The sequence below is a fragment of the Tamandua tetradactyla genome, chromosome 10, assembly GCF_023851605.1.
Source record: "Tamandua tetradactyla isolate mTamTet1 chromosome 10, mTamTet1.pri, whole genome shotgun sequence".
In the NCBI taxonomy this organism is placed as follows: Eukaryota; Metazoa; Chordata; class Mammalia; order Pilosa; family Myrmecophagidae; genus Tamandua; species Tamandua tetradactyla.
Genome location: NC_135336.1, coordinates 424,108 through 546,003, shown reverse-complemented (window position 1 = coordinate 546,003; position 121,896 = coordinate 424,108). Strand labels below are relative to the sequence as shown.

At 37.7% G+C, this 121,896-nt stretch overlaps 2 pseudogenes; one reads left to right on the top strand and one right to left on the bottom strand.

Annotated features, from left to right (window-relative positions):
* Positions 1-1,396: 1,396 nt before the first annotated feature.
* Positions 1,397-61,305, bottom strand: LOC143648884 (constitutive coactivator of PPAR-gamma-like protein 2; annotated as a pseudogene).
* On the top strand, positions 52,523-52,884 carry LOC143647772 (small nuclear ribonucleoprotein G pseudogene; annotated as a pseudogene).
* Positions 61,306-121,896: the final 60,591 nt, after the last annotated feature.

The following is a 121,896-nucleotide window of genomic DNA, read 5'->3' as shown; positions in this document are numbered from 1 at the left end:
GGAAAAGATTTTTTGTCTACTTTAGTGAAGCCAATCTTCTCATAATTGTGATGGGCTGTGACTTAATAAGAATTTTCCATGTAAAGTGTGGTTTTTTGAAACACACTACTCTGAAATAGGGGAAGCATTTCTGGGAAATGCAATAAATCCTCTGAGACATCACCAAATATTTATGTATGTATGAATGTATGTATGCATGCATATATAAAAAAGATATATATATATATATACATACAATACACACATATATTTATATATATATAAAATATGTATAGATAAATAGATCTGTCTCTTTATATAAAGGGTATGTATATGCATATAGATATATGCATTCATATATACACCCACCTACATACCCATACACACACAAATACACACCCACAATCTTTTGAGTCCCTTTCCTACTCAATTTCATTACATTGATTCCCACCCTTCCAGGGTGTGGGCAGCAGAGTGGGTGAACTGCTCCACATACTGTATTTTACAAACAATGCATTGGTTCAGAGGCAGGAAAAATCTGCCTAGTACTTTTCTGACTCACTTAAATCTCCAAGTACAAAGGCCATTGGTAGTTTTCTTTTTGAAAAAAGTGTATACAATAAAATAAAATCAAAATTAAAAATTAAAAAATAAAATAATCAACACTACACCTCACTTCCCTGAAAACATATACTTATCTGATTGTCAGGCCAGAGCTAGAGGTGGTGGTACAAAGTCTTAGGGCAAGTGAGTTGGGAGAAAGAGTGAGAAGCAGATGGATACTGACTATATATCAAGGCCCCACCACTTCTTAGAGAAAAAAGCAAGTTAGAAAGTCATAGACATTTATTCCTACCATCTTATAGGTTTAGCACTTAAGTCTGTAAATGAGTATCATGATAAAGACTCAGAAAACCAAAGTTAGAACTTTTTCTAGGGTCTTATGTGATGACACCCAACTTCTGCAACAATCACTGCCTTACTGTGCTCTCAGGGGAGATAAAGAGAAGACTGGTGCTGTATATTCAATTTGGGAATAGGAGCTAGCCTGTTGCCATCTATCTTTGACTAGGAAAGAAAACCACTAAGTCTGGGGACCCAGAAGAAGAGATACAGAAAGGAGAAAGATGTATATAGTAGGGCACCCCATCAAAATCTTGGATAAACCTAGGGTAGGCATTTATATCCTCCTCTAACTTGAGCCTAGAATCAGAAATGTATAGGTTTTCCCATCTTCCTGATCTGGTGAATCCATCATTCAGTTCTTCATTCCTCTTTCTGTTGTGCAACAGTTCCTAGCTTTTGCTCTCAGAAGATGTTCTTCTCCCCTTTCTTCATGGGGAAGCAACTGTTACCATTATTATACATGCAGCTGTCTCTGCATAAGGCACACTGTGATGGAGCTGGAAGACTATGATCACTCCTCTCTTCCTTGGTCAATGTGCCATTGTTTCCATTTACCTGTGAGCAGGAATGACCTTGATGAAGCTTCAGGAATTTAGAAACTCCATCTGAAGAGCCCTGTCATAAACAGAGATACTCAGTGGAAATGGTAATCCCATATTGGTTGACTCTTCCCAAGCATGTTCATAAGCTACCCTGAGGAAGCTGCCTCAGTTCCTCCAAAGCACCAGGAAGCCCAGAGTTTGTTGACACCTAATACATTCTTTCATTATTCTGAGAACATAGGATGACAATAGATGGATCTGACTGAACAAGTGGCAAAGACAACACAATAATGATGAAGAAAACATGGATAAAGCTTTGCAATATATATTTTTGATACTAATAAGGACCCTGAATGGTAGATATTATGATGTCCCATTTACAGATGAGGAAACTGAGGCTCAGAAAGATTAAAGTAACTTGCTCAAGGACACCCAGCTAGAAAGTAGTGGGGTTAGGATACCACTCCAGATCAGTTTGCATCGAGAGTCTGTTCTCCTAACCACCACATAACTCTGTCCAATGCTGACAATTGGACATGCAAAAAAATAAAGAAAGGAAAACAAACCATCAAATCTATGTCCAATATTACAAAGAATTTTTCATAACTAAAAACAATCATCTGTTTTTCTGTTAATCCCATGAATGTGACTGCCATTGAAATGTTAATGTATGAACTTCATTGCCTTATTATACAGCACATTCTCTCAATGAATGTTTTTAGGGATAATAACAGTTTCTGATTATTAAGTGGTTGGTCATGCCAACTACTCTGCTATTTGTTTTATAGGTAAAATAACTGAGGCTCAAAAAATTGAGATTACTTATCAAGTTCAGTGGTATGCCTAGAATTGCATCTAAGTCTGTTTGACTCCAAAGCCCTTTTTCTTTCCATTAATATAAAATACATAATGGAAATTTAATATGTGTTGAATTTATGGCCAATAAATAAAAACTATTATTTTTTATTGAGCACTTCCTATGTTCCAGGTTCTATGCTAAATAGTTTACTTATATCATTTCATTTAATCATCATAACAATCCTGCAAGATAGGTACCAGTTTCCTAATTTTAGAGATTAGGAAATTAGGAAACAGAGAGGTTACATAAAATGCCCAAGGTCATAGAACTGGTAAGTAGCAGTGCCATATTCAAAGCTAGATCATCTGGCTCCAAAGTCTGTACAGTATGGAAGTTACTGCAAGTTATTGCCCAAGAACCTGGAAATAAGATGAAATTAGTAAAAATCCACACATTGGATGGAATCAGTTACCTAAAGTAGTTAATCAAAAAATCAAACTGTTACAAATAAGTGACATAAGAATTTGAGAGCATACAAAACTCTAGTGGGTTAGGAATAATATCAGGAAGATGGGACCATAATGTAAATAAATGTAATTAGTTGGAGCAATTAGCTCATACTCTAGAGAATGGGTGACTGAACAGAAAAAGGAGAGTCAGCAAGGCAATCATGAGTAGCTCTGTCCAGAGAAGGTGGTAAAACCAAAATCAACATTAGGATTTTCTTGGCAAGGCTACATCTAGAGTAGATACCAATGTCTCAAGCCATCTTAGATAAAAGAAACAGGATCATCTGCCACCCTTGTTTTCCCTCAGTTTCTTGTATGTAAAAAGGAGAATAGTAGTATCTACTTCATAAGTTCTTGTAAGGATTCAATGAAACACTCCAGGTAAAGCACTTAGAACATGGTGTGTCTGGCACATTGTAAAAACTCAGTAATGCTAGCTGATATATTTGTTCTGATTCCACATCCCCAAGCAAACTTCTGACACCATGTCTCCCTTGCAGTTTACTGGAAAAAAAAACAGAGAAAGCTTAGGTCAAAATGGTTAAGAACATGGGTGCTAAAGTCAACCAGACCTAGGTTTGAATCCTGTCTCTGCCAATTAGTTATTACACTGTATCAGAATCAGCAGAGCAGAGGGCTTTGGAGTCAATCAGCTTAGGCTAAAATTTCAACTCTGACACTGACTTAATGGACAGTCTTGGGCAAGATACTTCATCCTTCTGAGCCTTGACTGCCTCCTATTTAAAATGGAGAATAATAAATACCTACCTCACAGGGCTGTTATGAGGTTTCAGTGAGCTCATACTGTATTTACAAGAGCGACTGGAAAAGAATAAGTGTGCAATATATTGCTATAATTATGTCTTATCACTGTAAATCTTATCACTCCCTTCTCCCAACCCACCACCCTCACATGCTTGCTTGCACGCTCTCTCTCTCCTCTCTCTTTCACATGCACACACACACACACAACCCCTTTAAATATATCCACATAGCAATTTCTGTGCTCTTACTTAATGTGAGTCAACCATTGAGAGATAGATCCATGATTATTGTTCCAAAAATATCAGGATTTTCAGATCATATGCTTGAGGATCAGACCCTGGATTCACCAAGGATATACCACCTTATGGAAGCCTATCTGGATGACCAGTTTTCCTTCTCAGGTGCACTCTCTTTTGCCTCACTAAGCAGCTTCTTTGAACTATAATTATGCTAATAGAGGGAAAAATCCAAAAGTCATTGCTGTCTGGTTTTGGAGTGCATTATAAAATGCTTTGTGTGTGTGACTTACCATCCTAATTTCATTTATGGCTCAAAATAGAATTAAAGAAAATTTGTATTATTTAAGAAAACAAGAGATGATGGGGATTAACAGGATACAATAAGATCTGGCCATATAAAGGAGAACAGATTTGGGATTGAAGATTGATGATAAAGTTGCCTTATGGTATGCTCTAGTCAGAGACTTCAAAAAAGAGTGACTAAGTCTTCCACCTGTTCCAAGGAGATCCTGGGGCTTTGCCACTTAACTGGCTATACAATATTCTCTGAGCCTCCCTTCTCATTTAAAAATATGGATTTATTAATACCGATCCAGCATTAACTTTCATCCTTGTGAATATTAGATACTGTATGCAAAATGTTTAGTAGGGTGCCTATTTTATACCAGACACTCAAGAAATGGTAGCTGCTATACTATGAGAAGCCCAGCAGTTAGAGTCCACTACAAGAGTTTGGATCACTACCAGAACAGATCTTTATACTCTATAATTAGGGAGGAGGGTCATGTCCAATGAGCACCAGTTGGAACTGTGGTATAATTTAAGACCTAGATTAGAGAAAAGTTAAGACCACTCTAAGCCATTAAGAATAAGAATGGCTACCCCACTTTCCTCCTACCCTGCAAAGGCAAAAGACCAATTTTCTAAGCATCTCTGGTAGCCCATCAAAAGGTCAGGCATGCTGGAGGCAACCACATTAACTTCACTTTGGCTCCTCTATGGCTGCATGCAGTGCATTCTGTGCTAGACACAGGTCTTCAATACACAAAACCAGGTTTCTATCCTTGGGCCTTACTCAGGAAAAAGATTGATCCTTTGTACTCCTATGGGAACAGCTCTGGGCAGACTAACCCTCACCAGACTGCTAGAGAGCAGGGGAATGAAATCAAATGCCTGGAAAAGTTGTGAAAGCTCCTCTAAGCAGCTGAGGTTTCCACATCAGATCTGATCTCTGGCAATTAAGCTGAAAAGGCAAGCACTATCAAAGAAAAACTAGGTAATCTCACAAAAAAGGTGCTTACTTGTTTATTTACTTTCTTATGTCCTTTGGCTCCTCTACCAGTCTGTTCTTTTCCATGCCTTTAGAAAGGGGGGAAGGGGTAAAAGTGTTCATGAAAACCATATAACATCCATGTCCCCATTTTCACTTGGTTAACTACTCACCTCCCCTAGGAAGTTTGACCCCTTAAGTTAAATACCCCTCCTCCCCAATATCACGGTAAAGGACCTCTGTCACCATCTTTTCTATATTATATTGAATTGTTCTGTGTCCCATGTTCTTCTTTAGGGCAAAAAAAATCTTTTTCATCAAGGCAGGGCATTTGCTGAACTAAACTGAAGACTGCCTTAAAAATTTGAAAGTTAGTGCCTCTCACCTTAACAGAAAGATTCAATAGCTGGGTATTTTCCTAAGGGCACCTTGATTGACACTAGCTCATACCAACCTATGAGAATACATACATACCCCTTTCCTGGCCCACCGACAGAAACCACTTGCATGCCAAAGGATCCTCGGCCCCTGGGTGATTTGCTGCCAGCCCACTGGCCCACAACCATCCCACCAATCTCTAGTTTTCCTCCTTGGGGTGGGATTGGATGAAGACCTGGCAAGAAAGGAAGAATGCAGTAAAGAACAGTAAGTGCAAGGTAAAATGATAGGTGAATCAAAAGATCCTATGGCCTCCATACTCTGTTTATTTCCACTTCCCTAATATCAAAATAGTCTATGATTCAATAAGGGTCATGATAGAAACAAATATAGGGGGAGGAAATTGAAAAATCTATATACTTTTGACTTTAGCAAGTGGAAGTGGGCAAAATTAATTTTTCTATTATAGAATCTGGTACATAGTAGACACTTGAAATTTGTTGAGAGAATGAATGTCTTAAAATCCACTAATTGGAAAATTATAGACCAAAACCACTTTTGATGCAAATTTACATAACTAGACACTATAGGATTAGGTAAAGAGCCCACAACAAACTAAATCATAAATAATGAAACTAAACAGTACTTTATAATTAAAAAGCAAGAATGACAACCGTTGAAAACTAGGACCAATTCAAGACAGGTTTCATGTTATCTCCTTAAAAGAGAAGAAATTCCAGCTCTGTGACTGTGAGCTCACAAACATAGTAGAACTTGTAATTTATCAAAAAGCAATCCTTCAGAGAATACCGAATTTTAGTTAACCTTTCATTTTAATTTATGCAAAGAAACAAAAGTGTAAGAGCCTTTAACTCATTTAGCAGGTTATTAGTAAAGAACACTTCATATATGCAAAAATGAGAGGCTAAGGAACTAGAGTGTTAGTTACTCCTAAGAGAGACAAGAAAGACTTGCATTTTGGAGTCTTTTTGTGGCCTCTCAGGAGAAAGGAACCTTCTTGTGGACACCAGTAACTGCTGATCAGATTAAGCATCACTGATAGCTGGGGCAATAGTGAGGACAAGAATCTGGCCTTAATTAAGGCCTCCTTCTGAGGCATATGCAATAAACTCAATATACAAGGAATCAGAGTAGGAATCTATAAAGTTACCTTAAAGGGACAGAATGGTTGTCTCTCCAGTTTGTAAGACTTGATGACTACCTGACTGAACAGGGAGTTACCAGAGCAGATTTATACATTGCTCATCTAAGTACAGCCTTGTGTTTAGAATTCATACTGAATTTTTTTTACCTTAAAAGATAAACTTCATTCCCAGACTATGCACTTTCCCACACCCACTGCACCCCATAAAATTCAACAAATGATGCTGCAATGATGGGATAGATACATGGAAAAAGAACAAAATGTGCTCCCTACCATATAGCATACAAAAAAAAAGACAAACTTCAACTTCCAGCTTTATTATTCTTAAAAGGAGGAATGATGGACAACAACACCTTCAACCATACCAATATGACTCACTTGAACAAAGAATCTCTCTATTTCATGTTTTCATGTCCCCATTAAAATACCACATAAGATTTACATCAGTGTTAAATTGCTTGTTATTGATAACTATACTTAAGGTGATTACATAAAAAAAAATTTGTTCTCAGAAAATGTACATTGAAGTATTAAGTGTTCAAGGAGCATAATGTATATAACCTTCTATCAAATATTTAGAAAATAGATAAATAGATAGGCAGCCAGGTAAATAGATTGATTGATCCATGGATGGATGGATAGGTGGGTGGGTAGACAGATACAGAGAAAGATGATAGACAGATGACAGATTGATGAATAGATAGATACATAGAGAAAGAAAGAAAGAAAGAAGGAAAGGCAAATGTGGCAAAATGTTAAATGTTGATGGATCTAGGTATTTGGGAGGGGGTATGTTGGAGTTTTCTGTATGGGTTTTGCATTACTCTTTCAACTGTCCTGTAAGTTTGAAATTATTTCAAAATAAAAAGGTAAAATACAGGGGGAAAACCCTGCTTCACCAGGGGATAGGTTGTTTGAATTATGAGTATCAGTACCTGTAACTATCTAAGCATGACTGTCTATTCATCTTTCAAGCCACAGCTCAGGTGGCACCATAATTTATACGTATATGTGTGTGTTTGTTTTCCCTGTAGTTCCCTGGAGGGCATGGGCTGTGACTTATTTCTCTATATACTTCTGGAGCTGAAAGAAATGACATATATCAGGTCTACCCCCAGAGTGGAAATGAGTACATCAGGCTATCACCATCTGCCAAAACTGACCATTTAATCTTACCTCCTATTCCTCTTCCTCCAAGCTCCTGTGCACATTTGCCTATAGGGAATGAATGAATTAACCAGCAACCATGAAGATATAGTTTTTATGAGTTAGAGTTCTCAAAATTAATAAAGTGGCTCCTGGATTCTGTGTCAGTCATTTCATGAGTTTGATTGGTGAAATTCAAATCTCTGGAGACCAACCACCTCTATGGTCTGGGAAATCAGTGGACTTTCTTCCCCAGACTACACCCCTCCATCTCAAAAAGCTGCTCTTCAAACTACCACAATGGGTTATTATGAAATAAATTGAGGATGGCAAATACCACATTCTTAGGTACTGACATGCAAACCCCCAGCTCCTTCCTTGAGGGGGAGGTGGCATTGAGCCCATGGCTCAGCAATAAAGTGAAACAGGGTAGAGAGAGGGCACAATAGGAGGTACAAAAGTAGGTGATGGAAGTAAAACAGAAGGTGATGGTTGATTCATATTGACTCCTTCAAGGATACTCTGTCTCATCTTTTCCACTTTGATTGCCAGGTCAGCCTTCAAATGAGGAACAGAATAACAATAGCAGCTGCCAGTTTTAGAACATCTCCTATGTTTTAGGCACAGTATTGGGCACTCTCGGCACAGCCTCACAATTATAGTCACATTAAGGGAATTGAGCCCTAAAGTAAATGGCTTTAGGCTACATATTCAGGAAGCCTGTCTGGCACCAAGTCTACCTATTGGTAGTATGACATTACAGTACCATCACACTTGTTCTGACTGAGGGCTTGCAAAGTACAATGACTATGTCAAGGAAGAAACATACAATAGTAAGTATTACTGATGGTCTATTACATGGCCAGCAGAAGGCTAGGCCATTTTTTTAAGGGGGAGGTAATACAATTAGGTAAAAGAGAGAACAGCAACTTGACATATAAGACTTGTAGCCTTCACCTCCATATCCAGGATCAGAGATGAGCTTTTTTCCAAGATAAACCCATTCCTCTAATCCCAAGGATTAGAAAAGGGCCATGTTATAAATATTTTAGACTTTGTGGGCCATATTATCTCTGTCACAACTACTCAACTCTGCCATAAAAGCAGTCACAGACAATAAATAAATAAATGAATCTGGCTGTGTTCTAACAAAAATTTATTTACAAAGCAGGGGGCAGGCTCAGTGTTGGGGATTGAATCATATCCCCCACAGAAGGTATGCTCAGGTTTAAATCCCTGGTCTTGTGGGTATGAACTTTGTAAATAGGGCCTTTGAAGATGTTTTAGTTGAGATGTACCCAAACTGAATGAGCAAAGAAAATTAAACACAGAAATAGAAGCCCCAAGGAACAGCCAGAAGCTGGAAGTCAAAAGAACCCAGAAGAGAAAGGAGAAGATGTTGTCACGTGCACTGAATGCCATGAGATGGAAAAGCCAAGGAACCTCAAAGATTGCTAGCCATCAGAAGATACTGACCCTGGGAGGAAGCGAGCCTTTTAGCCTATAGAAGCCAATAAATTCCTATTGTTGAGCTGACCAATTGTATGGCATCTGTTTTAGCAGCAAGGAAATTAAAATAGATTTTGGCACCCCAAAATGGGGTACTACTATGACAAATACCTACAAATGTGGAAACAGCCTTGGAATTGGGTAATGGGTAGAGGCTGGAAGAATTGTGAGGTACTTGATAGAAAAAGCCTAGATTGCTTTGCAGATACTGTTGGTAGAAATATGGACATTAAAGCTGCCCCTTCTGAGACCTTACAAGGAAATGATGAATGCATTACTGGAAACTGGAGGAAAGGTGATATTTGTTATAAAGTGACAGAGAACTTGGTGAAATTGTGTTGTGATGTTAGATGGAAGGCAGAACTTGAATGTAATGAACTTGGATATTTAGCTGAGGTAACTTCCAAGCTAAGTGTAGAAGGTGCAGCCTTGTTTCTCATCAAATAGCAAAATACAAAAGGAAAGAGATAAGCTGAGGACTTAAGCACAAAGAAACCAGCAACCAATGATCTGAAAAATTAGCCTATCTAGAAAGTGTGCCCTGAGGTGAGGGCCAGAAATGACTTTATCAGGGACACCCTGAGTCTCCAGAGAACAGGGTTCCATGTAGGGGTTTAACTGAACAACTCTTTGCCAAAGAGGTTGTTCCTGAACATGGATCCTGTCACACATCTCAGAGGAATTCAGGAGTGGAAATTCAATTATCCAAGAAGGATCTGTGGAAAGTTCGGTTGTTTAGAGAACCCTGGAACCACACACAAAGCCAACAATATTTTTGCCAAATTTGTATGAACAGAGCCACTGCCAGCCTGGACAGAAAAGGACAGAGAAGGAACAAATTGAAGGAAGAATGGCTTCAAGTGCAGAATCATGGAAGCAAAGGTCTGAACTGAAAAGATCTCCTTAGGCCAAGAACACTGGCCCACCCACATGTGAGGAAAGGGTGGGTCTGCCCCTGTGCACGAAAGGGGCAAGTCGTCTGCCCAGATACTTGCCCCATCATTTGGGGAGAGGGCTGCTACCCCAAATCTGGGAGATGGTGGGGTCTGTGCCCCAGCATTTGCAGAGAGCCTGGCTCCCATCCCAGTGCCCAGAGATGGTAGAGCCTGTGCCCTCACATTTTGCAGAGAGCCTGGCAACCATTCTGATGCTCAGAGAAGGTGAGGCCTTCACCCTAGTGTTCGGGAAGAGCATGGCTACTGCATAAGTACTTGGAATGGAATGGTGTTGCCACTACATCAGGCCAAGACAACAAGGAATCAAGCCACAGGTGACTCTCAGACCTTGGAATCTAATGTTTTCCCTGTTGGGTTTTGGACTTGTTTGGGACCTGTGAACCTTATTTTCCCTCCAATTTCTCCCTTCTAGAATGGAATGTTTATCCTATGATGTTCCATGACTGTATATCGGAAGCAGATAACTTGTTTTCTAGGTTTCACAGTTCCATCAGAAAAAAGAATTTTGCCCCAGGATGGACCACACTCAAACTGATTTTGATGAGACTTTGTACTTAGCATTGTTACTGACATGATTTAACCTTTTGGAAGGTTGTGATGGAATAAATTTCTTTTACATGTAGGAAGAATATATCTTTTTGAGGTCCAGAGGCCAGACTGTTGAGGATTGCATCATGTTCCACACAAAAGGCATGTTGGGGCCCTAAACCCTGATCCTGTGAGTATGAACCAATTTGCAAATAGGACCTTTGAAGATGTTATTAGTTGAGGTGTGCCCAAACTGAATTAATTCAATATGGCTGAAATCTTTATAAGCAAAAGAAATTGGACAAAGAATGAGAAGCCCCTGGGAGCAGCCAGAAGCTGGAAGTTAATAAAACACAGAAAAGGAAGAAGACATTGCCATGTATATTGATTGTCATGAGATGTAAAAGCCAAGGAACTCCAAATATTTCTGGCCAGCAGATGATACTGACCCTGGAAGGAAGCAAACTTTCTAGCCTCTGAAACCAGGAGCCAATAAATTCCTGTTGTTGATCCAACCCATGGTATGGTATTTGTTTTAGCATCTAAGAAACTAAAACATGGGTTGGCCTGCAGCTGTAGTTTGTCAATACTTGCTATAGTACTTCAGCTCATTTCCTCCAAATGGAGAGTAAGGTTTCCTTTCCCTTGCTTTCCTTCATCTTTCCTAAGGTTTCATTTCAAAAATACCTGTGCTGCTTCTTTGTCATTTACTTTAGTACTCTCTTCTATTCCTGAACACAGTTCTTTTACAAACAATATCATCGCCTTAGAGTTTTTCTTGGTAAAAGAAATGAAATTCTAAAAAGGAAAGACATCTGAATATTCCACAAGGAAGAAATAATCCAAGTAAGAAAAGGAAGGTGAACTCTTTCAAGCCCTCATGTGAAAAAAAAAAACCTTTCCAACATATGATCTTCTTACATGTACATATCAGACTCTGGGTCTTTGGGACCATGGTTGACCAAGTTAGGTTAAGGTCAGATACATTTTCCTATTTCTGCTACCTCCATCCCCAATGTCTCTGCTCCTTCCCCCTCCTTACTCATTCATTCCAACAGCAGATAAGAAATGTCCCTTGTTGGCTGCCTAACATGCTGGTACCTGGCCATCACAGAGCTCAACCAGGGATACTCGCTCTTGGCCTGCTTTAATTAGCTTGCTCTGGAACAGCTTGCCATCAAAATAAATCCAGGGGCAGCAGTGCTCCTAAGGGACTGGCTGGCCACAGGCATCATTAGCAAACAGGGCTGTGTCGACCCCACTCATGAAGAGGGCAGCAAGCTGGATCCCTTGGGCATCCATTTTCTCAATCTGAAACCACCACAGAGGAAAAACTACTATTAAATACCTACTATTGGTTACATTTACTCTTATTCCTGTCATGCTGACTCTCCTAATTAAATTTGAACATGTTGCCCTTTAATATAGACAACTGAGTGCATGAGTTGCTTCTATTCATGTTCTTTCCTGAGATTATTCAAAAGATACTCTTTGGGCGGGCCACGGTGGCTCAGCAGGTAAGAATGCTTGCCTGCCATGCCCAAGGACCCGGGTTCGATTCCTGGTGCCTGCCCATGTTAAAAAAAAAAAACAAAAAACAAAAGATACTCTTTACAACTTAAAAAACACCAACTTGAGATTAAAAAAAACTAAAGACTGAAAGAACACCCAATGCTGATAAAGATAAAGTGAAATAAATGGGCACTCTCAAATAAAGCTGATGAGGAATGTTTATTACAATGAAGAATCTTAAAAATGTTCATTTCTGTTGATTCAGAAATTATACTTTTAGGAAACAATTGTAAGGAAGTAGAGTTGTGAATAAAGTTTATGCATAAAATGGTCAATTATAACATGATGTATAATGGGGGAAACTGTAAATAATTTAAGTGGTCAACATTATATTAATTAAATGATATATTCATATGATAAAATACTATTTGCTAAAATTTTCAAGAAGTGGAAAATATGTGCTATGCAAATATGTGAAAAAACACAATATATAATTATATAAACAATATCTCAACAATGTAAAAATGCATGACAAAAGGCTGGGAGAAAACATCTAAATGTTCACAGTGGTTATCTCAAGTTGGTGTGTTAGATGGCTTCAATATAGGAAAAGGGGAAGTATTTCCAGGTCCTTACTCAGTATGTTCTAGAGTCACTAGTTGCTCTAGGACCAAGAAATATTGCATTTATGTAAAAAATACCCACCCCCATTTGTCTCAGACTGCTTCACCTTTCTTTTAGTTGACATCACTTAAATTAAGATTTTGCAAAACACATTGACTGATCTTTTAGTTTACCTAGGACCTTAAAGGGCCATGGCTAATGTTCAGGGGGAGGGATTACTTGCATTAATAGCTAATATTTACTGTGTACTGTAAACTTAAAATATGTCAGACAATATGCTAAGTGTTTTACATGAATTGCTTTATTTAATATCCTCACAACCCTGCAAATAAGGAAACTTAAGCTAGAGAGGTTAAGTAATGTGCCCAAAGTCACACAGCTAGGAAATAATGGAGTCAAGATTCAAATCCAAGGGAGCCTGGCTTTAGACTCTGCCCTGTTTACTAGTATGTTCTATAGCCTTCAGTCACATGGTAGATTTATTTTATTCTTTATGCTTTTCAGTACTTCCCTCTAAAACCCATTAAGAATTATTTTAAAGTTGGGGGGAGGGGAATGAACATTTACTCAGAGACAAGCAGGAGGCACCAGGATAAGTCCCATGTAGACTTATCTTGTAAGAGTCAGAAAATTATTGAGGTCTATGGGCCATGATTTATTTGCCTCACACAATATCCATCTTTTCTGTCCATTCTTACCACCAGTTTGAAAGCAGTGAAGTAGGCAACTCTTAGTTTTATTAATAGACAAATATTTGATTAAAGTAAATCAAATGTTTACCCATAGAACTTACTCTTCTCCCCAGCTCCAGGAAAAAAAGACCTAAAGTAGAGCTATGAGTTTATTTAAAAAAAATAAATTTAAACTAGAGTGGATCAAATTACCTTAAGTTCTTGAAGTTGATCTGGTTCATAAAGCTGTGTAGACACTGCCTGTGCAAGGAAGGTGTCTAGCTCATGGCAATGCAGGATTCGACCACCAGGCCACTGAACCATGTATCTAGAGAATAAAACATCATTAGTAAGCCACAAAAGCTCATTTATTTCACAAACATTTATTAAGCTAAGAGCCTATCATGGGCCAGGACTTATGCTTGCCTTTGACAATTGCAAATGAATAAACTAAAAGAACTTCTGCCTTTGTGGTGCTTTCAGTCTGGGTAGTAGAAGAGACATGCATGTGCAACAATATACAGATAGAAGAAAGTCCAGGGTGGTATGAGAGCACCTACATCAGACTGGAAGAGTGAGGAAGGGCATCCTGAAAAAAGTTGGCAGCTATATGCATCACCATAAATTATATCAAAGTGACATGAATTCTCTTCTGGCTGTGGACCTATGAATCTCAAAACAAGCTATCTGGTGCCAATATGCAAAGGAGGGAGAGTCACAGGATACTTAGAGAGAAATTGGAAGGAAAACCTGCAGGGCAAACACCACTGGATTTCAAAGTCTGAAAGTCATTTATCCTTCAGCTTTAGAAAGTGGCAGTCCCACCCTTTCCAAGGGCCTATGCAGTGGCCTGCCTCTTTCTGAATCTACCTTGGGGAACATTGAGGAGACCACTTTTTCTTGGCTCCATTTTCCTGACCACTCCTGGGTTCTCTGCCATTTCTGGGGCACATGCTCAACCCCTCCATGTGGTGGCAGCCAGGCTTTCCCCAGTCCACCAAGGAGTGTGCTGTACCTTCTCAAAGGCCTGAGGTTGCACGACTCTTCCAATGCAACAAGGTGGGAGACTCATCCTTGCCCTCCAGGATAAACTCACCCTCTCCATGTATATGGGTGGGTACACTCTCCTGGCCAATGTTTCTTGGCTTCAGACCTGAGCTTACATGGTTCTCACTCTGAAAATTTCAATTTGTCCCTTTTGTGGCCCCCTTTGTCCAGATTGGCAGTGGTTCTGTTTACACCAAGTGTTTCTTCGAGCACTCCAGGACTTCTCCAACATTCTCTTCACAGTTCCTCCAAAAACTTCTCCTTAGCCATCCAAAACACCATTCTAATATATCTGGTACTTGCAAACTGCAGCAGCATCCCACTCTCCAGTACCAAATTCTGTTCTAGTTTGCTAGTTGCCAGAATGCAACACACCAGAGATGGATTAGCTTTCAATAAAAGGGGACTTATTTCATTAGTTCTTCAGAGCAAAGGCAGCTAACTTTCAACTGAGGTACTTTCTTACATGGAAAGGTGCAGGGTAGTTAGATTCAGTTGTCAGCCTGGCTAGGGGAAGGTGTTAGTTCTATTGCTGTGGACATGAGCAGTACCATATGAACCTCATCCAGTTCTTAGCTTCTAACGTCTTAAGACTTTCTGTCCACTTTGATCTTTCATGTCCCTTGGCTCTCCCAATAGTGAAAGTTTCCTCATGTGTCAAAAGGAAACATCTATATCTATCCAGCGCAATGAGACTGAATGTACACATTTATCTGGGTAACTTCAGAAGGCCTCTTATTTTTCCCTATGATAATACTACCAATAGTGGTATCTAAAGATATTTATTGAACCCTAGAATATGCTAAGGACTTTATGCATATTATTTGGCATTATCAATCTAATCTGTTAGATGAAAAGAAAAAGGTACTTCATATGTAAGTATTTTATTGAAAGTCATGAAATTGGGCAGATTCAGGGCCAAAATTTAAATCAGGTATCTTAAATTGAGATCAAGTACATTTTCTATTACATGAAAGCTAATTTTATGGGTGTTTACAAGGTTATATGCATGGATAATTGCCCATTTGTATTTGTTGATAATTAAGCATGTGTAGAAGAAAGAGGTATTTACAAAATTTTCTGTTTCTGAGTCACAATGCACTTATCAAAAATGGTGGGTTCTCTGCTCAATGCACTCAAATGATCAGTGCTTGAGACACTACCATTTCAGAAAAATAAAGGATTTATTACTAACCACAAAGGAGGAGATCAAATGGCCTATTGGCCTAAAATCATCTTCCAAAACTACAGTAATTCTGCCAGAAAATGGGCAGATTTTAGGACAACAAGCACAATGGATTGTGATGTGAAGGTTGGAGATGATCTAATTATTAAGCCAGAACAGACTGATTACATGCTTAGTTACAGAACATATGTAAGAAAATGGCAGTCTTAATATGATGAAAGGTGTTTGAAAATGTTATGTATATTGGAAGCAGGTAACTTGTTCTAAGTTTCCATAGCCAGAGGAGAATTATTTATCAGCACAGTCCATGTTATAACTGATTTCTATTAGTCCTTGTGCTTAATACCATTACTGAAATTATTAAAGGCTTTTGTGATATTGTGGTGAAATGAATGTATCTTGTGTATGGAAATAAATGTTTTTTTGGGTCAAAAAAAAAAGTTGGCAGAAGCTGAGTTTCAAAGGGCTTAAGGAAATTAGTGAGTCAAAAATATGGGAAAGGATGTTTTAAGTTGAGAGAATGGTATGTGTAAAGACATGGAGGTGTGGTTCAGTACACTGTACCAAGCTCCATATTGCAGGAGCTAAGCATGTCTGGAATGACAGGAGGCAAAGACTAGAAAATAGGCCAGATCATGAAAAGTCTTCAAACAGTACTAAAGATTTTGCACTATTTTTCTAAAAATATAGGAAGTTATTTAAGGGTTGTCATCAGGAGGGTGATGTGACCAATTATGGTATAATCTTTCCTTTACTATTTGGTGAAGCCCCATTTTATCATGCAAAGATAGCTTTCTATCCTATGTATTGCATGATTACTATTCATGCCATACTGATTTAACTTTGGAATATGTTTTAATATTTGGTGCTTTTTTAAAAGACCACTCTGGTGGCTCAGAGGGGAAAAGGAAATTGAAGAGGCAACTGCAGCAACCTGTAGCTGAAGAGGGCCTGAACAAAGGTACTGAGTGAGAGGATGGAGAGAGTCAGGGCAAAGAGACAAGAACTATTAAGGAGATAAATCTATACGACTCGATCAAGGATTTTTTGGGAAGGGGGTAAAGAAGAGGGAAGAGTCTAAAACTCTTATAATTCTGGCTTGGGCAGATGGCTGGATGATGGGGCTATTCACCAAGATAGAAAATCCACTAATTAAATAATAAATACCTATTGAATGCCCATGAATTGAATATACCTTATTGCTCTAGGCACCAAGAATGTAGAAAGAGGAAGGCAGAGAGATGAAAAACCCATCAGTATGGTCTTTGCTCTTAGCTCCCTGGAGGCCCATAAGATAGTGATTATACATAATCATTAGAGATGTGCAAGATTTTAGAAACCTGGCATTTAAACCAAGGAATGATCTCTTCTGAGTAGCACTTAGAAAGGGCTCCTGGAGACTTCAACCCAGTTACTAATACCAGGAGGCAGTGCCTAGGCTCTGAAGCCAGACAGCCTGTCTTTGAAACTGTTAACATGCCATTTAGTAGCTGTGTGATGTAAAAACCACTCAGAGCTTGCTCTTTTCTCACGTGAAATTATCACAACAGTGCAGGCAGCCTTACTGCTGCTAATCTTTCTTCATGCCCAAATTGTTATTTCTCTGAACTAGGATCGTTCTGGGATTTCAGGATACACCAGTAAGCCCTGTTGCTTCTTTAGGAATGAAGTTCCTGGGGAACAGGAAACTTCCCTTTGCTTAGAATACTTTCTCCACTTGGAAAATTCATTCATACTTTGTACTTTCTGGTGCTACATTATTAAGCACACAATTCATAGATTATACCTTTTATCAATATATAATTCTCCTTTGCCCTATTTAATGCCTTTTTGTTTTGAAGTCTATTTATCAGATACTAGCATTATTTCTTTCTTTAGATTTATAGTACCTTGATTTACCTTTGCCCATTTTAGTTTTAAATCTTTCTATCCTATTTTGTTGGCAAAATGCAAAGCAATAATGGAAGAAAATGAACAGAAATGCAATTATAATGGGAGACTTCAATATACTATGATTAGCTATGACATATAAAATAGATTAAAATATACTTAAAGTCACAAATTTGAATAATACAATAAGGTTCAAATGCTTGATTGACTTCATACAAGAAAAAAATTTCTTTTCAAGTGTCCATGTGAGTTCCCATGAGGGCTAGGACTTTGTTTGTCCTTGTTTCCTTATTATCCCTCACTGATTATCAACTACCTGGCATAGTACATGGCATTGAGTAAGTATTGATAAATACCTATCGAAGGACTAACTGAATGCACTGAGCAGATCATGTAAATCTCCCAAAACCAAATTGTACCAGTCATATTCTGATTCCTCTGCAAGAAAAACTGACCCAAAAGGATCAAGTGTGGGAGGCAAGCAGGCTCACAGAAAGACTAATAAATGTGAGAAATGTGATTTTATAGGTTGAACAGATTGTTCTGGGTGCTCTAAGGAGAGTGACTAATTTTGCCTAGAAGAATCAGAAGGCTTAATGGAGGAAAGAGCATTTAATTACCTAAGGATTTGAATTTTTGTTTGGTCTAGTTTGCACTTTAATGTTAATTTGCAATTTTTAATGCATCTTGTATGTCTCTTTAACCTTAGCATAGTACATGACAGAATGGTTGCTCAATAAATATTTGCTCAATGAATAAGCCAATATCAAGATTTTAATAGTAAATGGTAACTCTATCTTTTGTCCAGTACCTCTAAGAAATGAGACAAATGAATTATGAGACAAAGTATAGGGTCTAATGAGACAGAAGAATGAAAGGCTCAGAAATGGGACAACAGGAAATAATAATAATTATTAAATCAACCAATATCTAGTGATGTTCATTATGCACTAGTTTTTGAATTCTAAAGAATAGAATTTTATATTATTAAATAATATATATAATTATATGATTAATACAATTGTTCCAGAGGATTCTATTGGGGGAATTCCTCTGGAAAAAAAAACTATAGCATTACTAATTTACCAAGGGACTTAACCTCAATGACAAGAAGACATCTTTATTATTATTAATAACATTTACATTATAATACTATATATAAGCATTATAGATAATATATACAGCTAGCTATAAATTGCCCATACTAATAACATTTACTAAATGCCTATTATGTTCTAGATATGATGACAGGAAATTTATGTACATAGAATGTGGTAGCAAAGAATACAGATGTGGTGTCTGACATCCTTGGTTTTAATCTAGGTTCCACTATTTCCTTTGTATGTGACTCAGGGTAATTGCCTTAGCATCTCTGGGCTTTAGTTTGTACATCCCTAAAATGGAGATAACACTACGTATACCTCATAAGCTTTAATAAGTAAAGGAGAAAATGCATGTAAACGGATTTAGCATACTGCCTGGTACAGCAGGCACTCTCTGTTACCATATGTAACTGAACCAATTATTGTATAATCTTTCCTTTAGTATTTGGTGAAGCCTCATTTTATCATGCAAAGATAGGTTTCTATCCTATGTATTGCATGATTACTTTTCATGCCATACTGATTTAACTTTGGAATATGTTTTAATATTTGGTAGCCTCTCCTTTTACTACACTTCTTTTAATTTTTAATAACATTTATTATTTTATTCTGACTATAAAAGTTCATTCTTATGTAGAAAATGCAAAAATAGTAGAAAGAAAATGAAAACTAAAAACAAAACCATTTGTAATCCTACTGTTCTAGTTTGCTAGCTGCCAGAATGCAATATACCAAAAATGGAATGGCTTTGAAAAGGGGAATTTAATGAGTTGCTAGTTTACAGTTCTATGGCCGAGAAAATGTCCCAATTAAAACAAGTCTATAGAAATGTCCAATCAAAGGCATCCAGGGAAAAGGTACCTTGGTCCAAGGAGGCCGATGAAGTTCAGGGTTTCTCTCTCAAGTGAGATGGCACATGGCGAACACAGTCAGGGCTTCTCTCTCAGCTGGAAGGGCACATGGTGCATACGGCATCATCTGCTAGCTTTCTCTCCTGGTTTCCTATTTCATGAAGCTCCCCGGGAGGCATTTTCCTTCTTCATCTCCAAAGGTCACTGGCTGGTGGACTCTCTGCTTCGTGGTGCTGCGGCATTCTCTGCCCTCTCTGAGTCCCTCTCTCCAAAATGTTTCCTCTTTTATAGGACTTCAGAAACTAATCAAGACCCACTCAAATGGGTGGAGACATGTCATCCCCTAATCCAGTTTAACAACCATTCTTAACTAAATCACATCAACTAGGGAGATGATCTCATTACAGTTTCAAATATACAGTACAGAGTAGGGATTATTCTACCTTTAAGAAATGGGATTTATATTAAAACATGGCCTTTCTTAGGGGGCATACTTCCTTTCAAACCAGCACACCTACCATTAGGATATAGCCAGGTTAAGATTGTTATCATTTTGGCTCATTTCTTACTAGAATCTTAAATCTTCACTTCTTTCCTCTCCCACATAATTTATAAAATATTGTATCTTGCTCTTTTCATTCAGCATTATGCTATGAGAATGTTTTGTTCATTAAATATTTTTCAAAAACATGATTTTTAATGACTGTTCATCTCGTGGTTGTTATGCATTTATTTAAACATTCCTGCATTACTGAAACTTTATACTGTTTATACTACTTCTTTTCTTATAAGTAACACTACAAATATACTCATATATATAAATCCTTGTCTGTATCTGATTATTCATTCCTTAGGATAAATTCTAGAAGTAGAATTATGTCAATGTCCATTTTAAGGGTCCTCAATATACATTGGGAAGTTATTTTCTACACCAGTTTGTCCCAATTTACACCCTGTCTCTCAGCAGTACAACAACTTGGACTGTTATCTTTAATCTTGGATGATTTAATGGGCAAAAATATGTCTCTTGCTATTTGAAGGTCGCATATGTTACCAAACAATTATTTACTTTTATGATAGGTCTGTGTCTATCATAGACATAGCAGTTAATTTGCCTGATATCTACACTTTCTTCTCAGATAATCTAAAGCTGTATCTCATGATCACAGTCACAGGTATTTGGATAAGGGGTGGACAGCTGATCCAAGCCAAATCAATCAATAGGCTTTTCAATCAGACTGTGCCAATTAAAGTATTGAGAATTTGAGCTAACAGACTCAGAAACTGATGAACCAGATATGCAGAAAGAGGCCCATGAGACAGTGCTCAATCTCTGTTCTTGCCTTTTCAGGACCATTCCCTGTGTGTATCACACAGTTCCTGTCCTTGGACGGTTATGACACTGCCTGTTTTTTTCAAAAAAAATTTTATTGATAAATCTTCACACACATACATTCCATACATGGTATACAATCAATGGCTCACAATAGCATCACATAGTTGTGTATTCATCACCATGATCATTTTTTTAGAACATTTGCATCACTCCAGGAAAAGAAATAAAATGGAAAAACAACAAACTCATACATACCATAGCCCTTAGCCCTCTCTCTCATTGAACACTAGTATTTCTGATATACCCAATTTATTTTCCCTATGACCCCCTATTATTTATTTATTCTTTATCCATATTTTTTTGCTCATCTGTCCATACCCTGAATAAAAAGAGCAACAGACAAAAGGTTTTCACATTCCCACAGTCACACTGTAAAAGTTATATCTTCATACAATTATCTTCTAGAATCAAGGCCCAGCAATTTCAGGTACTTCCCTCCAGCCAATCCAGTACACCATAAACTAAACAGGGATATCTATATAATGCATAAGAATAACTTCCATGATAACCTCTCGACTCTGAAATCTCTCAGCCACTGAAATTTTATTTTGTTTCATTTCTCTCTTCCCCCTTTTGCTCAAGAAAGCTTTCTTAGTCCCATGATGCTGGATCCTGGCTCATCCCAGGAGTCATGTCCCACATTGCCAGGGAGATTATACCCCTGGAGTCGTGCCCCAATTGGGGGGAGGGCGGTAAGTTCACCTACTGAGTTGGCTTAGCAAGAAAGAGGCCACATCTGAGTAACAAAAGAAGTTCTCTGGGAGTGACTCTTAGGCCTAATTTTAAGTGTGCTTAGCCTATCTATTGCAGGAATAAGTTTCATAGGGGTGAACCCCAAGATCGAGGGCTGGGCCCATTGATTTGGTTGTCCCCACTGCTTGCAAGAATATCAGAAATTCTCCAAATCGTGAAGTTGAATATTTCCTCCTTTCTCCCCAGTCCCCAAAGGGGACATTGCAAATACTTCTTTATTCACTGCCCAAATTACTCTGGGATCTATCAGGGCATCACACTAACTGGACTAACCAACAAGATCTCACACAGTATTCAAGATTCCATGTACTTATGATATTCAACTAAACTGATCATACAAGTTAAATTAGGATATGCATATCCCTCCATTTAGTCTCACGCAGAAGTTGAAGTTTTAAAATATGGACAATATCATCCTTTACCCTCTATTCTGCTCTACCATAGTCCTATCCAGATCAGCTTCATTTATATCTCTACTCAAAGTCTGATTACTTTTTCAACTTTTTAAACAGTTTCTTTATAGGGTACTGCTGACTTTCATAGTTTCAGAGCTCTTACTCTGAGTCTCAGGTGTCACATAAATACCTGAAGTTTCTGGGATTGACCAAATTATAAATAAACAGCTCAGTATCTCAGAATTTAGAAATAACAGCTACAACTCCAGAACAGATGTGACTGCTATAAGGCCTTATATTCTAGGACCCTTTACAATAAGCCCCAACCTGATAACCCATGTTCTCTACTTCAGTTCACCGAAATTTTTATTTTATGGGTTGTGCATATGATTGAAGCATGATAATATTTGTCTTTTTTCCCTGACATTTCATTCAACATACAGTCCTTAAGTTTCATACACCTAGTTGCATGTCTAACAACTTCATTTCTTCTTGTCGCAGCTCAGTAGTCCATTGTATGTATACGCTGTAGTTCCCTGTTCCAATCCCTAGTTGTTATACCCTTAGGCCACCTCCATACTTTGTGGATCACAAATTCTGCCTCCAGAAACACCAGTGTGCAGATGTCTGTTCACATACCCACACTCAGTTCCTCCGGGTATATACTGAGCAACAGGGTTTCAGGATCATATGACAAATCCAACCCTAGCCTCCTGGGGAACCACCACACTGCCTCCAAGGGGGCTGTACCTCTCAGTTTCCCTACCGACAGTGAATAGGTACATCTTCTTCACATTGAGACTGCTTGTTATATACCTTGACATTATGATTGCTGGAGTGACTTTTTTTTTGGATGCTGTATGGTGGGGTCACATTTCATCATTTTTCCATGTGAGCATCCCATTATTGCAGCACCATTTGCTGAATTTTAGTTTGTTTGCTTGATTTTTGCTTGTTTTACTTGTTTGCTTGTTTTTTGGGAAGTGCATGGATGGAGAATGAAGTGACTTTTGTTTCCTATAAGCAAATATATCAGAAGAGAGTGTCATTTACCTATTTTTGTTTTAGGGTGCTAGTATTTAAACAGTTCTTTAAAATAAAAATTTTAACACATTGCCTGTCCGAACTGTTGCAAATATTTTCCCATTTTGTCATTTGTCTTATAATTTTGTTTTCTGGCAAATAGATTTTCAGTTTTTATGCAGTCACTGATCAGTTTTATGCAGTTACTGATCTAGTATTTTTTATATCTTCTTGTTTTGGGGGTGTCTCAGTGTTCGCCTTTTCTTTAACATTACTCACTTTTTAAAAATCACCTTTCAATTTTTGAGTAATTTTGGACCTACAGAAAATCACATTAAGAAGAGCTTTGTTGAGGTATAATTTGCAAACCATAACATTCAACCATTGTAAGTACACAATTCAATGATTTTTAGTAAATTTATGAAGTTGTGTAATCATCACCACAGTGAGTTTTAGAACATTTGCACTGCTCTAAAAAGATCCTCACGTCCATGTGCAGACATTCCCCATTCCCACCTAGAGGCAACCACTAATCTACCTTCTATCTCTATAAATGTACCTGTTCTGGACATTTCATATAAATGCAATAATGCTCTATGTGGTCTTTAGTGTCTGGCTTCTTTCTTTAGCAGAATTTTTGTTTTAATTAAATGTTTAAATTTGATATTTTTGTAGACTCTCAAAAGTCTTTTATTTCTTAGCTGTTAGAAATAAAGCAGAAAGACCTCTTGAACACTTGACCCAGTACTTTCAATGGTAATATCTTGCAAAACTATAGGATATTATCATGACCATGACATTGACATTGATAGAATTAAGATACAGAACAGTCCCATCACCACGGGATCACCCATGTTGACCTTTTATAGCAACAAACATGGCTTTTCCCCACTCTATGTCTGTAACCCCTGGAAACCACCAATCTGTTCCCTATTTCTACTGTTTAGCCAATTTTAAAATGTCACATAAATAGAATCATATAGTATGTAATCTTTTGGGATTGTTTTTTTTTACATCCAGCATAATTCTGTCAATTTTCATCCAAACTGTGTCTATCAATAGTTGGTTCCTTTTTATTTATGAGTAGAATTCCATGGTATGGATTACAACATTTTGTTTAACAATTCATCCATTGAAAGACATCAGAGTTGTTTCCAGTTTTAGACTTATGAATAAAGAATCTATGAACAGTCATGTACAGGTTTTTACATGAATGTAAGTTTTCATTTCTCTGGGATAAATCCCCAGAAGTACAATTGCTGGGTCTTACGATTTTTGCACATTTAGTTTAAGAAACTGCCACGTTGATTTCCACAGTATGTACCATTTTATATTCTCACCACCAATGTATGAGTGATCCAATTTCTCTACATCCTTTTGAGTATTTCATATTGTCACAGTTTATTATTTTAGCCATTCTGTAGTTATGTAGTGATATCTCATTGTGGTTTTAATTTGCATTTCAATAATAGCTAATGATGTTGCATATCTGTTCAAGTGTTTATTTGCCATTGTATATCCTCTTCAGTGAAATGTCCATTCATGTCTTTTGGACATTTTCTAATTGGAATGTTTATTTTGTTTTGTTTTTGCTGTTGAGTTGTGAAAGTTGTTCATATAGTCTAGATACTAGTCCTTCGTCAGATTCGTGGTTTGCAAATATTTTCTCCCAATCTGTAGCTTTTCTTTTTACTACTGTTGATATTTAATTTATCAGTTTTTCCTTTTATACATTATGCATTTGGTATCAAGTCTAAGAACTCTGCCTACCCCTTAGATCCTGAAGATTTTCTACTATTTCATTCAAAAGGTTTTATAATTTTCTGTTTATGTTTAAGTCCATGATCCATTTTTAGTTAATTTTTTTATAAGGTATGATGTTTAGGTCGAGCTTCATTCTTTTTGCCAGTGAATCTCCAATTACTCCAGCATCATTTCTTGGGTGTCTTTTTATTGAGACCTTTTAAAATTTCTTTCATCAGTGTTTTGTAGTTTTTAGTGTGTAAGTCTTGTATCTTGTATTTCTTTTGTTAAAATTATACCTCAGTATTTCATTTTTTTGGATGTAATTAAAAAAGGAATTGTTTTACTTTTATTTTCAGAATGTTGAAAGCTAGTGTATTGAAATACAATTGCTACTCATATGTTGCTCTTATATCCTTGGACTCATTTATTAATGCAAATAGGTTTTTAGTAGAGTTCTTCAAATTTTCTATATACAGAATCAAGTCACTTGCAAATAGATTGTTTTGCTTCTTCCTTTCAATTGTCTGTGCCTTTTGATTCTTTTCCTTGACTTATTGTGCTGGCTAGAATTTCTAGTATGATGATGAATAGAAAGAGTAAGAGTGGACATCCTTGCCTTATTCCCAGTATTTGGTGGAAAGCACTGTTCTAGTTTGCTAGCTGCTGGAATGCAATATACCAGAAATGGAACAGCTTTTAACAAGGAGAATTTAATGAGTTGCTTGTTTACAGTTCTAAGGCCAAGAAAATGTCCCAGTTAAAACAAGTCTATAGAAATGTCCAATCTAAGGCATCCAGGAAAAGATACCTTGGTTCAAGAAGACCGATGAAGTTCAGGGTTTCTCTCTCAAGTAAGAAGGCACATGGTGAACACAGTCAGGGCTTCTCTCTTGGCTGGAAGGGCACATGGCAAACACGGCGTCATCTACTAGCTTTCTCTCCTGGCTTCTGGTTTCATGAAGCTCCCTCTTCTGGTTTCATGAAGCTCCCTGGGAGGTGTTTTCCTTCTTCATCTCCAAAGGTCACTGGCTGGTGGTTCTCTGCTTCATGGTGCTGCAGCATTCTCTGCTTTCTCTGAGTCTCTCATTCTCCAAAATATTTCCTCTTTTATAGGACTCCAATAAACCAATCAAGATCCACCCAAATGGGTGGAGACATGTCATCCCCTAATCCAGTTTAACAGCCATTCTTGACTAAATCACATCAACCAGGGAGATGATCTCATTACAGTTTCAAACATACAGTATTGAATAGGGATTATTCTACCTTTATGAAATGGGATTTATATTAAAACATGGCTTTTCTTTGGGGGCATACTTCCTTTCAAACCAGCACAAGCACTAAGGCTGAGCACTGTGGATTTGCCATAGATGGCCTTTATCAGGTTGAAGAAGTTTCTTTCTATTCTAGTATGCTGAGCATTTTTATCATGAAAGAGTATTGGGTTTTGTGAAATGTTTTTGCTGTGTCTTCTTAGATGACTACATGGGCTTTCTTTTATTCTATTAATATAGCTTATTTCATTTATTGATTTTCAGATTTTAAGCCAATCTTGCATTCCTGGGATGAATCTCACTTGGTCATGGTCTATAATCCTTTGAATATGTTGTTGATTCAGTTTGCTGCTACTTTATTAAGGATTTCTGAGTCCACATGCATAAGAGATATTGGTCTCTAATATTTTTTCATGTGATGGCTTTGCCTTATTTGGTTTTCATGATACTTGCCTAATAGAATGAGATGAGAAGTGTTCCTCCCTCTGACATTTTCTGGAACAATTTGTGAAGATTTGGTTTTAATTCTTCTTTAAATGTTTGGTAAAATTTATCAGCAAAGACATGTGGGCCTGGGCTTTATTTTGTGAGATTTTAAACTACTAATACAAGCTCTTTACTTGTTACATGTCCATTCAGAGTTCTTATTTCTTCTTGAGTCAGTTCTCGTAATTTGTGACTTTCTAGGAATTTGTCAATTTCATGTATGTTATCTTATTTGTTGGTAAACATTACTCACAGTACTTCCTTATACTTTTGTTTATTTCTCCTAAGGTCAGTAGTAAAGTCTCCTCTTTCATCCCTGATTTTAGTAATTTGAGTCTTCTCCCTTCTTATTTTTCTCATTCCAGGTAAAGATATGTTGATTTTGTTGATTTGTCAAATAACCAAATTTTGGTTTCATTTCATTTTCTCTGTTCTTTTTCTATTCTTTATTTCATTTATATCCAACCCAGTTTTTATTATTTTCTTTCATCTGATTCCCTTGGGTTTTTAGTTTGGTCTTCTTCTAGTTTCTTAAGGTGGTAGATCAGGCTATTGATTTGAGATCTTTCTTCTGCTATATTATAGGTGTTTACAGCTAAAAGTTCCGTTCTTGACACTGTTTTAGTTGCATACCATAAGTTCTGTTACCTTTTCATATTCATTCATCTGTAAGCATTTTATACTTACCCTGTGTTCTAGTTTTCTAGCTGCCAGAATACAATATACCAGAAACAGAATGGCTTTTAAAAAGGGGAATTTAATGTTTCTAATTTACAGTTCTAAGGCTGAAAAAATGTCCCAATTAAAACAAGTCAATAGAAATGTTCAATCTAAGGCATCCCTGGAAAGATACCTTGGTTCAAGAAGGCTGATGTAGTTCAGGGTTTCCCTCTCAGTGGAAAGGCACATGGTGAACATAGAGTTTCTCTCTCATCTGAAAGGGTACATGGCAAACACAGTCAGGGCTTTTCTCTCATCTGGAAGGGCACGTGGTGAACATGGCATCATCTGCTAGCTTTCTCTCCTGGCTTCCTGTTTCATGAAGCTCCCCGGGAAGCATTTTCCTTTTTCCTCTCCAAAGGTCGCTGGCTCATGGACTCTCTGCTTCATGGTGTTGCATTATTCTCTGCTCTTTCTGAATCTCCTTCATTCTCCACAATGTTTCCTCTTTTATAGGACTCCAGAAACTTCTCAAAACTCACCTAAATTGGTGGAGACACGCCTCCAGCTAATCCAGTTTAGCAACCACTCTTGATTAAATCACATCTCCAGGGAGATGGTCTAATTACAGTTTCAAACATTCAATACTGAATAGGGATTAGAAGAAACAGCTGCCTTTACAAAATGATTTTAGGATTAAAACATGGCTTTTCTAGGATCCGTACATCATTTCAAACCAGCATACCCTGTGATTTCTTATTTGACCCATTAGTAATGTAAGTGCATCCTGTTTAATTTTCATATATTTGTGAATTTTTCATATTTCCTTTTTTTTTGGTGCATGGTCTGGGAATCAAATGCGGGTCTCCTGCATGTAAGGCAAGCATTTTACCACCGAACCACCAATGCATCCTCCATATTTCTTTTTATTACTCACTTCTAATTTCATTCTATTCAGATAACATGCTTTGTATAATTTTAAATTTCTTGAGTCTTGTTTCATAACCTAAGATACGCTGAATCTTGGAGAATGTTTTTTGTGTACTTGAGAAAACCACATATTCTGTTATTTTGGGGTGGAGGCTTCTATAGATGTCAGTTTGGTCTAGTTGGTTTATACTGTACCTCAGGTCTTTTATTTCCTTGTTGAGCTTCTGCTTAGTTGTTTTATTTATTTTTGAAAGTGGGGCATTGAAGTCTCCATCTATTATTTTTTAATAGTCTATTTCTGCCTTCATTTCTGTCAGTTTTTGCTTCACGTACTTTTGGGTCCTTTGTTAACTATATGTTTATAATTGTTATATCTTCTTGATGAAATGAACTTTTTATCATTATAAATATCCTTCTTTGTCTCTATTAATATTTTTATTGTCTTAATGTCTATTACATCTGATATGAGTATAATCCCTCCAGCTCTTTTGTGGTTGTTGCTTACATGGCATATCTTTTCCTGTTCTTTTATTTTTCACCTAGTAATCTAAAGTGCATCTCCTATAGACAGTATATAGTTGGAGTTTTTTCCTATGTCCAATCTGACAATCTCTGTCTTTTGTTTGGATTTTTTAATACATTCAAATTCGATGTTATTATTTATATGATTGGATTTATATATGCCATTTTGCTTTCTATATATCACATGGTTTTTTGTTTGTGTTTGTTTGTTTTTTGCCTTCACAAGATAATTTATTCTGAAAAAGCTGAACATGTCTGAGGAAAGCACAGTGGTAACAGTGGAGGAGCTTGAGATGAGAATACACATACTCTTACTCTCAGGACATGATAGGCAGACACAAAATCTTTTACAACCATATAAACCCACAAGCTTCAAGTTTACTGTGGTGCTTGGCAGCATGGTGCTATGTAGGTCCTGAGAAGGAATGAGACCAATAAGCCAAACTGCAGTCTTAAGCAAAGTACTCGAAGTATCTTCCACCCTAGCATTCATTCACAGTTGATCAGCAGGCATCTTGGTGACCCAGATGGTTGCCTTTCAAATACTGAGATGAGAAACCAGAAAACTCCTTGTGAGCTGAAGCCTGCCTGTAAATATGGGTGTGCTTACCACCATCTCGTCTCACTTGGCAAAACTTTCCCACAAAAAACACTGTTTGAAGGAAAACAAAATGGCTCTCCTCTCATGCAAAACACTGGGGATTTACTATTTCTTGTACAAGGCCTAACTATGCATATTACCATCTTATAATTACTATACCACTGCACATGCCTTAAAATGAATTCACCTAATGCTGGTAAAGATCAGGGACTTTGAAAATTTCCATTAACTAGTGAAGAGCTGTCCACAGAACATTTCAAAACCTTGACACCTGAAACATGTTAATTTCTTGATAGGAAGTATACTGCTTATGGAGTGTGTCTAATGTTTCAAAATTTTAAGCTTTTAAGTGGCTTTAATATATGCATTTTTAACTGTGAAGAACAGCCAGTGAGGGAAAAAGCTAAATTCAGTTAAAACATTTTGAAGTATGTTTGCACACTGCTATTTTAAGTCCTAGCATTTATAATAAGGATAAACTTGATATGGTGATTTCCTTGTGATTAAGGGTAATACCACTGAGGAATTCACTGATGCTCTCTGCATGTAAAGATGCGGCAACAGGAATGTCTTAGTTTGCTAAACCGCTATGACAGGTTGGGTTGGCAACTGGTTGCAGTTGGCTTAAACAGCATGAATGTAGTGTCTCATGGTTTCAGAGGCTAGAAGTTCAATTTCAAGATCCTGTCTGGAGTCAGTAGAGTTCTGGTGATGGCAGCCCACCACTACATGACAATGTCCTTGATCTCATGTCTGCTTTTTCAGTTTTTGCCACTTTATGGCTTCTTGCTTCTCTTGTGTTTCTCTGACTTCTGGCTTTCTTCTCTTTATAAGGAGTGTTCTCCAATAACATGGATTAAGACTCAGTTGGGCACAGATTAACTAAAAATAGCATTTGCAAAAGTTCCTATTTTCAGTAACTTCACACCTACAGGAACTTTCCTTTATGATTATGAACATGTCTTTTGAGTAGGTACACAATTCAATGTTATTACTGATATGGTTGGATTTATAGCTGCCATTTTGTTTTTTTATATCATATGTTTTTTTCCTCTATTTCTTCTTGTCTTTTTTAAGTGGAAATTTTCTAACATAACAATTTAATTCCTTTAATGATTTTTAATCTTATTATTATTATTATTTTCATGGGCACTAACCAGGAATTGAAACCAGGACTCCGGCATGGCAGGTGAGAATTCTGCCACTGAGTCACCATTCCATGCCCTAATCTTATTTTTAAAGTTGATTTCTTAGTGGTTGCTGTACAGTTTCTAAAATACATCTTAACTTCTTGGAATCTACTTCAGATATATACTAACTTAGTTCCATTGAAATATCAGTACTTTATTTCTATATAGCATCATTCCTTCCTCTCTCTCCTTTTTGTGGTATTATTGCAATACACATTGTATCTATACAAACCCCAAAATACTTTGTCATAATTATTACCTTATGTAATTGTGATGTTTTGAAGCTCTATAGTATCCCAGAAAAGATCATATTCTTAAAGCTGATCCACTCCTGTGAATATAGACCTATTGTGGGTGAGACCTTTCCATTAGGTTATTTCAGTTGAGGCATGTCTGAGGTGGGTCTTAATTCTCTTATTGGAGCCCTTTATAAGAGATAAAATTCAGAGAATTAAAAAGAGTGAAGCCGAGAGAGAAAAGCCAGAGAAGCTGAGAGAGAAAAGCACACAGAAGCTCAGAAAGAAAGCCATGGATGGAGCAGCCAGAAGCTGAAAACAATGAAACCTGGGAAAGAAGAACCAGCAGATGCTGCCATGTGCCTTCCCATGTGATAGAAGAGTCCTGGATCACCAGCAGCCTTTCTTCAGGAAGAAGGTATCATGCTGTTGATGCCTGGATTTGGACATTTTCACAGCCTCAGAACTGTAAACTTGTAAGTTAATAAATCCCCATTGTAAAAGCCAACCTATTTTTGCATTTTGTCAGCTTTAGCAAACTGAAACAATAATCTTTTTTAAAAAGCTGAGAGTAAAAGGAGAGCAAGTATATATTTATAGAGTTTGTTATATTAACGCAATCATTCTGGCTCTCCTCATTTCTTCCTGTGGAATTGAGTTATCATCTGGTATTATTTCCTTATTTCAATATATCTTTGTTCGCACCCACTTCTTTTTGCTGTTACTGTCAAATATATTACATTCCTATATTTCATAGGCTCAACAATACCATTATATACATATTGTTTTACACCTTTCCTTTTACTCAATTAAGAGAAGGAGAAGAAATATGCAATTATATTGTCTTTTGTAATTACCTACATAATTACCTTTACTGGTGTTTCTGTGTGTGTGAATTTGAATTACAACTTGTCACTTACTTTCAGTCTGGAGAACTTTTAGGATTAATTATAAAGCATATCTGCTGGCAAAAGATTCAGTTTTTGTTTATCTTGGAATGTCTTTATTTTGGCTTCATTTTTTAAAATAGCTTTACTGGATTTAAGAATTGAGAGTTTTATATTTCAGCACTTTGAATAAGTTTTTCCACTGCTTTCTGGCCTCCATTGTTTCTGAAGTCTAATTTTTTGTGATTCCCTTATATGTGATAAGTCATTTTTCCCTTACTGCTTTCAATGTTTTGACTGTGACATGTCTGATGTGGGTCATATGTGTTTATTCTACTTGGAGTTCACTGAGTTTCTTGGATTTATAAACTAATGTTTTTTCATCAAGTTTGGGAAATTTTCAGCCATTATTTCTTCAAATATTTTTTCTGCCTCTTTCCTTTCCTTCTGATACTCCCATTATGTGTACATTGGTACACTTAAGTCACTAATTTCCCCAAGGTTCTGCTCATTTTTCTTTATTATTTTTTCTCTATATTCTTTGTATCATATAATCTCTATTGCTCTATCTTTAAGTTAGCTGCTTCTTTCTCCTACCAGCTCAAATCTACTGTTAATCCACTATTAGGTTTGCTAAAGCTGCCAAATATACCAGAAATGGGTTGGCTTTTTCAATGGGAATTTATAGGTTACAAATTTACAGCTCTAAGTCCATGAAAATATCCAAATTAAGGCTAAGGCATCAAGAAGATATCTTCTTGGGTGGCCAGTGGTGGCTCAGTGGCAGAGTTCTTGCTTGCCATGCCAGAGACCCAGGTTCAATTCCCAGAGCCTGCCCATGCCAAAAAAAAAAAAGGATACCTTCTTGGATGAAAAGCTGCTGGCATCCAGAGTTCCTCTATCATGTGGGAAGACACATAGTAATGTCTGTTGGTCCTTATCTCCTGGGTTGGTTTCAATGGTTCTCTCTCTCCTCCAGAGGTTTTTCTCTGGACTTCATCACTTAGCTTTTCTGAGCTCTCTGAGCTTCATCTGTCTTTTATCCTCTCATAAAGGGCTCCAGCAAAGGGATTAAGACCCACCTTGAATGGTCTGGGTCACATCTCTATGGAAACACTCTAATCAAAAGGTCCCACCCAACAAGAAGTCTGCCCCTACAGGGATGGATTAAGAGTACACAGCCTTTTCTGGGGTACGTAACAGATTCAAACTAGCACAGTCCTCTATACTGAAATTTTCATTTTGATAATTTATTTTTCAACTCCAGCATATTCACTTCATTCTTTTCAATAGTTTCTCTCTTTATTGATATTCTCTACTAGAGGATGCATTGTCATCATACCTTCTTTCAATTCTCATGCATAGTTTCATTTAGCTATTTGAAAATATTAAGAATAACTGATCTGAAGTCTTTGTCTAGTAAGTCTACCATCTGTTTCCCTTCAAAGGCCTGTTTTTGGTCCCCTATATGTGTCACATTTTCATGTTTCTGTATATTTCCTATAATTTTGTTGAATTGTGGACATTTTAGATAACATACTATGGCAACAGTGGATACTGACTCTGCCCTTCAGCCCAGAGCTGGTCATTGTTGTTGTTAGTTGGTGTTTATTTAATATACTGCTTAATTATTTAATTACTTGGCTGAATTAATTCTATGAAGCCTCTGATGTCCCTGCTGAAAAATTTTCCCCTTGTTTTTATCTTTATTCCAGCTACTTAGGGGTCACCCTTGGGTCAGGATAAGTCATTAATTTATCAAAGACTGTGTTTAAGTTCGCTTAGCCATTTATATTTTTACCCATTACCATTGTAGATGTTTGTGACTGTCATACTTCAGGGAGTTTACATCTTTTGTGCTTCACATTCAGTCAGGGTTTAGTAACTTGGCATTTTTTTCTCTGATCACTCCTGAGAAGGCCCAGCCTTGGGCATTCATACAGTCTTCCAGGCTCACAGTAATAAGTGTGGTTTTAATTTTAGGCCTGGCTTTCTAGGAGTCACCTCTGTGTCAGAATAGCTTATTCAGTCAATGTTTGGTGGTGTTTAAGCCCCTTTTGTTCAGTGAGTCATATGTTCTGTGTTGGTGGGTCTGTATGTGGCTTGGAGAATACTTTGAAGTGTGCCCCACATTGTGTCTTATTGCTCCTGAGTGGGTACAACCTAGTGCTTGTGCACACCCATCCTGATCCCTAGAGGTGATTATAATCCCAGAAGCGTTCTCCTTGGCTGCTTCTTTCCCTAGTTCCTCTCTATAAAACTTTTCCATTTTGCTTATATCATGGAGCTACAAGCCTCTTCTTAATTGTTCATCATCAAAATCTCTGTAGCTTTGGGCAATGCTCTTAGGCACAGAGTTCTCTCAATTGGAAAATCTGTCCCCTTCAACAGAGCTGTGGAGCACCTCAACCTTACACCTGCCTTTCCCCTGAGCTGAACACCTGCACCAATGCATCAGAGCTGGAGGTAGAGACCCTCTTTTCTCTGAGTGATATTCCCACTCTACATGTGGACACTGAGAAGGGGGTGTTGACAGTTCCTGGTCTTCTTGGCTTTCCCCTGCCCAATGTGGATACCCTACTGCTAAAATTGGATGGAGAAAATTGGGGCCCCAAGTATTTTTAATCTGCTGCTCTTTGGATTAAAGCTTCTGCCCTATGAGTGGGGTTTGGAAAGGAAAAGTTAGATGCAGTTGTCTTGGCTCTGCATACCTGGAATAGAGCTTCCACACATGGGCCTAAAGGTGATAATAAACAGAGGCCTTCCCTTCCGAGTGTGAAATCATAGCTCAAGAATGGGTGCTTGGTGGAGCAGCAGCTCCAGTCTTTCTGGCTATACACACCCAAGACAGATCTGTAATATGGAGCTGGAGGTGGGGGTGGGAGTGAGGGAGAAAATTTTGCCTCAAATGCCAAAGATTATTGCAGTTTTTACTAAGATTTGCTAGATTTTCTTGAATGAATGTTTCTCCATTTGCTATATGCTCTTGGACAAATTCCAGAGACTTAAATGATTGTTTTTTTAAACCAGTCACTACTTAAATTGTATTTTTGCTAGGAAAAGTGCCTGTCTGGAGCCCTACTTTGCCATTCCAGAAGTCTTAACTCTTGTCTTACTTTATAAAGAATACCTTTGCTGGATATAGAATTCTTATTTGACAATTTTTTCTTCCAGTGCTTTGAATATATCATTCCCCTGTTCTCTGACCTCCAATGTTTCTGATTAGAAGTCAATTGTTAATCTTCTCCTGTTTCCTTTGTATGTGATGAGTCATTTTTCTCTTGTTCCTTTCAAGATTGTGTCTTTTAATACTGTCTACCTACTTGCAGTTTGTGGAAATTCTTGGATGTGTACATTGATGTTTTTCATCAAATTTTGAAGTTTCCAATCATTATTTCTTCAAATATTTTTCTATTCCCCCCTTTTCTGGGTTTCCCATTATGTGTATGTTGGTAAGCTTGATATTGTCCTACAGGTCACTTAGGCTGTTCATTTTTCTTCATTCTTTTTCTTTTTTTCTTCAGATTAAATAATTTGCATTGAGCTATGCAGTTCACTGGTTTTTTAATCTACTAGTTCAAATCTTCTGTTGAGCCCCTCAAGTGAAATTTTCATTTCAATTACTGTACTGTTCAACCCCAGAATATCAATTTGGTTCCTCTTTATAATTTCTATCTCTTTATTGATATTTTCTGTTTGATGAATTATTGTGATCACAATTTCCTTGAATTCTTTAAAAATGTTTAACTTTAGTTCTTTGAATATATAATAGCTGATTTAGTCTTTATCTACTAAGGTGACATCTGCATCCCTCAGAGACAGTTTATATTGACTTCAATTTTTCTATGTACAAATCACACATTCTTATTTCTTTGCAAGCCTCAAAAATTTTTGTTGTAAATTTGGCAGTTTTGCTAATACAGTACATTACAACTAGGGAGAATTTTTACTCCCTCCTTAGCATTGCTGCTGCTGTGCTTGTTTGTTGTTTATTTTGTTTAGTGACTTGTCCAGACTAGTTTTGGAGAGTCTGTCTCACCTGAAATGTGTGGTCATTGATGGCCCTGCTCAGAATTTTTTTTTCAAATAGAGAAAGAGTTTATTACTAGGCACATATCCCAAAAAGCAAAAGGGAATATTATTCACTAATCAAAATCATCCCTTAAATCCTGATTTCTGTTACAATTCCTCCCTCTCATTTGATAACTATCTCTCAATTTTGAGAGATATCTGGGCAATGACTCTTTTAAATGCTTCAAGGCTGAAAAGGAGCATTGTTATTAAGGGGCAAAGGGATGAAATGATGAAACCAGTTGTTGTTCTAAGAGAGTCCAATATCTCTGGGTTTCAGTGCTTCTCTGGCATTGGAACAATCTGGAGGTTTCAAGTCTCCAGTCAGATGTCTGGATCTTGAACTGGAAACAGTTTCTCTCTTTGAAGCTTTCATAACATGCCAAAAGTCTCTGGAGTGCTGGCTCATATGCTCTACCAGGGCACCAGAGATTCAGGCATCCATCCCATCTGGGTCACCAAATTCTAACCCGACAAAGGCCATGAATTCTTTTGCCTGGCATGCTCAAAAACCAATTTTTGAGTCACCAGGGTTTCAAAGAGAGAGGGAAAGTTTACTACTAGGCACATACTAGGAGAGTAGATGGCCTAGCAGCCCAAAATCTGTCTCCCTGAGTTTAGGGGGGTCAAGGTTTTTAAGGATTTTAGTAAGGGGAGATTAGGTCATTTCGAATAGCAAGTTCAAAGCAGAAAAGGAGGGAGTGTTGTCATTATCATTTCAGTAGGAAAACTTAAGCTGAAAGGAGGCCCTGCTCAGAATTATATTTTTTATTCTTTTTTCATTTTTAAGCTTAGCTTCCTAGGGGTCTCTCTTAGCTCAGCATAGCATACTGGTCAGTCGATTATTGGCCAGAGGTTGTGCTTAAACACCTTGAGCCAGTAGGACTTCCACCTTTTGCCAAGGGATCTGTGTGTAGGTTGGGGCTTTCTGAAAATTTCAGGCAGCTTACAAGTCTGCCCTGTCTTTTACTGTTTTCTTGTGTAAGGCCTCATATTCAGCCAGGTATGAATATTTAATTGGGGTCCTCTCCTTTCTCCTATCTTTTTTTGTGATACAATACATTTATTGGCATTGAGAAATCAAAACTGGTTAGAAAAGAGTGGTGATGCTAAATTCCTCCCTTTTGGAATTGCACACCTATTTTGTTAGTGATTTCTATATTGTTCTTGTGAAATGGGCATATTATAAAATTAATCATATTATAATTAGTTATTTTTATATACTTTTTTCCATTTCTCTTTTGATTGTGCATGCAATCCTGTGCTGTACAGTGACTTACAAATCTTCAGGAACAGGTGGGAGTTTATAAAAGCCCTCTATGGAAATCTTATTGCCCAGATCTCTCAGTTACCTTTTTGGCTTGGTATATTACACGCACAGGCAGTTGAGGTGCTTGCTTTCCCTGTTTATCACTAAGATTGCTATTGTTTTTGACAGTGCCCTGGACTTGAGACTTCTTTGTTTATTTTTATTTTAAAAAGGAATTCGTTTCCTGTCTCAAGTTAAGTTAAATAGTTGCTTAGTTTTTTATACAGCCTTTTATCACTTTTTCAAGCCTTTTATCACTTTTTAACATTTTTTTCTTTAATGAATTTATCTGGAATTTAAGTGAGGCAAGGCTCTAACTTAGCATTTCCTCCATAAATACTAAACCAATTTTCCCCACAACATTTATTAAAGAATTCTTCTCTTTCTTATTGATTTGTTATGCTTCATTTAACATATTTTAAGTTCTACTATATTAAGGTCTTTTTCAGTATTAATTGCTCTTAAAATATGATCTGTCAATTTTTGTACCAATATTACATTATTTAAGTTTATAATACATTTTGGTATCTAATAGGATCAAGACCCTCTTGGCACTCTTCTTCAAAAATTTATATGCTATTCTAGCTCATTTGTTTTTCTTGATTAACTGAAGAACTATTCTGTCAAGTGAACAAAACTTGTTCTACTTTATACTTTTCTCTTTATAAATTAGGATGGCACATGTTTAATCAAACTGAGGCAGTAGGGAGGAGGCAGGGCAATATGGCAGCATAGTGAGGTGTGGAATTTAGTTCATTCTCCAGAACAGTTAGTAAATAGCTAGGAATGGTACAGAACAACTACTGGGGAAACATCAGTGACTGGACAAACAGTGTACACCAGTCTGGACTAGGTGGACCAGCTGAGACCCCACACAGGTCTGTAAGTCCCCCAAGCCACAGAGCAAAGCAGGTTGGTTTCCTAAGGGGAAAGAAAACAAACTTTAATAGCAGCAAGGGCTTAGCTCAACCAAGCTCTATTTGAAGAATTAACTAACAAATTCTGACTACTGAATATAGGCCCCCAGCACAGATAAGCCTGGAATAAGTACTAAAGGTACTTAGGAGTGTTTGTCCCCACAGAAAGAAGGCAGGGCTGATAGAAAGAAACAGCAAACAACAACTAGAGGCTTTTTGAGCAGGATAGCACAAAATACTGGAAAATGTTTGGACCCCAAGCAAAGGGGGCATATAGAATCTGGAGATACACAGAGCCATGTACCAACTTAAGCTCTTGATTGGCAAACCTGAGTAGCAGGGGTCCAGATCTGAAAAATCTTTTTGGGGGGGCTTTTATTCTACTCTTTAACAGCTCATTAGATAGAACTGGGAGCATTCTCAGACTCCAGCACTGCCCCAGGAAAGGGTGGAATTAAGCTTGTCTGAGAGACAAATAACTAGTCAGGTGAAAGGAATTAATTCCCAAAAGGGTATATCTTCCCAAAGAGAGAGGTGGGGTCAAGCTCAAGTGGAATCTCTCCTTAAGGAATTCAGGCCCAGGTACTGGAAAACTGAAGCAATTAAAGTCATCCTACAGCCTCACCTCTGTCTCAACCATGCCCCTGGCAGGGAGAGTCTGCTGAAATTAAAGGCACCACATCACTTTAAGCTGGTGGGAAGCCTCAGGCAGATAAGTGCCACAAGTTGGGCAGGATAGAAAAAGCACAAAGTCTGGAGGCTTCACAGGAAAGTCTGACAAGCTGCTGAGCCTCGCCCTCAAGGAAAACTGATGGTGGCTACTCTTTCTTCCTGAGACGTGGGCCTGTCTGGCTGAGAAAATCTGACTGGGGTCTATAATGTCTGAGGAGACCCTCCTCAAAAAAAAAGAGCTCCATATAGACAAGGCAAGAAACAGAAAAACAAGAACTGAAAAATTCTGATCAGTTAAACAGAACCTATACTAGAGGTCTAGAACAAGCTGAACTGAATGTCAAAGAACAGATAGAGAACAAAGTCATCCAGCAAGAAAATCCTAGGTAAAAAAAAAGGGGGAAACAATCTCCATAATAAACTAAGGAAATCAAATACATGGATGCCATCAAAAAATAACAAATCATACTAGGAAAATCAAAGACATGGCCCAATCAAAAGAACAAATCAATACTTCAAATGAGATACAGGAGTTGAAACAACTAATTCAGGATGTTCAAACAGACATGGAAAATCTCATCAAAAACAAAATCAATGAGTTAAAGGAGGACATAAAGATGACACTGGGTGAACAAAAAGAAGAACTCTTTTAGGTTGAGGGATACCACTTATTACTGTTACTAGGGCTGGTTCTAAGAGTAGCTCCTACTTCCTGTCTCACCTCCTTTACAATATGCTGCTACTTATCTGTTGTACACTGCAAAATCAGATGACAAAATTGCCAGAAATGTGGCCAGATAAAAAATAAATAGGCTGAGGAAGAGCCTAAGGGGTTCTCTTTGGTGAAAGTATATAGAATCTATTAAACTATTGCAGTATAGTCTTTGTGATAGCTGTTACAGCTGTTCATAAGCCATTTGTACTTACTTTCATATTCCTGGATATGTTTCAGATAGCCCAAAGAACAAATAAATATGAAAATGAGCTATTACTATAATTTCTAGAAAGAAGATAAAGAAAATGTGCAATTCCAGGGTTAATCAATGAGACAATGCAGAGCTATGTATAGTGCAGGAATAGGTTAGGAAGTAGAAGGAATAAATGCTTATCCATTATTCTCATTGGGAAAACAACTTAAAATGACCTATCTCAATGACAAGGCAATTAGGAATGAATATATATTGAGTACTTCTTATGTACTAGGCCCCTGTATGCATTAGCTTAATCCTTAAACAGATCTGAAATGTAGGAATCACCAAACCCTCTTGTAAGTGAGGATGTTGATGCTCAAAAAGGTTAAGTGACTTATCCAAAATGGAAATTGTCAGGGCCAGAATTCAAACTAAGGTCTATCTGGCTCCAAAGCTCAATGCTCTATAACCTTCAAAAATCCTCTCTGGTGACTTGTAGGTACTGACCTCCTTTTTGCACCAGAACTAACTTACTTCCTTTACATCAGCAAATAAACAATTTAAAAATATAATAGGAAATAGAATACCATCCATAATCACAACAATATATATCAAAGACCTAGGAATCAACTTAATTTAAAATGCAGAAAACTTCTGTGGGAAAAGAAACAACTCTATTAACACATAAAGGAAAAGACCTTAGTAAATGCTTATTGATAGAAAGATTTAATGTTATAAAGATGCCAGTTCTCCCCAGATTAACCTATAAATTCAATTCAATTTCAAAAATCTTATGATTTTGTGGAAACTTGACTAACTGATTCTAAATTCTATATGGAAGAATAAAGGTCCATGAGGTTCAAGAACAGCTATTTCAATTTTGAAAAAAAAAGAAAAGCTGAGATCAGAGATTTGCCCCACCTGATATTAAGGCAAATTACAAACCCTTAATAAGTAAAATAATGTGATACTGACAAGAAATCAAATAGGCAATGGAACAAAGTAGAATCCAGGAATGGGCTCATGCACATATAAGAACCAGAACACAGGAAAGGTGGTAATATAAATTAGTGGAGTTGGGAAACTGGCTCATTATGTAGAGAAAATAAAATTGGATCCTTTCTCACAGCAAATATTAAATAAATACCTAATATTTTAAAGCTCCAACATGGAAGACAACACAAAAGTATCAGAATAAAAATGTAGAAAAATATCTTTATGACCCAGAGGTAGGGAAGAATTTATTAAAAACCACAAAAGCACATACCATAAAAGTACAAATGGGGCAGTGCAATGGTGGCTTAGTGGCAGAATTCTCACCTGCCATGCTGGAGACCCGGGTTTGATTTCCAGAGACCCGGGTTTGATTCCTGGAGCCTGTCCATGTAAAAAAAAAAGTACAAATGGATAGGTTTGATTAAATATAAATTAAGTACTTCTTATTTAGGGGTAAAAGTGTACTGATATCTTCAATTTACTTGGAAATGAATCACAAAAGATGGATAAATGGATGGGCAGATATGTGGGATAAAACAAGTACAGTAAAATGTTAATTGTAGATTAGGTGGTGATCATATGGGTGTTCACTGTACAATTCTTCCAACTTTTCTGTATATGTAAAATTCATAATAACAAAAGCTTGGGGGAAATTAAATATTTCTGTTCATCAAATGATACCATACACATCATTTTAAAAATTGCAATCAACTGGAAAACATATTTGATATGAACAGCAAGTATATCTGCTGTGTATATATACATACTTGTGTACATATATACATACACATATCTAAGCAGGAACTTCTGTAATCAGCAAGAAAAAGATAAGTAACCCAATAGAAAATGGACAACATATATAAATAGGCCCTTTAGAGACTCAGAAAACTCAGATGGCTATTAAGCTTATAAACAAGATCAATCTCATCTATGGCCAAATAAAAACAAATTAAAATAAAAGATAGTACCTGAAACCTACTGGATAGGCAAAAGTTAAGAAGTTGCATGATATTAAGCACTGGCAATAATGAGAGGAAGTGGGAAAGCTTAGGCACTGTTCATAAATTCTAGATTATAGCAATGTGGCAATATTTAGCAAAAAATCTATATGCATATTTTACAGAATTTGCAGAAATTCTACTCCTGGATATATACTTCAGATAAACTGACACAGAACATGAAGTGACATCTAGTTAGATATTCCTTGCAGCACTGTCTGTAATACCAAAGAACTATAAATAATCAGCCATCAATCAAATAAAATACTGATATTAGTATTTGATAGAACACAATCAAGCAGTAAAAAAGAATGAACCATATATGAATATAGACCAATCTCAAAAACAACCAAGTGAAAAAAAAGGAAGAAACAAATTGAGACAAACAACCCAAAACATTTGTTACAAAAAGGAAAAAAATTACACATACAAACAATACACAGACTGTTCATGGATGCATGTATGTCTAAATAAATCTATGGAAGATGGCTTGGAAGGACACACATCAAATACCCAAGAGTAATGACTATGAGTGGAGAGGAAAGGGAATTGGATCAAGAATTAGGACTGAAAGGGACAAAATTAAAGTAAAACAAATATAAAACAGGGGCCATGTATGGACTAATAATAACAGAGAAGACCGAGGACAGGATAAATAGATTATTCAGCATCAATTACAGCATCAAATTCAATTTAGGTTGAATTTCAGTTATTCAACCTAAAATTTCAGAATTTTAGGTTTCTGAAGTCTAACCTAAACATGAAACAAAAATCTCATCTCAAAACACCATAAAAATACCTGCTTAAGGGATATGTCAAAAGGTAAAGGATAAAAGACTGGCCACCTCCCTGTCATATGGCTTACAAGAGTACACAACACATGAGCAGTAGATGGGTGGGGACATTAGCTGGATTGAGCATACTGGGTGTATCTGACTTCATACAGGCTAGGAAGGCCTGCATCCTTCTATTCTTGTCCTCAACTGCTTTGCCTAGCCAGAGTTTCTTGAGGTTTGGGCAAGTCCATTCCTGAAATGTCAGTGCAGACACCAGCTCAGGGGTTTGAGGTGATTTCCCTTTATAAGCAGACCATTCTTTAAGGATCACTGAAGGAACTGGAAAATAGAAATTGAGGAAAAATAGGCTTTAGAGAATCTCTGAGCATTTCTGAAGTTAGCCAATTTTCAGGATCTATCACATTTCAACATATTTTTCATGTAGCTATAATTTATATTACTGTTAGCAGCAGTAACAGCAGGAGTAGTAAGCATTAACTGATATGTGGTAAGTACTTTATTAATCCTCAAGAGGGTAAATATTGTGACCACATAATCACTAAATCAAGGCCCAAGGTCACACAGTTTTATTTACTTTGAAACTCATTTCTTAAGTAGATGAACCAGGCTAGGCAGGGAAAAAAGTTCAAAGAAGAATTAGGCTAATATCTGGCTCCATAACAGACTATAGGACACCCCAAAAGACTTCAAAGAATTTCAAGAAATTCTCAAAAAGCCAACATCTTCTAGATTTAAAAGGTGTAAAAGACAAGGAAAACATGCACTTTTAGTACACCTCAGGTTCCTTAAGTTCTGGCATCTACTCAATTACCCAAGCTAGAAACACAGACTCCTCTCTCTCTTTAACCTTCCACATATTTGGTTATTACCAAGGTCCTGCTGATTCTCTTTATCATCCCTTATATCAGTACACTTTACTCCATCACAATTACTATAGTAGTTCAGATCTTATCATCTTTCACCTGAACCATTACAAGTGTCGCCTGACTATTGTCACTGCCTTCATCCCATCTGATCTTCATCCCTCTCATACACATGCTCCACAACCACTCTTTTAAAAAAACTTTTTTTCAATTAATTATAGATTCACAGGATGTTGCAAAGATAGTAGAGAGTGCTCTCTGTAATCCTCACCCATGTTTCCCCAATGGCTCTATCTTAAATAATTATAGTACAGGGTGGACCATGGTGGCTCAGCAGGCAGAGTTCTTGCCTGCCATGCCAGAGACCTGGGTTCAATTCCTGGTGCCTGCCCATGCCAAAAATAAATAAATAGTCATAGTATAATATCAAAACCAGAAAACTGACATTAGTATAATATATGTGCATAGTTCTATGTCATTTCATCACATGTAGATTTGTATAACCCCTGCCACAATCAAGACTAGCACTATTCTATGACCACAAAGATCTCTCTTGTGTTACTCCTTTATAACCATACCCAACACACTCCCCAGCACCATCCCTAATCCGTGGCAACCATTAATCTGTCCTCCATCTACAACTTTATCATTTTGAGAATGTCATATAAATGGAATCATTACTGTATGTAACCTTCTGAGACTGGCATTTTTCACTTAACATAAAGCCCTTGAGATCCACCCAAGTTGTGTGTATCAATAGTCTCTACCTTTTTATTGTTGAGTAGTATTCCATGGTGTTTTAGTTTTCCTAGGCTGCTCTAAGCAAATACCATGAAAATGTCCAATTTGAGGCATTGATGCTTTGTCCTTGAAGACTGGTTCCTGGCAATTCTTGGCTCCTCTGTCATATAGTAAGGCACATGGCAGTGTCTGGTGGTCTCTCCCTTCTCTTCTGGGTTTTGTTGATTTCAGCTTCTTGCTTCCATGGCTTTCTCTGTGAATTTCATTCTCTTTTAAAGGATGCCAATCATAGAATTAAGATTGGCACCATCTTAACTGAGGTGGGTCATACCTTAACTGAGGCAGCCTCATCAAAATACCTATTTACAATGGGTTTACACCCACAGGAATGGATTAAGTTTAAGAATGTGTTTTCAATGTGACTTCATAATTGTGAAAACCTTGTGTCTGATGCTCCTTTTATCTAGGGTATAGACAGATGAATAAAAACATATGGATAAAAATAAATTAATAATAGGGGAACAAAGGGTAAAATAAATTGAGTAGATGGAAATACTAGTGGTCAATGAGAGGGAGGAGTGAGGTGTATGGGTATGTGTGAATTTTTTCTTTTTTTCTTTTTATTTCTTTTTCTGGAATGATGCAAATGTTCTAAAAATTGATCATGGTGATGAATACATAACTATGTGATGATATTGTAAGCCACTGATTGTACACCATGTATGGAATGTATGTGTGAGAAGATTTCTCAATAAACGTATTTTTAAGAAAAGAGAACATGTTTTTCTAGAGTACACACAGTTCTAAATCATCACAGTATGGATGTACCACAGTTTGTTCAACCATTCACCTATTGAATATTTCCAGTTTAGGGCTATTTCCAGCTTGGGCCTATTACAAATAAAGCTGCTATAAATATTCCATGACAAGTTTCTATATGAAAATAAGTCTTCATTTCTCTGGGATAAATAACCAGGAGTGTTAACTACTGGGTCATATGGTAAGTCAATTTTTAGTTTTGGAAAGAACCGCAAATTATTTTCCAGGGTGGCTGCAGGATTTTACATTCCCACTAGACATTTTATGAGTGATCCAGTGTTTCCATATCGTCTCTAGCATGTGGTACTATCACTATCATTCATTTTAGCCATTCTGATAGGCATGGATATCTCATTGTGATTTTAATTTACATTTCTGTAATAGTGATACCTAATATCTTTTGTGTTTATTTGCGATCTTTATATTTTTTGTGAAATGGACGTGTATGTTTTTTGCTTATTTTCCAATTGGATTTTTTTAACATTTTTTATTGTGAAACATAGCATATATACAAAAAAGCAATAACTTTCTAAGTATGTTTTAACAAGTAGTTATAGAACAGATCTCAAAGTTTAGTATGGGTTACAGCTCCACAATTTCAGGTATTTCCTTCTAGCTGCTCCAAGAAACTGGAGACTAAAAGAAATGTCAATAAAATGATTCAGCAGTCATATGCATTTGTTAAATTCTATCTTCTCTGTTATAACTTCTCCTTTGATATTTTTACCAATCATTATGGATATTTGGGCTCTGCCCTTTCTACCTTTTTCATGTTGGAAAAGAGTGTTGATAATATAGGATAGGGGGATGGAACTAGTTGAGGTTCTCCTGGTTTTGGGAACATTCTGGTCATGGCTTGCCAGCAATCCTTTACTTTTTTGGCTTGTAGATGCATCTCTGCCTCTGTCACATGACACTCCTTCTCTGACTTCTTTTAATTCACATACTGAATTTCCTCTACTTATATGAACTTTGGCCATGTTGCATAAAGGCCCACCCAGATTCAATTAGGCCCCATACAAATAGGATCTTTGAAAGTCCTATTTACAAATGAATTCACACAGACTGGTCCAGGGATTACTACTTAAACAAGTCTTTGTGGGGGACATGTGTCCATCTCCCATATATATATCAGAATTATCTTGTCTATATTTATAAAAAATCTTGCTGGGATTTGGATAGGAATTGAGTTAACCCTACATATCAATTTGAGGAGAACTGACATCTATAGTATGTTGAGTCTTCCAGTATATCCCTCCATTTATTTAAATCTTTGGTTTTTCTCATCAGCATTTTGTAGTTTTCAACATACAAGAACTATACATGTTCTGTTAGATTTAGTTATAAGCATCTCATTTTTTGAGTGATTTTAAATGGTATTGTATTTTTTTTTTTTTTTTTTTTTTTTTTAAAGGAAAGACAGAGAGAAGGAAGGAAGGATAGAAGGAAGAAAGGGAAACATTTTTAAACATTTTCTTGTTTTATTGTATTCTGTTTCTCCGTTTTTGTTACATGGGCTGGGGCCGGGAATCGAACCGAGGTCCTCCGGCATAGCAGGCAAGCACTTTGCCCGCTGAGCCACCGCGGCCCGCCCGGTATTGTATTTTAAATTTTGGTTTCCACAGGTTCATCATTAGCATATAAAAATACCATAGGTCTTTGTATGTTGATTTTGTATCCTGGGATGTTACTAAACTCACTTATTATTTCTAGAAGTTTTTTTGTAAGTTTCTTGGGATTTTCTACATAAACTATCATGCCTTCTGCAAAAAGGGGCAATTTTATTTCTATCTTTCTAACATGTATACATTTTATTTCATTTTCTTATCTTACTGAGCTTGCCAGCATTCCCAGTATTATGTTGAAAAGCAGTGGTAGAACAAACATTTTGGCACTGTTCCCCTATTTTAGAGGAGAAACGTTCAGTCACAGTTTTGTGTAGATGTTCTTAATCAAGTTGAGGAAGTTCTTCTCTATTCCTAGTTTTGTGAGATTTTAAAAATAATGTCAAGTACTGTTTCTACCTCCACTGGTATGACAATATGATTTTTCTTCCTTAGCCTGCTTATTTGGTGGATGACAATGATTGATTTTTCAAATAGTGAAACATCCTTGCATCCCTGGAATAAACCCAACTTGGTCATGGTGTATAATTCACTTTACATTTTTCTGATTTCTGTTGGCTGTTAAGAATTTCTACACCTATACTGAGGTAAGATATTGGTCTGTAGTGGTGTTTTTATGTACTGTTTTGCCTGGTTTTAATATTAGGGTAATACTGACTTCCTAGAATGAGTTTGGGAGTGTTTCATCATCTTCTATTTCCTGTAAAAGATTGTGTAAAATTGAGGTTAATTCTTTTTTAAATATTTGGGAGGATTATCTAGTGATACCAGTGGAACTAGACTTCTCTTTTAAGTTTTAAATTTGATTTCATTAATATTTATAGGACTATTAAAATGATCTATTTCATATTGGGTGCATTGGGGTGGTTTGCACATTTCAAGAAATTTGTCCATTTCATCTAACTTGTTAAATTGATGCATGCATGGTTGTTTGTAGTATTCCCATATAATCTTTTTGATGTCTGCAGGTTCTGTAGTGATAGTATAGACATCGTATCTTCTCTCAAGTTTTCTTTGTTAGTCTTGCTAGAGGTTTGTCAATTTTACTGTTCTTTTAAAAGAACCAAGTTTTTTGTTTCATTGATTTTTTGTTGTTGTTTTTAACATCATGAACTTATGGCTCACAGTTTCAAAGGTTAGAAAGCTTGCTTCATTCCAAGGTCAGTATATTCTGGCTGGATGGCAATCTTTGGGGTTCCTTGGCTTTTCCATCACATGGAAATGCACAGGGTGGTTTCTTCTTGTCTCTCATATGGGTTCCATTGACTTCCAGCTTTTTGCTTCCCCTGTGGTTTCTATTTCCATCTGACTTTCATTCTGCTTATAAAAGACTCCCATAATCCATATTAAAGCCCAACCTGATTTATTTGGATCAAACCTTAACTGATGTAACTAACATCTTGAAGAGATCTTATTTACAATGGGTCCACACACTCCAGAATGTGAACCAAGACCAAGAACATGACCAAACTGGTACACAATTCAATCCACCACATTAACCAAATTTTGTTGTCATCACTAAATATAGTGTATTTAAAGTCAATTCTTTGAAATGTGTTGAAACTTGCCTTATGGTCCAAATTGTAATCAGTTTTCATAAATGACCCTGTGTGTTTGGGAAAAAAAGGTGACTTCTTCAGTTGTTAAATATAGTACTTGCATTAGTTTTCTATTGTTTCATAACAAGTTAACATAAATTTAGCCTTTTCAAATGACACCCATTTTTTTAATGTCATATTTCCGGTTCTGGTCAGCAGTCCAAGCATGCTGTGGCTGAGTTTTCTGATCAGGATATTACAAGGCTGAAACCAAGATGTTAACTGGGGCTGCATTCCTTTATGGAAGCTCTGAGGAAGAACCTACTTCCAAACTCATTCAAGTTGCTAGCCAAATTCAATTTCTTCAGTTGTGAGACTGAGGTCTGCATTTCCTTGCTGGTTGTCAGATGGGTGCCATTCTCTCTCAGCTCCTAGATACCTCCCACATTCCTTGCCATGTGGCCCCCTCCATCTTCAAAACCAGCAACAGAAAATCTTCCTTACATTTAATCCTACTAATGCTTCTAATTCCTTTCTTTAGGAAAAGCCCTGTTCCTTCTAAAGACTCACATGATTAAGTCAGGTCCACATAGGATATTCTCCCTTTCTTGAAGTCAACTGTGCCATTTAACATAACTTAATCATGGGAGAGATATCCCATCATAATCAAGGTTCTGGGGATTATGCAGGGCATGTGTACCATGGGTGGAGGCAGGAATCTTAGGGAACATCTTAGAATCTGCCTACGATGATAGTTTATGTGTCTTTAGATGAAGTTTGCTAATTGTTTGGTTGAAATCTTTCATTTAATTTTTTTTGTATGTTTGATCAAACACTGAATACAGTATTTAAAAGTATTTCAACATAATAATAGATTTATTACTTTCTATTTGTTTCATTGATTTTTTTCCTATTGCTTTTCTGTTTTCCATTTCATTGATTTCTACTCTTATCTTTATTATTTCCTCCCTTTGGCATGCTCTGAATTTATTTTTCCCTACTTTTCTTTACTTTTGAGGTAAAAATTTAGATTATTGATTAGTGACTTCCTCTTTTCTAATGTAAACATTTAGTATGATAAATTTCTTTCTCAGCAATAATTTAGCTGTATCTTTCAAATTTTAATATATTGTATTTTCATTTTAATTTAGTTCTATGTATATGCCCTTTTTCTTGAGACTTCCTCTTTGGCCCATGGGTTATACAGAAGTAAATTGTTATTTTCCATGTGTTTGTAGATTTTTCTATTTTTGAATTTTAATTTGATTCCATAGTAGTCTGAGGACATACTTTGTGTGATTTCACAACTTTTAAATTTACTGAGATTTTTTTAAGTCCCAGATATGACTTATCATGTTATATGTTTTATAGATGCATGAAAAGAATTGTGTTGATGTTGTGGGTTCTATAAAAATTGAATGGATCCTGCTTGTTTGATGGTCTTTGTAGTAGGTTGAACTATGTACCCAAATTTAGACATGTTCTTAATTTTAATCTGCATTCATGTGAGTATGAACCCATTGTAAATTGGATCTCCTGTAGATATTATTTTCAACTAAGATATGGCCCAAATGAATGAGGTTGGGTTTTACTCCAGATTACTGGAGGCCTCATAAAAAAAGGAACCAGAAGTAAGAGTTCAGAGAAAGCCAAAGGAAGGAGCCAGAAACAGGAAATCATCAGGAACTTGGAAGAGAAAGGAAAGCACACTTGCCATGTGATGGGAAGTCCAAGGAACCCCAAGGATTGCTGGCCAGCCAGAACATGACCTCAGGAGAGAGCAAGCCTTCTAGCCTCTGAAACCATGAGACAATAAATTTCCATTGTTGAAGCCAACCCATTTTGTGGTATTTATCATAGCAGCCTGGCAAACTAAGACAGCTTTGTTGAGTTCTATATCCTTGCTGAACTTCTGTCCAGTTTCTATCTTGCTGATAGGAGGTGTTGTAGTGTCCAATTATAATTATAGATTTGTTTATTCCTTCTCTCAGTTCTATCAGTTTTTGCCTCACATATTTTGTAGCTCTGTTGTTTGAATATACACATTAAAGATTACTATGTCTTCTTTTTTTCAATATAAAGTGCTCTTTAATTAATGCCACCAGTTATTCTGCCTTTGCAACCACTCTTCTCATCTGTTTTATGTTCCTTCCTCCCTCCTGCCCTGCCAAGGTGTTTGAATGTAATTGTGGATACTCATCAAGCCACATGTAACTGAAGAGTCTATTCTTTAGTACAGAGACTCTATATCACTGTACTGAGAAGGTAGGATTTAACAAATGATTATGATGACAGAATCATTACATAGATATTTCTTTTTTACTTTCTGGTATATTAGAACAGACAGAGGGAAATACTTGAAATCTCTGAACTGTAATCCAGCTGCCCTAATCTCTGAAAATGATTGCACAACCATATAGTCTTTCTTGTGATTGTAAAAACCTTGTGACCAACACTCACTTGCACCCCATCCTGATTTTAATCTTTAGAGTCTTATGATCACTAAAGACAGCCCATAATGTTTTTGTTTTGCTTTACATTTTAAAAGTTTTGTTTTCTAATTGTTAATGGTATATAGAAATGTGATTATTGTATATTGTCTTCATAGATAATAATCTTGCTAATTTTTAAAAAATTTTAATAATGTTATATGGGTTTTGTGTTATTTACATTCAACTCTTAGCATCTGCAGCAGCATTGACATTGGATTTTCTTTCAATCCTTACAAATTTTGTTTTTTTTTTGTTTACCCTATGCACTGCCTAGGTCTTTGAGTAAAATATTAAGTAGAAAAGATAATGACAGCTATCCTTGGTCTTGGTCCTAATCCTAGAGGAAATACTTTTAACATTTTAATATGAAATATTTCCTCTAATTTTTTAAACATATATCTTCTTTCTTTCATTATCATTTAAATTTTTTTCATCATGAATATCTGTTCAGTTTCATGAAATGCTTTCCTACATCTGTTGACATGGTCTATGTTTTCATTTTTCTCTAATACACTGTTAATTACACCATTTGATTTCTAATGGTCATACTTTTCTAATGTAAGCTTTATGCCTATTCCACATGTTTTGGCATGTGGTATTTTAAATATAACCACATATAATTACTTTGTAATTTTATTATGATTAATTTAAATGATGAGTTATTTAGAAATGGTTCTTGATTTAGAATATATATATATTTCTAATTACTTTTTAAAAATTTTCTAACTTATTTGTTTGGTGATCATAGAACACATCAGTTCTGATGCTGTGCATTATTGTAGAGATTTGTCTTGTGGTATAAAATGTAGTTAATTATTTTAAATGTTTCATGTACCTAGTATTTTTATTTGTTAATATTTTTATTGAGAAATATCCACACACATACACATACAGTCCAACCATATTATACAATCTGTGGTTCACAGCATCATCACATAGTTGTATATTCCTCACCATGAACATTTTCAGAACACCTACATCTCTCCAAAAAAACAAATAAAAAGAACTCATATATCCCATACCCCTTGCTACACCTTCTTGGTGGAGTAATACTTTTCCCATTATGCAATGTCCTTCTCTGTCCCTGGTAATCTTCTTTGCTTGGAAGTCTACTTTATCTGATATTAATATAACCACCCTGCTTCCTTTTGGTAAATTTGCGTGGTATATCATTTTACATTCATTTAATTTCAATCTACCTGTATTGCTTATGTTTGATGTGGATTTCTTGTATGAAGCATATAGTTGGCTCATGTTTTATTTTTACCAAGTCTGCCAATCTCCACATTTTAATTGGTATAGTTAGCTCACTCACATTAATGCATTTACTGTTACGTTAGGGTTTAAGTCTGTTATTTTATTGTTTGTTTACTCTATTTTTCATTTCTCTGTTTTCATGTTCTTCTCTTCTTGTGATTACTTAAACTTTAGATTCCCATTTTGATTTATTTATAGTGTTTTTTAGTATATCTCTTTGAATATATTTTTCAGTGACTGCTCTAAGTATTACAGAACTTATCAGTCTATTGATGTTGACAATTGACCAGTTTGAGTGAAGCATAGAAATCTTACTCCATTTATGATCCTTTACCATCACCATTTATAAAATCATCTTAAATATTTTTTCACATATACTGAGAATCACCTTAGAGAGTGTCATAAGTCTTCCTTCATCCATCAAATATAATTTAGAAAACTCAAGAGAAGAAGGAAAGTCCATACTTTTTTTCCGCTGTTGTTTCTTCTTTCTTGTTGTTCCAAGATCACTTCTATTATCATTTCCTTTCTGTATAAAGAACTACTTTTAGCATTATGTTAGGATAGGTCTGCTTATGAAAAGTCCCCTGGTTTTCCTTCATCTGAGAATGTCAATTTCCCTTTCATTCCTGAAGGATATTTTCTATTGATACAAATTCTGGGTTGATAGTTCTTTTCATTCAGCACATGAAAATGTTGTGCCACTTCTTTCTGACCTCGGTGTCTGGTTAAGAGATAAGCCGATTTTCATTTTATTTTTTCCTAGTAGGTAAAGCACTGCTTCTTTTAGCTGCTTTCAATAATTTTTCTTCGTTTTCACTTTCCAAAAGTTTGACCAGGGGGCTGTGAATTCCAGCTCGAGGCAGCACTGAACCTGCGGAGTAGACACCATGAACAAAGCTCATCTGCCGGAGTTGAAAAAATTTATGGACAAGAAGTTATCATTGAAGTTAAATGGTGGCAGACATGTCCAAGGAACACTGCGAGGATTTGATCCCTTTATGAATTTTGTGATTGATGAATGTGTGGCGATGGCAACTAGTGGACAACAGGACAATATTGGAATGGTGGTAATAAGAGGAAATAGTACCATCATGTTGGAAGCCTTGGAATGAGTATAAGTAATGGTTGTGTTCAGCAGAGAAATCAATTGCTTCCACGTGTCCCCTCCCCCAAAAGCCTTTTTTTTACTGTGATATAATAATTGGGTCATGTACATTCTTAATATTAACATTTTTGTTAAACTTTTGCAATTGTCAAAATGCTTTCTCAAGCACTTTGAATATAAAATAGAATATTAGTTTTATTCTGATTGTTTCGAATAAACTTTTCCTGATGCTTGTAATTTGAAACTGATTTTGAGATTTTCTGCATTAAAATGGAAAAATCTTATTAAGTATGAAAAAAGAAAAGGTTGACCATGATGTGTCTTGGCATATACTACCTTGGGTTCATACTGTTTGGAGCTCATTCAGTTTCTTAACTCTCTAGGTTTATGTTTTTTTCCAACTCTGGGGGTATTTCAGGCATTACTTCTTTGTCTGCATTTACAGCCTCACCCTCTTTCTCCTCTCCTTCGGGGACTCTGATGACACAAATGTTAGATTTTTTTGTTATAGTCCCACATGCCCCCAGTCCATTTTTTTGTTTCAGTCTTATTTTCTCCATATTCACTCTGGGTAAATTCTATTGGTCTATCTTCAAGTTCACTGATTCTTTCCTCTGTTGTCTCCATTCTGCTGGTTAACCCATCCATTAAGTATTTTATTTTGGTGATTTTTATTTTGTAATTCTAAAGGCTCCATTTGATTCTTCTTTATATTTTCTATTTACTTGCTGAGACTTTCTATTTTTAATTTGTTTCAATCATGTTCATAATTGCTCATTGAAGCATTTTTATGATGGCTTCTCTGAAATCCTTGTCAGATAATTTAATCTGTGTCATCTCTGTCTTGACTTCTGTTGACTGTCTTTTCTCAATCAGTTTGAGATCTGATTTTGAGATCTTTCTGGTATAAGGGATTTTTCAATTGAAACTTTGACATTTCTATTATTATTTTATAAAATATTGGACTTCCTTTAAATTTTGTGTTTTAGCAGGTCTTTTCTGACACTGTTCTGGTGGCTGAAAGGAGACATTGTTATGTTCTTGCCAGGTGGGGGTGAAAGTTCAGGTTTACCACTAGGGCTTCATTAAACCCAGGGGATGGGATGGAGTAGTAAAATTTCTGGTTCCCCACTAGGCCTCCACTGATTACACCAAGGCTAGGAGGGGAAGGGTTGTTTCATTATTTGTCCCCAGGTGGCCAATAATGTGGGAAGGTGGCCTTGTTACAGCTGAGTGGTGAAAATCCTGACTCTCCACTTAGTTTCTTCTGACACCATCCCAGCCTTGAATCGGAGGGGGGTGGGGGGGCACCTCATTACTGTCAGATATGGGTGGAAGCCCAGGCTATGCTGACACCATAGAGAGAAGAGTCATGCTTGCAACCACACTTGCTTCATCTGTTACCTCCCTGGCAGAGACAATTGGGGCAATTTGTTAGAGTCTAGCAAGGGTGGAAGTCTACACTCTTCATTTGGCCTTTGCTGATTAGAGTGTGAGTGGGCAACAGTTTTTTCTGTGCTGTTTGGCTAGAGCAGAGCAGTTCTAATACAAAAGCTTTTTATATTGCTAGATTGTTCCTTTCTGATCACTTGCAAAAGAGAAAGCATGCTTTCTCATGGGTTCTTTTTGGTCTGTACCTGCTGGTGTTTCTGGGTTGCCACCTTCTCCCACACCCAGTCTTGGATATATAAGGCAAAAAGAAAACCCAGATAACTCACCAAAATACCATTCCTCTGAATCTAAGTTCTTAGCTAGTCTGTCTTCTTTTCTCTATCTGCCAGGCTGTCATATTTATTTTATATGTAATCTCTAGGGCTTTTAGTTGTACTTAGCAATAGGCATGGTAAATGTATATCTATTCCATCTTCCCAGTAGCAGAAGTCTAGAGTGTTTTTTTTGCACATGCTAATTTGACAATGTCACTGCTGCTAAAAATGCCACAATGGCTCCAACTGTCTACCACATCAGATCTCAAATTAAAAACCTCACTAAGAGACTGTGTCAAATACTTCTGTGTTACCAAAGCCCAGCATGATTCTTACAAATAATAGGCACTCTGAGAGCTTTATGATTTAAGAATTAGGGCTTAAGTTAATGTATTTTTCATAGCAACACATAGTCTGGTGAATTTTGCATTTTCTGAAAGACTGATCCATAGCCAAAGGTATGTAAAAATGATTCTGCCCCGCTTCAACCTTTGAGAGAACTGCCAAAGCTAGAACTACACTTACCTTCCATAGGGAGCTGCTGCCGTATGGCCAGGTGTTCCATTTTCCTCTGTGTCTCAGCCAGACTAAAAAGGACTCTATATACATATTGACGAGCTTATCGGAACAGGAGAGCAGCTGGGGGCAGCTCCATGTTACATTCATCTTCAATACATACAGGGATCTTAATTTCACCCTAACAAGAATATTGTTCCGGAAAAAGGAGAAAATGAGTTACACCAAAGTTTGGAACTGCACTGAGAAGAACTAGCAAAGAACTATAGCCTCTGTGATCTAGTCACTAAATTTTTCCACTTGTATTTGGACAGACTTTCAGGCAAAGAAGAGGCTGTAACAAGTCCAACCAACCACAGCCAGCTTATAGCTCTATTTTTTATTTTTAAAGTCTCAGCTATAACTTAATACAGCTAACCAAATGGGAAAAGTCCATCTTAGACATATTGCTGGGGAATGGATGTGTATAGTAAGGCTGGAGGAAGGTAAACAGCTCTGCAGAAGCAGAAGAAAGGTGAGGAACAAGGGCATAAAGCTTCTTCTTAGATTGTATTCATCACTAGAATCAGAGTCTACCAACTTGGCGTATTGTCTTCTTCCAAGTCTCATAGGCATTCATCTCTTCTAGCTATTGCATAGTATCAACTCTTATTGCTCTTGCTTCACCCTGAGGCCCTTAAAGCAATGAGGGGCCCCAGTATATGGTCCTCTTTTAATGCCTTTCATATACTAGTGCTCAGAATTTTCTTTGGTGACTTACAGTCTTAGGAAATGTGAAGTACAGTGTTAATGACAGGGAGGTAAATACCAATATGCTCTCACCTTAATGAGAATGTGGTAGATATCAGGGTACATAAGACCCCTGGGGTGTCTGTATTCAGCAACCCACAAGACTTCTGGAGCTACTGGAGGTAAGGGAGGAATGGTAATGTCCATGTGGTTCCTCGTAGACACAGACAGCAGAGATGGGATGTGGGGCTCACTATCACCCAGGCTGGCATCTGAAACTCCAGCATCAATAGGCTGTACCCAGGACCCTCTGTCACCACTGGGATTCTCCCATCCAGGCTGTTGCTGAAGTGCTTCTGCAATGTGACTAAAAAAGTTATAAAGACAATGTAGAAGAGAGAAGGGATGTTGATGAAGATATTCCAACTCAAGGAGATGTTCATTCTGATCCCAAGAAATCTCACACCCCCCCTGGAAGTCAGAACACTGGGTTAGCAATGGACCTGACACCTTTCCTCTCAATGGCAATCACTGCCCTCTCTGGCTTCTTTCATTTGACCCAAACCAAAGCAATCAAAAGTCATGGGAATCATTCTGAATCCTTTACAACTTGTAAGAGGTCATATTCAGAGTCTGTTTATGTCCTAAGAAAATCATCACAATTGAAATCTCAAAGCAGCTCTGTTTCCCAGGAATAAACTACCTGGAGGAATAATCTAAGAACAAGGAAGCTAATACAAAATCTCACTGTTCTAATCCTCGGAACCTTGTCTTACTAAGCAATATAACTGCCTGCTCTATATCCCAAACTCCAACTATATATACTTTTCCTTTTTTTAATGTTCAATTTACCCCTTTAAAAATTAAGAAATGACAACCATGATACATAGCCCACCCATCCCAGGGCTTCCCTAACCCAGTGCTATGCTACCTTTTACTTGAGTGGCCTGGTTGCCTGAAAATTACTAATTGTAGAGGGCTGAAATGAGCATGAAGTAGGAAAGCACAGAAAAGTCTTTCTACTTAGCTTAAGAGCAAAGAGTCACAGGGAAAAGCCAGTAACATACACTTCCATACACCCCCTACCAAGGTTATCAGGAAAGGAATACAGATGCCCCAAAAGTTTGTTCCCTTGAAGCATCTATAAAGTTACTTACTTGGAGCTGGCTCCATTCACCTCATCACCATCAGTGGAAGAGGAGTGGGAAGAGTCTGGTTCCACAGGAGATGAGTCTTTGGAAGTCAAGTAATTGGGAAACTGTGATGTGGAGGAATCATAAGACAGCTCAATTGGCAAAGTGGCTGTCCTGCAGCACGGGATTCTGAGAAAAAGCAGGGGACTCCCCCAGAGTACGTGAGGAAAGGAGAAGAGATGAGTTGGATTCCACTGGGAATGATGGTGGATATTTCATTTTCTGGGGTACTTGGTGAGAAAACTAAAAGACAAAACAGACAGAAAGGCTATTTAACATTTTACTATGCTCCAAGATGGTTCCTCAGAAGTTGTGATACAGTGGATGATATGAGGAAGGAGAATTGTTGGGATAAAAAGAATCTACTGAGAATAAAAAGAAATAATTCTAGCAGTGATTTATGAACAGAATCCTCCAGAAGCAGGAAAAAAGGCCATCCATATCTCCTAGAACCATTCTCTAACATCAGCTAATGTACCTTCATGACTATCTAATGGTTACTAAATTGGATGTTTTCTTTATATAGTCTGCTGCCCTGAAGTTGAGAATGTGACATAGTTATATACAGCCTTGATACTCTGATAACACTGAATTACCCTAACTCCTTAATTCAGGTCATAAAAATGAAAAAGAAATCTGAGTATCTAATTTTATCAGATAGTCTCAGGCCATTTAAAGGATACATACTATTGGCTTTCCAGCAGACGTAGTACCCATCTGATTTCATGGAAGGGGAGGATTTCCAAGAGGATTATTCCAAAAACCTGATGCCAATAGAAAGGATTATGCTTCAGTCAATGCTAATAATTCTACCATGTTATATTCCACTCACCCCATATCAGCTGAAAATTATTATTGTTATGCTTCATTGAACAGCTACAATGTGCCATGCAAGGTTCCCTTACATGAATTAATTTAATAACAACTTGAAAAATTGGGTATCATGAACCACATGATATATAAATATGACTTTCACCAATATCAAACAGCTGGTAAGTGGCAGAGGTTGAAAACAAACTCAGGTCTGACCCCAAAGACAGGGATACTTTACATATAATAGGCTGCTCTCAGGCCAGTATGGAGGTTAACCCCAGAAGAAGCTTAAACTAAGGAAAATGCATTAGACCCATCTATAAATTTGAGAAAGCAGGTACCTTTCTTATATCAGCTCTCTTATTACATGCAAATCAAAAGGAGAATGCCTACTAAAACAGGAATGACTTCTAGGAGGGCACAGCACAACAAGTGATTCCACACTGGCCCAGGCATTCCTGAAGGACCAACTCAATTTTCCTTATAGAAAAAGTAGCCTGGAGACAGATGGAAGCCTTACCTAGAAAGGAGGAGGGACCCACTGGCAATGAAGAGAGTTTGGTTGTGACTGAATAGTATTCAACAGCTTTCTTGAATCATTCTATTTTATCTTCTGTCCTGGACTGGATGTTGGAACACCAGATGTTCAGGAGAAGAAACAACATGAGAGTCTTTTTATGAAACTCACATAGAAGTGAAAACAGTAACAGAAATAAAATATTTAAAGAAACCTAAGAGAGCAAATTTTCAAAATATGAAATAAATTGTGCTATTCTAAAATGATCACAAGTTCATTAGATAAAAATACATAAGGATAGGAAAAATACCACATAGTACCAACACTTAAAGATATTTTGGTGTATTTTCTTTATATAAATATATAATTTTTGTTTTTTAAGTAATTTATTGAGGTGAAACTCACATAACATAAAAACAATCATTTTAAAGTGAACATTTTGGTGGCATTTACTACATACACAATGTGTTGTGTAACACCACCTCTATCCAATTTCAAAACATTTGTAACTCTCTAAAATAAAGCCCCCTTACCCATTCAGCAGAATCTCCCAATTTCCCCCTCCTCCCATACCCTGGCAACCACCAATCTGTGTCCTGTCTGTATGGATTTACCTGTTTAGGATATTTCATATAAAAAGAATCATACAATATGTGAGCTTTTCTATCTGGCTTTTTTCACTTTGCATGGCATCTTGGGATGTATGCTGTAGCATATATAAATATTTCATTCCATTTTACAGCTGAATAATATTCCATTGTATACCACATTTGTTTAGTTATCTACTGATGTATATTTGAGCAGTTTCCACCTTTTGACTATTGTGATGAGTGCTGCTATGTACATGAGTGCACATGTACTTGTTTGAGTGTCTATTTTCAGTAATTTTGAGAATACTCCTAGGATAAGAATTGCAGGGTTGTATAGTAATTTTATGCTTAACTTTTTGAGGAACCACCAAAGTATTTTCTATAGCAGCTATACCATTTTACATTCTGAGCAACAATGTAGAATGTATTAGGGTCCCACTTTCTCCACATCCTTATCAACCCTTCTTATTTTCCATTTTGTTGTTTAGTCTATTCATTCTGGTGGCTGCAAGGTGGTACCTCATTGTGGTTTTGATTTGCATTCCCTAATGATTAGTGATGTTGAACATCTTTTTGTGAGTTTGTTGACCATTTGTATATTTTCTTTCTTTCTAGTATATATGTATTTATTAGGGAAGTCTAGGTTTACAGAAAAAACATGCAGAAAATATAGAGTTCCCACATACCCCCCTCCAATATTAACAACTTGAAACCTTTTATCAATGGTATACATAGTTGAGTAAAAGAAAATATGGATAAGAAGAAACTAAATAACAGGAGGGATGAGGGGTAAAATAATTTGGGTAGATGGAAATACTAGTGGTTAATGAGAGGGAGGGGTAAGGGATATGGTATATGAGATTTTTCTTTTTATTTCTTTTCCTGGAATGATGCAAATGTTCTAAAAATTATCATGGTGATGAATACACAACTATGTGATGATATTGTGAGCCACTGATTGTACACCATGCGTGGCTTGTATGTGTGTGAAGCTATGTCAATGAAAATATTAAAAAATAAAAGGAAAAAGGAAAAAGAAAAAGCCACTGGAATCAGAAGCTGAAAGCAACAAACCAGGGGCAAGGACAGCAGATACCAGCCATGTGCCTTCCCAGCTGACAGAAGTGTTCCAGATGCCGGTAGCCTTTCTTTAGAGTCCAAGTATCATCTTGTTGATGCCTTAATTCAGATATTTTCATGGTCTTAGAACTTTAAATTTGTAGCCTAATAAATCCCCTTTGTAAAAGCCAATCCATTTCTGTTATATTGCATTCCAACAGCTTTAGAAAACTGAAACACCATGTAACTGAGGTCATAAGTGCCACACAGTTTTCATCAATGTATAATGTGGAACATCTTTGAAACAAATAAAAGACAGAACACCTCAACAAGAAATAAAAGACAAAAAGAAGAAACAAAGGAAATTTTAGAATTAAAAAATGAAATAAGGAAAATTAAAACCTCATTGTATGGGGCAGGCCATGGTGACTCAGCAGATAGAGTTCTCACCTGCCATGCTGGAGACCCAGTTTCGATTCCCAATGCCTGCCCATGAAAAAAAACAACCTCATTGTATGGGCTCTATATCAAAGAGTAAGTGAAATTGAAAACATTTCAATATAGAGTGAAGTTATCAAGATGGCCACAGAGGACAAACCAGTTTTTTCCCCTCAGAAACAACTAATAAAAGACCAAATCCTGGGTGGTGCGACAGTGGCTCAGTGACAGAATTCTTACCTGCCATGCCAGAAACCCCGATTCAATTCCTGGTGACTGCCCATGCAAAAAAAAGACCAAATCCCACTTAGACACTGGAGGATGATAGAGACTGGAAAAAATATTCCATAGCCACTGAATTGAAGAGAAGAAAACATCAATAAGAAGGTATCAGATCTGTAACTTGGACTTCCAAGAAGATGGTGGAATAGGATAGGCTGAGTTCAATCTTGCTCCAAGGAACAGCTAGAGAAGTGACAGAAAAACAACCGAGATAGCAGTTCCAGGGTTCACACGACCCAGGGGTCTTCAACACTATATAGGGAGGTCTTTGAAGAAAATGTTGAGGAATTGAGGTACAGAGTAAGGAAGACCATCCAGCTAGTGCAAAGAGCCTAACATGTCCCTTTCCAAATGGAGGCCTGGGGCCCTCAGTAGTTCAGAGACATGGAGGCAGGGATGAGGAAGTAAGCCACATCCCTGAAGACTGCCCACCCCACTGCCAGTGTCACACCATATCCAACACACTTGATCCATGACCCCCCATGCTGCAAGCACCACCCTGCACCTTGCACCCTGCAACCCAACCCCCATGCCCCACACAACTGAGACCTACCCCTGGTGCCCCAAGCAGCACCTCACAAGACCCAGGCAACAGCACATGCTACCTGCATATGCATGTACATGTGCATGTGTGCCCCAAACCCCCAATACCCTGTGCACGAACTCACCTGCATTTTGGACTCCCCACCCTTGCCCCCCTGAACCATGCACCCTGAAACCCCTGTCCCATGCTCATGTGTGCACCTATGCCGTGCCCCATGTGCACTCATGCCCCAGCCTGTGTACCAGACCCCATACCCACACCTGGGCCCCCCATGACCCATGCAGGTGTGCAACTATGCCCTGCCTCCCAAAACACACTGCACCAACTCACTACACCCTGCCCCCCTGCAACCTTCTCACTGGCTGCACACCCACCCCCATGCCCCACCCTCCTGCTCCCTTCACACCCACACCCCTTGCAACACACTGCCTCTGTGATCTGCATTCCACCACATCCTGCCTCCAAGTCCCCCATGTCGCACCCTGCCCCTGTGCTCCAAGACCTGCCCAAGCTGCACCCCAACCCCATGATGCCCATGTTGCCTCCCTACAAACCCACCCCCACACCCCAGACACCAACGTAGTGCACCCACCCACACCTAACTCTGAGCCACATTCCACCACCATGTCCCTGTTCCTGCCCACAGCCTGTGCCCAACCCCATGCCCATCCTGAAAATATAAAACTTTAGTGAAGAAAATCAACTTCCAATGTAATCCTATGAAGATAACTGAGTGTGCAGAAGACAACAAAAAATCACAGAGCAACTGAAGATGGAGACAGATACAGCCCAGACTGATGACCAAATGAAAACACTGGAGGAGACAAAGACTTTGGAACAACTAATCAAAGATGTTTATACAACTCTACTAAATAAATTCAACTGGTTGGCTAATGACATAAAGAAGATCAAGACAGAAAAAGCTTTCAACCAGCTGGGTCCCACACCCAGGAAAATCTGATCAAATGCCCAGACACCAGCAGAAAATAATGGATGAGGCTCGGAAAATTGAAGATATGGCCCAGTCAAAGGAACAAACCAATAGTTCAAATGAGATACAGGAGCTGAGACAACTAATGCTGAATATACGAACAGAAATGGAAAAACTCTTCAAAAACCAAATCAATAAATTGAGGGAGGACATGAAGAAGACATGGGCTGAACAAAAAGAAGAAATAGAAAATCTGAAAAAACAAATCACAGAACTTATGGGAGTGAAGGACAAAGAAGAATAAATGGAAAAAACAATGGATACCTACAATGGGAGATCTAAAGAGACAGAAGCTACAATTAGTGAACTGGAGGATGGAACATCTGAATTCCAAAAACAAACAGAAACTATAGGGAAAAGAATGGAAAAACTTGAGCAGGGGATCAGTGAACTGAATGACAATATGAAGCACACAAATATACGTGTTGTGGGTGTCCCAGAAGGAGAAGAGAAGGGAAAAGGAGGAGAAAAACTAATGGAAGAAATTATCACTGAAAATTTCCCAACTCTTATGAAAGACCTAAATTTGCAGATCCAAGAAGTGCAGTGCACCCCAAAGAGAATAGACCCAAATAGGCGTTCTCCAAGACACTTACTAGTTAGAATGTCAGAGGTCAAAGAGAAAGAGAGGATCTTGAAAGCAGCAAGAGAAAAACAATCTGTCACATACAAGGGAAACCCAATAAGACTATGTGTAGATTTCTCAGCAGAAACCATGGAAGCTAGAAGACAGTGGGATGATATATTTAAATTACTAAAAGAGAAAAACTGCCAACCAAGACTCCTATATCCAGCAAAATTGTCCTTCAAAAATGAAGGAGAAATTAAAACATTTATAGACAAAAAGTCACTGAGAGAATTTGTGACCAAGAGACCAGCTCTGCAAGAAATACTAAAGGGAGCACTAGAGTCAGATACGAAAAGACAGAAGAGAGAGGTATGGAGTAAAGTGTAGAAAGAAGGAAAATCAGATATGATATATATAATACAAAAGCCAAAATGGTAGAGGAAAATATTATCCAAACAGTAATAATACTAAAAGTTAATGGACTGAATTTCCCAATCAAAAGACATAGAATGGCAGAATGGATTACGACCCAGCAATACCACTGCTAGGTATCTACTCAAGGGACTTAAGGGCAAAGACACAGATGGACATTTGCACACCAGTGTTTATAGCAGCATTATCTACAATTGCAAAGAGATGGAAACAGCCAAAATGTTCATCAACAGACGAGTGGCTAAACAAACCATGGCGTATACCTACGATGGAATATTATGCAGCTTTAAGACAGACTAAACTTATGAAGCATGTAATAACATGGATGGACCTAGAGAACATTATGCTGAGTGAGTCTAGCCCAAAACTAAAAGACAAATACTGTAAGGTCCCACTGATGTGAACCGACATTCGAGAATCAGCTTGGAATATATCATTGGTAACAGAGACCAGCAGGAGTTAGAAACAGGGTAAGATAATGGGTAATTGGAGTTGAAGGGATACAGACTGTGCAACAGGACTAGATACAAAAACTCAAAAATGGACAGCACAATAATACCTAGGTGTAATGTAACTATGTTGGAACACTGAATGAAGCTGCACCTGAAATATGGTTTTTTGTTTGTTTGTTTGTGTGTTTGTATCTTTTGTTTTTGTTTTTTTTCTTTTTCCTTTATATATATATATATATATATTATTAGTATTATTATTTTAATTCTCTTCTCTATATTAACATTCTATATCTTTTTCTGCTGTTTTGCTAGTTCTTTTCCTAAATCGATGCAAATGTACTAAGAAATGATGATCATACATCTATGTGATGATACTAAGAATTACTGGGTGCATTTGTAGAATAGAATGATTTCTAAAAGTTGTGTTAATTTCTTTTCTTTTTTTTGATTAATAAAAAAATTTAAAAAAATAAAAAATAAAAATAAATAAATACAAAAATAAAAAAAAATAAGTAATGGAGGAACAAATGTTAAAATAGATTTAGTTTGAAATGCTGGTGATCAATGAAAGGGATCAGTTAGGGGTATGGCCTGTAAAATTTTTTTTTCCGTTTGTTATATTTTTCTGTTGTCTTTTTATTTCTTTTTCTGAATTGATGCTAATGTTCTAGGAAATGATCATGATGATGAATATGCAACTATGTGATGGTATTGTGAATTGTTGAGTGTATGTGTTGGGAATGATTGTTTCTTCTAATTTTTTTAATTAATAAAAAATTTAAAAAAAAAAAAGAAATGTTCTGAAAAAAAAAAAGAAGATCAAGAAGACACTAGAAGAGCATAAAGAAGAATGTGTAAGAATAAGTAGGAAAAGAGCAGATATTATAAAGATCAAAGATACTACAGACAAAATTAAAAATATACTAGAGACACAGAAAAGCAGATTTGGAGTTGCAGAAGAAAGAATAAGCATACTAGAGGACAGAACAGTTGATGTTGAAAGCACTAAAGAACAAAGGGCAAAAAAAGATGGAAAAATCTGAATTGGATCTCAGGGAAAATGATAGAACACACGAAGCACACAAATATAAGAATCATCAGTGTCCCAGAAGGAAAAGAGAAGAATAGGACTAGGAATATGAATTAAGGAGATAGTGGGGGAAAACTTCCTAACCCCTAAAAAAGATAGAAATATTCAAATCAAAGAAGTCCAACCAGCCAAGCACAAGCAAAAAAAAGAAAAAATAGATAAATGGGAACTCCTCAAAATCAAGTGCTTCTGTACCTCAAAAGACTTTGTCAAAAAGAGGCAGCCAACTCAATGGGAGAAAATATTTGGAAATCACATACTGGACAAAGGTTTGATTTCCTGTATATACAAAGAAATCATACAACTCAACAACAAAAGAACAAACAACCCAATTAAAAAATGGGCTAAAGATATGAATAGGCATTTTTCTGAAGAGCAAACACAGATGGCTCAAAAGCACATGAAGAGATACTCAATTTCTTTGACTATAAGGGAAATGCAGATCAAGACTACAATGAGATACAGTCTCACACCTATAAGGGTGGCTGCTATTAAACAAACAGGAAACTATAAATATTGGAGAGGATGTAGAGAAACAGGGACACTTATGCACTGTTGGTGGGAATGTATAATGGTGCAGCCACCATTATACTGCTTGGCGGTTCCTTAGGAAACTAAATATCGAGTTGCCCTATGACCCAGCAATAGCACTACTTGGTATATATGCAGAAGAGCTGAAAGCAATGACACAAACAGACATTTCCATGTCAATGATCAAAGCAGCATTATTCTCAATCACCAAAATATGGAAACCAACCAAATGCCCATCAACAGAAAGTGGATCAACAAAATGTGATAAATACATATGATGGAATATTATGCAGAAGTAAGACAAAATGATGTCCTGAAGCACATGACAAGAGGGATGAGCCATGAGGACATAATGCTGAGTGAAATTAGCCAGACATAAAAGGATAGACACTGTAGGATTCCACTTTTATGACTAGCATAAAGGTATAATCAGAGGCTTATAATACAGAATACAGGGGACATAGAGATACATAGAAGCTAGAGATGGGTGAACCATTAGCTAATGAGGTTGAACTCCAATGTAAAGGAATAGATAGGAGTGAAGGCAGTTCTCTAGTAGGTCAATAAATAATACTACCATATTGAAAGTGAACAAGATAGAAAGGAGTTGAATAGACCTACATGTCCCACTAATTAACACTAGAAATATGAATTAGTTCTCTCAAGAATTACTTCAAAGATATTATTCTTGTATAAAGAGTGTTTAAGTCCAGAGTACAGGGAGAAAATTGCTATTGCATGCTATGAGCTGTGTTCAAAGGACACCATCAGCACTACCACAGCAACAGGAAGGACAAGAGTTAAGAGGAGGTTAGATTTTCTATTTGGTGAGCATGTGTTTATTGGTTTTTTCCTCTTGGGAACAATGAAATTATCTAAAATTGAGAATGTTCATGGACTCTGGACTTTGGGCCTTCTACATGATGCCCAATGAATGCAGGTGGCTGAAGGATGCACTGATGGAGAAGTAAAATGGGGCAAAAGATGGTGTATACTTACTTATGAACGAAGGCTGTGCTGCTACAAAAAGGAACAAAGTCATGAGGCATGCAATGATGTGAATGAACATTTGGGACATTTGGTGAGACAAAATAAGCCAGAAACAAAAGAACAAAAATGGTATGGTCACCTTTAGAAAATTCTTATAAGAAAATGGGCCTAGATTGTAAGCTTTAAGAGCAGATGTATTAAGTCTGGAATGAGGATTATTATTTCTGGAGTTTGAGAGGCTGTTTTATATATATAACTTGATATTTAGAGATAAGAACAAAACCAAACAGGTTAGGTTTAAAGTAGCTTAGAACACAGGGGTAAGGAAGAGAGTGGTTCTATATTTTAGAATCACACATACTCTTCGATATCAATGGAAGAAAGGTTTATTTCATCTGGAACTGAAATTTTCTGTAGTGCATCATCTAATTCAACCTATCTGCATAGCTCATTTGAACAACTGAAACACAGGAAGCACAGAATAAGAAAGAGGTCCTTTAATCTTGTATAGATTTTTGTAATGCCTGGATACATCCTAGAGTATATTAAGCAGATAATCAAAAAGTATCAGAGGGCAGTGCACTGGTGGTTCAGTGGCAGAAATTGCACCTGCTGTGAAGGAGACCAGGTTCGATTTCCAGAGCCTGTTCATGCCAATATATATATACATATACATATATTGCTAATATATATATATATATATATATATATATATATATATATTAGCAAAGTCCTCTGAGGGAGGGGAGAAAGAATACAGAACTATTAAACCTTACCATCAGGGAATCCCCTGATACTGTGTCAAATTTTAGGGACACCCAAATCAATAGGCAATGCCCTTAATCATGAGGCTTACTCTTGTGAAGCTTTTGTAGGTAGCGGAGAATCTTAGATTCCCTATAGGCATGCCTAAGAGTGACTTCTGGAGGACCTTTTTTCTTGCTCTGATGTGGCCTCACTCTCTCTAAGCCCAACTCTGCAAGTGAAATTGTTGCCCTTTCCCCTACATGGGACAGTACATCCAGGGGTGAATGTCTCCCTGCCCATATTGGAGATGACTCCCTGGGATGAATCCAGACCTGGTACTGTGGGATCAACAATTCCATCCTGACCAAATCAGGGGAAAGAAGTGTAATTAATAAAGAATCAGTGCCAGAGAGAGTTCAAATAGAGTGGAGATGTTACTCTGGAGGTTGCTCTTATGCAAGCTTCAGGTAAACCTTGCTACTTATCATAACCTGCCAACCCCCAACCAAGACCATTCCAGCCAATCCTAAAGAACACCTCAGGCAATATATAAGATTCCACAAGGGCTCCATGCACTAGAGTAACATTCCAGAAATCTACAACTTCCAGATGGGTCCCTGGCCCAGATAAGTCCTGAAACCTAGCCCAGCCTCTCCAGAACATCAATAGTTCCATCTCCTTACCCCATATTAGTGACAGATCCTTTAAATATGAAAAATTTAGAATTGCCATAGTCCAAACACCCCTAAAGTGAGGGGCAAGAAAGATCAAAGGTGATGGTGGAATTTATACATAGAAGATAGGATTTAACAAATGAATGTGAATTTTGAATCATTAAATAGATATCTCTTTTTTTTCTTTTTTTATTAATTAACGGAAAAAAAGAAATTAGCCCAACGTTTGGAAATCATACCATTCTACATATGCTATCAGTAATTCTTAACATCATCACATAGATGCATGATCATCGTTTCTTAGTACATTTGCATCGGTTTAGAAGAACTAGCAACACAACAGAAAAAGATATAGAATATTAATATAGAGAAAAAATAAAAGTAATAATAATAGTAAAAAAAAAGACAAACAACCAGACAGACAAAAACAAAAAAAAAAGGAACAACAACAACAAAAAAAACCTATAGCTCAGATGCAGCTTCATTCAGTGTTTTAACATGATTACTTTACAATTAGGTATTATTGTACTGTCCATTTTTGAGTTTTTGTATCTAGTCCTGTTGCACAGTCTGCATCCCTTCAGCTCCAATTACCATTATCTAACCCTGTTTCTAACTCCTGCTGGACTCTGTTACCAATGACATATTCCAAGTTTATTCTCGAATGTCAGTTCACATCAGTGGGACCATACAGTATTTGTCCTTTAGTTTTTGGCTAGACTCACTCAGCATAATGTTCTCATAGATATCTCTTTTATTCTCCAGTATTTTAGAGCAGCTAGAAGTAAAAACCTAAAATTGTGAAATTGTAACCCATGTCAAACTGTGAAATATGTTCTACAACTAATTGTGGTGATGTGCTTTGAAATGTATAGCTTTTTTTGTATATATGCTATTTTTTTCACAAAAAATGAAGGAAACAAAAGTCCATTGTGAGGATAAAAAATATTTAAGCCCTCTAGTCTCCTATATTCTGGAGCAGCTAGAAGGAAAAATACACGGGGATCATATGTTAGCCCATGACAAACTCTGGGATCTGTCCTGTAACTACTTGTTGAAGAGTGATTTGAAAACTATTGCTTTTTTTAAATTTCTTTGCTTTGTATGTATATTATATTATACAATTTAAAAAATTGGAAAAAAACAAATGAGATGGTAGATTCAAGAAATGCCTTTTTCAGTAACAACTTTGAATGTGAGAAGACTAATCTCACCAATTAAAAGATAGAGATTGGCAGAATGGATTAAGAAATATGATCCATCTATATTCTGCTTAGAAGAGACTGATCTTAGACCCAAGGATATAAATAGATTGACCATGAAAGGATGGAAAAAGATGTTTCATGGAAGCTGGAAACAAAAGAATTCCAAAGTAGCTACACTAATATCAGACAAAATAAACTGTAAATTTAAAGACATCATAGGAGACAAAGGATACTATATATTAATAAAAGGGACAACTTACCAAGAAGAAATAGCAATCATAAATGTTTATGCTCCCAATCAAGGAGCTTCAAACTACATGAGTGAAACACTGGCAAAACTGAAGGAAGCAATAAATGGTTCAACCATAATAGTGGGAGACTTCACAATAGATAGAACCCTATACATAGTTGCTCTATAGATAAAACAACCAGTCAGAAGATCATCAAGGAAATAGAGAATTTAAATAATGTGTTAAATGTATTAGACTTAACAGACGTATAGATCATTACACCCCCAAAACCAGAATATAAATTCTTCTCTTGTGCTCATGGAATGTTCTCCAGGATTGATCATATGCAGGGGCATAAAACAAGCCTTTATAAATTTTAAAAAGTCTGAAATTATTCAAAGCACTTTCTCTGATTACAATGGAATGAAAATTGAGAGTGCTGATTATTATAAAACTAAGTGAGGATAATGTAAGTCATGGCTGTTGACTTTGAACAATATAGATGATGCCCAGTAGATGGAGGTGGCTGAAGGATACTGACTGACTGAAAAGTAAAATGGTGAACTGTGGTGTATACATATGATCAAATATTGTGCTGCCACAGAAAGGAATACAGTGATGAGGCATGCAACGATGTGAATGAACCTGGGGGACATTATGTGATGCAGAATAAGCCAGAAACAAAAGAGAAAAGATTGTATGGTTGCATTTAGAAAATACTTATAAGAAAATTGGAGCCTAGGTTGTAAGCTCTTATAGCAGCCATATTTAGTCAGGAGCAGTAATTGATATTTCTAGATTTTGAGAGGGTGTACTGTAAATGTATAACTTAATATTTCCCTGGAACTTTAGGTACCTGTGTGATACCTAAGACTCAGAGTAGAAGTTCTGTAAGTCTGAAAGGCAATATTGCCCCATACAACAACTGCTCAAATAAATTGAAAAAGAGACCAGGCTTCAACAAGAGATAAGAAAGAAACTGACTGGGTTGGGCCTAAGGTAAATCAGAATACATGGGTAAGGAAGACATTGTATTTTAGAACTCCACCTACTCTATGAGACCAAAGGAAGAAAGGTCTATTTTGTCTTAAATGTAAATTTTCTGTAGCATATAATCTAACACAACCTATCTGGATAATCATTTAAATAACCCAAACACATGTAGCCCAGAATGGGAATGAGGACTTGTAATTCTGTATGTAATGCCCAGATACATCTCAGAGTATGTTGAGCAGACAGTTAAGAAGTATTGGCAAAGTCTCTTGAGGGATGAGAGAAAAAGTATAGAACTATTAAACTTGACCACTAGGGAAAGCTCTGATACTCTCTCAACTGTTAGGGACTCCCAAGTCAACAGGCAAAGCCCTTGATCTTGAGGCTTACTCTTGTGAAGCTTATTTATGTGGTGGAGAAGCTAAGCCTACCTATACTTATGACTAAGAGTTATTTCCAGAGGACTTCTTTTGTTGCTCAGATGCGGCCTCTCTCTCTCTAAACCCAACTCTGCAAGTAAAATCATTATCCTCCCCCTTATGTAGGACATGACACCCAAGGGCAAAAGTCTCCCTGGCAACATGGGAGTTGAGTCCCAAGAATTAGCTCTGGCTCTGGCCCCATGGGATCAACAATGCCTTCCTGACCAAAAGGGGGGAAAGAATAATAACAAAATAAGGTATCAGTGGCTAAGAGAGTTCAAATAGTCAAGAGGCTATTCTGGAGGCTACTCTTACACAAGCTTCAGTGAGATATGGCTATTTGCCATGGTTTGCTAAACCCAACCAAAACCATTCCTGTCAATCCTAAAGAACACCTACTACTTTATGTGAGTCTACACAAGTGCCATGCACTAAGGTAACTTTCCAGAAATGTACAACCTACAGATGGGTCCCTGGACCAGACAAGTCCTGAAATGCAGAGAGGTCAGCCTCTCTAGAACAGCAGCTAGTTCCATCCCCCTATCCCATATTAGTTACACCCCTTTCCAACATGGAAAAGTTACAATGGGCATAGCTCAAATATCCCTAAAGGTTGGGAGAAAGATAAAAGGAGAAGGTGGAATTATAACCGAGAAGATAGGATTTAACAAATGAGTATAACTGCTGAATCATTATATTGATATTTCTTTTAGTTTCCAGTGTCTTGGAGCAGCTAGAAGTAAAAACCTAAAATTGTGGAATTGTAACCCCAACTCTGAAATCTGTTCTATAATGAATTGTTGGGATGTGCTTTGAAATTTATTGCTTTTTTATATATATGCTATTTTTCACAGCAAAAAAATAAGCTACAACTTGGACCTACAAGTCAGGAATTTAACCATATACTTTAAAAATCAATGGGTCGGGCCACAGTGGCTCAGCAGGCAAGAATGCTCACCTGCCATGCCAGAGAACCCGGGTTTGATTCCCAGTGCCTGCCCATGTAAAAAAAAATCAATGGGTCAAGTCTTGGGGTTTGTTCATATGAAACTTAACCCCACAAAGGATAGGTCAAACCTACTTAAAATTAGACCTAAGAGTCACCCCCAAGAGAACCTCTTTTGTTGATCAGATGTGGCCTCTCTCTCTCCAGCCAACACAACAAGCAAATTCACCACCCTTCCCCTATCTATATGGGACATGATTCCCAGGGGTCTGGACCTTCCTGGCAGCATGGGACAGAAATCCTAGAATGAGTTGAGACTCAGCATCAAAGGATTGAGAAAACCTTCTGGACCAAAAGGGGGAAGAGTGAAATGAGACAAAGTGTCAATGGCTGAGAGATTCCAAACAGAGTCAAGAGGTTATCCTGGAGGTTATTCTTATGCATTAAGTAGAAGTCACCTTGTTAGTCAAGACGTAATGGAGAATCTGGAGGGAAATGCCTGAAAATAGAGAGCTGTGTTCCAGTAGCCATGTTTCTTGATGATGATTGAATAATGATATAGCTTTCACAATGTGACTGTGTGATTGTGAAAACCTTATGTCTGATGCTCCTTTTATCTACCTTGTCAACAGATGAGTAGAACATATGTAATAAAAATAAATAATAGGGGGAACAAATGTTAAAATAAATTTAGTTTGAAATGCTAGTAATCAATGAAAGGGAGGGGTAAGGGGTATGGTATGTATAATCTTTTTTTTCTGTTTTCATTTTATTTCTTTTTCTGTTGTCTTTTTATTTCTTTTTCTGAATTGAGGCAAAATGTTCTAAGAAATGATCATGATGATGAATATGCAACTGTGATGATATTGTGAATTACTGATTATATATGTAGAATGGAATGATATGTTAAGAATGTTTTTGTTTGTTTGTTGTTAAATTTTTTTAAATTAATAAATAAAAAGAAAAATCAATGCATCAAATCTTGGTGTTTGTTCACATGAAACTTAACCCAACAAAGGATAGGTCAAGCCTACTTAAAATTAGGCCTAAGAGTCACCCCCAAGAGAATCTCTTTTGTTGTTCAGATGTGGCTTCTCTCTCCAGACAACACAACAAGCAAACTCACCACCCTCCCCATGTCCACAGGGGCATGACTTGCAGGGGTGTGGACCTTTCTGCCAATGTGGGACAGAAATCTTAGAATGAGCTGGGACTCAGCATCAAGAGATTGAGAAAACCTTCTCGACCAAAAGAGGGAAGAGCAAATTGAGACAAAATAAAATGTCAATGGCTGAGAGATTCCAAACAGAGTCGCAGGGTTATCCTGCATTTCTTACTCATAAAATAGTTATCACCTTGTTAGTCATGATGTAATGGAAAGGCTGGAGGGAACTGCCTGACAATCTAGAGCTGTGTTCCAGTAGCCATGTTTCTTGAAGATGATTGTACAATGATATAGCTTTCACAATTTGACTGTGTGATTGTGGAAACTTTGTGTCCAATGCTCCTTTTATCTACCTTATCAACAGATGAGTAAAACATATGGCATGAAAATAAATAACAGGGGGAACAAATGTTAAAATAAATTTAGTAGATTGAAATGCTAGTGATCAATGAAAGGGAGGGGTAAGGGGGATGGTATGTATGAATTTTTTTCTGTTGTCTTTTTGTTTCTTTATCTGAATTGATGCAAATGTTCTAAGAAATGATCATGATGATGAATATGCATCTATGATGATACTGTGAGTTACTGATTATATATGTAGAATGGAATGGTCATATGTTGAGAATGTTTGCATTTGTTTGTTGTTATATATATTTTTTAATTAAAAAAATGATTCTGGCTAAAAAAAAACCAAAAAAACAATGGGTCAAAGAAGAAATCATAGGGGAAATCAGGAAATATCATGAGATGAATGAAAACAAGAACAGAACCCATAAAAAATATGGGATGGAGTGAAAGCAGTGCTGAGAGGTAAATTTATTGCCCTAAATGCTTACATTAAAAAAGAGAAAGACTTCTGCACCAAGATGGTGGCTCAGCAATGTACGCGTTTTTGTTCATCCTCCAGAACAACTACTGAATAACCAGGAACAGTACAGAACAGCTCCTGGGGCTACATCAGTGACAGGACACACAGCGCACCCTAGTCTGGACCAGCTTGACTGGCTGAGAGCACCCCCAGAACCGTGAGTTCCCCAAGCCGCAGAGGTTGGTGCCCCTCCCCCACAGGCTGCTTCCCAAAGGGGAGAGGAAAGAGACTTTACCAGCAGCAGGGGCTGAGTCCAACCAAATGCCAATTGTGGTATTAATTAACAAATTCTGACTACTAAAAATAGGTCCCCAGCTCAGGTGAATCTGGTCAAAGCAGAGGTCACTCATTTTTGCCCCAGTGCCAAGGGGGCAGGGCTGATGGAAAAAGAAAAAAAGAAAAAGGAAACAAAAGTTTTTGTGGCTGTGTTTCTACAGAGGCTTGACTGCCTTTGGATATAGCAGCAGGGCTCCTCAGGCTGCAATGCCCCAGGTATAGGTAGAAAGAAGCTCGTTTGAGGGCTTGTCTGGAGCCTGTGCCTTCCCCAGGGGAAGGGTGAAGTCCAACTAAGGTGGAATCCCTCCCTCAAGGAATTCAGACACCAGGGTTTGGTAATTTGAAGCCATCAAATCCAGTATACAACCTCTCCTCTGTCTCCACCATGCCCCCAGCAAGGAGAGTCTGTCAAAGTTAAAGGTACCACATCATCTTATGCTGTTGGGATCTGCAGGCATACAAGCACCACATACTGGGCAGGATAAGAAAAGAGAGCCCAGAGACTGCACAGGAAAGTCTTATACCCTGCTGGGTCTCACCCTCAGGGAAAACTGATGCAGGTGACTCTTTCATCCTGATAGGAGGCCAGTTTGGGCTGAGAAAATCCAGCTGGGGTCTATAATACCTATGTAGACCCTCCTCAGGGTTGGGGGGGAAAGGTACCATACAAGCAGGGCAAGAAACAAGAAAACGAGAACCGAAAAATCTTTGATCTTTTCATCCCTCTCTTTAGTGGTGTTTGGGCTATGGAAATTCTAAATTTTTCATATTGGAAGGATCTGTCACTAACATGGGGTAGGGAGATGAAGATATCTGATGTTCTGGAGAGGCTGGATTAAGTTTCAGGACTCATCTGGGCCAGGGACTTATCTGGAGATTGTAGGTTTCTGAGAAGTTACTCTGATGCATGGAATCCTTGTGGAATCTTACATATTACCCTAGGTATTCTTTAGGTTTGGTTGTAATGGTCCTGGTTAGGGGTTGGCAGGTTATGACAGGTAGCAAGTTCTACCTGAAGCTTGTGTAGAGCAACCTACAGAGTAGTCTATCAACTCTATTTGAACTTTCTCTGCCACTGATACTTTATTAGTTAAACTTCTTTTCCCTGTTTAGTTCAGGATGGAATTTTTGATCCCATGGTGCCAGATCTGAGTTCATCCCTGGAAGTCATCTCCATGTTGCCAGGGAGACTTTCACCCCTGACTGTCATGTCCCACGTAGGGGGAGGGCAATGATTCCACTTGCAAAGTTGGGTTTAAAGAGAGTGAGGCCACATCTGGGCAACAAAAGATGTCCTCCAGAAGTAACTCTTAGGCATGCCTATGGTTAATCTTAACTTTTCTGCACCTAGATAAGCTTCACAAGAGTAAGCACCAGGATTGAGGGCATGGCCTACTGATTTGGGTGTCCCTAAAGTTTGACACAGTATTGGGGTATTCCCTGATGGTAAAGTTTAATAGTTCCATATTCTTTCTCCATTCTCAAGGGACTTTGCCAATATTTTTGTTGTTGTTGTTGTTGCTTTTGCTTTTTAAAAAGGAATTTATTAAGTTACAAGCTTATAGTTATAAGGCCATAAAAATGTACAAATTAAGGCAATGAAGGAATGATATTTTGATTCAAGGAAGGCCAGTGTCTTTCACATGGAAGGCATGTGGTTGGCATCCATTGTTCTTTTTTCCCAGTTCTGTTGCTTCCAGTTTCTCATATCAGTGATTTTCTCTCTAAGCATCTGTGTGCCTCCACTTAGCTCCTTTGGCATGCAACTCTGGGTTCTGGCTTGCTTAGAACCCAGATGTCAATGTCTGCTCAGCTCTGCATCTCCAAATGTTCCTATCTAGGTGTCTCCTCTTACTGTTGGCATGCCAAACATATTCAAAGGCCTGGGTCTTTTTTATATTGTTAAACAATTAAGTTTTCTCCAAAATGTTTCCACTTTTAAAGGACTCCTGTAAACTAATCAATACTTCACCTTGAATTCACGGAGACACATTTCCATCTAATCAAAAGGCAAATCCACAATTGTGTGTGGCACATGTCCATGTAAACAATCCAATCAAAAAGTCCCACCCACAGCTAGGTGGGTCACATCTCCAGGGAAACAATCCAAAGTTTTCATCCTGCAATATTTAGTCAGGATTAAAAGAAATATCATTGTCCCCACCTGATTAGATCCGGGAAAGGAGATGGCTTTTCCGGTATACAACAGCTTCAAACCAGCATACCCTCTATCCATTCCCACCTATTTAAGTTCAATATTATTAGCAATTCTGGATGTATTAGGTAATTTCTTCCCCTCTCTAGTTTCTGCCTATCTCTAAGTCCTCTATATTCTACATTTTAAGACTCATCAGTTTTAGATTTTTTAGTTAACTCATATTAGTGAACTCATATATGTCCTTTTTTGTCTGGCTTATTTCACTCAGCATTATGTTCTTAGGGTTCATCCATGTGTCACATGCTTTAGGACCTCATTCCTCCTTATTGCAGCCTAATGTTCCATTGTATACATTTTGATTATCAATCATCTGTTAATGTACTCTTTTTTCTAAAAAACTTCTATTGTATAACATAACATATATACAAAGCAAAGAAATGAAACAATAGTTTACAAAGCACTCTTAAATAAGTAGTTAAAGGAAGATCCCAGAGGTTGTCATGGGGTACCATATGATCCTCTCTTACTTTTCCTTCTAAATGCTCCAGAATATTGGAAGCTAGAAGGCTTAAATATTTTTTAATCATCACAATAAACTTTTTACTTTTTTTGTTAAAAACAACATATGCACAAAAAAGCTATAAATTACAAAGGAATGCATCACAATTATTGTAGAACATATATCAGACTTTGACATGGGTTACAATTTCACAATTTTAGGTTTTTATTTCTAGTTACTCTAAAATACTGGAGACCAAATGAGATATCAGTTTAATAATTCAGCATTCATGTTCATTTGCTAAATCTATCTTCTATGTATAACTGCACCATCATCTTTGGTATTTCCATCCCACTGTTTAGGAATGTTTAGGCTATGGCAATCATAGATTTTTTTATATTGGAAGGGTCTGTCACTGATATGGGATAGGGAGATGGAACTATGTGATGTTATGGAGAGGTTGGGCTAGGTTTCAGGACTTATCTGGACCAGGGATTCATCTGGAGTGTGTAAGCTCCTGGAAAGTTACCCTAGTGTATGGAACCCTTGTGGAGTCTTATATGTTGCCCAAGGTGTTTTTTAGGTTTGGCTGAAATGATCCTGTTTAGGGTATTGACAGGTTATGACAGGTAGCAAGGTGTACCTGAAGCTTGCATAAGAGCAACCTCCAGGGAAGCCTCTTGACTCATTTGAACTTGCTGTCACTGATAAATTATTAATTACATTTCCTCTCCCTCTTTTGGTCAGGATTGAATTGTTGATCCCATGGTACCAGATCTGGATTCATCCCTGGGAGTCATCTCCCACATTGCCAGGGAAACTTTCACCCTTGGATGTCATGTCCCACATAAGAGGAGGGCAATGATTTCATTTTTTTCAGAGCTGGGCTTAGAGAGAGTGGGGCCACATCTGAACAACAAAAGAGGCCCTCCAGAAGTAACTTTTGGGCATGCCTATAGATAGTCTAAGCTTCTCTGCTACCTAGATAAGCTTTACAAGAGTAACCCTCAGGATCAAGAGCATGGCCTATTGATCTGGGTGTCCCTAAAGTTTGACACAATATCTGGGGATTCCTTAATGGTAAAGTTTAATAGTTTCATATTCTTTCTCCATCCCTCAGGGGACTTTGCCAATTTTTTAAAATTATCTGCTCAATATACTCTAGGATTCATCCAGGCATTGCAATATTCTATACAGGATTAAAGGACCTCTTTCTTATTCTGGGCTCCTTTTGTTTCAGTTCTTCAAAATGAGCTATACAGATAGGTTGAATTAGATTATGCAATACAGATAATTTGAGTTCCATCTGAAATAGGACTTTCTCCATTTGTTTCAAAGAATATGTGTGTTTCTAAAATATAGACACTGTCTTCCTTAACCTTGTGTTCTGAATTACTTTAGCCCCAACCTGTTCAGCTTCATCCTTATCTCTAAATACCAGGTTATATATATAAAACAGCCCTCAAAACCCAGAAAAATAATCACTACTCTGGACTAAACATGTCTACTGTAAAAGCTTAGAATCTAGGCTCCTATTTTCTCATAAACATTTCTAAAGTGACTATATCATTCTCTTTTTTTGATTTTTCAAATTAATTTTTTAATTAAAAATATGACAAGCATTCTTAACATATGATCATTCCATTCTACATACATAATCAGTAATTCACAATATCATCATGTAGTTGCACATTCATTATCATGAGCATCTCTTAGAACATTTGCATCAATTCAGAAAAAGAAATAAAAAAACAACAGAAAAAAATTCATATATACCATACCCCTTACTCCTCCCTTTCACTGATCACTAGCATTTTAATCTGTTTATTTTAACATTTGTTCCCCCTATTATTTATTTTTATTCCATATGTTTTACCCATCTGTTGATAAGGTAGATAAAAGGGGCATCAGACACAAGGTTTTCACAATCACACAGTCACAATGTGAAAGTTATGTCATTATACAATCATTTTCAAGAATCATGGCTACTGGAACACAGCTCTACATTTTCAGGCAGTTCCCTCCAGCTTCTCCATTACTTCTTGGCTAACAAGGTGGATCTATTTCATGCATAAGAATAATCTCCAGGATAACCTCTCGACTCTGTTTGGAATCTCTCAGCCATTGACACTTTATTTTGTCTCATTTCACTCTCCCCCCTTTTGATCAAAAAGGTTTTCTCAATCCCTTGATGCTGAGTCTCAGGTCATTCTAAGGGTTTTCTTAATTCCTTGATGCTGAGTCTCAGCTCATTCGAGGATTTCTGTCGCATGTTCCAGGAAGGTCCACACCCCTGGGAGTCATGTCCCACATAGACAGGGGAGGACAGTGAGTTTGCTTGTTGTGCTGCATAGAAAGCCAATGAGAGTGTTGTGGGACCTGTGTAAAGATAACCACTGTCAGTCAAGACTGAGAGGGACAGAGAAAGGACACATTGGAGGAAAAATAACTTCAGAGGCAAAGCCATGGAGTCTGAGTTCTGAAGCCAAGGAGCCTTGGGCCAGGAAAGTGGACCCACCCAAGCCCATGGAGAAGTTGAGTTTGCCCTAAAGTCAGAAGATGGGCCTTCCACCTCATTGCAGTGGTAGAATCATGCCACACAAGGCTCAGGCCTCGAAGTGGGTTAAGCACATTCCTTGGAGTTTGGGGTGAGCCTGGCTGCCACCACATGGCAGGGTTAAGCATGTGCCCCAGAGATGGCAGACAGCCCAGTTGCAACCCCAATGCTTGAAGAGGGTGGAGCCAAGAAAAAAGTGTCTCTCCAGTATCCCCCAAGGTTGCATTCAGAGAGACACAGGAGTTTGGGGTGAGCCTGGCTGCCACCACATGGCAGGGTTAAGCATGTGCCCCAGAGATGGCAGACAGCCCAGTTGCAACCCCAATGCTTGAAGAGGGTGGAGCCAAGAAAAAAGTGTCTCTCCAGTATCCCCCAAGGTTGCATTCAGAGAGACACAGGAGTTTGGGGTGAGCCTGGCTGCCACCACATGGCAGGGTTAAGCATGTGCCCCAGAGATGGCAGACAGCCCAGTTGCAACCCCAATGCTTGAAGAGGGTGGAGCCAAGAAAAAAGTGTCTCTCCAGTATCCCCCAAGGTTGCATTCAGAGAGACACAGGTCTCTGCAGAAGCCCCGAAGGTAAATGACTCTCAGACTTTGAAATCTGATGGACTTTGCCCTGCAGATTTTAGAAACTGTGTGGGTCTGGTGACCCCTGTGCTCCTTCCTCCCTATGGAAATGGGTATATGTGTCTTATGAATGTTCCTCCCTTGTATGTTGGCAGCAAAAAACTTTTTTGAGTTTGTATAGGTCAGAGCTAGAGGATAATTTTGCCTTAGAACAGGCTACGCCTGTAACTAACTTTGATAGGAGTTTGTACATTTTGAACTTTGTATTTTATGTATATTCCTACTGATATTGTTTAAGGATTTGTGATATTATTACAAAATTAATGTATTTTGTATATGGGAAAAATGTCTTTTTAGGGTCCAGATGATGGTATGTGCTGCATTCTGGCAGCTAGCAAACTAGAACATCCCTCAACCACTGAAAATTTATTTTATCTCGTATCTCTCTTCCCCCTTTTGGTCAATAAGTCTCTCTCAATTCCCTGATGCAGGTTCCAGCTCATCTTGAGATTTCTATCCCATATTGCCAGGGAGATTTATACCCCTGGAGTCATGTCCCACTTAGGTGGGGGAGGAGGGCAGTAAGCTCACTTGTGTCAGCATAGAGAAGGGTCAGTTGATTTTTGACAATGTTGTCAAGTCCACCCAACTGGAAGAGAGCAATCTCTTCAACAAATGGTGCTGGCAGAACAGTGTATATATATATCTGCTTAATCACAAAGTTATAAAAAAGAACCTGCACTTCAACTTTAAGAAAAGCATTCCAATTAAAAATGGAAAAAAGAAATAAGTAGATAGGCTTCCAGAGAGGATATACAAATGGTTAAAGAGCACATGTAAGGATGTTAAACATCATTAACTAGTAAAGAAATCAAATTAAAACTAAAATGATATAATTTCACACTTAGGATGGCCACTATTGAAAAAAAAATATTGGAAGTGTTGAAGAGGATGTAGAGAAATAGGAACATTTATTCGCTGTTGATGGGAATGATTGAAGTTGCAGCCATGGTGGAAGACATTTTGAAAGTTCCTTAGGGAGCTAAGAAGAAATGCCATGTGATTCAGCAATCCAGTTTTCAGGGTATACACTCAGAACTGAAAGCAGTGACACAAACAGACATTACCACAACTGTTCATAGCATTATTCTTAATTGCCAAAAGATTGAAACTATCCAAACATTCTTTAAACTGAGAAATGGACAAACAAAATGTGATTTTATAAATAAGATGGAATAGTATGGAGCTGTAAGAACAGAAGGCAAAACAAATGTGCCTACATAAGATGAAACTTGAGAACATTATGTTGAGTGATGAAAGTCAGAAACAAAGGACAAATGTTGCTTATCTCACTTATAAAATGTAACTAGCAAACTCATGATATTTATATCTAGAACATAGACTACGAAAAAATAGAAAGAGGGCAGAGAATGTTTGACATGTTTGACAATGGACCAAAGTGATGGGAACACTTTACTGATATGTAAGTGTGATTATAGTTGAAAGGGGAAGTTTAGAGTTTTGTATGTCACTAGAAGTTAAGCCAGAGGTTGAAAGATGAAACATATAAACCCTTTAAAGGATGAAGATATTTTCAAATTGATTATAGTGATATACTCACAACTCTGTAAATATACTAAATGATACTAAAATTTCTCTCATTTCTTTTAAGGCGGTTTTACTGAGACAAAGTCACAATCTAAAGTGTATGTCTTTTTTAGGGTCCAGATGATGGAATGTGCAATCCAAAGTGTACACTTTGTGACTTTGTCTCAGCAAAATTGCCTTAAAAGAAATGAGAGAAATTGAGAGAGATTCCCAGATAAATAAAATCTGTGAATTTGATCATTATTGACCCCGTCTGCAAGCATTGTTAAGCAAATTCTCAAGACTGAAAGGAATCACTAGATAATGATTCCAAATGGCTTAAGGAAATACAAATCTGTCATAAAAATAACTATATTAATAACTATAAATGTATTTGTGCTAGTGTGAAAGGATGTATGTACCCCTAGAAAAGCCATCTTTTCATCCCAATCCCATTTTGTAAAGTACTGTATGTTTGAAACTGTAATTAAATCATCTCCCTGGAAATGTGACTCAGTCAAGAGTGTTTGTTAAGCTGGATTAGGTGGAGATGTATCTCTACCCATTTGAGTCAGTCTTGATTAGTTTGCTGGAATCCTGTAAAAAAGGAAGCATTTTGGAGAATAAGGGAGATTCTGACAGAGCAGAACAATGTAGCTACAAGAAACAGAGTCCACCAGCCAGCAACCTTTGGAGATGAAGAAGAAAAATGACTCCTAGGGAGTTTCATGAAACAGGATACCAGAAGAAAAAGCTTGAAGATGTTGCCATGTTTGCCACATGCCTTTCCAGATGAGAGAGAAACCCTGATCATCTTAGCCATGTGCCTTTCTACTTGCAAGAGAAACCCTGACTTCATGGCCTTCTTGAATCAAGGTACCTTTTTCTAGATGCCTTTGATTGGATATTTCTATAGACATGGCCTAAACCTATTAATTTGCAACTTATTAAATTCCTCTTTTTAAAAGCCATTCCATTTCTGGTATATTGCATTCTGGCAGCTAGCAAACTAGAACAGTATTACTTATGTATTGTTTAGTATGTAACTCCAAACAGGTACTAAAAGGCAAATGGAAAAATAGTAATAATAAATACATGTCTTTGAACATATAATGAATACAAAATATAATTGTTAAAAAGTACAAAAAAGATTAGTTTGGGTGAAGGGGTTTAGGAAAAGTTGTATGCTACTGAAGGAAAGTTCATATCAAATCAAATATGACTCACAAATTTGGGATGTTAATATTTAATCCTGCAGTAACCACAATGAAAATATATGAATAACATATGTATATAGAAATATATATCCATATCCAAAAGAATGAAAGAGGACCTTTATCTCACATCTTATATAAAAATTACTCAAAATGGATCAAAGACCTAACTATAGGAGACAGGATCATAGAATATCTAGAATAAAATGTAGGGAAGCATCTTCAAGATCTTGTGGTAGGTGAAGGTTTCTTATACTTGACACCTAAAGAACAACAATGAAAGAAAAGTTAAATAAGTGGGGACTCCTCAAAATTGAATACTTCTGTGCATCAAAGGAGTTTGTCAAAAAGATGAAAAGGTAGCCTATTCAATGGGAGAAAATATTTGGAAACCACATATCCAATAAAGGTTTAATATCCAGAATATATAAAGAAATCTTGCAACTCAACAATAAAAAGACAAACACCCCAATTGAAAAATGGGCAAATAACTGAATATATATTTTTCTGAAGAGGAGATGCTTATGGATAAAAAGTACATGAAAAAAAGCTAAACATCACTAGATATCAGGACAAAACAAATCAAAACTACAATGAGCTATCATTTAACATCTACTGTAATGGCTATTATTAAAAAAATAAAACTATAAGTGTTAAAGAGGATGTGGAGAAATAGGAACATTTATGCACTGCTGGTGGGAATGTAGAATGGTGCAGCCTCTTTGGAAGGCAGTTTAACTGCTCTTCATGAAACTAAGTATAGAATTGCCATATGATATGGCAATCCTGTTACTAGGTATATACTCAGAAGAACTGGAAAGGCACAGCAGACATTTGTACCTTGATTTTCATAGTGACACTATTTACAATTGCCAAAAGATGGAAACCTTAAGTGTCCATCAACCAATGAATGGATAAGCAATATGTGGAATATTATTCAACAGTATGAAGGAATGAAGTGCTGAAGAATATGAAAATGTGGATGAACCCTGAGGACATTATGTCAAATGCAAAAGGACAAATATTGTGTGATCTCACTAGTATGAGTTAATTACAATAAGCAAATTCATAGAGTTAAAATCTGGAATATATCTTACCAAGAAATAAAATGATGGTAGAGAATGTGAAGTGGATGCTTAATGTGTGCAGAATTTTTAACAAGGTTGAATGTTTGGAAATGGATTGAGTTGATGGTGGCACAATATGGGGAGTGTTATTAACAGCACTGAATTATGTTTGTGATTGTGGTTTTAAAGGGGAGGTTTAATGTCAAGCATGTTACTAGAAGGAAATCTAGAGAATCAAACAAGGAATTGAATTAACCCAGTGAATCCTGTGGTGGATGATGATGGTGATTTATGGTACAAATACAAAAATCACCTTTCATGAACTAGAACAAATGTATGTCACCACTACAAGGAGTTAGTAATAGAGTTGTATATTGGAAATTGCACCTATTGCAAACTGGGTAGTGAAATAGGAATGGAAATGAAGAAATTTGAAAGAAGAAATAAAGATAAAGGGAGCTAGGCTCCCAGAGGATCTAGTATTCTTCACTTCATCCCATGACAAGCTTCCCAACTGGTCCTGGTATCAATGCCAAAGGATGACTAAATGCCTCCAATACAGAGCAGCATGACACCTGGTGAGTGTAGGGAGAGAAAAAGAGGGAGCAGTACAAGGAGGAAGCTTTGCCATGCCTATGACATTGGTCATGGGAAAGCCCCCTTGATTTCTGATCACCACAGACACTACTCAGAGGCAGACAGGAGAGAGCTCTGTCATCTGCCCTCCTGAATTTTCATTGGTATCTTCATATCTTTGCAGCAGATATTCATATTACACCTCTGTATCTGGGAAGAGAGGTTTGTTTCTAACCCCAAAGTTGTATGCATCCTCCATGAGCATGCCTATCACTCAGAAGAGAAACTATAATAAAGCAGAGAGTGAGAGGCCAGGCTTTTCCAGAAACATTGTGCTATGCCCTACTACATATACAGTGGTGTGCTGGTAAATGTTTAACCACCAAGAAGAAAAAAAGAGACTGATTTGAAGTGTTTGCCAATTTCCATGGTGTAAATACTCTCACAGTGCCCAATTTCAAGTGTTATTAAAGTGCCATCATGACTGAAGCATTGGGAAGAATTATGCCTAATTGTTTCTCAATAGCTGGTACAAGACTTCTCTACTTCATTCTGATATGGAGTGGGTGAGGAGAGGGTCCTGAGCTTCCCTGCCTTTGTCACCAGCACATAAAGAAATCCCCCTTCCTGCCCCCTCTAACCTAATCATTCTTGCTGTATATCTTTTGCAAGGGACCCATCTGCAGGATGCCCACTGTTGTCACATATCTCAAGAAAGCACCAACACATCAAATCATTTACAGAGTGGGAGAAAATATTTGGATATCCTATATCTGATAGGAGTTTAATATCCAGAATTTATGAAGAACTCTTACAACCCACCAACAAAATGACACACAATCCAATTAAGAATGGGAAAAAGACATGTCTAGACAGTTCTCAAAGGAAGACTGGGAAATGGCTAAAAAGCACATGAAAAGATGCTCAATATCACTAGTCAGGAGGGAAATGCATATCAAAACACAATGAGATAGAATCTCACACCCACTAGAATAGCTACTATTTAAAACAATAGCAACAACAAAAGAAAACAAGTTTGGAGGGGATTTGAAGAAATGAAAATGCTTTTACATTGTTGGTTGGAATGTAAAATGGTGCAGCTACTGAGGAAAACAGTATGACAATTCCTCAGAAAGTTCTATATGACCTGGCAATCCCAAAAGAATCAAAATCAGGGACTAGAACAGATATTTGCACACCAGTATTCATAGATGAAAGCAACCCAAGTGTCCATCAACCAATGTGATCTATACATACAAAGGAATATTCAGCCACTAAAAGGAATAAAGTTCTGATGCATGTGACAACATGGATGAACATTGAAGGAATCATGTCGAATGATAAAGAGACAAATACTGCACGATCTCATTTATATGAAATAAGCAGAATAAGTACAGCCATAAAGTCAGATACTAGAATACAGGTTACTAGGGATCAGGTTGGGGAGGGCAATGGGGAGGTAGTGTTTAATTGGTATGGAATTTCTGTTTGTTGTGGTGGAAAAGTTTGACAGTGGATGATGAGGATGGAGGCACAACTTTGAGAATGTAATTAATGCCATCGAATTGTATATTTGAAAGGGAAAATTTTGATTGTATCTTCCCACACACAAACCCATTGAACCATACAAAATAATATGAACAGTGCATTAAGGTTTAATGGCATAACTATAATAATTATAACCATATATTTAACTGTAATATTAATAATGTCATTTCATGAATTGTCACAAGGTACCGCACTAATGCAAAATGTTAGTAACAGGGAAACTGCATGTGTGCATGGGGAAAGGGCAATATGGGAACTTTGTACTTTCTTCATGGTGTTTTTATATACCTACAACTGCTCTAACAAAAAAAAAATAAAAAATAAAACAAATAATCAAAGTACCTTTTGCAGAGGTATTCTTAAGATTCTGGTCCTTTAAACATGAAAGGACAGAGTGCTCCTCTAACCTCTTGTGCTATGTGAAGTATCTCCGACAGACCAAAAGGAAGGCTGACCTCCACACTCAAAAATTAATTTGAAGCATGTGCCTTGAAGAACATTTTTCATTTAAGTTGCAAGTTAAGCACATGCTTTTGGAAAAATCTGAAATGCTTTTCTGAGGAAGATGACTCTCTTTATGTGTCATAAGTCAGCAAATTCTGCCTAAAGATATTGGGAAATTCAGGACCAAGGCCAAATCACAGTTTAGTGTTAGTAGTTACCTATCAAAAAAGGTTCCTCCCTTTATTTCTTAAGTCCTCTGAATAATCTGGTTATTTTTATTGTACAGAATGAATTTCTTTGTTGAAAAGCCACCCCAACTTTGCAATCTGGCTTTTAGCCAAGGAGAACAAAGGAATGCCTTTTGGAAGTCAAAGGCAACAAATTCCCATAAATCAAGCTTTCCCAACATCCTGATGTTATTTATGGTCAGTTGTGAAAGGATGGCTTTTGGGTTGGTCTGGAGGGTCAGTGAGAGCTAGAGCAAGCCTTCCTGGGAAGGGCTGCTCAGCCAGCCTTGGGAAAGCACACCATTATGGGTGTGTGTTTAAAGACTGGCTCCACTATTTATTACCTAGTGATTTGGGGGTGAAGTTACTTAACCTAGTTGGGGCTGTTTTCTCATCTGTAAAATGATGTGGTTTGAAAATCCAAGTAAATCATATCTGGTAGATTCAATGCATCCAAGAAATGACCACTGGAATCACTAGCTAGATGAAGACTCCATCAGGCCCATTGAAAATGATGTTCTGAAGAGCTTTTGAAAATTGCAAAAATGGTTCTTCTTTAGTCAGTCCTTATGGCTTAGTATAAATGAACTTTTGGGTTCATTTATATTACATCTCTGGCAGAGATGTAGCAATGAACTATGTATGAGAGGCTTTAGGTATAGCAACATTTCCCGAAGTGCACCATGCTTGGAAGTTCATAAGAAAATGTGTGGTGATATACAACTTGATATCCTTAACATAATGACATAGTTTGTTTTTTGTTGACCTGTTCTTATAGTTACCTTCTAGTACTTGACATATGTGAAGCATTTAGCCTAGTAGGTGCTCAATAGGTGACAGCTACTTTATTAGTGCTGGTTTCTCACAACCACATGGTGTCTTATGATTTTTCTCCATTTCAAAAATACTAGAATTCTGTGCTGGAGATGGAAGAATCCCTCCCAAGGGGCTGACAGATGGGAGGAGGAAAATAGGCAACCAATCTGTAATTAGTTATTCACTCTCCTGATATCCCAAGGTTTGAGAGAAAGAAAAATATGCACCTTTTCATAAAAATAATAATAAAAAAGGGGTGGTGCCATTGAAAAGCCTGGGTTGCAGGTCAGGAGAATTCTATTCCTCACCCAATAGCTCAGACAAACTGGTCAGATTCTCCATCCTTTGCTTTCTTCCCAGCCTATCTGTGAGTCTATAGAGCCCATTGTTCTGTCCTTACTGCTCACCTCTGCCCCAAATCACCTCCATCCTCTTGCTGTATTCTGTTGGGACTGCACCATATTAACACCACCATCGGTTGCCTTCACATCATCAGTATACTCTCAGCCTCTTGGTATATGATGTAATCACTGCCAATTGCACATTTTTAGCACAGAATCATGGTACTCTTGTTTGTTTCCTAGATCCAGCAAAGGAATGACTCAAAAAGAAATTTCACTTTGCAATTCCTGAGATTCTGTTTCAGGGATTTTCCTAATAGAAAAGGACTATGGAGTCTAACATTGTCTAAACACTGACACTCACCTGCATCATTCCCCATAAAAACTAGGCAGGGCCCTGTGGGATGGGCCACTGCTATTGTCACAGCTGTAGTAGCTTCTTCACTGTTTGCCTATAAAGAGCCTTGCAGTCAGAGGAAGGACACTTGATTTGAATAAACAGTTGATAAAAGGTTAATTCTAATTAATTTTCTCTGGTGGCAAATTCTGAGATCCAGTAACCCACTATATTAAGAACTTGCATTTATTAAAAAAGAGACAGTAAGTCAATATCTCTCATCCCTATATATATCTATATTTCAAAATGATCTTCAGATATGCAAAAATATGTTTGGGTAACTATGAAAAATATTTTTTTCTAAATTTTAATGAGCTCTGAGATGACAGCTTCCTTTAGACTTTCTAAATGAGGGATCACAAATATTTTTCAAGGGAAGGTCTACATTTCTTAATATGTCTATGGATTAGGGAGCTAGCTATATAGAAAATGAGGTAAAAAGAAAGGTCATGGTTGTGTTAGCAATCTCTGACTACTGGACAAATTCAGTTGCTGTATCACTTGTGGCCCACAAGAAGGTATGAATCAGGCACTTAAAGCTTTTTCTCCAATTGTTGCACAGCTGCTTAATAACAGGGCCAAAATTTCATGTTTTATCAACTCTTTTCTCTCCCAACTGCTTGATTTTCATTTGGCTTTAAGAGGGTTGTTGAAAGAAAGTCCCTAAAACATCTTAACTGAAAGGATGCTTATTGTCATTGAAATGCTCCCTGGGTCATCAAAGTTAGGATCCTGCTTGAGCAGATTCTCAGGTAGTTTCCCAACACATTTCTCTTCTTCTCACTGCACAGCTACCTCTGTCTGATCCCCAAACCCTGGAGTGTTTCCTGGACAGGGAACTCTGAGGTTAAGAGTTGTGGGTGAAGTCACATAATCATCTACAACCTTGACCCTAGAACGCTTGTCATTTCTTTCTGTGGCCCAGCCCCTTAGTTTCAGCAGAGCTAAAAGGTTACCATTGTGAACATCCTTGGGGAACATATTGAGTCTCCTGAACTAGCAAAGTATACACTTTATTCTTTAGTTGGTAGCAAGCCAAAAGTGCATTGGAGCTGGCTCTTAGCTGAACTTGAGGTAGCAGGGAAAGTCAGTGTCTCTCTATCAGTGGTGTGAGTTTAGCACCCCATGTACATGAGAGAGAAAAAAACAATCAGTGGGCTCAGTGGAAGACATCATACCTGTCATTTTGCCTTCTGCTGAGTCATTCTGCATTATTTGCAGCATCAAATGGACTGTCATCACAGGCCTTCACACAGGCCTGTGTGTATGTGTGTGTGTGTGTGTGTGTGTGTGTGTGTGCCTATATCTGAGTCTGTATCTGTGTTTGTGTGAGATAAGCATTGACTGTGAACCACATGTTTGCTTTAAGGGTAATGGCCTATTAAAAATCTATAGTGGAGAAAACAGTCTTGCAGGTCCTCAAAAACTTGAACATAGAGCCACTATATGACCCAGTAATTCCTCTCTTAGGTATGTACCCCCCAAAATTGAAAACAGTTGTTCAAACAAAAAACTTGTACACAATTTTTCATTACAGCACTATTATCAATGGCCTAATAGTGAAAACAATGCAATTTAAATGTCTGTCAATTGATGAATAGATAAAATGTGGCCTATCTATACAATGGGCTGTTATTCAATTATAGGAAGAAATGAAGTTACTGACATGTTATAACATGGATTAACCTTGAAAATATTATATACTAAATGAAATAAACCAGACCCAAAATACAGGCATTGTTTGATTCCATTTATATGAAATATTCAGAATAAGTAAACCCATAGAACCCAGAAGCAGATTAATGGCTATCAGAGACTGGTGGTGGGTGGGGATTAGGGAGAGAACTGGAAGTGGCCATTTGATGCTGAAGAGGTTTTTGTTTGGGGTGATGAAAATGTTTTCATGGCATTGTGAATGTACTAAACACCACTGAATTGTACACTTTAATGGTTAATTTTATGTTATACAACTTTTACTTCAATGAAAATATCTATGATGGTGTTGGAAGGAATCCAAGATTAGAGCCTTAAAAACAGGTCATCAATATATTTCTTAAATACTCATATACATATATCTACAGAAATCCCAATATGGGGTCCTAACTGTTAACTTCTATTGCCCAGATTTCTGGTACAATTACTTCTCTTTCCATCTTCTTTCTGAACTTTTTCTCTACCTTTTTACATAATGCCCTATTGTCTATGACTTTATTTCAAGTAGCCTCAAAACCTTTTTAGACATAGGTGAGATAAAAGTATAATCAAATGGCTAAAAACTGAATTTACACTGACAACAAACAATAATATTTTTTAAATAAAACTCCTAGGTCCAATTATTCTTTTGACTCAAAGCTGGGTTTCCAATTTTGAACATTTCTCCAAATTATGTGAGGTTTTTGTGGTTTTCTTCATAAGACAGGGTTTTGTTTAGTTGTGCCTTTTCTGACATTCCAGTTTTGTAGTGAGGTGGCCAGGCTCACCTCCAGTCACCTGTCCCCTGGTATATTTTGAAACAGTTTATGGTGCTCATTAATTTGATGATTGTAATTAAATGAAGCCCTGAGTTTCATCCAGGGCCAACCCTACTGGGTGTTCTCAATTTATTTTACAAAAACAACCAAGAGATGATGGGTCTAGTTAAGCCATAGCCCATGATAATGTAACTTAAATGCCTATCTTCAGAAAATAAGACTCTTACCCTAAAGAAAAAATAAAAGGCCAGAAACCAATAAAAGTGAACATGGAGTGATCATTATGGATTAGCAAAGTGATTGCAGTTGATGAAATTCATAGGAAAGGTGGTGATTCATCTGGGTGTTGGCCTAATTTGGCCTAATTTAGTGAGAAAGAAAAGATAAGTGGCTAAGCATATATGATCTCAATCCTCAGAAAAGCCTTATAAAGAACACAGCATTACAATGTACAGATGAGTAAACTAATGCTTGTACCCTGTAACCTTTATGGTGACATAAAGCAGAGGTTTCAGCTATGACAATTGAAGTTTAAACTGTTCATATATTAGAGTTATAGAAACATCTGAATGACTGGGGTTTAGGTTCACCAGAGGCTGTCTGCAGGACACTGGGCCAGGGTTGCAGGAGTACCTCATTATGCTTGTCCCTCTTAAACTCTTCCATTGGAGCTTCCCATCAACTTAAACCTGATTCCAGACAGTGCTGGGAACAGGAGTGAGACAAAATGGAAATGGCTTAGGTCTCTGAAACTTCCAGAGGACATTCAGTGAGTAAGGAAGAATATTTAGAAGGAACAACCATGACATACAGGGGTGGGGACAGAGAGTGGGGAGTTGGTACATTGTCTTAGCTTCATAGAAGCACCAACAGACATCCCCAGGGATGCTGAAACAAGACTGGGGAGCAGCAAATGCTAGCCTTGGAAAAGTCCCACTGGAGCAGAGGGAAGGTGCTTTCCAGAGATGCTGAGAATTCTGAGCAAGGAATTGAAGGTGACATAAGATCAGGGCAAGCCTTAGTGGGTGGTGCCTGAGTCTGATTCATGGAGTAACCATTATCATGATCCTGGTTTTATCCTGCTTTGTTCTGCCTAGAAAACACACATTAGGTATAGTGATTTTTCTGTGCTGTTTTCCACTTCTTGAAAGAGGTGTATAATTGAATTCTAATGAATATATACATAAAGGAATAGACAAATAGATGGATGCTGAGGAACACAATTCAGAAAGAAACCAGGGAGTGTTTGGAACTTTAGTATACAATAAAAATGGCTTTTCAAACCAAAGTGTAATGAATGGTGTTGAAATAATTTGGTATCCATTGGGGAAAAGTGAAGTTAGCTCACTGTTTCACATAATGTAAATAGCATTCTAGACAGATCAAATGCCTAATTAATTAAAACATCATAAATGCATTAGAAGAGAAAACAGAATATATTTCTAGCTTTGAGAAGAAGAGAGAGATTATGTAAAGAGCAAAATGCAAAAGCCATACAGAAAATTATGACTGAATAAAACCATATCAGGGGGCATGTACCAATCTCTCAGAACAGTCCCATTAAAGGCCTTTTCTTTGGTTTGAGGAGAATGAAAACATATCATCTCTCCCTGAACCCCAGGAGTCACAACTCATGCCACAAACCCTCTACTCTCCACCTAATGCTCTTCTCAAAATCCTTTTAAGCCCTTGACATGGGTCAGGAATTAAGAGTCACAAAACCATTTTGGGTCATTTCCATTAATATCTTCCATGATGATCTTTCATCTCACCGTTTCTCACTTGGAAATAGGTATCTATTATCTTTTTGGAAACCTCAGACAAAGCCAAGATTAAGCACTTCCATTTTAATGTACTGTTGTGAGTGTGTGTGCATGTGCATGTGTCTGTTTGATGACACCCTTCAAACTATTACTAGAGGTAATTCTGGGGGAGGGGAAATGAGATAGAGTCATGGTCAAGAGGGGCTTTAACTTTTTCTATATTGTTTGAGTTTTCATAGTGCCAAATATTCATATATTATTCATGTAATTAAAAATAAATGAAATTAAATATACTCTAGCCTGTGCTCATTGAGTTTCTGCAACTTAATTTCCATCTGCCAATGAAATAAACCTGAAATCTTTCATTTGGGTTAATGGTCCAACTTAACGTGTTGCTCTATTGGAAGAAAACTAAATCATGAGGCAGTTTTCAAGGATTTGTACTGTAGATTGCTGTTATGGCCAGACCATCTGTCTTTGGTATTTTTACTTTCCAGACAGGTATTCAGTGTAAGAGGTACATTTGTTATGGTACTGTGACTTCCTGGCCTGCGGCCAACTTAAGATGAATGGCAAAGCCGGCAACTTCCTCTCTTGCAAACATGAGAGAATACAAAGTTACCTGGTCCATTTCCAGCTGGAATCAGAGGCCAGTAGGTAGGGTGTTTATTTCACTTTTGAAATTAAAATGGAACTGTGTTATACTTCCCAAAATAAGCTAAATAACCATTTTCTGATATGCAGACATCACACTGGGAATAATTGGCAAAGGTGCCATCATGGAATAAACAAAGTGATTTTTCCAAAATGTATAATATGGCCTTGGTTGGAGCATACAAAGCAAGGCACGGTAGTAAAGGAACAAAGCCCACATTTCCAGGTGTCTTTCCTCCGGACAGTTTCCCACATTGTATTAATGAGATCTTAATAAATTTTTTGGTATTTTATAAACCTTTCAATGTGCTTTCACATTGTCAATGTCCCATTTACATCTATTGAATGCAAACAATTGTTGGTCCTGATGCTCAAAGTAGAGCATCAGAAAATGCTCTGAAAGATCCGATTAAAGAGGCACCATCTGTTGACTAGTAGTCTGAGAGGATTAAAGGAGGGGTTTCTGCACTCTGACCTGACTTTCTTGCCTTGCCTTTTAAAACCTTGGTCACCCTCCACCGGTCCCTCATTCTGTCCTGTCTGTGGGAAACAGCCATTTGGGAACTGGGGTGGCAGCAGCTACCTAACCCTCCCTGCTTCCCTGGGAATCAGAGCTACTTTAGCTACCATCTTAAAAAAAAAAAAGAGCTTTCAACATGAATACTCCCTTTTATTCATTTCTGAGTCAGTTTCTTTTTTGTAGCAAAAAGCTGCTTTTCAAGAATTTGTGCACCTAGGGAAGCATGTTAGACATTATACGCAATCTGGCAGTCACCCAACTTTGTCAGGTGAGAACTGCAAAGATGAAGGAGTCCACAGAATACCTACCCATTCTTCCTAATAAATTGTACATTTTTTTCCTAGTCAGAATTTAAACTGCTTTTAGAATTAAAAAAAAAAAACTCCCACTCCTTCAGAAAATTCAGAGTCTGGCTTAGAGGGACAAATACTCAAGCCAACATTACAGCATGAAAGAGTCATGACAGAAAGACTCAGAGACTGTGTGGGTTAAAAGAGTAGGACATCAGAGACAGGTGGAGATGGGCTGTCTTGGGAAGATGAAATGGCATATTTAGAGATACTGAAACATAATCACACCATGGGTTTAGAGGAACATAAGTTATTGGGGGCAGGAAATTGAGCTTAGAGGAATCTTTGGCCACATGTGTGTTGGAGTATGGAGGCTAAACCTTACCTGAAGGCAATAGGAAACATTTGATGGATTCTAAGCAAGGGAGGGACGTGGGCATATTTGTGGTCCTGGATGAAGAATCAATTGAGGAAGCCACATTAGAGGCTCTGAGACCAGTTAGGAAGCTGTTTCAGGAATGTGCAGAAATGAAGGGCTGCTATAAGAGAAGGAATCAGAAAAGGGAAGAAGTGGATGGAATTGATACAGGTTAAGGAATTTGCTTGAACAGAATTTGGTGAAGTGTTGGGTATTGGGAAGGCATGTAGAAAGGTGTCAGTCACTGAGCTTGGTGCCTGCATGTGTGGAGGTGACATTCACAAGGCAATAACACCAAAAGGAACATTGGGGTCAGAGGATAATTGATAGCTGCAATTTTAGAATATATACTTGCCTACATCTTGTAACAAAATCCTATGAACTAGATATGGCAGTTTGGTGAATTCTATCTTCTCTCAAGAAATGTGACATAGCCAAGTTACATGAACTCATCCAAGGCTTCACCTGCTTAGATACAGAACAAGAATTGAGTGTACCTTGTTCTGGTCCAGGACTCCTTTTATTCAATGGTGAAAGCTGTATCCTTTACACTCTAAATCTGCTTTCCTTGCCATATAAGGAGTGATTATACCAGATGCACTTTGGGTAGAAGGCAGGTTGTCTTTCAAATTTATTCCTTCATTTATTCAGCACATCTTTACAAGCACTGATTCTGTTCTATGCACTCTTCCAGCTACTGGGAATTCAGCTGTGAATGAATTCCCTATTCTCATGAAGGTAACAATTCAAGGAGTGGAGTATGGCAACAAGTGAACAAAAAATTATACATACAGTGGGTCAAAGGCTCATAAGAAATGTGGAGAGAAATGAAGTGGGCACAGCTGGAGAGTGTTAGGGGAGAGGAAGCTGCACCTTTCTCTATGGTCATAAGAAGGTCACTTTGATCAGGATATGCTGAAAACAGATCAGAGACTGTCTTTTTTTTTTTTTTTTTAGATGCATTATCATCGTTTCTTAGTACATTTGCATCGGTTTAGAAGAACTAGCAACACAACCGAAAAAGATATAGAATGTTAATATAGAGAAAAAAATAAAAGTAATAATAGTAAAAACAAAACAAAACAAAACAAAAACCTATAGCTCAGGTGCAGCTTCATTCAGTGTTTTAACATGATTACTTTACAATTAGGTATTATTGTGCTGTCCATTTTTGAGTTTTTGTATCTAGTCCTGTTGCACAGTCTGTATCCCATCAGCTCCAATTACCCATTATCTTACCCTGTTTCTAACTCCTGCTGGACTCTGTTACCAATGACATATTCCAAGTTTATTCTCGAATATCAATTCACATCATTGGGACCATACAGTATTTGTCTTTTAGTTTTCGGCTAGACTCACCCAGCATAATGTTCTCTAGGTCCATCCATGTTATTACATGCTTCATAAGTTTATCCTGTCTTAAAGCTGCATAATATTCCATCGTATGTATGTACCACAGTTTGTTTAGTCACTCGTCTGTTGATGGACATTTTGGCTGTTTCCATCTCTTTGCAATTGTAAATAACGCTGCTATAAACATTGGTGTGCAAATGTCCGTTTGAATTTTTGCCCTTAATTCCTTGAGTAGATTCCCAGCAATCGTATTGCTGGGTCGTATGGCAATTCTATGTTCAGCTTTTTGAGGAACCGCCAAACTGCCTTCCACAGTGGTTTCACCATTTGACATTCCCACCAACAGTGAATAAGTGTGCCTCTTTCACCACATCCTCTCCAGCACTTGTCATTTTCTGTTTTGTTGATAATGGCCATTCTGGTGGGTGTGAGATGATATCTCATTGTGGTTTTGATTTGCATTTCTCTAATGGCCAGGGACATTGAGCATCTCTTCATGTGCCTTTTGGCCATTTGTATTTCCTCTTCTGAGAGGTGTCTATTCAAGTCTTTTTCCCATTTTGTAATTGGGTTGGCTGTCTTTTTGTTGTTGAGTTGAACAATCTCTTTATAAATTCTGGATACTAGACCTTTATTTGATATGTCGTTTCCAAATATTGTCTCCCATTGTGTAGGCTGTCTTTCTACTTTCTTGATGAAGTTCTTTGATGCACAAAAGTGTTTAATTTTGAGGAGCTCCCATTTATTTATTTCCTTCTTCAGTGCTCTTGCTTTAGGTTTAAGGTCCATAAAACTGCCTCCAATTGTAAGATTCATAAGATATCTCCCTACATTTTCCTCTAACTGTTTTATGGTCTTAGACCTAATGTTTAGATCTTTGATCCATTTTGAGCTAACTTTTGTATAGGGTGTGAGACATGGGTCTTCTTTCATTCTTTTGCATATGGATATCCAGTTCTCTAGGCAGCATTTATTGAAGAGACTGTTCTGTCCCAGGTGAGTTGGCTTGACTGCCTTATCAAAGATCAAATGTCCATAGATGAGAGGGTCTATATCTGAGCACTCTATTCGATTCCATTGGTCGATATATCTATCTTTATGCCAATACCATGCTGTTTTGACCACTGTGGCTTCATAATATGCCTTAAAGTCAGGCAGTGCAAGACCTCCAGCTTCGTTTTTTTTTCTCAAGATGTTTTTAGCAATTCAGGGCAGCCTGCCCTTCCAGATAAATTTGCTTATTGGTTTTTCTATTTCTGAAAAATAAGTTGTTGGGATTTTGATTGGTATTGCATTGAATCTGTAAATCAATTTAGGTAGGATTGACATCTTAACTATATTTAGTCTTCCAATCCATGAACACGGTTTGCCCTTCCATCTATTTAGGTCTTCTGTGATTTCTTTTAACAGATTTTTGTAGTTTTCTTTATATAGGTTTTTTGTCTCTTTAGTTAAATTTATTCCTAGGTATTTTATTCTTTTAGTTGCAATTGTAAATGGGATTCGTTTCTTGATTTCCCCCTCTGCTTGTTCATTGCTAGTGTATAGAAATGCTACAGATTTTTGAATGCTGATCTTGTAACCTGCTACTTTGCTGTACTCATTTATTAGCTCTAGTAGTTCTGTTGTGGATTTTTCCGGGTTTTCGATGTATAGTATCATATCGTCTGCAAACAGTGACAGTTTTACTTCTTCCTTTCCAATTTTGATGCCTTGTATTTCTTTTTCTTGTCTAATTGCTCTGACTAGAACCTCCAACACAATGTTGAATAATAGTGGTGATAGTGGACATCCTTGTCTTGTTCCTGATCTTAGGGGGAAAGTTTTCAATTTTTCCCCATTGAGGATGATATTAGCTGTGGGTTTTTCATATATTCCCTCTATCATTTTAAGGAAGTTCCCTTGTATTCTTATCTTTTGAAGTGTTTTCAACAGGAAAGGATGTTGAATCTTGTCAAATGCCTTCTCTGCATCAATTGAGATGATCATGTGATTTTTCTGCTTTGATTTGTTGATATGGTGTATTACATTAATTGATTTTCTTATGTTGAACCATCCTTGCATACCTGGGATGAATCCTACTTGGTCATGATGTATAATTCTTTTAATGTGTTGTTGGATACAATTTGCTAGAATTTTATTGAGGATTTTTGCATCTATATTCATTAGAGAGATTGATCTGTAGTTTTCTTTCTTTGTAATATCTTTGCCTGGTTTTGGCATGAGGGTGATTTTGGCTTCATAGAATGAATTAGGTAGTTTTCTCTCCTCTTCGATTTTTTTGAAGAGTTTGAGGAGAGTTGGTACTAATTCTTTCTGGAATGTTTGATAGAATTCACATGTGAAGTCGTCTGGTCCTGGACTTTTCTTTTTAGGAAGCTTTTGAATGACTAATTCAATTTCTTTACTTGTGGTTGGTTTGTTGAGGTCATCTATTTCTTCTTGAGTGAAAGTTGGTTGTTCATGTCTTTCCAGGAACCCGTCCATTTCATCTAAATTGTTGTATTTATTAGCGTAAAGTTGTTCATAGTATCCTGTTATTACCTCCTTTATTTCTGTGAGGTCAGTAGTTATGTCTCCTCTTCCATTTCTGATCTTATTTATTTGCATCCTCTCTCTTCTTTTTGTCAATCTTGCTAAGGGCCCATCAATCTTATTGATTTTCTCATAGAACCAACTTCTGGCCTTATTGATTTTCTCTATTGTTTTCATGTTTTCAATTTCATTTATTTCTGCTCTAATATTTGTTATTTCTTTCCTTTTGCTTGCTTTGGGATTAGTTTGCTGTTCTTTCTCCAGTTCTTCCAAGTGGACAGTTAATTCCTGCATTTTTGCCTTTTCTTCTTTTCTGATATAGGCATTTAGGGCAATAAATTTCCCTCTTAGCACTGCCTTTGCTGCGTCCCATAAGTTTTGATATGTTGTGTTTTTATTTTCATTCACCTCGAGGTATTTGCTAATTTCTCTAGCAATTTCTTCTTTGACCCACTCGTTGTTTAGGAGTGTGTTGTTGAGCCTCCACGTATTTGTGAATTTTCTGGCACTCTGCCTATTATTGATTTCCAACTTCATTCCTTTATGATCCGAGAAAGTGTTGTGTATGATTTCAATCTTTTTAAATTTGTTGAGACTTGCTTTGTGACCCAGCATATGGTCTATCTTTGAGAATGATCCATGAGCACTTGAGAAAAAGGTGTATCCTGCTGTTCTGGGATGTAATGTCCTTTAAATGTCTGTCAACTCTAGCTCATTTATAGTAATATTCAGATTCTCTATTTCTTTATTGATCTTCTGTCTAGATATTCTGTCCATTGATAAGTGTGGTGAGTTGAAGTCTCCAACTATTATGGTATATAAGTCTATTTCCCTTTTCAGTGTTTGCAGTGTATTCCTAACGTATTTTGGGGCATTCTGGTTCAGTGCATAAATATTTATGATTGTTATGTCTTCTTGTTTAATTGTTCCTTTTATTAGTATATAGTGTCCTTCTTTGTCTCTTTTAACTGTTTTGCATTTGAAGTCTAATTTGTTGGATATTAGTATAGCCACTCCTGCTCTTTTCTGGTTGTTATTTGCATGAAATATCTTTGCCCAACCTTTCACTTTCAACCTATGTTTATCTTTGGGTCTAAGATGTGTTTCCTGTAGACAGCATATAGAAGGATCCTGTTTTTTAATCCATTCTGCCAATCTATGTCTTTTGATTGGGGAATTCAGTCCATTAGCATTTAGTGTTATTACTGTTTGGATAATATTTTCCTCTACCATTTTGCCGTTTGTATTATATATATCATATCTGATTTTCCTTCTTTCTACACTCTTCTCCATACCTCTCTCTTCTGTCTTTTTGTATCTGACTCTAGTGCTCCCTTTAGTATTTCTTGCAGAGCTGGTCTCTTGGTCACAAATTCTCTCAGTGACTTTTTGTCTGAGAATGTTTTAATTTCTCCTTCATTTTTGAAGGACAATTTTGCTGGATATAGGAGTCTTGGTTGGCAGTTTTTCTCTTTTAGTAATTTAAATATATCATCCCACTGTCTTCTAGCCTCCATGGTTTCTGCTGAGAAATCTACACATAGTCTTATTGGGTTTCCCTTGTATGTGATGGATTGTTTTTCTCTTGCTGCTTTCAAGATCCTCTCTTTCTCTTTGACCTCTGACATTCTAACTAGTAAGTGTCTTGGAGAACGCCTATTTGGGTCTAATCTCTTTGGGGTGCGCTGCACTTCTTGGATCTGTAATTTTAGGTCTTTCATAAGAGTTGGGAAATTTTCAGTGAAAATTTCTTCCATTAGTTTTTCTCCTCCTTTTCCCTTCTCTTCTCCTTCTGGGACACCCACAACATGTATATTTGTGCAGTTCATATTGTCCTTGAGTTCCCTGATACCCTGTTCAAATTTTTCCATTCTTTTCCCAATAGTTTCTGTTTGTTTTTGGAATTCAGATGTTCCATCCTCCAAATCACTAATTCTATCTTCTGTCTCTTTGAATCTATCATTGTAGGTATCCATTGTTTCTTCTATCTTTTCTACTTTGCCCTTCACTTCCATAAGTTCTGTGATTTGTTTTTTCAGTTTTTCTATTTCTTCTTTATGTTCAGCCCATGTCTTCTTCATGTCCTCCCTCAATTTATCGATTTCGTTTTTGAAGAGGTTTTCCATTTCTGTTCGTATATTCAGCATTAGTTGTCTCAGCTCCTGTATCTCATTTGAACTATTGGTTTGTTCCTTTGACTGGGCCATATTTTCAATTATTTGAGTGTGATCCGTTATCTTCTGTTGGCATCTGCGCATTTAGACAGATTTCCCTGGGTATTGGATCCAAAGATTTGGAAGATTTTTCTGTGAAATCTCTGGGTTCTGTTTTCCTTATCCTGCCCAGTAGGTGGCGCTCGTGGCACACGTTTGTCTCACGTGTTTGGAATGGATCCCCCTGGTCACCGATCTCCGCAGCCTGGGGGTTTCCAATCCAATTCTCTCCATTGGTTCAGGGGCCGCACATGGTGGGGGCATCAGCCGCCATGGCTTGAGGGGACCCTGTGGCTGGTCGCCGGCTGCAGCGGGCCCGGGGAATTTGCCACTGGATCAGGAAGTCACCCATGGGGGAGGGGTGTTGGTCACCGGCCGCCGTGGCCTGGGGAATTCCCCACCGGACCAGGAAGCTGCCCGCAGGTGGGGGGCCACCGCGGCTTGGATACCCCTCTGATCCGAGACTCGTAGCCGTGGACTTGAAGCCGAGACTCGAAGCCGCCTGCAAAAGAGGGGCGCCAGCCGCCTCGGCTTGGGAAACTTGCTTCTCTGGGACTCTCAGCCGGCCCTGGAAGGAGAGAGGGAGTAGCTCCAGCCGCCGCAGCTGCTGCTGCTTGGGAAATCGTGCACCACTCGGGGATCTCACTGCAGCCGAGTCTCGCAGTCAGACTAGCCAGTCCAGACTGGGGTACGCTGTGTGTCCATTCCCTGCCGTAGCCCCGGGAGCTGTTCTGCACTGTTTCAGTTCACCTAGTAGTTACTTTGGAGGAGCAGGCTCTAAGACGCACATACCTTACTAAGCCACTTTCTTGGCCCCCTTCTCCAGTAAATTTTTAATGCAGATAAACAACGAATGTGATTTTTTTTTACCTGCATGAAAGGGGAGTGATTTATATAAAGTGGTTCATACCCCTCTTTGTGTTGGTGCCCACATTTCTTTACTCAACTGATTAAATGCTGGAGTTTTTCTTGGGTCCTGTTGACCTGGTTGACATGATTGTATACACTTGTTCTGTGTTAAGTATTCATTTTCCCACTGAAGTCAATTTGGAAAAAGAAATTAGCCTCCTTTTGACTAAGTAGTGAGACTAGAGATGGAAAGATAAGGTCAATGTTCCTGGAACTAAAAGTTCCAGGAACTTCTAGAGTTGGAACATAAAGAAAAACCAGTTGAAAAGAAGGGCTCAGATCTTGCTAATAACCCTCATTTTCTTGTCTCTCATTAAGCATCAGGGCCAATTTCTCAGGTGTCTAAAAGTAAGTGGAGGTTGGGCTGATGGAGAAAAAGGAGGAGAAAACTTTCTAGTTTAAGTTTTCCAGAAGGATTATTCAATTAACTGACAATCACCCTACTAAAGAGGTCTTTGACCATCTTTCCTTTTAATTTAATGAAGATATTGTTATGTTTGAAAAACCTGATAAATCCTCTCCCCATGGCAACTTTTATACTGGGTGAAAAATGGGCTTTCCTCCCTGCCTGTCCTGAATGTGGATGATGCTCCTGTTGGCTAATTGGCAATAAGCCCTGTGAGCAGATCATTCTCTCCAACACCAGCTGATCCAGCCTTTGTGGGTGAGTGATGGGTGTGGTTGGATTCTGTGCAATTATAGGTTACAAAATGCCATGTATCATGCCATTAGGGTAGTTTCCTCCCCAAGATAGTAGGGACACTCACTCCCTTGATTCTTTATTCTAGAAGCATCCAAACTGATATATCAATTATTGAGGTCTAAATTCCTTTGACAATGGTTTATTTCGAGGTGGAACTGTATGGATTTGCTACATTTGTCACTGAGAATATTATCATGGTAGGCTAGCCAGTCTTCTTTCCTCTTTGCCTCCATAAAACCATGTGCAGTAATTTACTGTCAACAATACCCTAAACTACAACTCTGCCCATGCCTCCCTCTGCCCTCACTTTTCAATCTCTGCAATCTCATATTTCAACACTCCAACCTTGTATGTTGTCCTCCTGGAAAATCAAACTATGTGCAGTCTTCCACATGCTGTATTTCTTCTATGTTCACACCTTTATTTACCATCTTGCCTCTGCCTTGAATGCCCTTTCTACCTGGCATCACCAGGCAAGTTCTTTATTCGTCTTTCAAGTATGAACTCAGGCATCATGCTCTCCAGGAAGTTTTGCTTAAACTTCTAGGTTAAGTCCCAAGCACACCTAGGCATTGTTCTATATCCAGTACTAATCTCAGCTTAATGAACCCATCTTCCGGATGAAACTGTGAAATCCTCTTGGGTGGAGACATTGTCTTATTTTATTCTGAGTGCCTAGCTCCTAATACAGTGCCCAATACTCTGGAGATACTCAATAAAATTGTTGCTCTGAACTGTTTCTGGTTCCCATGACTCTATTAATACTTTCTGCTCATATCCATATCAACTAGTACCTCTCCCCCTTCAACTTCACAGGTCCTGAGCTTAGGTTGACATCGAATGGGGTGGTGTCTGCAGTTTAGACTTGAGAGGATTGACTGCTTCTCTTGAACCCCACACAGCCTTACAGCTAGAAGAGACTAACCTTTTGGCCTTTTGAGAGCCTGAGCAAGTATTTTAACTTTATTTCCTGTAGCTATCTGGTCATCTACACAATGGTTTTCTGTTGCTTCATTCATATGGGGTCTCCTGTGCCTTCACCCATATGGGCACTTAATGTAAACTTTCCATGTCCTCTCACTCCTTTTGTATTAAGCTTACCATCTGAAGTTGAAAGGACAGTGTAATGCCTAGGAGCTTGCACAGAGCAACTGGTGTGCAGACCTCATTAGGAAGGGACACTGGAAGTTTCTGGGTGGGGTTAAGCAACCCTCATTCAAAAGCCCCAGGGGTGCCCCAGCAAAAGGAGCAATGAAACCATGCTTGTGTCTTCATGACCCTTACACACAAATGTACACAAACACACAAACATACATAGACACATTCATGTACATAATTATGCATATGCACACCCACAGAAGCACAAGCACATGCACTCACACATTTTTATTTCTTTGTCAACCCCACTCCTCTGTGTGGGTATGTCCTTAGGGAAACTGGGTAGGGGGATGATACTCCCCCATGATTAGATTAGCCCCTTTACCAGATAAGAAAATGATCATCTTCACTGGCTACTTGTGAAGGAAAAAGGTGGGAGAACTGGACATGAGACTAATTTCCAAAGTGATTATTGTGCCAGGAGTATTTGTAGTGGTAAAACCCAAAAGACCTTTTTGTCTTTGAATGAAAGTCAGCTTGGGCAGTGATCAGGAGTGCAGGAATGATTGATGTTTTCAGCAGAGCCAAAGCATGAACCAAATCATGGATTTTATCACTTTTTTGAGTTTTGGCAATATAGTCCAATTGCTCTTTTTATGTTCTATACTTTGGGGAGCTGGTTGGGATAAACCAATAAATTATTTGTATGGATCTTTTGTCTAAGACTTTCTTCATGTTCATACTTGTTATTTAGCTATTTGCCTAAATCAACCCCAGCCTGACCTTGAAAAATTGACAGAAAACGGTGTTTTTATCTCATGCATTCAGTTAGAGGGCTAGACCTGGTTTGGATTTTAAAATCCATAGCATCAGACATGAATGAAACTCTGGCCTTGGGGCCTGCATGCCAGCAGCCTCCCAAACACAGGTGCTCAGGCCTCACCAAGCATGGATTTTCTGGACCAGGATCACTCTGTGACACTCCTTTGCAATCAGAGGATGAATTAGATTCAACCTGGCAAATGCTATTTGTGGCTTTTATCCATCTGAGACCCCTTCAAGGGAGAAAGAACTTAATCTTTATTACCCCAAAGTGCCACTTGGAATAGTTGGTACTTAAATTCTTCCTCTCCTAAAACTTTGTTCAAGACTTTGTTTCTATCAAGAGAAAAGAGCCTTTGATTAGATTGTGACATAACAAAAATACTGAGAAGGCAATGCCAGTCACTTGGAAATGAATCTGTGCTTCTACTTTCAGTCCTGTGGACCTGAGCTGAGTGTAAGTGTGCTGTCTTATTCAGCTTAGCAAAGACAAAGAAATCACCCATTAAATATATTTGCTTCATGGATTGAATAGGTAAGATGAAAATTGGTTGTCAATTATTTGGGGGGATGGTAGAAATAGATTTTTAAATTGTGGGCAGATCGTGCATGTTATGGGACTGATGCATATTGTCCATCCTCCCAAACTGTTTCCAGTGGGAACCTGCATGTCTTCTGAGTTGCTTTGTTCAGAAATTTCACATCAATAGCAGCCCTGCTGCCAGTTATCAGAGTACTTTTGGAATTCCCCAAAAGCCCTGCAGCAGAATAATTCACACTGAAGCAAATTTTTAATCTTTGGCTTTTTAAAACAGCTAGTCATCTTGCAGATCAGAGTCTGGCAAATGAAAAGTGATCAAACCGGGTGAGACTGCAGTGGTAAAAAATGAGGGTCTACTGAAAGAGTAATCACCTTTGTTTTCATGTGAGGTTTATAATCAGCTCTGAAGATAATTCCTAAAGAGGGGATACAAAACTCCTTTTGAGCAGTATTGATAGGACTGGCATAATTGTTTATCTTCTCAAGGGACACAGCCCTCATTTAGATGTAACATCTTTTATTTGCACTACATTTATAATGTTTTTTATTGAATCAGCTCTAGCTCTTTTTCCCTTTAACAAATCAACAAGCCATAAACATTTTTGAGTACCTGCCCTGGGCTTAGATGTATGCTAAGCACTGGGGATGCAAAAAGCAGCGTTACAGCTCTAGCCCTAAAGCAGCACAGTGTCTTAGGACAGTGACAAACACAAGCACATAGACATGTATACACACTGCAATTGGTACTATCACAGAGTCACACCCTGTTTGGAGCTGAGAGGAGGGCATGGGAGTCAGTAGTTTCCCTTTCCTCCTGTGAAGTGTAGAGAGGGGCAGAGGTGGGAAGGAAGTAAGGCTGAGAACATTTCACAGCAGACGCATGATGTTTGAGCAAGATGCTGTTTGACAACTGTCTGCCCAACCGTGATAACAGCCATTCTATGAATAGTAGTGCATGTGAACTGCAAGTTTACAGAATTAAGCTGTAGTGCATTCTAATGTTAAATGAAAGACAAAAGGCTGGTACCTCTGATCCAAGTTCTTTAGCCTGTGACCAGAGAAGAGGCAGATCATCTGCAGACACAAGTCTAGGAGAAGGGAGACCTCAAGTCAAAATGCACAAATCTACCTGTGTAGGCCATGAAGTGGGCCATGAAGTGGGAGGACCCTCTCTTGAATCCATTCCCCCTCCCTCTGGCCATTTCACCTTCTTGGGAGCTAGAATTCCAGTACCAGTCAGGAAGCTACTTTAGGCCTTTCTCAGAAAAGAGTCTGTGTTCCCCCAAAGCAGTTCTCAGTGAGTGGTAATCGGGACCGAAACAGAGGGAGCTGCTGCAAGGTGGAGGCCGGTGGTCCTAAATATATGATATTGTATAGCATGCAGATCTACTCTGTTCCTTGTCTTTCCCCCACTATCATACTGTGGAGTTAAATAAAAGGCCTTTGGTGTGAAAATTGGGAACAATCTAAGTGCCCAATGGTAGGGTGCTGGTTAACTTAATTACAGTACATCCTTAGTCTGGACTATTCTGCCATAAAAATGATATTGATGAAGAAACTTGAATGACATGGTCAAATATTCCAGGCTAGTGACAGAACAACTACGATCAAGTTGGGATCTAAATTCTATCTAAACACACGATCAAATGGACAAAACACAACAAAATGTCCATGTTTATGTGAGTATGGGATTTTTGGTTTTTTTTTTCCATTTCTTTGTTTTTTTCTAAATTTTTATATAAACAATAAAAATTAATGAGTTATTTAAAAATTAATGAATCTCCCAAGCCAAGCATCAAAGGTCTCTCTGGGCTCGTGGATAGCCTCTGGGGTTAGGCCTTCAGCAAGGCAAAGATTGTATCTTTCCTCCTTAACCCTCAGTGTCTTCCATTCACTCCCTTGCTTGGGCCTGAAATCTGAGGAAGAGTGAGAAGCCACAAACCAAACCAACTGGGAATGAACCTATGGTTAAATAATATGAATCTTCAATTTCCTCCTCCCAGCCCGTCCTATAGTGTCATCCATCAGCATCATGCCTTTTCAAGAACTCATCCACTCAACAGATATTTATTGAACACATGCTATACTCCAAGCACAGCTCTGAGTGCAGACAAAATCCCTGCCCCCATTTCCACCTGTTTCCTCTCCTTACTAAATGGCATCTGCCTTCTTTTTGAAGTTTTCCTTCCCAGTGTCAAAATGGTGGGAGGAGATTGAGATAGTTAAAATGAACATTGCTGAGCCTCCATTATTATCTCATGTTATCTGCACAACAACTATGTGAAGAATTTACCAAAGAACAAATATATTCAGAGAAATTAGGTAATTTGTTTAAGGTCATACAGCTATTAAAGGGCAAAACATGGCCAAGCTTGTGTTTTTTCCCATAATGCTTTTCCTGCCCCCCTAGAGGAATATAAAAGATGTCAAATTATTTTATTCCTCCCTCAGCTTTGTATTCTGCTAACTTTAGTTAGACATCCAGACCTAAGAACCTTCTGGAATGTTAAGAGCCCCCAGATTGAAAGAGGATTGTTCTTGTCCTTGACTGAACAATTTTTGACTTCCACAGGAAAAAAAAGCACTAAGAAATACCTGTACTACTTTATTTTCTTTTTATCCTTAACTAAGACTTCTCACCAGCCAGTCACATTCTAGACCATGTCAGGTCATTTTTCACAGGTAGGAATTTTACAAGCAGATCTGAGTTAATGAGATCATATGGCTGTGCTTCTGTCCAGGGCACAGTTGGTTGGTTGCTGGCCTTCCTGCTTCTCTTCCTCATTTCTATATGTCCACTGTACTCTGCCAAATCTTTTGTACCTCTTCTTCTTCCTGGCAAGAATACCCTTCCCACCAATGCGCCCACTCGGTGCCTGGTTTCTCATCAACATTCTCATTTCTGCTCAAATATCACCCTTTCACAAAGGCTTTCCCTGGTCCTCATCAAAAGGAGCCATCATCCCCTACCAGCTACTCTCTATCCCATCCACCTGTTTCATATTATGAATCACCACTTTCAATCACCTAATTTATTTATTTATGCTTTCATTTATTGTCTCTCTTTGCCCAAGTGTCTATAGGACCCATGGTTGTTTTGATTCCTGCAGCAGCTGCAACAGTACCAAGAATGTACAAGGCAGTTAATAAATATTTCCAAATGAGTGACTAAGCTTCAGAGGTCATGAGAATTACTTTGTTCCAACACACTTGACACCCAGCCAGAAAGAGTAGGGTTGGAGCAGCATAATGAGAGATTGAAACCAAAACACTATCGTCAGAAAGCTTGGAAATAGGTCACCTTTTAAATATCTAGACACTCCTACTCATTTCTTCCACACCTAGTCTCCCACTCCATCGAAAGTCTGAATCTGAGAGGCTGAGAAGCTCTGATCAGCCACCTTGGCCATAGAATCCAGCCCCTCAATGACCAACATCACTGAGGCATCAAAATAACTTTTTAAAAAATGGAGTCCATATCTCATGCAAACTCTGTGCTGTTGTCTGCCATTTGTTTTTGTTCCTTTGCCTTCCTTATTACATATACTGGCACTCATCATAAGGATTAGGTAGCTGAGAAGTTTGCTCAGTTTTCCTAACTCAACAGCCTATCCTTTCTGTTATAAAAGTCAAACTAATCACCTTTCACAATAAGCAAGATGTGATTTAAGTCAGAGTGTGACCCAATTACAATGTTTGTGCTGTGTTCCATGGAGGAAACCAAAGCTGAAATCCAATAGTCAGTGATAGGAAGATCTGGAGCTAAAACCGATATGAATTCCAAAACCACTGGAGAAAAAGAAGTCTGAGAACAAGCTGGTGTTCTTCTAAAACCTCTTCATTATGGTAATTCCTAGAAGATAGTGTGGCACCTACACAAAGGAAGGAGTCGTGCACCCAAACAATTACCTTACACAGATCTGCACAGGTAACAGGAAAACATATACTAGCTTGGTGAATTGAGGACAGAATCCAACTGTGGTTGACTCAGTTTTTCTGTTTGTGGTGGTGGTGGTGGTGACCTCAGTGAAGAGATCAAAGGCTTAATAAACTATTCTAAAATTCCCCTGTAAGCAACAACATTTGTATGTCTTTCTGACCTCTCAGCATCTGATGAGCACTGTTTTAGGCCTTGGAAGTGCAGATGTGAATAAGGTAGACTAGTCCCCACCCCCACCCCCATTCTCACTGACACATGAGGACATCCAAGGTCAGATGGCTTCCAAGGCCTAAGGTCTCTAACTGATGTTCCTCCCTGCAAGACTACTGTATTTCAGATTATACTCTATTAAAAAGGAGCAGATGCATCTAAAACTTCTAACCCTTACATTTGGTTCAGTAAATGAACACTACGTAGGAATTTTTCTCCAATAATATCAAGCCATAATGCACTTTGATCTGAAATACTGAATTAGAATATCACCAAAAAAAGATCTCTCGATGGAATGCTAAGACATGTAAGTGTTGTCTCACCTACAACATTACTGTAAGGGCCTCTGTAATGAGTTTTTATGCTTTGCCTACCAAATATTTATGCTGCAACTTCCAGAAAGTTGTTGTATTTACAAGAGTAAGAATGTATTTAAAATGAGATTATCAAAGAGCCATATAAATTATTCTTTGACAATTCCAATATCTAATAAAAAAATATTTTAGGTTCCAATGTGATAATTCTTCATACTCTAAAGTGGCAATATGAAGCATTAGAGGAGAAAATTGTCCAGTAGAAGAACAGAAGAGAAATATGGATAGTTCTGAATTCTAACCCTGGGGTGTCACTAATGTCATCCTGGGCAGAGCCATCTCTCTGGGACTCTGCTTCCTCTGGTCTAAAGTGAGAGGTGTTATCTGGGGGTCCTCTGAGATTGCCCCTATAGCTCAAGTTTTATGAGTCTGTGAAGGGAAAAATTGTCCTACATACACTATTTGATGCTGTCTAAGTGTTAAGTAGAAGATCTTTCCCAGATGAACCATTTAATAAAAAGTGGCTTTAAGAGAGAGAAATACCATAACAGTAACTGACATTTGAAGAAAGCTTTCAATGTGCCCAGCATTGGGCTAAGTCTTTCCATATTGTCTTTCCTGACAACCCAATGACAGAAGTAGCATTATGATCACTCTTATTACAGAGGAAACTGAGACTCAGGAGAGTGATACCATTTGCCAAAATTTACAATTTGGAAATTGGAAGGCTCAAGATTCAAGGCCAGTTGTTGGGCCCCAGCTCTTGAGTCAGTAATGAGGTTCTTTCAGAAGCTTCTTGCCCACTTCAGTATGGTCTCTGTGAGCACCTGGAAAAAAGAAACTGAGACCACTCTCCAAGCATCACATGCAGAGAATGGCTTCATGAATAAAACTGTTTTATTTTGCCAAGGCTTTTATAAGAAACATAACACAAAGGGTTGGTTTGAACAACAGGAATTTATTGTCTCACTGTTCTGGAGGTCAGAAGTCCAGCATCAGTGTATTGGCAGGGCTTGCTTTCTCCCAGAATCTATAGCATTCAGGCAACCCTCCACATGGTGATCTGTCTGTCTCTCTTCTGTCTACTCCTCTGACTTCTGGCTTCTACTTCTGCATCTAAATTACTTTGCTTATAAAGATCTCAGCCATGTTGATTGAGACTGATCTGATTCAATTTGGCCTTATATAAATAAGATCTTTGAAGATCCTTTTCACAATGAGTCTGAACCTTAATTAACAATGACATTTTCAAGGACCCTATTTGTAAATGGATTCACACTCACAGGAGGGGGGATAAAAACTTGGATATGTCTTTTATGTTGCAGGGGGAAGAAGGCATGAATCAATCTCCAATATCACCCCACAATGAGGGATTTCTTGTTCATAAAACAGAAGTGTTGCCTTGTGGACAACTCTCAGTTATCCATGACCTGGTGGCATGACAAAGGAGTCCAGATATCACCTCATAGCCCCATGACCCATCTAAAGTCTACTTGTCAATGCCATTGTATAGAGAATTCACAGTAGCCTGGTGCTGTTGCCTGTTTATGTCTTGAGGCATATGTCTCTGAGACCCAATTTAATATGCTTTGAGGGATTAGATATTGCTGAACCTGGTTGCATGTGGGAAAGGGAGGAGAGGGTTCGCTGGATCCAAGCACCAATGGTAAATATTTAGGTGGGAGTAAAGCTCTTATAAGAGATTTTAGAGGAGGATCAAAAGCCTTAAATCAGAAGAACATTTTTAGAGATAGCCAAGGATGCAACATTACAAGGCTGAAATTACACTAAGTTATTTATTCATACACTCGTCAAACATCTTCTGAATTCTGTGGTAGATAACAGGGATGGGAAGATGAATATGAGAAACTGCCCACCTTTGTGATCTAGTTAGGAAATACCAGTTATCAGATCACTTTCCTTAGGATTTCTTGGAAGTCCTACAACATACATTGCATGCCATATCTCTTTCCTTGGAATGGGAATACCAGACTTGAGTTTAAATTACAGCCTTGTCTGCCATTCTAGTCACTTATGAACTCTGTGAATCTGTTTCCTCTTCTGTAAATTCAGAAAAACCATTATCACCTCATTATATCATCCTGAGGATTAAATTCGATCTTTTTCCAGCCAAAGTAACTTACAGATGATACAGTGTTATTCAAATATAAAGAGCATTGAATAAATTGAGTAGATTTGGGGGCCCCATGAGTAGATATCACATTCTAGGTTCTGAGATCTTTCTTAGCAGCCTTAAAGGCATGCAGGTGAATTATTTTAAAGGTTGTTTAATTGAAATTATTCCCCACTTCTGTTCCTGAAATGGGACATATGCTATTTTTATAAATTTCTCAGGATTATTAAACTTGGGAGTTCTTAAGTCATTTATGGCTCTTGGATGATACCAAACCAAAGCAGTGTTACTCTAACCTAAAAAGATATCTTGGGAATGAGACAAAGGAATTTTGGTATCTTTATTCATGTAAAAAGCAGGCATGCCTGCTTGATTTTTCTCACCATTACAAGACAAGAAAAAACCTGTGAGAAAGTCATAAAGGAACTGAGATTTTTCTAACAAGTTCTGAATGGCCTCCCACATATTATCAAGAGCTGAGTCAATTCCTGGTGGTGTTAACTATAGATATTAAGCAAGTCCTCCTGTGTATGAGTTGCTCAAAGTTAGGTAAGCTTCATCCAACTGGTTTTGCACTCTGCTTATAAACACTTATATTTGGGTAAGGCTGGCCTTAAGCCAACCTGAGCAGTTTGTTTCCAGAGCTGCTGACCACCCCTCCCCACCTATACTCTGAATCCTTGTCTTACTTTTCCTTTTCCCTGCCCCACTTCTTTCTCCCTTCCAAATCCCCATTTCAGGCACCCTCAAACACCATGTATCACCATGAAATTGCAGACCCATCCAGGCCTATCAGTCTCCTAAAATATACACTCTGATTCTTTTGTGTGTGTGTTTTCTGCTTCCAAGTATATCTTAAAATTTAAAATCCCAGGTTCATTGTCTAGAGTTCTATTTTCTGCTTTCTTCCACAACAGAAGTTGTCTAATGCAGTTTCCCAGAATTTCTGGACTTGCCAGAGAATTCCTCCTTTGGAAGGTCTGAATGAGAAGATTACTGTGGTGCCCAGGTCTCTATTTTTAATATGAATCCCAGGGGATTCTAAGGATCAAGCAATTTTGAGAACAATCTAGAACCCCTGATGGGTTGATAATAGGGTTGTTAATACAGTTATGTTTGCCTTCTTCAAGTATATTTACATTTTACCATAAGAGACTCTCTTAACTACTTGATTGACTGTACAGATGATTCCATGGGCACTCAGTAGCCATCATGTAGTGATAAGAAATGCTGAGTATATTAAGAGCCCTGGATATAGGAATACCTAAGTTTGATTGGGTCTTGTAAAGCATATTTTAGTGATCCTGGAGCCACAAGAGTGAATTTCCAATGATGACAATTTAGTCACCTTGGAACTCAGAAAGGGAGAGATTTATGGTCATGGGTCCCTCCCATTTATTATATAAAAAAGACTTTTTCAGAAAGGGAGAGATTTATGGTCATGGGTCTCTCCCCTTTTTTATATAAACAGATTTTGGAACACATCAAAATAATTAAGCTTTATGAGGGTAAGGACCTCTACCTACTTACTGCAGTGCCTGGCACATAACAGGCTCTCAATAGAACAAACTGAATAAATGGAAGAATGAATGAATGAATGAACACTGCATCCTCTCTATGTATCTGGGCATTCTCACCTGTGGGATGTTGGGAAGTACTAGATGGGGATAAAAAGACTTGAGTCTCAACTTTGGCTCCATGTTCCCTTTCTGTGGGTTTCCTCAGCTTCACTTATAAGGAGGGCAGTGTCTTCAGGGTCAGTTGACTTAGAAGGCTTAGAAGACTTAGAAGGCCTTAGCACTTCCCAATGGCTGAATAGATGTTCACACATGTTTCTTCAGGAAATTCACAAACATCAGTTAAGCACCCATCACCCAGATCTCACCTACTCCTGCCTCCTTTACTATTGCTTATCATTCTACAACCTGGGAAATATGTCAAGTCTAATGAAAATGCCAAACCAGATCTTAAACCCCAAAACAGGAACAAACAGCCCTAGATGCTTATTAGAACAGGAATTCTCAGTAACTGCCACCACACCCCTCATGATAAAAACCATACTCAAACAATACAGATTTGTCTCTCTTCTCCAGTGCAAAATGAGGTGTGCAGAGCTGTCATCTACTGACTACCACCTGGAGCAGTTTTTGGTCACCCTGGGAGACCAGCCATAATGGGACTTCTTCCTCTGCTTTTTTAAAATCTATTTTAGTTTCCTTGGCTGTTCAAGCAAGTACCATGCAAATAGCTCAAAATTTTGAGCCTAGGAATAAGTCTTAATCAAGGTGTAATCAAAGTGGTGCTTTCTTCCTGAAGACTTGTGTTCTGAGGCTGGCTACTGCAGATTCTTGGTTCTCAGTAACTCTGTCACAGGGCAATGCACATGACTTCATCTTTTCTCTTCTGGGTTCTGTTGATGTCCAGCTTCTGGAAGCTCTCTCCATGGCTTTCTTTTTAGCCCTCTGAATTTCATTCTGCTTAAGGTGGGACAACCTTAACTGAAGTAACCTCATCAAAAGATTCTCTATACCGGGTTCACACCCAGAAAAATGGGTTAATTTTAAGAACATGATTTTCTGGGGTATAGACATACCACCATAGACTTTTGTTCTGCATAAATGATGAGGAAATTAAAGTTTGGGTTCATTATTTTGTGCAAAGAAAGGATAATTTGCCAAGAGTTTCTGTTGGCCCTGAACCTGTGTTCCCGTGATACACCATTTCAGCAACTCTCTCCACAGTTACCTCTACTTTATCACTCCAACAGTCTACCCTGTGTGACACAGCCATTGCTTCTCAGTTTCCTATTCCAGAGGGGAAGCTGTTAGGAAGAGTCACTATGTCATCTCCCCAAAGTTTGTTAGGAAGCCCAAGAGATTTTTGCTCCCTGGGCATCTGAGGAGAAGACTTGTGAGATGCTCATGCATAGTTACTTCTTTTTTTCAATATGTGCATATTCTGTATTCCAATTCTGAAAAACAGAAGATAAACTCTAGTATTAACAGTATAAAATGGTCAGAGAAGACATAGGCAGATCTTTGACATCTCTAAGCCTTGGTTCCTTATAAATTGGCTTCTGGCCTCTGTTAAGTTCTTTATGTCAGTATAGAGGGTCCCTGCCTGGAGGTAAAGAGTGGCCTTGAAGATGTATCAGAAGGGGCTCAAATGCATAGTAACAGAAAGAAAAGGAAGGTTATGGCCATTTTATCCCTTCCCACAGTGCAAGTGAAGAAAGGTAAATGTCATGAGAAAGAAATGAGTTATGGAAGAGACCAATAGTAGCCTTATCTGTTCTTTCCTCTACTGAAGTGAACTTTGGGCTGTCAACCCACATTGTTTATATATTGTGTTAGTTAGATTCAGTTGTCAACTTGGCCAGGTGAGCATACCTAATCTTGTTGCTGCGGACATTAGCCAACGGTATGTGAACCTCATCTGTTGCCAATTACATCGGCAGTCGGCTAGGAGGCGTGTCTGCTGCAATGAGTGACGTTTGACTTAATTGGCTGGTGCTTAAATGAGAGAATGCAATGTAGCACAGCCTAGCAGCTCGGCATTCCTCATCTCAGCACTTGCAGCTCAGTCCAGGCCTTTGGAGATGCAGAAAGAAGTCACCCCGGGGAAAGTTGTTGGAACCCAGGGGCCTGGAGAGAAGACCAGCAGAGACCATCCTGTGCCTTCCACGTAAGAAAGAGCCTCAGTGGAAAGTTAGCTGCCTTTCCTCTGAAGAACCAACAAAATAAAGCCCCTTTTATTAAAGCCCCTTTTATTTTAGCCCCTTTTATTAAAGCCCCTTTTATTTTATTTTTATTAAAAATAAAAAATTATTTTATTATTTTTTGTTCTTGCCTTCCTCTATTTACACACTTACTCAGTTTATTGAATTTGCTGAATTTATTTATTTATTGAGAAAATACAGAGTTCTATCGGCTTTCTCATCTACACAATCATGTATCCAAGTTGCCCACTTTCTTGTTGCCAAACTCTCATTTCCTCAAGCAAAAGAGCAGTTAGTTCCAGTTTCCCTGTTTAGCTTCTTACAAGGTCAGGCTGTTGATAATCTCTCTCAGCCTTCACTGCTCTATTAGTCATGCTTGTCTTTGTTCTCCAGAAGTCTAATAAACAGTTCCCTGAAAGCCACCAGATGAACTGAGCACTCTCTATCCTGGCCTCAAGGCCCCTTACCATCTGGCCTGCCTTTTATCTTTCCAGCTGAAGCTCCTCAGATGCCCAAGGAGAAAAAATCTCTTGGGCTTCATGACAGGCTTTGAGGAGGCGGAATGAGGTGGAATAATCAAAGGCTATGAAGTCAATAAAACCCAGTTTTACCTGAAATTCTACCACCAACTAATTTTGTGAACATTTCCTAGTTTCCGAAGATGTCTGAACCTGGGTTTCCTCATATATGAAAAGACAATGATAAGAATAATTAACAATTATCTTTGAAGAATTGAGCTAAAGCTGAAATGAGATAAATTTTGAAAATTGTTCATTAAATGTGGATTGATACTCATTCATGAAATCTCCCTAGGTAGACATCTTGAACTCTATACTTTCATGTCCAATTTCGACCCAACTTCCAAAGTCCAGTGCTCATATCCCTTTCACTGTGAAATACCCAGAAGCACTTGTTTTCTCAATTGGACTCTCTCTTATGGCCCATGTTACACTTTACCATATACTTTAGGTATTTGTGTTCCTATTAGCTCCCCAAATAGAAAGTCTTATTTATCATTATCTTCCCCCAAACCCTGGAACAGTTGATTGCTCATGTTAAGTAATATGCTGAATTAATATTTGTGAAATGAATTAATGGATATACAATGGCTCAATAAGGGATTATATTAGTAAAGACACTTGTATGTGTAAGGGGTTAAAAAGCACATTTTAGCTGATGTATCTATGTAAAATAAAAGTTTTAGAAATCATCTTCCAATATATGTGAGTATATTTAACTTACATGAGTATTAGGACCCAGAGTATATAATAAATACCAAATCAAAAATAAAAGAAGACCAAAATATAAAAATGGGCAAAGAACAGGAATAGGTAATTTCATAGAATATGAAACCCAAATGAACAGTATACAGAAGAAAAGTTGTTCAACCTCATTAACAATTAAGGAAATGAAAATTAAACAATGGGGAAAGAGTTCAAAAATGGAAAATTGTATCAAGTACTAAAGTATTAGTGAGGTTGTAGGAAAAAAGTAGTCTCAAAAATGCATATTTCAAATTGATTGTGGTATATTCAGACAATAAAATATGAAAAATGTGAAAAAATGTATCTATGTATATCAACATGGATAAACCCTGAAAAGGTAATAAAGAATGATAAAAACTACTGGCAGAAGTATAGAAGTTGTGTTTAGCTTTAACACATGCACACATACATACAACTATACACTAAATGGTTTCTGCAGGTGAACACAAAGTAAAATTATAAAAACATGGACAAGAAGGAATCATGCAACTTTGGTACCATGGTCTCTTCTGGGAGGGACAGAGAGAGGATGGGATGAGGAAAACTGCAACAGCATCTTTGACTTTATCTGAAATGTTCTATTTCTGTATTTAGAACCAACAAAATATGGGTTGTGACTATGAGTGCTTTCATATTATTCTTATTTTCTAATTAGAAATATTTCATATTCATTGAGCTTAAACAATGGAAATTCAGGTTTGCCAGGTACTAACCTGTCCAAAGGATAGACCTATATCCAGATGTTTATTTCCAAAATGTCCTATCCATACACCCAAAGGAATGAAAGAGGGGCTTCTTAGACCTACACAGACTCACATCTAAAGTGATATCTAATCCTTAAAATATAGATGCATTATTAAAGAAGTTATTTAAAAATCTCCAATTTCTGTTGCAGAAATGCTTTCTCCTATGAAAGTGACTGTTGTACTAATTTTTCTTCTTTCCTATCTTAGCACTGATAACTTAGCACTGCTAATGATGCCTTAACCTTCAATGCTGAATGTCGAGGTCTTATGTAGAAACATAAAACAAATAGCTCTCCCCAAGACTTTCCCCTATTCTTTCTCCCCTGAGCAATTTTTGAGCTGTTGAGTTGATTGTTATAACACTGCCATAAGGGCCTGGGCAGCTATGTGGTGGCCATGGGGGACTCCGTGGAACTGCCACCAGAGAAGGAAAGTGAGTTAGTTTGGGGAGTTTGGGGGCAGTGGGAGGAGACTAGGAAGGAGCAGCAGAGGGGTGTACATGTTAAATCCACCTGGAACCACATTTGACTCAACTCATCATTGAAGGGACTGAATGATATTCATAACTTTCCAGATACAACCAACATTTATTGAAGACTGTTATGGTTTCATGCTCTATGGGATCTATTTTCTGTGGATGTTACCCCATTATTTCAACTCTTGAGGTTGTTTTATTATTGCCATTTTGCATATAAAGAGACTGAGACTCACAGGAGTAGAGTGGTTTGCCTGAGGTTGTGTATGTGAGTAGCAAGGAGGCAAATCCAATTCCTTTCATGCCACATTCATTACACTTGCCCCTGTTTTGTGTTGCCTTACTCTTAAATAATTGTCTGACTTAATCTGGTTTTCCCTGTTGAAGAATGGATTACTTTCTCTTTGTCCAGGGATTGGTCTTCAGTACCTGTAAACTTATATTTTAAGAACAACATTATACTTTTTATTACCACATTCCTTTTGTAGCCACAATGTACTCAAATGAAGAGAGAACCCATTTAAATCATCTAACAAACCTTTGCAAGTGGTGCAGGCAATTCACCCTAAGTCAGAGTTGGAGATTTACATCACTCACAATGAAAGTTCTATTTAGGCGCTAGAAGGACAGCACACTTACAGGATTACCTGTAAATAAGAATACCAAGTTTGTGCTGTTCAAAATACATGGCAGTTTATTGTGAGGTGCAAAATGATTTTTTTTTTTTTTTTTTTTTTTATTAATTAAAAAAAGAATTAACAAAACAATTAGAAATCATTCCAATCTACATGTACAATCAGTAATTCTTAATAACATCACATAGTTGCATATTCATCATTTCTTAGTACATTTGCATCGATTTAGAAAAAGAAATAAAAAGACAACAGAATAAGAATTAAAACAATAATAGAAAGAAAAAAAAACAAAAAAAACAAAAACAAAAAACCTATACCTCACATGCAGCTTCATTCAGTGTTTTAACATAATTGCATTACAATTGGGTAGTATTGTGCTGTCCATTTCTGAGTTTTTATATCCAGTCCCGTTGTACAGTCTGTATCCCTTCATCTCCAATTATCCCTTCTCTTTTTTTTTTTTAATTAACAGAAAAAAAGAAATTAACCCAACATTTAGAGATCATACCATTCTACACATGCAATCATTAATTCTTAACATCATCACATAGATGCATGATCATCATTTCTTAGTACATTTGCATTGGTTTAGAAGAACTAGCAACATAACCGAAAAAGATATAGAATGTTAATATGAGAAAAAAATAAAAGTAATAATAGTAAAATCAAAACAAAACAAAACAAAACAAAACAAAAACCTATAGCTCAGATGCAGCTTCATTCAGTGTTTTAAGATGATTACTTTACAATTAGGTATTATTGTGCTGTCCATTTTTGAGTTTTTGTATCTAGTCCTGTTGCACAGTCTGTATCCCTTCAGCTTCAATTACCCATTGTCTTACCCTGTTTCTAACTCCTGCTGAACTCTGTTACCAATGACATATTTCAAGTTTATTCTCGAATGTCCGTTCACATCAGTGGGACCATACAGTATTTGTCCTTTAGTTTTTGGCTGGATTCACTCAGCATAATATTCTCTAGGTCCATCCATGTTATTACATGGTTCATAAGTTTATCTTGTCTTAAAGCTGCATAATATTCCATCGTATGTATATACCACAGTTTGTTTAGCCACTCTTCTGTTGATGGAGATTTTGGCTGTTTCCATCTCTTTGCAATTGTAAATAATGCTGCTATAAACATTGGTGTGCAAATGTCCGTTTGTGTCTTTGCCCTTAAGTCCTTTGAGTAGATACCTAGCAATGGTATTGCTGGGTCGTATGGCAATTCAATATTCAGCTTTTTGAGGAACCGCCAAACTGCCTTCCACAGTGGTTGCACCCTTTGACATTCCCACCAACAGTGGATAAGTGTGCCTCTTTCTCCGCATCCTCTCCAGCACTTGTCATTTTCTGTTTTGTTGATAATGGCCATTCTGGTGGGTGTGAGATGATATCTCATTGTGGTTTTGATTTGCATTTCTCTAATGGCCAGGGACATTGAGCATCTCTTCATGTGCCTCTTGGCCATCCGTATTTCCTCTTCTGAGAGGTGTCTGTTCAAGTCTTTTTCCCATTTTGTAATTGGGTTGGCTGTCTTTTTGTTGTTGAGATGAACAATCTCTTTATAAATTCTGGATACTAGACCTTTATCTGATATATCATTTCCAAATATTATCTCCCATTGTGAAGGCTGTCTTTCTACTTTCTTGATGAAGTTCTTTGATGCACAAAAGTGTTTAATTTTGAGGAGTTCCCATTTATTTATTTCCTTCTTCAGTGCTCTTGCTTTAGGTTTAAGGTCCATAAAACCGCCTCCAGTTGTAAGATCCATAAGATATCTCCCAACATTTTCCTCTAACTGTTTTATGGTCTTAGACCTAATGTTTAGATCTTTGATCCATTTTGAGTTAACTTTTGTATAGGGTGTGAGAGATGGGTCTTTTTTCATTCTTTTGCATATGGATATCCAGTTCTCTAGGCACCATTTATTGAAGAGACTGCTCTGTCCCAGGTGAGTTGGCTTGACTGCCTTATCAAAGATCAAATGTCCATAGATGAGAGGGTCTATATCTGAGCACTCTATTCGATTCCATTGGTCGATATATCTATCTTTATGCCAATACCATGCTGTTTTGACCACTGTGGCTTCATAATATGCCTTAAAGTCAGGCAGCGCGAGACCTCCAGCTTCGTTTTTTTTCCTCAAGATGTTTTTAGCAATTCGGGGCACCCTGCCCTTCCAGATAAATTTGCTTATTGGTTTTTCTATTTCTGAAAAATAAGTTGTTGGGATTTTGATTGGTATTGCATTGAATCTGTAAATCAATTTAGGTAGGATTGACATCTTAACTATATTTAGTCTTCCAATCCATGAACACGGTATGCCCTTCCATCTATTTAGGTCTTCTGTGATTTCTTTTAGCAGTTTTTTGTAGTTTTCTTTATATAGGTTTTTTGTCTCTTTAGTTAAATTTATTCCTAGGTATTTTATTCTTTTAGTTGCAATTGTAAATGGGATTCGTTTCTTGATTTCCCCCTCTGCTTGTTCATTACTAGTGTATAGAAATGCTACAGATTTTTGAATGTTGATCTTGTAACCTGCTACTTTGCTGTACTCATTTATTAGCTCTAGTAGTTTTGTTGTGGATTTTTCCGGGTTTTCAACGTATAGTATCATATCGTCTGCAAACAGTGATAGTTTTACTTCTTCCTTTCCAATTTTGATGCCTTGTATTTCTTTTTCTTGTCTAATTGCTCTGGCTAGAACCTCCAACACAATGTTGAATAATAGTGGTGATAGTGGACATCCTTGTCTTGTTCCTGATCTTAGGGGGAAAGTTTTCAATTTTTCCCCATTGAGGATGATATTAGCTGTGGGTTTTTCATATATTCCCTCTATCATTTTAAGGAAGTTCCCTTGTATTCCTATCTTTTGAAGTGTTTTCAACAGGAAAGGATGTTGAATCTTGTCGAATGCCTTCTCTGCATCAATTGAGATGATCATGTGATTTTTCTGCTTTGATTTGTTGATATGGTGTATTACATTAATTGATTTTCTTATGTTGAACCATCCTTGCATACCTGGGATGAATCCTACTTGGTCATGATGTATAATTCTTTTAATGTGTTGTTGGATACGATTTGCTAGAATTTTATTGAGGATTTTTGCATCTGTATTCATTAGAGAGATTGGTCTGTAGTTTTCTTTTTTTGTAATATCTTTGCCTGGTTTTGGTATGAGGGTGATGTTGGCTTCATAGAATGAATTAGGTAGTTTTCCCTCCACTTCGATTTTTTTGAAGAGTTTGAAGAGAATTGGTACTAATTCTTTCTGGAACGTTTGGTAGAATTCACATGTGAAGCCATCTGGTCCTGGACTTTTCTTTTTAGGAAGCTTTTGAATGACTAATTCAATTTCTTTACTTGTGATTGGTTTGTTGAGGTCATCTATGTCTTCTTGAGTCAAAGTTGGTTGTTCATGTCTTTCCAGGAACCCGTCCATTTCCTCTAAATTGTTGTATTTATTAGCGTAAAGTTGTTCATAGTATCCTGTTATTACCTCCTTTATTTCTGTGAGGTCAGTAGTTATGTCTCCTCTTCCATTTCTGATCTTATTTATTTGCATCCTCTCTCTTCTTCTTTTTGTCAATCTTGCTAAGGGCCCATCAATCTTATTGATTTTCTCATAGAACCAACTTCTGGCCTTATTGATTTTCTCTATTGTTTTCATGTTTTCAATTTCATTTATTTGTGCTCTAATCTTTGTTATTTCTTTCATTTTGCTTGCTTTGGGGTTAGCTTGCTGTTCTTTCTCCAGTTCTTCCAAATGGATAGTTAATTCCTGAATTTTTGCCTTTTCTTCTTTTCTGATATAGGCATTTAGAGCAATAAATTTCCCTCTTAGCACTGCCTTTGCTGCGTCCCATAAGTTTTGATATGTTGTGTTTTCATTTTCATTCACCTCGAGGTATTTGCTAATTTCTCTTGCAATTTCTTCTTTGACCCAGTCGTTGTTTAGGAGTGTGTTGTTGAGCCTCCACGTATTTGTGAATTTTCTGGCACTCTGCCTATTATTGATTTCCAACATCATTCCTTTATGGTCCGAGAAAGTGTTGTGTATGATTTCAATCTTTTTAAATTTGTTAAGACTTGCTTTGTGGCCCAGCATATGGTCTATCTTTGAGAATGATCCATGAGCACTTGAGAAAAAGGTGTATCCTGCTGTTGTGGGATGTAATGTCCTATAAATGTCTATTAAGTCTAGTTCATTTATAGTAATATTCAGATTCTCTATTTCTTTGTTGATCCTCTGTCTAGATGTTCTGTCCCTTGATGAGAGTGGTGAGTTGAAGTCTCCAACTATTAGGGTATATGAGTCTATTTCCCTTTTCAGTGTTTGCAGTATATTCCTCACGTATTTTGGGGCATTCTGATTCGGTGCGTAAATATTTATGATTGTTATGTCTTCTTGTT